A 136424-nucleotide genomic window follows, 5' to 3' on the forward strand; every position below is an offset into this window, starting at 1 on the left:
AGCTGGGTGTATTATAGAGGTTGTATATACTGCAATTCTCCCATCTCTTCTGTTCTAACAAATATGTGTTGGGCTCCTAAAGTGGTGCACCTATTTATTTTTCCAAAAAATTATGTAATTATTAAAGTCCATTTTAAAAATGGCAAATCATCTACTATACCTAACATATTGATTTTTAATAAATCCTAACTTTTAGTTCTCTCGGATTTGTCTTTCATTTTGATTGTATCTCTGGAAATCTAATAACAATGTTCACTATTCCCAACGTATGATGAAGACCCATAAAAGTAGCGATGACAATGGCCCACAGTTTACCCTGACCCAACCTGTAACAAACACTCCAGGGTCAAGACTTGCTAATTAATAACAAGGTCCCAACAGAATATGGGTTAGATCTGTAGATTGATTGATATATGGAATTGAGTACCATTTGTAAAATCTTATATGATGGTCGTGTTCGAGGTCCTTATAAGATCCGTGTATGATTTCTCTTATCCTGGTTCAGATTAAATTCGATTTTAGAGCTGGTAACACCATCTCAAATCAGTTATCTCATAAACATAGCCTCTGTTAGAAAGTGGCCAATTTACTAGATGGATGTTAAAAATATATTTTTAAATGGTGATTTAAAAGAAGTATATATATAGATTCACCCTTTGTATATAATATTCCTAAGAGAAAAAAAATGACTTAGAAAAGCTTTGTATGGTCTTAAACAAGCTCAAAGGGCTTGGTATGATTGTGTTAGTTTTGTTATGATTAAGCTTAGATATACTTAATGTTATACTGACATTGTTTTATTTGTTAAGAATTCTGCTATTGGTATTATTATTCTACTACTTTATATTGATGATATGATCATAACTGGAGCGTATAAACTAGGAGTAGATCAAGTTAAATTTATTCTTAAACAAAGTTTTGAAATGACTGACCTTGATTTTCTTAAATTTTTCGTAGGGATTGAGGTTGCATATTTTCCTAGAGGGTATTTACTGTCTCAATCCAAATTTGTAGCTGAAATTATTTATAGGTTTGGAATTACAAACGACAAAAGAGTAGATATTCGTGAAGTGATAAATGCAAAGATGAAAATTGATGATAGAGCACCTCTAGACGATCATACTTCATATCGGCAGATGATTGGAGCATTGACATACTTGACTATTACTAGACCAGACATAGCGCATGCAGTTTATACAACCAATAAATTAATCTCTTAGAACCTATTAGAATCCAAACATAACCCTATCCCCAAAAAATCCCATAACTTTCAGGAATTTTATCTCCTAAACCACAATTATCAAAATCCTAAAATTTTTACCCAAGATTGTGCCACGTGTCCCAATGTCCCTCCTAAATTTTCAGCATTTTATCTATTGTCAATTGGGAGAACTAAAATTATTACTGAACCTTGTTAGAACCACTCGAACCTATTACTTGAATTTGATTATTGGCTTAACTAAAACCTAACCTAATCCACTTAAACCTTAAACCCTGAACCTAGACCCACCGGAATGCATCAACTGTCTTTTGTGCCCATGATAACTCAAGAACAGGGTGTGTGTCAAACGAAGATGCAATACTACATCTTTCATATCTTTGTTCCATGTGTGCTAATGGCGTTGGCGAGAACAGAAGGTACTCTTTCTCTAAGACAAACACATGATGTCAATCTTTGGTTTTGTTTACACCTTTGCAAGAGTGTTGAGGGACAAGCAAGGCGTATTACAAAGGTTGTATGTGTTATCGGATGTGCTATAGGTATTCCAGCTATAGCAAGATTATCTCTAGATAATCGTTATCATCATACCCAGCTCTGTATTCTCCTTCTTTAGTCCATCCTTTTTGTTAAGTTGTTACGGATGTTATCTTTGCCCTTATCACCTCATTGTGAGAGGTTCTTATATAAGCTTGTAATGGCTACATCAAAATCATCAGAATAAAAAGTCAGTCCTGTTCTCCTCGTGGATGTAGGTTGTCAGTGACCGAACCACGTAACTTTTGTGCCTTCTTGTTTGCAAACATGGTATCAGAGCCCTTTCTATCCGGGTGATCTGTGGGCTGTTCATTGGTGATCGAGACCAACGAGAGGGAGCCTTGGCAGTCTCAAGATCGGTTTTTCCACCATGACAGAATCAGGCGTGAAGATGGTTGTTCAAGAACAGAACCCCATGCTGAAGATCACTACAGTTTCGTTGAATGGCTCCAACTATCTGAGTTGAACCAAGTCTGCAAGCCTTTTCCTTAGCGGAAAATCGAAATTGGGTTATGTCACGGGGAAGATCAAGCAACCAGAAAGTACTGATCCAAAATTCGATGAATGGGAATCTACCAACCATCTAGTGATGTCTTGGTTGTTAAATTCCATGGATCCAACCATTGCAGAAGGATACATGTTCCTTGATACAGCTCAAGAGATATGGGACTCATTGCATGAAGTTTATGGAGAACAGAATAATCTAGCTCGTATTTTTTTCATTCAACAAGAAATTGTCAATGCCAAAAGAGGTGAGAAGCCATTACATGTGCATATCAATGTGTTAAGGAGTCTTTGGGATGAACTCACTATGTATCATCCCCCTACGGCTGACGCTAACATCATGAGACAAAGGCTAGAAGAAGACAAAGTCTTCACACTTTTGTCTAGTCTTAGAGACGACTATGAGAACATTCGAAGTCAGGTACTTCTTACTGTTCCTTTACCCTCATTTAATGTGGTTTGCTCTATTATCCAAAAGGAAGAAAGCAGACGACGGGTTATGCGTTCTGAACCCAAACCTGACAATCATAATCAAGAGAATGTCATTTTTTCTGCTGAAGTCAAAGGAATAGATAAAGGTGTTGATCACTCAGCTATGATTACCGAAAAAAAACCTTCAAAGATTGGCATAAAACTCGTCAGAAGAGTCGTTGTACCTATTGCAAAAAACTGGGGCACATGCGAGACAAATATTGGGATCTCTACGGAAAACTGAATCGTGACAAGGGTACAAAATCTGATGCTGCCAATGTTGTCAGCATGGATGATCTGGCCAAATTCTTCCAGCAGATCAGCAAAGCTCATCTTACTAGCAGCAAATCCACCACCGAAGATACTCCTACAGGTAATCATCTTGCCTTACTGTCCAGTAGAAGTGATCAAAGTTGGATCATCGATACAGGGGCCACGGACCATATGACAGGAAAACTACAGCTTCTCTCTAACGTACATTTTTATTTAAAAAAACCGGTTTTTATAGCCGATGGGACATCCATTCCTGTCCAAGGTGAGGGAACTACATCTTTTTTCCAAAATGGTAAATTGACTGCTCTGTATGTGCCAAAATTTCCCTCAAGCCTAATGTCAGTTAGTCGTATTACAAAGGATTATCAGTGTCTTGCTATTTTTTCACCTAAGGATGTAGTTTTTCAGGACATGAAGACGAAGAAGGTGATTGGTAAAGGGGTTGAACAGGATGGTCTTTATGTGTTAGACACGGCTATGCACGGATTGATAGCTCGACAAAGCAAGGAAGAAGCCAGCAAGTTATGGCATGCTCGTTTAGGACACCCGTCTAATCCAATTTTGATGAACTTATTTTCTGATTTACTTCCTCTTTCTCATGCTTGTGATGCTTGTGAATTTTCAAAATCATCTAAACTTCCGTTTAAAGTTTCCAACACTAGAAGTGATGATGTGTTTGATCTTGTGCACACGGATGTGTGGGGGCCAGCACCAAGCGTGTCCCACGAAGGATACAAGTACTATGTTACTTTCATAGATGATAAGTTGAGAGTCACATGGATGTATTTTTTGAAGCAAAAAAATGAAGTCTCAAAAATCTTTCAAGTTTTTTATAAAATGGTTTACAGACAATATGGGCGAAAAATCAAGGTGCTTAGATCCGACAATGGGGGAGAGTATGTGAACGAATCTATGAGAACCTTCATGGATGAACAAGGCATCGTTCCCCAAAACTCGTGTTCTGACACTCCTCAGCAGAACGGTGTGGCTGAGCGAAAAAACTGACATCTGCTTAATGTGGCTCGTGCTCTCATGTTTCATATGCACGTTCCATCTGTTTTTTGGGTTGAAGCCATAAGTGTTGCTTGTTACATTATAAACAGACTTCCTAGTAGAACTCTTCAAAATATTATTCCCTTGAAGACCCTTCTCAACAAAGATATCTCTATGTCCCACATGTGTGTTTTTGGGTGCAAGGTTTTTGTTCATGTTCAAGAGAGACATAGGAGTAAATTTGAAAAGAGAGCCATCAAATGTATTTTTTTGGGATACTCCAATATAAAAAAGGGTTATAAGTGTTTTAATCCTGAGAATCGCAGGATGTTTATCTCTCGAGATGTGAAGTTTTTTTAAACTGAGCCTTTCTTTAATTCTTCCATGGACATGAGCCAGAGGGAGACTGATCATTCTCTTACTCTTCCCTGTCTGTCATGGTGTGATGACATCTCTTCTTCTCAAAAACCTGTACCTCAAAACTCAAGTGACTCATCTGAACTTGGAACCTCTTCAGATCAAACTGAGATCAATGAAGCTTCCATATTAAAAGGAAGCAACCAGAATGTCAGGCGTTCTGCGAGGATCATCCCCCCCCCCCCCCCCCCCCCCACACACACGACTTCAAGATTATTATACCTACTTGGCTACCAATACAACTGCCCATTCCATTGAAACATGTTTTGACCTCGATCGTCTAAACCCCTCCTACTTGTCATTCTTGGCCAAAACCTATCAACATCATGAACCGACTACCTATGAAGAGGCTCAACTTGATCCAAGGTGGAGAAAAGCTATGAACGAAGAGTTAGAGGCTCTAACCAAAAACAATGCATGAGAACTTGCAAAGCTTCCAGAGGGGGAGAAAGCAGTAGGATGTCGATGGGTCTACAAGATTAAATATCACAGCGATGGAACCATTGAGAGATTCAAAGCTTGGCTCGTTGCCAAAGGGTATACTCAGGTGGAAGGAATAAACTATTCTGAAACCTTTGCTCCAGTTGCTAAAATGAGCTCCATAAGAACATTGTTGTATGTTGTAGCAAATAAAAACTGGAAACTATTCCAACTGGATGTCAAAAATGCTTTTCTACACGGAGACTTGGAGGAAATCGTTTACATGAAACTACCTCCAGGATACGAGCAAAAGGAAGAAATGGCGTGCAGACTTAAAAAGGCCATTTATGGATTGAAACAATCCCCAAGAGCATGGTTTTCTAAACTAAGCGAGGCTCTCCAACAACTGAATTTCAGAAAGTGCACTTCTGACTACTCGATGTTTGTTGCAAAAAGAAAGTCTGGTATAACTATACTGATAGTGTATGTTGATGACATTATTCTTACAGGAGACGATATTCCTTTTATGCAGGAGGTTAAAAACTTTCTCCATCGCAGGTTTGAGATCAAAGACCTTGGAAAACTATGATATTTTCTGGGAATAGAGGTTGCCCACTCCAAAGAAGGCATCTTCTTATGTCAAAGAAAATATGCTTTAGATCTTCTAAAAGAAACCGGATTTCTGGGATCCAAACCAGCCGATACTCCCATGGATCCCTGTCACAAGCTGCGCACAGATGAAAGAGAAGCTCTGGATGAAATTTCAGTCTTTCAACGACTAGTTGGAAGACTTATTTATCTTACTATTACTCGCCCAAACATTTGTTATGTTGTTAATGTCATCAGTCAATTTATGCATTGCCCAAACACCACTCACCTTGATGCTGCCCATAGAATTCTGAAATACATAAAGAGTGCTCCTAGCAAGGGAATCTTATTGACAAGAAATGACCACTCCAGAATTCTGGGATGTGCAGATGCTGATTGGGCAGGAGACCCAAACGATAGAAAGTCTACATCAGGATATTGTGTGTTTGTTGGAGGAAATCTAGTCACTTGGAAAAGCAAAAAACAAACTGTTGTGGCAAGATCAAGTGCAGAAGTTGAATACAGAGCTATGGCTCTATGCACATGTGAATTGGTTTGGATGAAAAATTTCCTTAAGGACATTGGCATTGAAAGTATTGATCCAATGGAACTTCAGTGCGACAATCAAGCTGCTATATATATTGGTGTTAATCCCGTGTTTCACGAAAGAACGAAGCATATAGAAGTCGATTGTCACTTTGTTCGTGAAAAGGTTCAACAAAAAGAAATTGTTACTACTTATGTGAGCAACGAAGATCAAGTTGCCGATATTTTCACCAAGGCATTGGCTCGTGAAAAGCATCAAATGAATATGTGCAAGTTGGGTCTCATAGATATTAGCAGACCAACTTGAGGGGGAGTGTTATCGGATGTGCTATAGGTATTCCAGCTATAGCAAGATTATCTCTAGATAATCGTTATCATCATACCCAGCTGTGTATTCTCCTTCTTTAGGCCATCCTTTTTGTTAAGTTGTTACGGCTGTTATCTTTGCCCTTATCACCTCATTGTGGGAGGTTCTTATATAAGCTTGTAATGGCTACATCAAAATCATCAGAATAAAAAGCCAGTCCTATTCTCCTCGTGGATGTAGGTCATCAGTGACCAAACCACGTAACTTTTGTGCCTTCTTGTTTGCAAACAGACCGTATTGCAATTTTGTCTTCTCTTCCATTCTCATAGATATGTGTTGGGCTCCAAAAGCGGTGCACCTATTTATTTTTCCAAAAAAATATGTAATTATTAAAGCTTATTTTAAAAAGGGAAAACCATCTATTGCACCTACCATATTGTTTTTTAATAAATCCTAACTTTTAGTTCTCTGGGATTTGTCTTTCATTTTAAATGCATGTCTAGAAATCTTTCAACGATGTTCACTATTCTCAATGTATGATAAAGACCCATAAAGGTAGCGGTGACAATGGCCCACATTTTACCCTGACCCAACCCATAACAAACACTCCAGGGTCAGGAGTTGCTGATTAATAAGAAGGTCCCAACATAGTCTGGGTCAGACTTGAAGACTCTGATTGATATATGGAATTGAGTATCATTTGTAAAATCTTATATGATGGACGTGTTCGAGGTCCTTATAGGATCCACATATGATTTCTCTTATCCTGGTTCGGATTAAACTCGATTTTGGAGCCGATAACATCATCTCAAAAATGTAGAGACAACTGCTGACCTATCTCATCATTGTTTGAGTTTTAGATTATCAGTAGGCCATCGGCTCCCCGTTCTAGAGTCGGTCTTCTCGCCGTCCTTCGAAGGAGTTGGCGAACCTGTGGATTCCTCAGGTTGGAGGTTTGACAACTTTCAGAGAACGAAGTTCAACAAGTAATTGATTTGTATGAACTTCACGAGGATGAGATAAGAGCACGGCAAACGCCTGACGTGCAAATAGGACCAGTCTTTATCCAATTCTTCCTGTGGGAGAAACAAATCCTTTCTCGAAACTCATTACCTGTTTGTCTTTGTGCCTCTTGCCAGGAAGAATACTGGCAACTCAGCCTCTTCTCAGCCCTGTGTGTCCTTCCGTGGTTGCTTTGTGATATGATATTTTATGAATATGCTTCCCATTTAATTAGTTTCACAATGTTTAGTCCTTGGTATTCACCGACCTTACACAATCTTGCAAGTTGCAAGCGATATACCCTTTTATTTGTTTACTCAATAAACAACAATATACGATTTTTTTTTTCAATAAACAAAACATTATTTTCGGAATAGCTTACTTACTAGTAACTATATGTTATATTAGGCATTTATAGATTCATCTCATCGGGTTGGATACAACATTATACTCTACCCAAAATATGTTGAGAACTAATTTCGTAACCTAATCAAATCAACCCTCTTTTTATTTTGATTTCTTAAATCCATTTATTTTAAGCTTTACTATGAATTTAAACTTTAAAGACTTCATTCTTATGTCAAATTTGTTGTGTAAAAATCTCTACTTTTACCAATTCAAATTTTGGGTGAAGTATCCGATCTGATGACATGAATCTATCCATAATAACAGGTTAGACAAAAATGCCCTTTATCGAACAAGGTAATACAAGTAAACCGAATATATATATATATATATGGAAACACCCAAGGTTGCCTTGTTGTCCGTCTTTTTTTTTTCTTCTTCACGCAACTAAAAATATTAATGTTTTAAGTTTCTTTCACCTCTATCCATAATGTACATCCAATATTACAGGCCTTACAAATATTTCGCTTGATACAGTATTACTAGCATTCATTGATTTTTATTATTTTCGCTCTTAAGTTCATTTGTTTAATGCTTAATGACAGGGGTTGACGTGACCTGGACCAAACTCTATATGAACAGGGCCTGGTCATAAAACAACCTTCGGCTCGCACGTGCGCAGCACGTGAGTTTCCCTACCACATGACTAAGGCAGAGGTGGGACAGATTAAATGGCATAATTACAATTTTTTCATAGCTCACTACTAAGCCCAACTTATTTTCAAAATCTTGTGAAACTCCTTTTTTTTATCTAGGAGAAAAATGAAGCATCTTAAGCAAAAAGACAATAATTCCAAGAAAAGCCTTTGATTTCACCAGGAGTGGTGGAGCGGTTCGGCCCAATCGCTCGTCCAGAAAGACTTCTACTAAAGCTTCAACGCTAACATAAGAAGATAAGCTGATATGGGTGGCATTTTCTTTGATTCCAATCATCTTAAGGGTTCCTAATGGCTATCTAAGATTGCTTCCCTGAAAATATCATGCAAAGAAAAATAATGGATGATGGAAGGAGGAAAGGCCACTTGGCTTCTTGGTCAGGGATTTTTTGCCAAATTCCTTTTGGGCACGTTTGGAAGCGAAAACAATTCTCATAGGAAAAGAAAAGTTTTGATGTGAGAAGTTTTCCAAAATAAAACTTATCGCTTGTTTGTGTAGCATGAGAAAAACAGGCTGAAAACAAAAGAAAATTTTTTGTTTGTTTGTTTGCATGAAAAAAATTTCTCATGTTACACAAAAAGCTGGTTATTCAACAGTTGGGTATCAGTACTGAATAGTTGGTCAACCCAGACAACTTAAAAACAACATTAAATTTGATATATATTACGAAGAACGGATTCACAAATTGCAGATATATCAAAGAAGTAAAATTCATCAAACCAAAACATAAACTACAGATAAGAGTACAAGAATGGAGAGGGAGACAACTGATGGCGTCCTAGCTGCAGGCATAACAGCCTCACATGCTCGTACATGTTATGAAATAGTAAGTTTCATCCCTGATTAGTGATTAAGGACTGTGCATTTGGTCCACATTCCAGTGTTTTGAAACATGTCCACACTCACAACTTAAGTAAATAAATGCAGCCTCTCCACTTCCAATGCCAAGGATGAAAATTTTAATTGTTTCAAGGTGAAATCCGGTTATGAGAGTTGCTCGAACTCAGAGACTTACAAAAAGTTTTAAAAAATTAAATGGATATGATAAAGAAAAAAAAAACATGAGAGAACTGGAGAACCTCCTCCCGGTTAGTTAATTGAAATCCATGAACAATATCAATGTCGACAGAAGCCCTAGAGAAGTAAAGGATAAGATACAAGAACATGCTAATAATAACACACATGTATACAAAGACAAAATCCGTTAACAAAGTACTGGCAAATCAAAACCCGGAACCGATTTTGTGTTTCCCCAATTTCCCAAACCCTAGAAACGGAGAAGGAAGCAAAAAATGGGAGAGGTGTACCGACATTTGATATAGTGGACGTAGTACTCGTAGTCATTGGGGCCGCCCCCCTGCAACTTCGGGCACTCAATGACCTTGACGGGGTGGAACTTGTTGTCCCTCCACTGGCACATCACCCATGTCCCGACCTCGAGCAGCACCACACTTGCCTTCCGATGCTGCGCCCCACCATTCTCCGCCGCCCCCTCCCTCGCAGGCTTCCCGTTGCAGGAGGCACCACCACCGCCTCCCTTCGAATTGGCATCAATCGAACCCATGGTTCTGCAAAACGGAGGAACAAGGGAGATGAAGAAGCAACGAGAGGAGAGGGCGCTGGCGAGGTCGAGGGAGAGGGAGGAGGAGGAGGTGCGTGAGTGGGTGAGAGACAGGGTGTCTTTCTTGGTAGGAAACTCTTTGATAGGTTTCCTATCAAAAGTTGTACATTTTTCAAAACATTTCTCAGCGAAACATTTTCGCTTGTTTGGAAAGGTCGGAAAAACCGTACCAAGATGATTCTCGCTTCCAAACGTGCCCTTTAAGAATTGCAGTGGGGAATCAGGCCGTGTAAACTTTGGCAGCAAAGGTCCCCATACAAGAGCACATGGAGGAGAATCAAGACTGCAATCTGTGGAAGAAAAATGACATCTTGCCCATATTCACCATATTACTGTCGCTCTATCCTCAAATTGATTTAAGAAAGTGATTACTGACCGCAATCTCTTAACAGATGCGCTTAGGAATTCCACTTTGAGGATTCCAATAACCAGTCTCAGGCCATATGTTGACCAAGCATGCAACAGAGTTGGCGGTAGAACAGAAATCTTTTAAAGTTATGGTCTTCATCAAGTTATCATCATAAACAGGTAATGCAACTATTTGGGTACAAATTGTGAATCGAGATTCCATACTTGGTGCCATGCCACTTTTCTTGCTGACAGATCCTTTCTTATTTGTCACCATTAGAGACGAATAAAACTAATTACACTGCTGAAGCCACCAGAAGAAAAGGAATGCTAGCGAAGAACAAAAAGGTACCATGTGAAAAGCTAAACCCGCTTTACCTAAGCAAGGATGTGTAGTTCCGAAGACTAACTTAGCAAGTGATTATTAATAAGAGGGTAATGAGTGTTATGTTGATAATTTGAAACCAACGTGAACCAAGTGTTGTAGTACTTACATACAAAAGAACGCAGGAAGTTTGACAGCTCAAAAATTTTCAGGGCTGTCATCAAGCTGCTGCTCATCTTCTATGTCGACCTCCAAGATCTCCTGATGAAAAAGGAAAGGAGAAAGAGCAGATAAATGCAGTAATTGCAATTCCTTTGACTAGACTGACTCATCTACATAGACATGAAATTTCCATCATCTAATGGCACTGCATAACGATGACCTATAACCTGATGAAGAAAAGATGATGATGATGACTAATATAATTCAAATGTGACCCATGTATGAACAACTTACAGGAATCCTCTTTTTCAGGTAAGTACCCAGCCTTGCCAGAACAGTAGAGCGTTTGTGCCAAAATCGGCCTTTGAGACTGAGCTTGACAAAAGGGCCATCCAATTCTGCAAGTTTAGCTTCACCTGCACGTTTTATTCGTGATGTGACCAGATAAAAATGCCACTCGTGCATGCTCGACAACAACCCACTAAGACTCAATGGTAAGGAAATTTGTTGAGGCCAGGCGAGACTCACCCGTTAATCCAATTGAAGTATCAAAGATCTGTTCAAACTGCATCAGGCAAAACACATCACGTTTCTGAACTATTTAAGGAGATCAAGTGGCACATAGTTTCCTAAACTACAAACACATAGAGATTTGGAAAACACGAAGAGTAAGCTAAATGTGGCTTAACCTATTCAAGCACAACTATAATAAAGATTTAAATAACAAAAAGATGAGAACTTAATTTAGAAGAAATAGCTGCAAGTAAAAACCCATAAATTCCAGTGGCCCAGAACAGCTACATTTTGAATCGACCAACTTCATAATAACTTTGTGAAGTACAATCCACTTATTCTTTGTTCTTATAAACTATTGCTGCATTTATATGCAAGAAATAATGAACACCTCATTGCCAGCCTAAAGTCATTTCTTAATGACAATTTTTGCATCCAAGATCTCGGTGCTCTCAAGTATTTTCTAGGCATTTTGAACTTGCTTGCTCAAAAAAAAAGGCTAAAGTATGCCCTTGACATTCTAAATGACATGGGTTATTTGGGATCCTGTCCATCTAAAATACCCATGGAGCAGCGTTTGAAGTTGGATGATGAGCAAGGGGACTTGTTACAAGATGCCAGATCGTATCGGAGGTTAATTGGCCGACTCATATATCTCATTATCGGCAGGATATTGTATATCCAGTGCGCGTCCTTAGCCAGTTTGTACATCAGCCACGCAAACCCTATTTGGAAGTTACCATGCATTTGTTGAGGTATATCAAAGGAACACCGGGTCAAGATTGGGTTGTATGCCCTATGACTTGTCGTTCAACAAGTAGTTATTGCACATTTATTGGATAGAGTCTCATTTCCTGAAAAACTAAGAAACAGACTATTGTTTCTCGTTCTTCTGCTGAAGCGGAATATGGCGCAATGGCTTCCCATGGTCTGAGCTAACCTGGCTCAAATATCTGTTGACAGACCTTGGTCTCACACATAAGCAACCCATCATGCTGTTCTGAACGCACTAAACAGATTGAGATAGACTACCATGTAGTTCGTGACAAGATCCAAGATGGGACTATCCAAACTCGATACGTGACCGCTTCTTCTCACTGTATCTAAAAATCAATTTTCTAGGCTCAAAAGCAAGTTGGGCATGTTCAACCCTCACGACCCACCTTGAGGGACAGTTGTATAAAATGTATATTAAAAACTTATTCCAGTTAAATGAGCCACTTGGGTAAACTATACAAGACGAGGATCGGGTGTTGTAGCTGTCATAGATCTTGAGTATTCGGGATAATAGGAAGTAGCTAATTTTATGGGATGTGATTGTTGTTTTGTAACAGTAATGTCCTATTGTATATATTTTCTGAATTGGAATGAAGCTACGTATGAGATTCTTCTCTTCTCCATCGTCTATCTTCCTACAGAGTTGAATGAATAATCTCGTTCGGGTTTTATTTCATGTACATAAAAAGCTAACGGAGGAAAACCAAGGGCAGGCAAGCCTGCCCTAATTTGGGGCATCGGACCCTTATTTAGCCAAAACAGAGCCTAATAGGAGGAAATCCCACCAGCAAAATCCTACCCAAGTTCCTTGCAGAATGACGATAGTCGAAAATTTCGCTATATGCTCAAAAGGAACGGAAAGGAGTCTAACGTGAATTGCAGCAGAGAGAGAGAGAGAGAGAGAGATCTTAATTCAAGCGGTATCAGAGAGGGAGAGAGTAGTACTTGCCTCGGATCTAGCATCCTCCAGCACTCTGATGATGTTTTCCTCTGTCAGGTCTAGAGTTGGGAGCTCAGCGGGCGATGCACAGGGGCGGAACCTGCCCCTGCTCCGAAAAAGAAGAAACTGACTGGAACCTCTACATCCCCTTCCACCGTAGCAATCAACAGAAGCAGCTTCCCGGCGGTGGTGGTGGTGGTGGCGTTTGGGTAGTAGTAGGGATTGCAGCAGAAGCAGCGTGGAGCTTCTGGGCGTGCGTCTCAAGGCAGGAAAGGGAGGAAGAGAAGGGAACAGGGACGGAGATGAGACGAAAGAGGAAAAGGGAGGAGCGCCACAGGACCAACTCCTTAGGGCCATCTCTCTCTCTCTCTCTCTCTCTCTCTCTCTCTCTCTCTCTCCTTATCCGCCTTTTGCTTTCCTTCCCAGAAAAACAAGGTCCACGGGTTTAGATCTCATACGTGTTTTGTGTAGGCAACTTTTTGGATCTGGTTTTTTTGGGAAGTAGAGCTCCCATAGTATAAGTACCGTTGTTACTCAGAGAAGAGAAGTGGGAAAACAAGCAAAGTCTGCAAACGTTAGAAAATTTTATTTGAAAAGCTAAAATAAAGAGAAAATTAATAAAATAATGTAAAAAATGAAAACAAAAAAAAAGATAACTCACATCGGGCCTAAGTGCCCCTTTTCTAAAAGTTCGCAAGCGTGGTGATTGCCTGACAGAGCTTTGGCTTAGAACAGATCCCTAGACACGTTAAGTTCCAAAGTTTGACTGAGTTTTAACTTAAATACTTGAAAATAGATTGAATCTACATCAGGATTTGGGCAGTGTTAATTAGTATAGACTTAGCTAAGGTAGGTTTTTTGTCAAGATTCAGACAAAGTTCTGGCTAAACTAGGTTCAGTTAGGAATCTGAGTTTAATTTGGCAGGGTTTTTGTTATATTGGGAAGCTTAGATTCAATTCGGCAGCGTTTCTGATACTCTAAGCTATACTTGGGCCAGAGGTCTGTGTTCAGTCGTGTTCGGTTGGGCTGAAATGAGCTGACCTGGGTCAGAACATGGGTAGAGTCTGGGCCAGGTTAAGTTAAGTTAGACTAGATTTAATAGAATCTGGACTCATATCTGGGTTTGGATTATACTAGTCTATACTAGGTTGGGTGAAGCAGAGCCCAAGCAGAGTTTCTGATCTTTCAAAAGATTCTCAAAGCCTAAAGCTAAATCTCACTAAGGGAGAGAATTGTGATGTTTAAGAGCTCTATAAAGAAAGGCGGACGGAGATTTAAGAGGACTCTTAATTGATTTTGAGTGAGAAAAAAAAAAAGAAACTTTTGGGAATGTCTATCTTGCAACATTTTTCCCAGGTCTATGCAAAGTGTGCATGACCATGGACTGAATTGTTTAAACAAAATCACTTTTAAATAGCCATGGGCTTGTGATAAACCCCCACCCATTTAAAACTAAAAAAAAATGTGTTTATTTATTTTGTAAAAAAAAAAATTGAACTCGAGTGTCAAGCTTGAGTCACATGTTGGGTTGTATGTCTATTTTTCAACACAGCCTAAACTAGGGTAACCACATGTGACGCCAATGACTTTTGACATTTATTGGTCGATCTTTTAGCTATTGTTAGCAGAAGTCAAAAGCCAAATAGATGTACATCATCACATTACCATTCATTCTCATTCTCATGAATACATCATCATTTATGTATATATTAGCACATTCAAAACATCAAATGTGAACAAGCACAAGCACATCCCTCCTTTATTGTGGCTTAGGGGACAATGAATTCCTATAGTCAAGGCAAAAGTGAAGTTGTGGTCATATGTCTAATAGTGTACTACATTGGCCACAAGGAAAAGGAAGAGGTGTCTCGGACTCTGCCTAGTGAGAGAGATGTCTTGATGAAGGATCACTAACTTTGGTGCATGTATCGCATTGTTTTTCTTAGGGTTTAAAATGTATAATAAAATTGTTGAACGAACACCCCCTAGGCAGACCAAAGATAACTATAGTAGCCCGAAGATTAATGCCCTTGTGGAGGTAATCAGGATGGTCACTTAATTTATGATGGTTGCAAACATGGCATGTAATTCAAAAGCAATCTAGATGAAAAGATAAAAAAATATTGCATGTCATACAAGTAAGTGAAATTGTTATTATTGAATTACATGTGACGAAGTAATGGTGACCCGCTGATTTGTCTTTCATTTTTTCTTTATGTACGGTACGTATTGGAGACCAGCTAAGGGTCTGCGGGATTATACTGAGATAGTAAGTTGTCTCATGCTTTTTTACGTTGTTTTTTTTAGGCGCACAAGAGTAGGCAAACTAATAGCTTCATACACGGGGAATCAGGGATATTTTTAGAATGAACTAGACTGCATCTGAGAGTCTACTGCTGTTTTTTGTTATAAAACTCTGATATTTCATTCAATGAAATGAATGAAACTATTTTTGTTACTCTAAAATGTAAATGATTTGAATAAATGATTTTTGCTTAAAAATTTGTGGCATGCCTAAGGTTTGAATTACAAATAGAATTTAAAAAAAATAAAAACAAAATTATACAAAAACAATTAAGACTTCTGCTTTGTTTGAAAAGAGTTATAAAAAGAAAATATTTCTAAATTCTTGGGGCATCATAGAGTTGGTTTGAAGTTGTTTAAATCCAGTCCAAAGAACTAAAGAGTTCAAGAAATCATGTTTCTGTCGACATCCCACCACCAGTAAGTAAAGTTTTATGCTTACTAAATTGTAGTAAGTATCATACTACTATAAGAATATGTATGAACTCTCTGATTGCATTTGTCACACATTCATGTGAATATTATAAATTATAAGTCTAACCTAAGGGGTAGGTTTAGACAAAAAGTGAGAATTAATTATTATTTTTTGACAAATAAAGATGTCTCGCTCGCCAAAGAACTAGAATCAACAGAGGGACTTTCTTATGGAAGCCTTCAATACACTGACAGAGGCTATGCAGGCACAACCTTAGTGTATGACATTTAAGAAATTCATGGAGTTAGATCCTCTTGCCTTTATTGGAAGACCGATCCATAGAAGGCCGAATCCTAGATCCGCAAGATCGAGCTGATTTTTACCATACTCGAAGTTCATGGGGACAGGAAGACCATTTTTTGGGTTCTACCGATTGAAAGTGGATGTCGAGAAATTGTGGGAGACCACCAAAGAAGTATGATTTGGGACTGTATCAATCATATCCTAGGAAGACTTTAGAAATGTATTTTATGACGTATACTTCTCATTCATGCTCATGAGAAAAAAATATGAGAGTTTCTGGATTTGAAGCAGGACAATATGTAATGCCTGCGATTTTTTTGAGAAATTTTCGTAAATTTTTGCAAATGTCTCTATATGTAATAATTTGAAAATGATAATATGTATTAAATAATATATAATAGATTAGGTCTTGGAATAAGACTTAGAAAAAAATAAGCATAATCGAATATATATCCAAAACACCAATGAGTCCTATCGACCCTAGTGGAAATTAATTTCGAGACACATTTCTGAGGAAATAGAATTTTTAGAAAAAAATATAATTAAGCTAGACGAATTTTTGTTTAGAGGAAATTTGCATACATTTGAAAATAATTTGAGTTGCATTTAGAGCCATTCTATTTAAAACTCAAATTATAGTTTTGAAAGAATTGAAATCCAAAATACTAAATTAAAATAATTAAAAAAATAATTAAATAGAATAAAAATGTAATTCAATTAAAATGAATAAGATTGTATGAGTCCATAGGTGGGTCGTCCCATCCTATGTGGCACCTCCTTGTTAACTTAAAAAAAAAATAACTTTAAATACAAAGTTTTTTTAAAAGTTTTCGAAAACTAAAATTTAAACCAAAAAGTCAAAACTTATCTATTTGCTTAAGTAAGCCTCCCAAGAAGTGTGTGTGTGTGTGTGTGTGTGGGGGGGGGGGGGGGGGGGGGCATCCTAGAGCTTTCTAGGATGGGAAGGCTGAAAATTATAAGGAAAGAAAGCGGAATTGAGAAAAGGAAAAAAAGAAAAAAAAATCAATTAGCTTGGCATAGTCAAACTTGCTTGCCAAACAAGCAAGTTTGACAACAATCAATGTGGAAAGGTTGAAACCCCATGGGGGTGTCGACCAACCCATATACTCTAAGTACGTGGGTGAAGTGAATAGATCATCTCGACGCAGCCACTACATGAAATGGATGGTTGGTTCACTTATGGAGTTCACTTTTTCTGACCAAAAGAAGTGTTTTAACGCAAAAGGTATGGGGTTTTATTCTCTACATGTAAATCGAAACTTGTAGGCATGAGTCTATTCTGATTTCTACTAGAATAAACTCTGTAGCATACCCCCATGCATGAGATTGGTGTTGGGTTTGTCAAAAATTGAATAGAAAGGGTTTTCAAAAGAAAACCCCTCTCAAAAATAAATTTTTTTGAAAACATTTTCTTGGATTCGAGCTACTAAATGAATACAAAAAAAAAGTCTTCATAATGAAAAATCTAATTTGGATTAATGAAGAGGGTTGATTTTGATTTTCCCAAGAAGGAATCGGTTCCACCTCTAAAATAAATGAATTTCTTGAAATAAAAATGAATAAAGTTGTGTAATACATGTTATAGGCTTTTCAAAAACAAAAATCGTATTTGCTTGTAAATACTGTAGAGTTTATTATTTTCTTGCAAAACTTCTAGTTAAAAATTGTAGTTTAATGTTCATGTTCATGCGTCATAATGTTTATCGTGCTTTTGTTATTTTTTTCATGGACAAATATGCATCTTTATGTTTGTTATTGCAAAAATACTCAAATTTATTTCTAAGGAAATAAGGTTCGGTACAATGGATCAATTCTTTAGCCTAACGACTGCAAAAATGGGATTTGTCTATGATGGGTTATTTAAAAATCATATAATGGTATTTTAAAGATTTTATTTAATGTGTTCATAAAGTAAAATAATGAAATTATTAATTCGAGTGGCATATTTCTACTCACCTGAATGCATATAACCCACTATTACGTATTTTTGGCCTGACACTCGATCGGTAAATCATTTGTATTTCCTTCATCCGGAGGAGTTTTTACAAAAGGTTTGTTGCATTGGAAAGCTAACAAAATTTCATGAATTTTTGAAAATCTTAAACTTTGTTCTCTGAATGAATACTGAATCGTGATAGTCAAAATAGAAAAATATAGGCGTGCACTAAACTTGTCATATCTCCCTCATCCGGAAGAATTTTTATGAACGGTTTATGGTATCGAAAAGCTGACAAAATTATCTATATATTCATCAGAATCTCAGCTTTGTTCAATAATTGTGCACTTTTCTATAATAGTTGTAATAGTCAGACAAAATTGAGGATCGATGGGTTTTAAACCTGCCAAAGGCTCGATTAGTGAATAAGTGTGAACCCTATACGGGAATTGAATATGATTTCGCAATTGTATTTTTTTTACATAGCTACTGTCAACTTTATTTTTATGCAGGGATTAGGTTCTCATCATGGGCATGAATGAATGAACTGTTTATGCTCGAATTGGCTATCTCGCCATGTGCTTTTGAATTGAGCAAAATGAATGTGTACTAAAATTGAATGTGGATGCATAATTTGAATGGCCATTGCATGTTTATAAATGAATATAAAATTAAAGGAATGCATTGGTGCATAAGTGGTCTCTTATTTGAGGCATTTGCATCCATGGGCCCTGAAGGGAGTCAAATTGTGTAAATATGACCGAATAGAGTGTTGCATAAAATCAATGGACTAAAAATCTAAACATGAAACACTAAATATTGATGCTTACAAAGAGAGGCTAAGCGGTACTAGTGTAGCTTCATGGATACCATATTTGAGCATGGAAGGTTGCTCCTTCTCAGCTACGAAGATAGAACCCTCTGCATGAGACTGCAGCGTGAAAAAACATAATCTCATGAGTAAAGACTGATGCATCGGGATGGTGGTGTTGAGAGCTTCTCTCACTCTTGTCGTCCCTCACCCGGCATTGGTGAATGGTGTCCATCTAAGCCAAAGCTACCCTTGTTTGAAAATACCGCTTGCGCCATGACCCTGATCTAGGTTACTGTCTATGTTTGTACCAAGAGAGATAAAAATTGAAACATAATATGAATGTGCATTTAGTTAGGTATAGCATGCATCATTTAAAAAGAAAACTTAATTAAAGAATTTAAAGTCACTCTGCATCCAATTTGAATTTGACAATGGTAAGTTCATGCATTTTAATTATTCATATATATTTAAATGGTTATAGTTAAGTGAATGCTTTTAATTGAATGGATCATGTAAATGTATGCTAGCAAGTCCTGTAAAGAATTTCATGTATGTATTCTCAGTGTGATTAATAAGGTTTGGTGTGTGAGTATCAAATTAATTATGGTTTACTTGTTTTAATTTATATGTATTGAATAGCTATGCCCTACTGAGGACTTAATTGTTTGAACCTATTATAATTAAATATTTTTAGGTAGTGAATGAGAGACCACACGATGGCGGGAGGTTGTGATGGGAATCGAACCAAGCCTTTCCTAATTTTTGAACTTGTTTTGGATTGTGAGCATTATGAATGCTCACGGCACTGATATTAATTTAATTTAAAAGACTATGTTATTATTTAAATTCAAAGTGTAATAGATATTTAATTAATTATGGATGTTTAATTTTAAATTTGTAGTGTATTTGAAATGGATATGTGAGAATTGTAATATGCCAAAGTTTTTATTTTGTTTGAATTTCTGCTGCAATTTTATAAACTCATTTTACAAAAAAAATTACATGATTTTTGAGATAAAAAATTTGGAGTGTTACACAACATGAGGTTGATGGATTACACCACCAATTTTAGGCATTTGGAGCACTATTGTCTGAATACCTATAAAATATAGTGTGCTTGAGCCATGAAGTATGCTTGAGGGCTAAAAGACAAATTCAAGAGTCGAATCCTTACCAGGGTCCTCAAACCCTGGTTGAGGGTATTGAGGCAGCTACCATTATTGAGGAGGGTTGTGAATTGACTAGGAAAGCCCAGAAGTATCCTGAGCAATTGGGCAAGAGGTCCTTCTTTAAGGGCAAAGAAAAAGCAACCCTCAATAAAAAACAACGTACTTAGCATGAAGGGTACTGGAAGAGTCAGTTCGCTGCAATGGTCTGTCAAAAATGCCAAGGTAGTCACTTTTGGGATCCTTGCCCTCGTGACAATGGGGCATGTCTACACTGCAGAAAGATAGGGCATTTCATTAGAGAGTGCCTAATAAGAAGGGCATTGTTTTAGCCACAACGCCAACAGCAACATCATCTGCCATGACTCCAATAGAAGTAGTATTTGTCATGACCCTAATAGTAGTAGTACTTGCAACCACCTCAACAACAACACCATTAGCCCCAATTGAACCAGCAATAGAGGAAAAATGTCGACCGAGTTTATACGGCAACTACAAAGGAAGTGGTTTCGAGTAGCAGAGTCATCGAAGGTATTATTTTTATAATTGATCACTCTGCATATGTATTAATTATTTCGGGTGCTTTCCATTCTTTTGTATCGATGAATTTTGCAAAACTCCTGATTCTACCTACAAAAGAGTTAGATGTGTACCTTAAGGTGGCCACTCCTCTCAGAGTGAACATGGTCTGTGTTGAATGCATTCTTGGTATAGAAGTGTCTATTGAAGGACACAAATTGCCAGCTAATCTCATTCTACTGAATATGATAGACTATGGATCATACTTGGGATGGATTGGTTGCATGAGCAATTTTCTAATTTAAAGTGTCATGGAAGAAAGGTTTTATTGGAATGACCTAACCACCCAGTAATTGAGTTTAGCTCAGTAAATCACTCCAAATGTGATAAAATAATCTCTGCGCTAAAAGTGCATAAGTAGATTCAGCAGGGATGCTATGTTTTTCTTGCTAGTGTAACGACCTTAAATGGTAAAGTAGCAACGATAGAAGATCTAAAAGTAGTTTAGGAGTTTAAAGACATATTTTTTGAAGACTTGTCAAGTCTACCACCTTTGAAGGAGATTGAACTCTCCATTGACTTGTTTTCTGAGACTGCTTTAGTCTCGAATGCAACTTACCATATGGCTCCAGCTAAATTGGTCAAGCTAAAGAAGTAACTGTAGGGGTTGATAGATAAGGGTTTCATTAAACCCAGTGTATCGCCATGAGGTACACCAGTCATGTTCGTGAAGAAGGACGAATCAATGTGGTTGTTTATTGACTACCATATGTTGAATCAAGTTACGATAAAGAACAAGTATCATTTGCCCATGATTGATGACTTATTTGATTAGCTAAGGTTAGCCAAGTTGTTCTCAAATATTAACTTAAGATCAGGCTACCATCAATTGTGCATTAAGGTTGATGATGTTTAGAAGATAACCTTTAGGACTAGATATGGCCATAATGAGTTCTTAGTGATGTCATTCGGACTCACTAATGCTCCACTAGCTTTAATGGATTTAATGAACCATATTTTCAGAAGTTTCTTGCACCAGTTTGTCATAGTATTCATTGACAACATATTGGTATATTCTGAAAATGAAGAGCAGCACAAGATCCACCTCTGAATCATGTAGAAACATTGAGAGAACACCAGTTGTATGTCAAGTTTTTGAAGTGTCAGCTTTGACTAAATCATATCATGTTTTTAGGACACTTCATTTCTGGTAAGGCATAAAAGTAGATTCGGCCAAAGTGGAGGTAGTGTTGTTATGAGAGCAACAAAAGAATGTCACAGAGATCTGAAGTTTCTTGGGATTAGCCGAGTATTATTGTTGGTTTATGTGAGGATAGCGGGTCTAATAACTATGTTGCTAAAGAAAGGAGTCAAGTTCGTGTGGACTCCTCAGTGCAAGAAGGGCTTTTAAGCGCTAAAGAGGAAATTGACCATAGTTCCAATATTGACATTATTCTTTGGATTTAGAGGTTTTGTTGTTTATAGTGATGCCTCGGGTATTGGGTTAGGCTATGAGTTGATACATCATGAAAATGTGATTGCTTACGCCTCCAGACAGTTGAGAGTTCACGAGCAAAACTATCTCATCCATAACCTGGAGTTAGCGGCTATAGTATTCAATCTGAAGATCTGGTGTCATTATTTTTATAGTAAAAAGTTTGAGGTCATCTCTTATCATAAAAACCTCAAGTACATATTCTCCTAAAAGGAGTTGAATTTGATGTAGATAAGGTGGTTGCAGTTCTTGAGAGATGATTATTTATCCATCATGTATCACCCATAAAAGGCAATATAGTTGCAGATGCTTTAAGCATTCAATTTAATCGGCCAGAGTTGGGAACTATTGAAAGATTTTATTATCTGCTAGTCATTTTTGGAGGAGTCAAGACTAATCAAGTGTTCAAACTTTGGATCATAATTAAAAAAAAATTGATAAAATCGCCCAGTCACAGAAATCAAACTTGAAATTTAAGAAATTTATGGCTGCTACGTGAAAGCCTGAATCCCAATTAGTTTATGATGAGGACAGAACTATTAAATTTATGAGAAGGTGATGGATCCCAAATTATTAGGCTTTGTGAGAGAAGCTACTTGTAGAGGCACACAGATCCAAGTACTATGTCCACCAAGACAGTATAAAGATGTTCATGGATCTACAATGAACCTTTTGGTAGAACAGAATAAAGTGTGATATCATTGAATTTGTATCGAGATGTCTCACCTGCTAGAAGGTGAAGATAGAACACTAAAGATCATGTGGTTTGTTATGGCCTTTAGAGAATCCATAGTGGAAGTGGGATGATATCATCATGGACTTTATTGTTAGGATACCTCAAACTTGCAAGCAGCACGATTCAATATGGGTGATTATAGACCATCTCACTAAGTCAGCATACTTTCTGCCTATCAGAATAAATTAAACTCTGGAAAGTTTGATAGATTTGTATGTCGAAGAGATAATTTAACTACATAGTGTGTCATTATCCATCTTATATGATTGCAACTCGTGGTTCTTGTGAAAGTCACAAAAGACTCTAGGAACGAAGTTATAATTCAACACAATGTTCCTTCTACAGACAGAAAGGACCAACCAGACCTTGGAAGATATGTTGAGAGTGTATGCTTTGAATTTGTCAGGTGAATGGGATTGACACATGAAGTTGGCAGAATTTTCCTACAACAACAATTATCATGTCAACAGTTACCATGTCTGACATGTTGGAGTAGCATTGAGGATAGGGCACTGGAATAGCCAATTGTCATCCTGCATTATTTGGATCAGGTGCAAAAGATCCGACAACGTCTACTAACAATACAAAGTAAACAAAAGAGTTATGTAGACCAAAGATATTGTGAACTTGAATTCAAAGTTGGAGACCACATAGTTATAAAAATATCATTGACCTGAAGTGTATTCAGGTTTAGTAAGAAGGGCAAGCTTAGCCCTTTGAGGTGCTTGAGAAGGTAGGAGCAGCGACCTATCGAGTAGTTTTACCTCCATAGTATACACAGGTTCACAATGTATTTCACGTATCGATGCTAAGAAAATATATCAGAGATCTCTCTCATATTATCTAACATGAGAATGTGCAGGTACGCGAGGACTTGATGATGGGGGAGCTACCGGTGAAAATAGTAGATCACAGCGAGAAAGTACTAAAGAAAAGGATGATCTTGCTAGTCAAAATACAATGGCAACACCATGGCATCAAGGAATATACCTAAGAACCGAAAACCAACATGCAGAAATGCAATCCTTAGCTATTCGATAAACTTTACAGTTAATTTCAAGGACAAAATTTTCTTAAGGGGGATAAGAATATAATATCATTGATTTTTTGTAGAATAAAAATAATCGAAGATACAATACTAGATTAGATCTATGGGGCAATCCAAACCCAAGAAAAATTGATCCAAATAAAATTTGGGTTGAATCTTTTATTGAATTTGGATATTAATCTAAACAAATCCAAACCAAGGACATGTTAGTAAATAATGAAAAAGGAGAGGGCTATTACAGGAAAAAGGTAATGAATATCTTGGTAAATAAAAAAAAGGTAAAGGATAAAATGAGAAAAGGATAAGGGTTTTTAAGTAATAAATGAAATAAGAGAGGGGTGAGTGAATTTTTTTTTTAAAGAAGGGTTAATGGGAGGCTGCCACCCAGCCCTCCCCCTTGCGCTCTCATCCCTCCCTCAACTCCATGAGAGACACCCAAGGGGGGCGGGGTGAGCCACCCCCTCCCACCTCTTATTTTTGCCTATAAATACCCCAAGCCCCCTTCTCTCTCTAGATCTCTCTCTCACCTCTCTAACTCTCTCTCTCTCTCCCTTTCTCACATTTTTTTTATTTTTCTCAAGCTCTCACTCTCTTGCATAGCCTCTCTTCCTCTCTTGGGCGACAGAAGGGGAGGTTGATTAGCTTCTTGGGCCATACCTGGTCATTATGAGAGGTTCGAACACTTGCAAATAAATTTGTGGTGAATCTGGGATGTAGCATGTATTCTAGGTTGTACTTTAATATTATCCCTAAGTTCTCATGTTTAAGGTATGGTTCTTCAAAACCTACTTGATTTTAGTTATGTATGTACGTAGATAGTATCTATAGACTAAAAATAGGGTAAATGCTGCCTAAAAAAATTCAAATGTTTAGAGAATGGACTAGGGTAGAGATTTAACCCACATTTTTATTATAAGAGTTTCCTAAATTTGTGCTCAAGCCCTGAAAAAAATTTAGAATTTTTAGATGTATATCTCAGTCAAAATAAATTTGGCATTAGGGAACTGCTGAATTTATGAAACAGAATATGTGATTGTGATTTTTTTTTATTAATGGGATTTAAAAAAAAAATTAAGCATGTTATAAGTTTTATTTATACTTGATAATTTTTGTGAATGAGCTTTGACATGTCTAATGTCTTTGGTTGAAAATTTAGAATTTTTAGGATTTTCAATTAATTTTAATAAATCTGGGATCAAGGTGTACCCTGAATAAGAAACAGAACAGATGATTTTGTTATGTTCGAACCTATTTGTGATTGAATGACCAAATTTAGATTGAATCTGGCCAAGTTTATAAGTACCAATTTTTTGGGAGTAGTATCTATGTGTTTCCTATTTGAGGTTCAAATTTTAGAATCTTTAGAACTCGGATTTGGCCTATAAAAATCATTTAATAAAACATGTTCAACTTGTTCCAATTAAGGACATATTCTACCCAATTTTGAAATTAAATCATTTTAAAATGGTTATCAGATTCAAAAATTAGGAAAAATACCCCCAATATGTTTGTGACACATCAAGGAATAATTCAGTATGTTTTTCAAATTTGTTTGTTAAAATTAGAATTTCAAATGATTTTATAACTTACAAGTACAAAACAATTTGAGATTATGAATTTTGCCTTATTTTAAGATCTGAATTATGTCAAACTTATTACAATTTGGTTTTGGTAAAATTAATGTCCCAAGATCAGGGACAAGTCACGACATCCTCAGCAAATTTTTATTTAAATTTTTGAAAACATATTCAAGACAAAACTGATTGTAAATCAAAGATTCAGTAAAATCCATCTAAAATTAGTTGTTTAATGGATATGGCATTTGATGAACATTTATTTTCAAAGGTAATCTTGTGGTTCATGTTTGAAATTATGGTATATACATGTTCATGTTTTAAGCTAATTATGAAAAAGTAAGGATATGGGAATACCTAGGGACCAAATTGGAATTTGAATGATTTGTTGCATTATGAATGCATGTGTGCTTAATAGGTATTGAAAATTTATTGTTATTTCTGTTAAATTGCAATCTTCACACTCTCCTACCTGTGTCGAAGAAGTTAGGCTTGTGTATGCTTGAATATCGTTTGTGCTTGCTCTGCATGCTTGAGGGCCTCCTTGGTCTTCTCAATCTATGAGGGTTGTGGTACTTCCATCCAAGCAACTTCATTCTAATACCAATTTGTTGACCCTTTTAAAGATGTGGTTTTGAAGGTTCAAAACTTAGACCTGAAGGGAGTCTCGGGCTGGCAATAGACAAGTACTCTAGTTGGAGCCTGACAAAAGCAAGAAGATCGTGCCTATGATTCTGACACCTTTGGGCTTATGGTTGACATGATTAGGGGGTTGTACTCAGGTTGACATGGTATGATAAGGGTTTGAGGCTTCTAATAGTGACAATTTAGGATCTACAGAAAGTTGTAGGGTCAGAAAAGCAAAATCAAGTAAATCAAAATTAGGCTCTATAGGCAATTCAGGAAAGGAGTGTAGTCCATATCTACAAGGGACTGAACATGAGGGTCCTAGGGTCACCTAGGGACATGGAATAGGGTCTAGTATTGGTGTTGGGGTTCAGGAAAATCAGTTGGGTCATTGGATGGCTGGTGAGGTCAAACAGGATAAAAGGTGTGATCTGCTAGAGTCGGGGATAAAGTAGAAAGTCTAGGGACTTATAAAATAACTTGGATAAGTATGGAGGGTTGGTAGGGTGAGGTTTTGGGTTTCAGGATTCCGAGGAGTATGGACTTGGTTAAGGTTGCAAGCAGGGTCGAGGATAAAATAAAAGTTCTAGAGACTTGTAAAATAACTGGGATAAGTATGGAGAGGTTGATCAGCAAAACCACAACTGACATGGCTCTCATACGATTTTTCAAGTAGGGGTGGCTTCAATATGATAAGAGGATTTCTTGAAGATCTTGGGCCCTCTGATGATTCTAGACCACCAACCATGGACGTGCACCTGATGGAAAGAGAGAGACGTTAGGGGGTAGGGACATCTAGAGAGAGAGATGTCAAGGGGGATAGGGATGTCTAAGAAAGAGAAGAAGAAGGAAGGAAAAGAGAGGGAGAAAGAGATCCAAGAAGGAATCAATATTATTCAATGACTCAATGTGCTTCCCAACCCTCTTTTATAGAGTGAAGGTCTGGTCTAGCTATTTAAGAAACCAACTAAGAACAAAAAACTGGATAAGAGAGAGACCTACACTAACCAAAACTTCCTAACTACCAAGAAATAGGATTAAAGAAACCTTAAAAAAATAACAATTAACTAATCTAATTAGATAGGGCTCTCATAAATAGGATGACGTCCCCTGGGACTTCTCAATTCATGCCCCTCATGGGACCCATTTGGTGACACAACTTGCTCCTTATGGTAACACATGTCAGGCTTTTGGTCTCCCTGTAAAAGAGCAACCTCAACTGCCACGTCAGTTGTATAGGTCCCACTTGGGCCTGAACGACTGTATGTACCTACTGGGTAGGGTGTGTGGATCTTGGGGTCTGGATCTAGATCCTCTGCCAAAAGTAGGCTCATAAAAATATTTGTGATCTTCATATAAGAGTGTTAAAGTCAACGACATTCGCAAAAATATGTGAATTTTCTTTAAAAATCATGTGCTTAAAGGAGATTCACATGGTAGCGCATGAATGTCATACTATATATGCAAAGGTAGTACCTTATTTGCGAAGATCAACCGAAGTGTGAAGGTCTACAACATTTGTAATCTTTAATATGTGAATGCCACCATACATTTAAAGACTTCCTTGAAGATCAATTACTTAAAAGAGATTTGCACGATAGCTCGTGAATATCATCTATATAAGCAAATTTTGTACGGTATTTGTGAAGGTACACATTTTTAGTTATAGGAGGTTTACAAATTTGGTTATGTGAACTTCATGAGGTCTGCATAACCATTGTGTGAATGCACTTTTTAGTGAGAGGTTGCAAGATTGGAAGTGTACCTAATATAGCAGGTGAAACTCGAGAGGTTCACACTTGCGAAGGTTCAAAAGGTCCTAAAAAGGTTGAACATTTGTGAATTTGGACATGAGGCGGATTTCAGAAATTGTGGGCCATTTCAAAAGACTTCATTTTTTGCCGTCCAATAGTCATTTTCTGTTTATTAAAATGGGAACATTAGATGCTATAATTGTTTTTAGTTTGCTGATGATATTGTTATTAGAGTTAGTGAAGGTATTGTTCATAACACTTTGATATTAAGGATCTTGGTGAACTTAGGTATTTTTACAAGTATTGAAGTAACTTACTATGAAAAAAAGATTTCATTTCTCAAAGAAAATATGCTTTAGATTTATACTTTACTTCTGGACTGAGAAAATCTGAATTGTGTTCAGTAGGGATAGACTTGCGAATAGCTAATTACTTGGACAGTGTAACAATGCTAAAAGTCTTGAAAATTGGTCTGTAGCTAGTTGACGTTGCTATTGGAGTAATCCTCCATAGGATGGAATTTCACAATGGCGAAAAGAGTTATGTAGCTGTGGGAAGGTACCGGTTGTTCATGCAGACATAACAACCATGATAGCTTGTTAGCTTATGGATATTAAGCACAATTTGATGTTCAGGCAAAGATTCTGTCAACAACAGGGAAAACATGACAGGAAGACAACTTTACAGTGAATTTTATAACATAATAAAAGAAATTAGGAGGGAATTTAATGAGTTCAGAAGAGATTGGAAAGCATGAGCTAATAAGGTCAATGAGTTCATTGAACTACCTGTATAGGTTAAATTGTATCTAAAATTTGTATTAAATAATACACCCCGCATATATATTTGATTGCCCAGAAGGGTTTTATGTGCAAAGCTGGACGATTGATTCATCGCTTGTCCCTCATTAAAAAAAATACGTTTTATATTCAAACAATCTTGGAAGTTTTAATTTTCCTCGTCTCCAAAAAATATGTTTTATTCAAATAAGCTAACTGAAGTTCGTGATGTACTCAGGCTTGGGTTGGACTCACGACAAGACGAGTGCTCAAGCTCGACGTCAGATTGAGCCAAAACATGCCTTATCCAAGGGCGAAAGGTTGGCTCATTTGGATTCTTTTATCGAAATGCAATATTTTTTTCGGAGAGGGTGTGAATATTCAAACTGGGCGGGTTTCACATGAACATGACAAGAAGAATGAGTCCTCGGCTCCAAAGAGGAGAAATAAATTCTCAAACTACATATTCAGTAACGTAAGAAAGAAGCACAAGTCCAGAAAAAATAGTCTTGGTATTAGATCCGCCTCATTAAGACATTACAAAGATACCTTAGACACCATTGCAATCCGAAAACTATAAATGATTCCTTAATAAAATTTAAGGTGAACAATCTAACAAAAAAAAACTGGTCCTATCCGAATGCACAAAACAGCTGCTCACTGAGAAAGTAAAAACAGTCTCCCTCTGATTCATGACAGGTCAGCAGAAAGAGCTTATATAACCTAAACCCAAATTTTCCATTAACAAAGAGAAGATCCTGGGCAAATTTTTTAGCAATCTTATCTAAAGAGCACGTTCACAGCTAAAAGAAAGGTGTCCGACCTCCTCGTCTACTCTGCTTATCATATGTTGTGTTGAACTTGTCAACAAACTCGTTCATGATGCTGCAAATATCAACAGATCCTTCACCATCAAGTACAATGGGAAAAGAGAGTTGTCCAATTGCAGGAATGAGAATGGCATCACATACCTTGAACAGTTGGTGACCATGGCAAGGTAAGTCATCAGAAGAGTATCATTATATTCCTACAGTAGAAAGCAAACATTTAGTACACTAAATGAAACAACCAGCAACCAGGATGGTTATATGAACACATGAAAAATTCACCCAAAAGACCATCCTGCAAACTAGAGGCATAGCCCAGATCAACCTCCAAAATCCCAAAAAGTTAATCACGATGATGGAAAACATGCATATCCCAAAAATTTTAAACAATTCCATTACTAAACAAAGAGTCACCCAAATTCAACTGCAGATCTAGGCTCAAATGATGGATAAACATCAACAGTTGGATTCCATAACTGGATTCAACTTGGAATCAAGGGGCTCAGACCCCATCAATCCAAAACTTCATTGACATTCTACATTTATCATGAGAACCCGCAACATCAACCTTGACTCCATGTGACTCTTTGACCAAAAGTTGGCCTAGACAAGTCCACAATCTAATCACAATTTTTTGTCTACTTTGAATTATACAAAAACCAGATGATTCAGAAAAGGGGGGAGAAAATCCTCTATCAACAGATTGAAATAGAGCAGAGGCACACACCATGAGGAAGTCATCTTGAAATTTCTCTGATTCAATAGCAGGCAATCTTCTAAGTAAACTTGAAACTTGCCTCAGCAACGAGTTCTCACATGGAATCTCACCTGCAACAGAGAGAAAAATGATGTCAATACCAATTCCAACCTCTACTGTTTCATTAATACACAAGCCCCTAGTTTAATTGCTAATGTTGAAGTTTGGTCAAAGCCCTAGCTGGTTAAATTCATTTCCCAAATTATGTGCATTGAACATAACAAAAATTGTCAGAAACGGACAACCTTTTTGCATAGCTACAAGGAAATGGTGAAGAATCCTGATTCTGCCATTCAACATTTTGATAGCACTGTGTATGCCAGTAAGATGCGCTGCCACTGCATATCCAAGACAAAACCCAGTTTTCTCCTGTTCAAATATCAAACAGAAACAAAACGAAGCAGAGTATAAAGGATGTCAAATAATAAGTCAAACCACAATTCTCACATTGGGTCGCAGCAGATCCTCCATCAGATGGTTTAAGATGTGCAACATGATCAACTGATATTCTTTCTGCCTCCACAGTCTGATAGAGCCAGATACAAAAACCATTCAGCATCTATAAGCAATCAGTCATAACACAAACATAAAGCAAGACCAACCTCGATAGTGTAATTTGATCTGACAAAGATCAGTTGTGGTATGCCATCTATGACATGCAATTCTGCAGTAGGAAAAAGTTCACATCAGTTATTATTGAAGAATAACAGGAATCTATTAAAAATAGTAGTCATATGAAAATAATAAACTTAATGAACAAAGGCAACAATCCATAAAGTCTCAAGGTAAACAATAGATAATGGTGTTATGTCCCCCCAGTCTTCAATTTAAAAGCTCACTATCAAGTTCTGAACGAAAAGAAAGAAAAATGGGTTTACCAAAACTAATATCTAACACATTACATGCTTCGTTCAACTTCTATTTCTGCATTCCCTCCCTCTCTATTAGATGGATCCTAATTAAGTAGTGAATTAAAAGTTTGAAAGTTCTCATGTATAATTCATCCATAATCGCTTCCCTCTTCTATTGACTCTTTTAATCCTTAAGGAAACACACAAATCTGAACATCTCCATAGGGCCTGATGAATTTGCCACACAAGGACAATAGATCCAACAGAGATGAGACATAACTAATGATTTTGGACTTCTTTGAGCCTGTTCTTCCAAGCACTCAAAACTCCTCACCTCCAGAAGCATATGAATGAGCAGTCATCTTTTTATTTTCATGCCAAACATATGGTAACCAAAACAAACTATTTCACCAACAAATGATATCCTTACAAAACTAGCAAAGGAAAATACCAAATTTTCTCCGTTGACTTTTGCTTTTTCCCTTTGCTCTTCAAATGTTCAAACTGCTTCTCTTGGTAACCAAAGTCCAAAACTCTGCACATTAGACACCATCCCCATGTGGTATTTAATTTTTCCCTACACACTTACCCACCTACCAAGAACAATATCGCCAAGTTCACATGTTTTCTATCACAGACAATCAAGGATGCATTGTCTTAATGGCAGGGTATAACCCAAAACAGAGATCCTGAAACCTTGGTGCCCAGCCAATATCTTCAATGCCCAATGGCAGAGTTAACTGCAGTTTTTCCTCCTACAGTGTGAATGTTGAGTAAACTAGAAAACGTGTTTGACCCCAATTGCTGAATTAGCCGCTGTTTTTCCTCCTAGCGGGTGAATACTGAGTATGATAGAAAACTTGTTTCAATGCTTGATGGGCATATGATTTTGCACAAATCGTGATGTTAAGCCAATTTAATCAGCATGTAATATCTGCTCAACTTACAAACCAACATAGCAATCTTGCAACAGCTAAGTTAATGATCCTAATCTTCTTAGCAAATTCCATCCCTAAGCTTCCTGCCTAATGGAAATGTCCTTGAGAGTATGCTTATTGAGGGTTGTTTAATTGCAACTGGTGTTCCCTAGACTTGCTCAAAATTAAGAGACTTACACAACAGTTGATCCATTCTAATTAATGGCCTGTGGAAGTGCTAAAGATGCCTTCAACAGAACAGACTGAAGATCTATGTAGTCAAAAGCAGTAGTTAGCCCCTAGTCGGTATACCCCAAGAAGACTAGTCAGACTATTAGCACTGTAATTAAAAAAGACAAAAATACAAAATTTACAAATGAATACCTAAAATTAATAGCAAAAATGCATGCAATATAAAATTAATCAACAAGCAGATATACATGATATATAAAATCTGTTTTTGTTCCTTTATATTTTAAGACTTGTTTCTTTATATTTTTCAAGAAAAATAATATAATACTTTATTATTTTTATATTTTTTCAATTTTTCAATCTCTTGAGATTTTACCAAGAAAAAACCACTTATTGAAAATCTCTTTGACAAAAACTCAGCGAAAATTTACTTTGAATGATACAAGTGACTGTGCATAATGGAGAAATAGGACTCATAAAGTTGACCCCACGTAGTTGGGATAAGGCTTGATGATCATCATCAAGCCTTATCCCAACTATGTGATCATCAAGTCTCATCCCACTATGTGTGACGCTCTACGAGTCCTATTTCCCCCTATTTCTCCATTCATGTGAAACTTTGGTCATTTTACAATCTTTCATATCACCTCTAATTGCCTCCTTCCAAGTTCTCAGTGGTCTTCTCCTTTTCCTAGCTCCTACTTGTGCCATGTCAACCTTTCTCACAGGCACCGTAAAGGGTTTTCATGCAACATGTCAAAACCATCTTAAACGACATTCACTTATTTTCATCCTTTATTGGTTTAACTCCTATGCGCTTTATAATATATTTATTTTTAATTTTATCCTTTCTTGTAATCTCAAACATCCATCTTAGCAAACACATTTCAGTAACATGCACTGTCTTGTCACTTTTTAGTCACCCAAAATTCAGATCCATATAATAGTGTTGGTCATATAGCAGTCTTGTAAAAACATATATATATATATATATGCTCAAGTTATAGAATAAATACATAAACAAGATAAATGTGGTAATTAACAAACTAAAATCTAAAAACATAAAATTATTATCAAGTAATCAACAAAAAAGTAACAAAATAAGTACAAATTAACTAGCCAACAATTCAAAAAACTAGTCCAATAGTGGTCAGTCATCATGTAAATTCTGAGTTATAATTTAAAAATATTATAAACAAATATGCATAATAAGTTTGTTACCCTTATCCAACAGTTTAATATTATAGAATAAGCAAAATATATCATCCATGAGTTGAGAATGTGAATATGAAGTATGAACTAAGCTATGATACTTTTAAATGAGTTAAGATGAAGGCTATATCTGGAATGGTCGACTCTTATGGATGCATTTATTATCATCCATACAAGTATGTTAGGACTAGAGTTATCGGAAACTTCTTAGGTAGGTGGGAAGCTCGCTTCCTGGAAACTCGCTTCGGAAGCCTGATACTCCTCGCTTCTGAAACTCCATGGGAATCTCAATTCCCCCACGCTTCTTTAATGCTTCCCACACACATGGTCTATGCTTCCTATATGCTTTTCTCATGTTTTTTCATATTTTTCATGTATTTTCTCTCACGCTTTCACTCACTTTAACTGTACTTTCTTTAAATTAGTAACCATCATTGTTAGATTTTAACAAAAAATTAACTCTTTTACTGAAAACTCATGAAATATAAGAATGATCATTTTTTTTTAGTTTTTATTTGTTTCTTGTTTGATTCCTATTCAATTACCATATTGCTTCATTTTTTTATATTTTGCTTTTAAATTGATACTACACTTCACGCTTCCTATAAATTTTAAAATGCTTCGCTTCTCACTTCTGCTTCCCGTATCGTTTCCTGCTTCCGCTTCCTAGTTTGGCAACCTTGGTTAAGAGAGCTCTCACACATTTGAAAAAAATATAGGCAAAATCATCTTCCATATCTTAATGTCAATACAAACACTAATGAGCCGAATAGTCTCATATCGCTCAAGAGGAGGAAGTTGGGCCCCTCTATTTAAAGAGGCTTCTTGATATGGACCCAGTAGAACCCAGATCAAATTCAGCGTTGGATGGAGTCGAGCAAGAAGGAACTGGATCTCATTTGGAAGGACTCAGACCGGAAAGTTCATCAGAGGACCAGCTTGCCCAAGTGGGGCCCACCTAGGGGTCGACTTCCCCTATTTTGGGAGCATAAGTTGATGTGTGAAGGGAGTTAAAGCAAGAGAGGAGGCTGGATTTAGCTTCTCTAATTCTAGCTAAGTCAAAGAAGGTGTTACCTAATTTTGGTTGAAGTCTTAAGAGGTGTCATCTATTCTTAGGATTGAACTTTTGAGGTGTTACCTAAGAATAGCTAGGACTTAGAAAGGTTTTTCCAATTTTAGTCTAAGTCAAAGAAGTCTTACCTAAGTTTAGTTTTTATTTAATTTCGGCTTTGTAACTTGTAAAGAGGCTTTATGAACCTCTCTAAAGTCTTTATATAGCCCATGTAATACTGCTTGGAGATCATGCTAAATGAATTCAAAGTTGCCTCTCACTCTCAAACTCGTCTCTCCTTCTCTTTCTCTAAACTTGACTCACAATCTCTCTCTATTCCTCAAGCCTCTAGGCTCTCTCTCTCTACTTCTCTTACTGCTGAAGACCAGACCTCTCAAAGGTCGTGGAACCAAGGAAGACTTGGTTGTTGCCAAGTCCAAGTACCAAACTTGTGAAGGTGTTGATGGCTGAACTCACTCAGCTCAACCTGGGTGAACCCAACCTCCAACGGACCATCAGACTTCTGTGTAAACCTTGACTAAGCCTAGCCAACCCTAGTAAGCCAAATCAGTTCTTACCTTAGCTCAAACCCACACTTGACCCAAGCCAATTCCAAAAAACTGGACAGATTCAGTTTGTTGTAAGCTGCAGAATCTGACCCAACTTGCCCGAGTCATATCTCCTCAACCCAACCTGATTTAGGGTTGAAATTTTAACCCTCAGTGCTCCTACGTGCCCCTAACTAACCCTCCAAAAATCAAGATTTTGCATCAACCCAGTAATAAGAACCAAATTTTATACTGCAGCCTATCATAGTCAAAACCCAGTCAGAACCTAGTCCCCTACAGCTTGTTCTCGATCTTATAAATCCTGAATCCAATGAAGTTTGGCCCTGAAAATTGTTCAGGACCTCCTTCCACGTGTCCTAAACCTTACCCTAAAATTTGAGCATTTTATTTCCTGTAGTTTGGGAATTTTGAATTGTTTCTCAAACTTTATTAGAACCCAAATAGAACCTGACCCAGTCTTACCGAGTCAGCCTATCTAACCTATTGGTTTGAACCTAGTCCTATCTTGTGGGCCCAGGAACGTATCATTTCTTGCCTCATGGACTTCTAAAGTATGAGGTGTTTCAGAGTATAGTGTTGTTCCTCACATGAACATCACCTTTTTTAATAATATTTTAGTATTCTTTTGGGTAGTTTGACTCAATGTAAGAGTTGGTCTAATGTTTGCCCTTGCTATTATTTAAAGGTAGTGGTAAAATTATGATATCACAATAATTGTCATGATATCATGATAAAAAATTTATGGTTATGGTCTCAACCATGTCCCATGTGGGTCGACTGCATTGGACACACTCAAATGCAAGTCAGCACCCATGTTGTGAGCTTAGTCGTGTCATTTTTCATGTCCAATCATGCCATTAGAGATATGTGGCTACACCGGCATGTCTTTGCAACATAGATTCAGGATCTTAACCAAGCCCAAGTTCTAAGCACTATTCAAATCTAGTACCTAATGTGCATAAGCGTTAGATCTAACCATCATATAAGTTCAAAGTTCAAGTGAATATAAGTACATGGAATGGTCCTTAGTTGAGCATGGGTGTAATTTACAAGTACTAGAACGCAACCCGTCCTTACAAACAGGTCACCTACACACACACACACACACAAAATCAAACATGATGAATAAACACACCTTAGTTGTCAAAGGCGGCGCCTAGGCGACCTAGGTGCAGACCCACCGCCTGGGCAACCACGTTTTGGGCAGTGGGGTCTTATATTGCAGCCTAGGCACCACCTGGGCCGCTTAGGCGCTGCCTAGGCTATCACCACCTAGGCTTTTTTTAAAGCCTAGGCTTTTTTTTTTGAAGTTTTTTTTAAAGACATATTATTTGTTTTCTTCTTCGAAGAGGAAGAGGAGAAGAAGAAGAAAGAGAAGACATGGCATTTGTCTATTGCTTGTATTATGTCTATTGACGAGAAGAATAAGACATGTTATTTGTCTATTGCTTGTATTATGTCTATTGATGAGAAAAATAAGAAGAATAAGACATATTATTTGTCTACTGCTTGTATTATGTCTTGTTGAAAAGAAGAAGACATTATTTATCTATTGTTTGTATTATGTCTATTATTGTTGTTAATTATTTTGTATACATGATTTTATTTTTTATGTATTGTTCATTCACATTATTAGTTGTATGGTTTATTTATTCAATTGTTAACTTATTCTTAATTTGTTGGAGCAAGTTAATGTTATGTAATATAATTGTTTTACAGTGTTCAACGACATATTATTTGTCTATTGCTTATTATTAACTAATTTTATGTTGTATACATATTTCTTATTATTTATGTTCTTTTTAAATTTTTTTATTTTGTGTACCGCCTAGGCCTTTTTAGGATCTCACCGCCTAGGCTCCGCCAAGCACCTATGACAACTAAGGGACACACACCGATTAATATAGTCTTCTAGTACTAGTAATCTCTCTCTCACACAGATTAATCTAGTATTCTAGTACTAGTAACCCCTCCCTCTCTCTGTAATATCTGAGATTTTTTTGTGACTTTTCCATGATTATTGAATAAACAAAAGTAAAATTTTGCCTAAATATGACTTGCAATTTTTAATTAATATTGAAATTGTTCTTTTTGGCATTTAATTGTTGGTTTTTTGTTAAATTGGCATTTAATTGCTAATTTTAATTGAATTAACATTTAGGTGGACTTATATTTAAAATTGGTAATTAGTTTGAAAGATAGAAGGCATTAAAATAATTATTTACATTTAAACTTCTTTTTAAATTAATTAGGGTTTTAAAACTATTAAAATTTAATTTGGGCCCACATAGTAGTGTTGGGCCTAGAAGGGCTGACCCATGAGTTTGGTTTGGATCTACTTGGGAAGAGATCAAAGTGGGGTGGGGCGCACATGCCTACTGGGCAACCAAGTGGCCCAAGTAGGCAAGCAAGTTGACAACCAAGTGGCCCAAGTGGGAAGTAAGTGGGCTAGCAAGTGGAAGGGATAACCAATGAGGTTATCCCAAGTAGAAAGGAGAGAAGCTTCTTCTCCTCTTTCTCCCCTATTTCAACCTTAGCCATCCCTCTCTCATCTCAAGGCATACTCATTTTCCCTCTTCCAAATTCACGTTTTGGAGGCTCATCTCTCACACTTCTATTGTGAAGAAGGAAGCCATCTCCCACACGGTTTGGGAGAAGGGGATCACTCTCTCTCTTTGGCGTTTTGGAGGAAGGCATCTCTTGCATCACATTTTGGAGGAACACTCTCCTCCCTCAATTTCGGTTTTTGGAGAGGAGCTCTCCTCCATTTTCGATTTTGGAGAAGGAACCCTCTCTCTCACATTCACGATTTTGGAGATTCTTTCTCTCCCACACATCCACGATTTTGGAGGTTCTCTCCATACACAATTTTATTTTTGAGAATTCTCCCTTGGGATTTTTGAAGAATTCACTTATAAAAGGGTAGGGAAATTACTTTAACCATATATGATTTTAGAGTTCTAATGCATGCATGTTAGAGTTATGTTTATGTTAATTTGAATTCTATAAGCATGTCATAATTATGTAGTATGTTTTTATGAATTTTTCATGCACATTAAAATGCTAATCCATGTGATTTGTAGTTAATTTGTGTATAGAAATTGGGGATTTCCCCTAATTTGAATTTTATGTGCATGATAGATTGTTGTATTATGTTCATATGAATTTTAATTTCACATTAGAATGCTAATCCATGTGATTTATAGTCAATTCGTTTGTAGGAATCGAGGGTTTTCCCTAATTTGAATTTTATGTGGATGATATATTGTTGTATTATGTTCATATGAATTTTAATTGCATATTAGAATGTTAATCCATGTGATTTATAGACAATTTATGTGTAGGAATTGGGGATTTTCCTTAATTTGAATTCTATATGCATGATAGATTGTTGTGTTATGTTCATATGAATTTTAATTGCACATTAAAAAGGTAATTCATGTGATTTATAGTCAATTTATGTGTAGAAATTGAGGGTTTTCCCTAATTTGAATTTTATGTCCACGATAGATTGTTGTATTATGTTCATATGAATTTTAATTGCATATTAGAATGTTAATCCATGTGATTTATAGTTAATTCATGTGTAAGAATTGAGAATTTTCTCTAATTTGAATTCTATATGCATGATAGATTGTTGTATTATTTTCATATGAATTTTAATTACATATGAGAATGATAATTCATACAATTTATAATTAATCCATGTGATAGAATTAGGGGTTTTCCATAATTTGAATTCTATCTACATGTTAGAATGGTGTAGTATCGTCATATGAATTTTAAATGGATGTATGTAAGAATGATATTAATACATACGTGTTTCTGATTTGGGAGTTTTCTCAAATCTGAAATATATGTGCATATTGATTTTAGAAATCTTGATATAAAAACTGCATACTAGTTGATTTTAAAAATCTAGATATAAAACTGCATGCATGTTAATTTTTGGAAATCTGGATATAAAACCGTATGCATGCTGATTTTAGATCATGTCCATGAACCTGATTTTCAGGTTATGATTATGAATCCGACTTTCTGATTATGTCTATGAACCTGATTTTAAGATTATACCTATGAAGATGATTTTCAGATTATATCTATGAAGCTGATTTTCAGATTTAAGACACATGGTTGTGCCATGATTATGAATAATAGGATTCAGTTGAAGAATGGACATAGAATGCCATGATTATGGACACCAAAAATCAGTGTGTGTTCATTATGAACATCTAATTTCAATTATGCATGTCTAGAGTGCCATGCTTATGGGCACCAAAAATATGATTTAAAGCACATGTGTGCAATGTTTAAGAACATTAAATTTCAGTCATGAATGTGAATTAAGTGTCATGCTTATAGGCACCAAAATTCAGATTGAAAGCAAACGAGTGTGCTATGTTTATGAAGTATTTAATTTCAGTTATGAATGTGTATGAGGTGGCATGATTATGGGCCCTAACCAAATCAGATTTGAGGCACATGAAAGTGCTATATTTATGAGCCTTTAAATTTCAGTTTTTAACATGTATTGAGATGCTTATGACACTTCTAAAATCAGTTTTGAATGTGAATTGAGTGTCATGCTTGTGGGCACCAAAAATCAATTTGCACGTGCGCCATGTTTATGAAATATTTAATTTCAGTTTTGAATATATATTGAGTGTCATGCTTATGGGCAGCAAAAATCAATTTCAAAGCACGTGTGTGCAATGTTTATGAAGCATTTAAATTGAGTTATGAATGTGAATTAAGTGTCATGCTCATGGGCACCAAAAATCAGATTGAAAGTGCATGTGTGTGATATCTTTATAAAGCATTTAAATTCAGATTTGAATGTGAATTAAGTGTCATGCTTATGGGCACCAAAAAACAGATTGAAAGCATGTGTGTCCTATGTTTATAAAGTATTTAAATTCAGATTTGGATGTGAATTGAGTGCCATGCTGATGGGCACCAAAAATCAATTTCAAAGCACATGTGTGTGCTATGTTTATGAAATATTTAAATTCAGTTATAAATGTGAATTTAGTGTCATACTTATTGGCACCAAAAATCAGTTTAAAAGCACGTGTGTGTTATGTTTATGAAACATTTAAATTCAGTTATGAATGTGAATTGAGTCCCATGCTTATGGGCCCCAAAAGTCAGTTTCAAAGCACATGTGTGTGCTATGTTTATGAAGCATTTAAATTCAGTTACTAATGTGAATTGAGTGTCATGCTTAAGGGCACCAAAAATCAGATTCAATACCTGTGTATACTATGTAAATGTGTATAGAATTTCAAATTTGAAGCATGTCATATATGTTGTCATGGTATTGAATGCTTCCATGATATAATGCATAATGGGATATGTTATCATGAGATTATGTTCATGATGTTAAGCATGATATGTATGTTGTCATGGTATTGAATGCTTTCATGTTGTGATATGCTATCATGAGATTGTAATATGTTCATGATGTTAAGCACGATGTGTATGTTGTTATGATATTGATTGTTAGCATGATAGGAAATGTTAATGTTTGTGGTGCTATAAGGCGTGAAATGCACGCATGCACTCACTAATGTTCATAAAAAAAAGTGTGTGGTTCAAGGAGCCTATGTGGTGTTGTAGTACACATACGTACGTGGCATGTGTTTTATGTTGTACATTAAGGCATGAGAATGCATGAACATACTTGTGATCGCTCTTGAGGAGCAAGGGGTGATGAAAACCCATTGGAAGACTAAGGTGCACCAAGTTATGAACGAAAACATACACATAATTTTGTTGGTTATCACCTTCACAGGCAAGATGCTCGATCAGTTTAGACACTCAAGCATAATGAATGGATTATGAAATGTTGAGCAAATAAAATATGTAATTACCCTGGAGGGGTAGTATGATGCTCATGCCAAGAATGGCAATATTGAACGTACCTTGAAAAAGTATGTGGGCTATTGAGCCCTGGGACGCCGATGTAGAGAAGGCATCGGTGATGAAATAAACAAACCCTTTAATTAAAGGAACCCAATAACCCATTCAGCAAATGGCTTACCTTGGAAAGGGTAAGTGGTACAAAACTTCATTGGACTGTATTTGTTATTTGAGAGCGAAATGTCTCACTTGGTCTCCATTCCTCAGAGTTAAGGGAGCGAACTACCAATGTGCCCTAGGTGGTAGGTCCAAGACTTCTGCAATAGTATTCTGGGATGCATTCCAATTGTTGTTGCCTTAGAGGGGTTTATTTCCCGATCACGAACCGCTCACTTTGGGATCCGATTCAATCAAACACTCAGGTAAAATACAATCCATACAATAATATACCCCTGATGTGGTCTCGGCTATCTGAGATGAATTGTTCCACGAGAAACCGATGGGATTTATAAACAAGAAAAACAATGGCCTTATATTCGCCCAATTTATGTTGTGAAAATATGCCTTAATTGTGAAACACTCCAACAAGGACATGAGCATGTTCTGATGAATGTTGCATGGCATGATCAACAATATGAGTTGTGAAATCTAATTATCGGTTATGTTTTCATCGTGGTAATATGCCTATATTGTGAACTTGTATAATTGAGAGCATGATATTGTGGATTGTGTATCATGATTATGGAACAGAGTTACCCGAAGCTTCTTAGATAGGTGGAAAACTCGTTGCCTAAAAACTCGCTTCAGAAATGTGATACTCCTCGTTTTTTATATGCTTTCCATACGCTTCATCTATTCTTCTTATATGTTTTCTTACTCAGCTTTTCTTGTTTTTTATGTGTATTCTCTTACTCTTCTCACTCACTTCCATGTGCTTTCTCTAAATTGGTAATCATCATTTTTAGATTTTGTTAAAAATTTAATTCTTACACTAAAAAAACATGAAATTTAATATTTGTCAAGTTTATTTTAGTTTTTATTTGTTTCATTTTGATTCTCATTCAATTCTTATATTTCTTTTTTTTATTCCTTCCCCTTTCCTATACATTTTAAAATGCATCGCTTCTCGCTTCCGCTTCCCATATTGTTTCTCGCATCTGCTTCCTAGTCTAGCAATCTTGTTATGGAATGCCTTGCAAATAAATGCACCATGCTTATATGATGTTATGTTTTGAATGCATATAGGTTTTATGTATGCTTTAGCTCTTTAAAATGCATGTTAGGTAATTGAACTCACACCAGACTCGATGAAGTCTGACTCAATATTTATATAAATCATCCAGGTGATGAGTAGCTGCGATGGAGGGATGCGACGGCAGCACCAACGAACCAAGCTTTTCTCATTCCTTGTTTAGCCTTAGAAATTAGCTTTAAACATTTTGGAATATTTGATTCCTTAAACTTGTTTAAATTGAAGTAATGTCAAACCTTTATTTTAAACCACATGTTGGATTATGTTGAATGGTTTGATTATGGTTTGGAATAGTCCTTGAAAAACAGTAATTTGAGATTGGATGTGGACCCGAATATGAGGCATTTGGATCTAATCCCCTATTGTGTTCACTTGCCTATAATCCGCCCAAGCTTTGTAACCTGTGGCCCATTTGAAATCTTTTGTTGTATTTTATATTTTTCTCGGGTAGTTTCTTTCTAGATTTAGGTTCTATGGAACTATTAAACGCTAGCACTTGCGCAAAAGCTAACTCCTTAGAGTTTAGTTCTGCAGAGCAGTACCTCATGAACTTATCATTGGTCGTCTTCTCTCGAAACATGTTCTAAGGGGCTTTGGGGACAAGCTGACTCCTTAGAGAATCATTTGGTTTATGCAATGCCATAAATGAGACCTCACATTAAATTGCGCATTCAAAAAAAATGGTCAAATTTTTTAGTTAAAAATTTGGGCTCTCTCTCTATTTAAGTAGGTTTCCTAATTTCTCTCTATTAAAATACATTTATATCACAACTAATTTCTTAAATGACAAAAAAAAATAGATGACAACACTCACCATGTCATTTAACAAAATGTTGTGTGATGTAGGTACCCCTATAAAAAAAGAAAAACTTAGTAAATTACATTCAACCCAAACCACTCCCTATTGTCATTTTTAAAATGTTACAATACACAAACTTTTGGCCCCTTAATAACCCTCATCACTCCTTTATTAGTATAGAAACACATAAGGCCCGTGCACAACTAGCACCAGGCCCTGCCAAGGCCACAAATTTATCAAGCATATGTATGCTAATCCAAGTCTACTCTATCATGCCAGAGCCATGTTGGCCACAGAAAGGTTTCCTGTTGGCACCCTCACCACCCACCATTGACAGTCTCACTAGATAAGAATTGTTCTTTTTTGTCCTGGATTCAAGTTCAGATGTGGAACTGAAAATACTAGGAAGGTTTTTCAGAAAGTTATCTTTTTTTAACATAAAGAGACCAACATGCAGGGGAAAAGTTAAAAAGTGACTTGACATAGCAACATATTTTTTCTTAATCATCAATGGGTGGTGCGGTAAGCATGGCACAATCTAATCCATAGAAATAACTAAATGAAAAACACACTATATAGACAAATGAAAGAGAAGTACTCAACAATAATAAGACCAGCTATCATGGGAATTAGAAATCAAGGTAACTGAAAAGTATATAGGATCATAAGCAAAAAACATTTAAAGTACATACATACCACTCTCATATATGATTATGGGCAAATCCTTCTGGGCGTGATTAATGGCCGGATTCAGAACCACATATACTGGACTTTCATTGATATCCATCAACTGACCAATGGTAGTCAAATATGATTAGTCAAAAGATTTATACAAAAATTGAGATCCAGTGAAATTTTCTATGAGAATTACTCGAGAAATTACTTGCCCAAATGGAAGACTACATCTTGTGTGAACCACACGTATGCATTGCATATACATTAATAGAGAAAAAGTCAACGTATGAAACAATTACAAACTTCAAATACACATCAAAGAATATGAAAACAAACAAAAAAAACTTAAAGAACATTTGTGGGCTCGCTTGTTCACATGGTTGGTTTCTCAAGAACGTTCTAGCACAACACTCATTAAAGTCAAAAGGCATGTATATGGTGGAGCTGCTGAAAGGAGGACAGTTTACACTTCTTGTAGAAATGTGATGCCTTCAACAGCTTTTCAAAATCGCCAGGTCAGACATTTATACAGGTATGCAACACTACCATGAGATTGCTTATTTTGTGCAGATGGGTGAAGAAAAAAAGAAAGTGCAGCTACATATGAGGGAGTGGCTTCACAAAGCTTGGAAGTTGGTATGGAAAGAAGGGAACATGAAAACTTTTGAAGGGACTCAATGTGCACCTGTGGTTATCCTTCAAAATCTACAATAATATCTTTGAGTGTTGATGTTAATGATGAGGGGATTTGGACTTATCCTTGATAAGACTTCACCATATTGGGAGACTCGATTTGAATAATTGATCCTGTCAAGTTGGGGTAACCCAACCAGGTCTTACACTTCAGCTTTGATGACTTCTCTGTTAAGATATATGCATTGTATTATATACATATGTATACTAAGGTATACTTATAGGTATTTTTCTTTGTATTTTCTTTCTCATTGTAATTCCAAGTATACTAACTACCAAGTATACTTATTGTGATTTAGATTTTAGTAAAAGGATAGTTTAGGATAAGTACACTTATTGTATACATTTAGGGAAGAATAGGGATTTTATTTTTATTATTATTAAGTCATTATTTAAGATGACTAAATTTTGTAATTTTATTTATTTATTTTCTTGCTTAACTCTGCCTGTGTATAACTGTGTTTAGTTATACGTTGTCAGTCCCAAGCCCAGATAAAGGAGGAGGGTTGCGGTAGGCTTGTGACAACCAGCATAAAAACTTAGTCATACCCTATGAATATGAACCAATATGAGAATTTCGTTGGGGCATTCCCTACTGAGCGACGCGTTGTACTCTATAGTCCCGGAGGCAGTGATAAATGGGCAAGGGTTGCTAGGTCGTCGCCCGGAAGCAACGCGTCACACCGGCGCCCGGGTGTGGTGTCAAATAGGCAAGGGTTCCCTCACTTTGTTGGACGGGTGGGGGTAAAGAAGTTAGTCCAAGACCATAAAATTAGGTTAGCCACTTGAAACATAGAGCCTTTAACTGGTAAGTTGGTAGAGTTAGTAGATGTTATGTGTAGGAGAAAGATTGATATTTTATGTCTACAAGAGACCAAATGGGTAGGTGAGAAAGCAAAAGTGATAGAACCTTGGGGATATAAGATTTGGTATACAGGAAAAAATAGGAATAGGAATGGAGTAGAGATTGTTATGAGTCGTGAGTTTATAGATAATGTAGTTGAGGTCCGTAGAAAGGGTGATAGGATTTTACTTATTAAATTAGTATTAGGTACGGATATTATTAATATTATTAGTGTTTATGCACCTCAAGTAGGTTTAGATGATTCCATTAAGCATCAATTCTGGGAAGATTTAGATGGAGTAGTACAAGGGATATCTTATGGAGAAAAGCTTTTCATTGGCGGTGACCTTAATGGGCATGTAGGCATTAGTAGGGATGAATTTGAGAGTATCCATGGAGGCTATGGTATAGGAGAAAGAAACGAAAGTGGAGAAAGGATTTTAGATTTTTGTTTGTCCTATGATATGATCTTAGCAAACACTTGGTTTAGGAAGAGAGAGTCTCACCTAGTAACATTTAAAAGTGGGGTTAATACGAGTCAGATAGATTTTTTCCTACTTAGAAAGAGAGATAGGGGTTGTTACATCGATTGTAAGGTTATACCGGGAGAAAGTGTAGCTACACAACATAGAGTCTTAATTTTAGATCTTAGAATTAGACAATGCCGCAAAAGGGATAGACATAGGATAGATCCTAGAATCAAGTGGTGGGCACTGAAAGGAGCTAAACAAGGAATGTTTGTAGAGCAGGTAGTTAAGGAAGTCGATTGGTGTCTCGAGGAGGATTCAGAATCAATGTGGAATAAGATAGTGGGTGGCATGAGAAAGGTAGCTAAGGAGGTACTGGGTGAGTCTAAAGGCGGTGCACCGCTAGGTAAGGATACATCGTGGTGGAACGAGGATGTCAAATTAGTTATTAAGGTTAAAATAGAGTGTTATAGAAATCTAAGTAAGAGTCGTGATAATGAGAATTTGGAGAAGTATATGATAACAAAGAAGGAAGCTAAAAAAGTAGTATGAAACGTGAGGGATAAGGTATATAAGGAGGTTTATGACAAGTTGGATACCAAAGAGGGCGAGGAGGATATTTATAGGCTTGCAAAGATGAGAGATAGGAAATCGAGGGATCTGGGTATGGTTAGATGTATCAAAGATGAAACGCAAAGGGTTTTAGTCAAAGATGAGGAGATTAAGGAGAGAGGAAAGATTATTTTGATAAGCTATTAAATGAAAGTCATGCTCAGGATCTTGGAGACTTCTCCATTCCTTTTCATGAGATGAATCGTGACTTCATGCGCAAGATTCAAAAGAAAGAAATTGCAGAGGCTTTGAAGAAAATGAAATCAAGAAGGGCAATTGGCCCAGATGGTATACCTATCGAGGCTTGGAAATGCTTGGGAGAGAAAGGTTTAGAATGGTTGACAAATCTTTTTAACAAGATTTGGCGGACAAATAAGATGCCTAATGAGTGGAAGAAGAGTACTTTGGTGCCTTTATATAAGAATAAGAGTGATATACAAGATTGCACAAACTATCGTGGTATAAAACTCATGAGTCATACTATGAAACTTTGGGAGAGGGTGATTGAGTATAGGTTGAGGAAGGTTGTCATGATATCGGAGAATCAATTTGATTTTATGCCTGGAAGATCAACTATGGAGGTTATACATCTTCTTAGACAACTTATTGAGAGATTTAGATAGAGGAACAAAGATTTGCATATGATTTTTAATGATTTGGAGAAGTCATACGATAGAGTACCTAGGGATGTTCTCTGGTGGACAATGATGAAGAAAGGTGTTTCTCTCAAGTACATTAGTATAATTAAAGATATGTACGAAGGAGTAGTAACCAATGTCCGCACTTGTGGAGGGGTGACAACCAATTTTCCTATAACGGTTGGGTTATATCAAGGATCTGCATTAAGCCCTTTCCTATTTGCTATAGTGATGGATGAGCTTACGAGATCAATTCAAGAAAATGTGCCATGGTGTATGTTGTTTGCTGATGATAGTGTTTTGATTGATGAGTCTAGAGTTGGGGTTAATGCTAAGTTAGAATTATGGAGACAGACATTGAAAGCAAGAGGTTTTAAGTTGAGTAAGAGTAAGACAAAATATATAGAATGTCGGTTTAGTAAGCAACGAAGTAGTGATGGGAGTGTAGTGAAGCTTGGTGAGTAAGAAATACCGGTGGATGATTGTTTCAAATATTTGGGATCTATCATTTAAAAGTATGGAGAAATTGATGGAGATGTAAATCATAGGATAAAGGTTGGGTGGATGAAATGGAAAAGTGCAACTGGAGTGTTGTGCGATCGTAAAATGCCATTACGGTTGAAGGAAAAGTTTTATAGGATGACTATTAGGCCCGCTTTACTATATGGTACAGAATGTTGGGCTGCCAAGAGACATCATATTCAAAAAATGAGTGTAGCTGAGATGCGGATGCTTAGATGGATGTGTGGAAATACAATAAAAGATAAGATTCAGAACGAAGAGATACGTAAGAAGGTAGGTGTTGCACCCATTGAAAATAAGATGCGAGAGAATCGTTTACGGTGGTTTGGACATATTCGGCGAAGGCCTAATGATGCTCCAGTTAGAAGGTTGGAGAAATGGGAAAATATATTAGTTAAAAGAGGTCGGGGTAGGCCTAGGAAGACTTGGATGGAGATGATAGGAAAGGATATGAATGCTTTGAACCTCACCGAGGACATGGCGTTGGATAGAAATGATTAGAGGAGAAGGATTCATGTGGAAGACCCAGAATGATTTTCTTTTTTGGTTCATATCGCCGACCCCAATTGTTTTGGGATGAAGGCGTAGTTGTTGTTGTTGTTGTTGTTGTTGTTGTTGTATTTATTTATTTGCTTTTCTTTTTAGTCAAATGAGATTGACCGACTAGTCATTGGGGTTTGTAACAGCTAGTTTGACTGTTAGGATTTGCTTTAATGGCTAGTTCAGCTAGTTTGACTAGTCAAACTAGCCATTAGAACTAGCTCTAACGGCTAGCCGTTATGTCTTCATCTATATATTGCCCATCCTTTTGTTGTATAAGTGAGAGAATGGTGTGATCATCGCAAAATTGAATATTTAAAAGATTTTGAAAAATTTGGGGTGTTCACAAATGGATGTACATATGGGGTGTGTTTGGGTGTTTTTGTAGTGAGGTTCATTTATAATTTTTTGTTTATTTATTATTAAATATTTATTTTATCTCTTGGTATTCTTGAGGGTGCATAAATATGTTGCTCCTTGTATTTGGTTAAATGAATTATTTTTATGCTTTAGATCCTTTTCGTTTGTCATTTGGTTGTCTTGGGATCTATGCCACTTCGTGACATTCTCATCTAGTAACGATGTCTTTATGCTTACACGGGCCAAAGCAATTCAGTATATGGTGGTGCTGACCCACTTATGCTTATGGAGACTTTGGTATAAATGGAAAATGGGAAATTTGTTATTATGTTGACCAACAAAGAACCACTTTATCCCCATCCCCAACAGAGATGCTATCCAGCTATTTTACTCCAATGCTTCTTAAGCAATTGGTTTTTCATATCAATAAAGAATACATTTTTATTTTTATTTTGTTTCCAGTTATACCCTTTTTAAGGGTTATGCTTTAGTGTCATTCTTGACACTTGCTCTTGTTAATCAAAGCTCGTGTTTCGAAGATCCCCATTTCATTTCATGGTATCAGAGCCGCGGAAGTACTAAATCTTGAGGAAAAGCTGCCTCGGTTTCCGTGCCCGTTTGCAAAAGTATTCGCCACTTAAAGAGAAGTGTTTTATCACTTCATTGGAGAAGATTTCACATCTTGTTGTATTGTTTTTTTTTTTTTTCTCATTTTCCTTCTTGTTTCTCTTCTATCCCTATTCTTTCTCTCCTTGTAATCGATGGATGACAATGATAAAGTCACCATCATGCCTATGAAACTAAGCGATACGATCTATGTAACATGGGCTTCAATCATGAAGCACCATATATGGGGAAAAGGCTTATGGGGATTGTGGATGGTTCCGATTCGGAACCTAAGCTATCTCTTACTAAAAAGGAGGGAGATAAAGACGTCCCTCTATCGGAAGAAGAGAAAATCAAGGCTATTGCCTCATACGAGAAGAAATGGAAAGAATGGAGAATATCTCATGCGAAGATAATGTCATGGCTTATCAATAGCGTTGACATTAAAAAATGCTCAAGTCTTGCCAAATTTGATCATGCCGATAAGGCATGGGAATACCTTAAGAATATGTATTCCCTTAAAGATATTGCACACGTGTGCAACCTCCAAGAAAAAGTTTGAATGATGACACAAGGAGACAAAACTATTCGTGAATATTACAATGGGTTGTCCGAACTTTGGGAAGAACTTTCCCTTTTAGAACCAAAGTGGCATTGTGCCGAAGACATCGAGCTTCGTCAGAAACAACTCGATGTTGAACATTTTTACCAATTTATCACTGGATTAAGGCCGGAATTTGAAACCACTAAATCGGCCCTACTTCACCGGGGAAAAATTCCTTCTATTGTGGAAACTATTGAAGAGTTAACAATGGAAGAAAATCGTCTCCGGAAAGGTTCTTTAAAACTTGAAGATGATTCCGTTTTAGCCGTGTCTAGACCAGGGAATCATGTTCGATCATATAGGCCTCCTCACTTTAACCGACAAAATGGTGACTATGATAAGAAGAAAGTTATTTGTCATCACTGTCATGAACCGGGACACTACAGGCCACAATGTCCCAAACTTAAGGAGCTGAGAGAAAAAAGAGCTGCAATTGCTGGATCGGAGCCTAAAGATCAGGATGCACCAGTTTCCCTGGCCCAACTAATGGAGATCCTTCAGCCTCTCATCAAAAGCGCCTCTTCCTCATCTGAAGCTTCAACCGGCGCAGCAGCCTCATCTTTTTCTGATTTAGGTAAAATTTCTTGGCTTCTTGACTCTGGTGCATCTTTTCATATGACCCCAAATAATCAAAGTCTATCCAAATGTGTTAAAAATAAAACAAGTGTGTCAAAGGTCTTTACTGCTGATGGGACTTCTCTTGAAATAGAAGGAATAGGAGATTTTGAAAAAATTTATAAAACAAAAAAAAAAATTTATTCCAGAAATTAGACATGTTCCCAAATTAAATTTAAATCTTTTATCTGTATCTCAAATTTCTGATTATGGGTGTAATATTTCTTTTTCTTCTCATGGTTGTTGGGTACAGGATCGCCAGTCAGGCAAGCTGATTGGGGAAGGCCATAGAGAAGGAGGACTCTATTACATGGATTTTTTGGAAATGCCGAAGAAAGCTTTTTGTTATAATATTCAAAAAATAGAGTTGGAACTGTGGCATAAGAGACTTGGTCACCCACATATAGCCAAAATCCAACATTTTCCAAATCTAGGGAAATTTTGTAACTCTGAATCATTTGATTGTAAAGATTGTATTCTCGGCAAAATGAAAAGATTACCATTTCAGAACAGAACCTTTTTCTCTTCAAGACCACTTGAATTAATACACTCAGATGTTTGGGGTCCTGCACCAGTAATTTCTAAAGGAGGATTTGTTTACTATGTTATTTTTGTCGATGATTTCTCCCGACATACGTGGATATACTTTCTCAAACATAAGTCTGAAGTATTTTCATACTTTCAAACTTTTCATAATATGGTTAAAAACAAATTTCAAAATGATATTACTATTTTTCGCACAGATTCAGGGGGAGAGTTTTTATCCACAGATTTTCAAAATTATCTTAAATTGCATGGCATCACACATCAAAGATCTTGTCCTTATACACCTCAACAAAATGGACTGGCAGAACGAAAACATCGCCATATTATAGAAACCACTAGAACTTTATTAATAGCAAATCAAGTCCCTAAAAACTTTTGGGCAGAAGCTGCCTTAACTGCCACCTATCTCATTAATAGGATGCCATCTTCTTCGTTACAAAATATCACTCCCATTGAAAAACTTATGAACATTTCTCCAGACTACTCTAGATTAAGAATATTTGGGTGCAAATGTTTCATATTTACTGACAAAAATGATAAACTTTCCCCTCGTGCGATTCCCTGTGCCTTTTTAGGATATGCTGAAAACCAGAAAGGTTATAGATGTTTTGACTTCAAAAATAATAAACTATATGTGTCTAGAAATGTTTCCTTTCTTGAAAAGGAGAGCTTCTTTGATTTTAGAAAATTAAAAGACGTCACTGAGTACTCCTTTTTGCTAGATCTAACATCAACATCTGATGAATATGACCTTGATTGTAACTTTGATGATGATCCAAGAATTATTGATCTTAATGTTGAAAATGAAGAAGTTCATAGAGATACTAGTATTCAATATTCCAGGCGACAAGAGTCTAATACTCCATGTGCACTTGAGAAATATTCTAACATTCCAACTAGACAATCATCCCGAATCTCGAGGCCTCCAGAAAAGTTTGTATCATATTCACTCATATGAAGAACCATCCACATATTTTCAAGCAAAAAATGATATCAAATGGATAGAAGCCATGAAAGTTGAATTAGATGCACTTGAAAAGGCTTCTACATGGAATATTCAAGATCTTCCTCCAGGGAAGAAAACTATAGGATGTCGATGGGTTTATAAAATTAAAACCAAGAGTGATGGTACTCTTGAAAGATATAAAGCCCGTTTAGTAGCCAAAGGTTATGCCCAAGAATATGGGATTGATTATGAAGAAACCTTTGCTCCGGTGGCTCGTATGACTACTGTCCGAACCTTAATTGCCTTAGCTTCTATCAAAAAATGGTCTATTTTTCAAATGGATGTCAAAAATGCTTTTTTAAATGGAAAGCTAGTTGAAGAAGTATATATGGAACCCCCTCCTGGTCTAAGTATTCCTAAGGGTAAAGTCCTTCGCTTAGAAAAAGCTCTTTATGAACTTAAACAAGCACCAAAAGCTTGGTATGATAGGTTTAGTCGTGTTATGATTGATATTGGTTTTCAATTCTGTTTAACTGACACTGCTTTGTTTATTAAGAATTCTGATGCAGGAATCATTGTGCTTCTTCTTTATGTGGATGATATGATCATCACCGGAAGCGATAAACAGGGAGTTGAAACAATCAAAACACTTCTTAAATCTCATTTTGAAATGACTGATTTGGGCTTGTTGAGATATTTTTTAGGCATTGAAGTTGCTTATTCTCCTAGAGGATATTTATTATCTCAGACTAAATTTGCTTTTGATATTGTTTTCAGGTCTGGTATTACTGATGATAAGAAAGTTGACACTCCAGAAGTTGTTAATGTTAAAATGAAGATTGATGATGGAGAACTTCTTGCAGACCCTACTCCTTACAGACAGCTTGTCGGGGCACTTTCCTATCTATCCATTACCAGACCAGATATAGCACATGCTGTCCATACAGCAAGTCAATTTCAACATGCTCCTACTTCTGTTCATATGGGAGCAGTCATGCGTATTATCAGATACATCAAGTCCTCTCTTTCACGAGGACTTTTCTTATCTTCCTCCTCTTCTCTTGATTTAATTGCATATACTGATGCTGATTGGGGAGGTGATCCCAATAACAGACACTCAACCACTGGCTTTTGTGTCTTTTTAGGGGAATCATTAATCTCGTGGAGGTGTAAAAAGCAGCAGAAGGTATCTCTCTCATCCACCGAAGCTGAATACAGAGCCATGGCAACCACGACCATAGAAGTAGTTTGGCTCCGACGACTGCTTGCTGACATGGGAGTTGAAGCAACAAAGGCTTCACAAATGTGTTGTGACAACAAAAGTGCGATCTACATTGCCAGTAACAGAACATTCCACGAACGCACCAAACACATCGAAATGGATTGTCACTACGTCAGAGAGGAATATCTACACGGGATAATTGATCTGCCATATGTCACTTCAGAATATCAGTTAGCAGACCTCTTTATAAAGCCTCTCGCTGCTCCCCGATTTCACTTTCTCTTAGACAAACTTTCGCTCATTGTACCGTAAGTTTGAGGGGGAGTGTTAAAATGTAAAACTGTACATATATGTATATATAATAATATTATATTATTATATATATAAATACATTTTTAATTTCTTTCTTTTCTGTATTTTTTTTCCTTTATTTTTATTTTTTGTCTTTATGTCATCTAGTTCAGTTTGAACTAGAATGACTGTTGCTAGTCAAGTCCTGTCCAGACTTGACTAGCAATAGAGCTGTTGGACTGACACCGTTAGAGCTGTTGGACTGACACATTCCAACAGCTCTAAATAGAGTTGTTGGACTGTGCCCAACAGCTCTATTGAGTCCTCTTTCAGCTGTGTATATAAAGGGGTGCAGCCCCTCTTGTATTTTACTCCAATGCTTCTTAAGCAATTGGTTTTTCATATCAATAAAGAATACATTTTTATTTTTATTTTGTTTCCAGTTATACCCTTTTTAAGGGTTATGCTTTAGTGTCATTCTTGACACTTGCTCTTGTTAATCAAAGCTCGTGTTTCGAAGATCCCCATTTCATTTCATCCAGCATCATTAAGTATCATCAGACCATTGAGTTTGCAGGGAAATGTTAGAGGACTTGATGCTAAACAAGAAATATTGGAACCCCAATCTCAAAGATCTGATCCAGATTCTAAAGATAAGGTTATTGATGCCAAATGCAAGGAGATAAGATCCATCCAGCCTGACACAAGCAGTGGGATGATGTTCAACCAACTTACCAAATCAAGAGAATCAAGCCAGATTGACCAAAGATCAGTCTTACCTCTTTGTAATTCTCCTTCATGATGTGGTTCCTTAAATTTAAGAGATCTAATGATATTGGATGAATAAGAGATTTAAATTTAAGAGATCTTTTATGGGAGTCACAGTTTACTCCCTTGCTGCTATCGTATGATCTCTACAGATTTATAGATGGTTCTACGAGGAAGCAGGAGCAAGAAGCGAGGCAATTCCAAAACTTTATAAAGCGGGAAGCGCGAGACGACTTAGAAGCGAACTAGGAATCGTCTCAGAAGCAAGGGAGAAGCGGAAAAAAAAGAAAAAGTAAAAAAAAAACACAAATAATAAAAAATAAGGGGAAGCAAGCTTCCCAAAGCGAAAAAAGTAAGAAAAAAAATTAAAAAAATAAAGGAAAGCACGCTTCCCAATTTTTTTCACTTCCTTGCACGTTTCGGAAGCACCATGTTTCATGCTTTTGAAATGCACGCTTCCCCATATGCTATGGCGCTTCCAGTAACCCTGTTCTAAACAATGTCCGGATAAATTCATTGTTTCTAATGATGGCAAAACTAAAGAGTCAAATCCTGAATATCTGTTATGGATGAGACAGGACCAGCTTCTCCTTAGCTGGATCATGTCGTCCCTATCTGAGACCGGTTCATAGTCAAGTTGTAGGGCCGAAAACTTCCTAAGAAGTTTGGAATATGTTGAAACAAATCTATGCTGCACAGTCATGTTTTTGAGTGATGCAGCTCAAACAACTCCAAACCCTTAAGAAACGCACTAAATTTGGTTCATGAATATTTTCAGAAGACTAGGATGATCACTCATCAACTAGCCAAACTTTTAATGATGATGATTTGATCCTTCATATTCTGGAGGGTTACCAGCTGAGTATGGGCTGCTTAGAACATCCATTGTCACACATTTAGACCTTATAACCCTTGGTGAACTTCATGGTCTCTTGTTGTCCCAAGAGTCACAGCTGGCCAACTAAGAAGACATTCATACTAGTTCTAATATCGCTGCTGCCAAGTGTGCACAGCATTCAAACTCCAACAATCAATCAAGGTCCTACAACAGTTGTGATCATAGTTGAAATTATGGTCAAAATAGAAATCGTGGCAGATTTCATGGGAGACAATCAAACGATCAAGATCCATCAGATCGAGGAAGGAATACCATTGTTTTTTAATATTGCCAGGAATTGCTATCAGATCTCACGCAATAATCATGAGAATGCAGCAAATTCTGTCAATGCAAGGAATTCAATCCAACCTCAAGCCTACCATGCATCTACTTTCACCATTGCCACATTATGAAGCTTCACATCACATCACTCATGGCTTGAATGCATTATCTGTAATACCCGTGAATTTTATTAGACAAATAAACTTGAAATTTATGTCCTTAAGATGGTACAAAGATGTTTTTATTGTTTATTCGTATTTGGATCTCGGATATCCTATTTGGATCTTAAATGATTGGATCCTTAATATCCAGTTTGAATCTTCGATATTCCATTTGAATCTTAGATATCGGATCGCGAACATTAAATTGGATATTTAATAATAGATTTTTGTCAAATAGATCGGATCCTCAATATCATGATTAAATTTGATATTGGATCAAAAATGTATTAGGTGGATCTGCAAAAATATAAGTGGATCTTTAAAGGAAAAAACCCTATATATATAAAGTCCATAACATTGTATTTGGATCTGTATCAATCTATCGAATGTCTGAATCCTAAACCATATGGTCGAAAGGTCTGGATTCAAATTACATTATGTGGATCTTGGACATTGAAACTTCAATATTGATGTGGATTTGCGCATCAAAAGTATAAGGGTCCAATTAAAATTATATATTTGGATCCATGATAATTTATCTGGATCCATCATAATAAAGAAAAAAAATTTGGATCCTTGAATCCGGATTTGCTTATGTGAATCCATAAACAAATCGAACCATGGATCCATATCACATCGAACGCCCATTAGAGAATGGTTCAAAGTTTAAAAGGTTTGGATCCTTGAATGGACCGAATGGCCCAAAAGCGTGGACCCAACTATAAGCGGGTCACGAGTTCGGTCGAACAAAACCCACACCCGATGGTGAGTTAAAATAAAATTACGAAAAAAAAACATACTTGTTAAAAGTTAAAACACGATTAAGTGAAGAAAAATAATTGTAAACCCTAAAAAGAGTTTACATTTGAGTCAGGAAAAGACGGGCTACGTGTTTTCACGCAAACACTGGAGAGAGTTGGGGTAACCGACCCACGGCCACCCACGATCTCCATGTCCCTCCAACTCCTCCTCTCACGCTCATCTTTAAAACCCCTCCCCACTTTCACCCTTTCTCTCCCTCTTGTTATCTCTCTCTCGATTTGGAAAAGAAGGCACACGATTTGAGGAAAGGGCACACGACTTTTCGAAGAGCACGACAACAGCAGGGATTCGCGATTTCAAGTAGGGTATTCTGTGATTGTTGTTGTGTATTGTGTTTCAAGCCCTGCAACAAGTTGCAATACACCCCCAACAAGAAAGAAAAATCGATATTAAAAAAGGGGTTTTCCCCAAATGGTTTGAGGGTCGTGTATTTATGGGGGAGATCTGTGGACCGAACCCTAGCATGTGGATTTAGATATGTGCTTTTAGCATTATATCATCTGTGAAAAAATTTCTATTAGGTATTATCTGCAGTTTTATTTATTTTTATTGTTGTTTATGTATGATTCTTAACAAACACTGATCATCATTTGTGTTCTCGAAAGGAGTTGCACAATCCTCTTAGTATCACGACGTTATGTTAACTTAATGATAGCAAAGAGAAGTCGGCAGTTATTACTTTTAGGGTTTTCGTGGGTTTCAAAAAAAATAAAAAATTAATACGCTGGAATTACTGCATTTGTGTGTGTTTTCTTCTGATAATATGAATGTTTGTCTGAGATGCATGTCCAACATTGGAAAAAATTTGTAATATGTTCAATATTCTGACATGGGTATTTGGCATTGAATAATATGTTGAAATTCCTGATCTTTGTGTATTTTGTTTTTTATAATAACCTACAATACGTGAAATACTATAAAGAATATGTCTAATATGCAGACCCAACATTGAAAAAAAATGACTAATGTAACACGCAGGTCAGAGATGTCAATGTATTTTGTTATTTTGCATATTAGACATATTCTTTATAGTATTTCACGTATTGCAGGTTATTATAAAAAACAAAATACACAAGAGTAGTGATTTCAACATAATATTCAATGCCAAAAACTCATGTCAGAATATTGAACATGTTACAAAAATTTTCCAATGTTGGACAGGCATATCAGAGAGACTTGCATATTATCAGAAGAAAAAACATACAAATGCAGTAATTCCAACGTATTAATTTTTTTTTAAACCCACGAGAACCCCAAAAGGAATAACGGAAGACTTCTCTTTGTTATCATTAAGTTAACACAACATCGTGATACTAAGGGGATTGTGCAACTCCTTTCGAGAACACAAACAGTGATCAGTGTTTGTTAAGAATCATACATAAACAATAAAAATAAATAAAACTGCAGATAATACCTAATAGAAATTTTTCCACAGATGATATAATGCTAAAAGCAGGTATCTAAATCCCCAGGCTAGGGTTCGGTCCACAGATCTCCCCCATAAATACACGGCCCTCAAACAATTTGGGGAAAAACCCCTTTTAATATCGATTTTTCTTTTTTGTTGGGGGTGTATTGCAACTCGTTGCAGGGCTTGAAACATAATACACAGCAACAATCACAGAATACCCTACCTGAAATCGTGAATCCCTGCTGTTGTCGTGTTCTTTAAGAAGTCGTGTGCCCTTTCCTCAAATTGTGTGCCTTCTTTTCCAAATCGAGAGAGAGATAACAAGAGGGAGAGAAAGGGTGAGAGTGAGAAGGGGTTTTAAAGATGAGCGTGAGAGGAGTTGGAGGGACATGGAGATCGTGGGTGGCCGTGGGTCGGTTACCCCAACTCTCTCCAGTGTTTGTGTGAAAACATGTAGCCCCTCTCTTCCTAACTCAAATGTAAACTCTTTTTAGGGTTTACAATTTTTTTTCTTCAATTAATCGTGTTTTAACTTTTAACAAGTATGTTTTTTTTCGTAATTTTATTTTAACGCACCATCGGGTGTGGGTTTGGTTCGACAGAACTCGTGACCCGCTTATAGTTGGGTCCGCGCTTTTGGGCCATTCGGATCCATTCAAGGATCCAAACCTTTTAAACTTTGAACCATTCTCTAATGGGCGTTCGATGTGATAGGGATCCATGGTTCGATTTGTTTATGGATTCACATAAGCAAATCTGGATTCAAGGATCCAAAAATTTTCTCTTTATTATGATGGATCCAGATAAATTATCATGGATCCAAATATATAATTTTAATTGGACATTTATACTTCTGATGCGCAAATCCACATCAATATTGAAGTTTCAATGTCCAAGATCCACATAATGTAATTTGGATCCAGACCTTTCGACCATATGGTTTAGGATTCAGACATTCAATAGATTTATACGGATCCAAATACAATGTTATGGACTCTATATATAGGGTTTTTCCCCTTTAAGATCCGCTTATAATTTTGCAGATCTGCCTAATACATTTTTGATCCAATATCAAATTTAATCATGATATTGAGGATCCAATACCAAAGATCTGATCCATTTGACGGAAACCTATTATTAAATATTCAATTTAATGTTCGCGATCCGATATCTAAGATCCAAATGGAATATCGAAGATTCGAACTGGATATCAGGATCCAATCATTTAAAATCCAAATAAGATATCTAAGATCCAAATACGAATAAACAATAAAAACATCTTTGTACCAGCTTAAGGACATAAATTTCAAGTTTATTTGTTTGATAAAATTCACGGGTATTACATTATCTGTCCACTCTCCATACTAAGGGTAGGATTCAATCAAGATAAGGAATGACGCAGGTTTAATTTTACACAATATTGGTCTTTCAAAATTTAATATCTCTGGTTCTAAGTTTATTCTTAAAGATGTTCTGCATGTGCCTCAAATTACTAGTAGTCTTCTTTCAGTTAACAAATTTGTTTCAGATAATCAAGTTATCTTTGAGTTTCATCTTAACCATGCTTATGTGAAAGATCAGGTCATGAGAAAAGAGCTCCTTCGAGGGAAGTCTAAGCATGAGCTTTATCAAATTAAGTGTTCAGCTGCTATGAATCGAGGTGACTTTGATGGACCTAATAAAGAAGCTTTTATTGGAGAAAGGGTGTTGCTTGCTTAGTTGTCAAAAGTGCTAGTTGGAGCCTAGGCAGAAGACCCCTAAAAAGGACTAATCATCCTAGGCAGGCCGCAGGACCAAAAAAAGAAAACTGAGTACCGTGCAGTTGCTAATATTGTTTCAGAACTTCTGCGGATTCAGTACCTTTATGAACTTGAAGTTCAACATCACTGCCCACCTGTTCTTTGGTGGGACAATGTTAGTGCCACATTTATGGCTGCTTATCCTATTTTCATCAGAGAGGTAAACATGTGGAAATTGATGTTCACTTCATTCATGACTGCTTAGCCAAACAGCAGTTAGTAGTTCGGCACCTGTGCTCTCAAGATCACATAGCAAATATTTTAGCCAAACAGCTGCCTTCGACTCAGTTTTGTGTTCTTGGATCCAAACTTAATGTACATCCCAAGCTATTGATTTTGTAGGGGAGATGTTAGAGAACTTGATGATAAACAACAAGTATTGGAACCACAACTTCAAAGATCTGATCCAGAGTCTAAAGATAAGATCATTGATACCAAATGCAAAGAGATAAGATCTGTGCAGCCTGCCACATGCAATCGGATGATGTCCAATCAACTTGTCAAATCAAGAGAATCAAACCAGATTGACAAAAGATTAGCCTTAATTGTAATTCTCCTCCCCAATGTGTCCTTAAATTTAGGAAATCTGATGATATTGGATGAATATGATCACATCTAAATATTTACTGGCTGCATATCGATATATAGTGGAACTCGCCCAGATGTAATTCATTATGCTTTGAAGCATCGTGGATGTACTGTCACTGAACCATGTTAAAACTCTCTCTCTTTATTATCTTTTCTGTTACTTTGTGACTAGTGCGGGTATGACATGGGTACAAGGAGCTGGTAGAAGTACCCATCTTATATAGCTCAAAGGGCTTAAGAGAGAAACCACAGTAAGATGATGAGGATGAGGATAAATGAGATCATCTAGTTCGTTTTTGTTTGAAGTTTGAAACAACTTGGTTATGTAAAACTTTAATTATTAAAAAGTACTATGATTTTTTTTGTTTATGTAAAGACACTATTGTGAATCTTGTGACTTGGTAGCTAGGTTTTGTTATGGTGCACACTATTTATAATTTACACTTTTCTTGGGAGATATGCATGTCATTCATAACATATTATGTTGAATATTGAATGTTCAATGTCTTATGTAGTTCATAATTATTTGATATGTGATATTATGGTTTTACTTTGTAGCTAATTTCATTGTTTCTTGCATTAGAAATTTTTTAGAATTTTTTCCTAATCTTTTGGATTTTTGGATTTTTATTAAAAAATATGATTTCTTAATAATATGTATACTATCTAGAGCCCAGCTAACACAGACTCCAATCCACTTTCTACAAACTTGCTGCTATTATTCTCAAATGTCTAGTTGTCTTGTAGTTTGTTCCTCGCTTCTCAATGTTTGGTTTAAATTTTGAATTGCAACTTTCGCCAAAAAGCAAATGCACACCTATATAGGCATTTCTTTGGATTCATGTGTTTAGAATACAAAATTGACATGTAAGATCCCAAAATCTTATACAAATTGTATTGTGTCATTTAACATTTCTTTTGTCAAGACGTAAAATCTCAAAACTACTGTCACTGATGTCGGTGATATTTTGAAAATATCGAGAGAAATACCGATATTTTAAGGTAGCCGATATTAAAGGTAATATCTCGCTATATTTTCAAAATATCGCCAAAAGACAAAATATAATTTTTGGGAAAAACTCCTTTTTTTAATTTTAAGTTTGCATTTCCTTTTATTGTTTCTTTTATATTTTAAAACCTTTAAAACATGTTTGTTTATATTTTTTAAAGAAAAATAATGGAAAACTTATTGCTTTCTTAGTTTTTTTGTTGTTATTTATGTTTTTTTCAATTTTTTAAACTCTCGAGAATATTCCCAAGATTTATCAACTTTTGAAAATCTCTCCGAGAAATTACCTTTAACGATACGGGTGACTAGCTCAAAACATTATTGAATTTTTATTCCTACCCTGCAAAAACCTTAGCTCTTAATAAACGTTTGAAGAAGTGGACTTCCACGTTCCAACATCAGGTCAATGCTTCTCCACAAAAAACAAAAATCCTTTTTTATGCACCATCCAATGCTACTGAAAAGAATTGAATAATAAAATAGCCAAGGGCTAAAGGTCAATAGAAATAAGCACCTGGCATAGTTATAAATAACTAAAAAGGAAGCCAGAGATTCAACAAATAGAAGCCTGATGGATAAGCAATCTTACAGCTTTGTGAATTTGCATATCAGTTTCTTGTGCATCGGTTCCAGTTGAATACCAACCAAGTATGTAATAGTTTGGGAAGACTTTTTTATCTGGATCATGGCAAAAAATCAGCTCATGTTTAACCAAAACACACCACCAGAAATGATAACAATATCATTATAACCTATCCAAAAGAAACAGAAATTACAATATTGATCATCAAAGAGAGAGAAAGAAATAGAGATAATGGAACACATGGGTGAAAGACCACAATCTAAGACATGCACTCTGGAGTCTGGATGACCCACTTTCATAAGAATAGGCAGCTTGATGGAGAACAACTTTTAAGATACGGAAAAAAATGAAGTTTTCCAAAAAACAAAATCAGCAGGAACGAGATATGAGATATATAACCAAGTGAACTATTGGGGTATAGCCCGTCAGTGTTGGTGTTTCTTAGGTAACGAGATATGAGATTATAACCAAGTGAACTATTGGGGTATAGCTATAGCCCGTCAGTGTTGGTGTTTCTTAGGTCATACCTTTCCACCACAACTTTTAGCAATTATTCTAAATGCTTCATTGCCAATTATGGAGATAAATGTTGTAATAACAGATTTTGGTGAACAAACTTTAGAAGCAAGTTGATGGACATGGGAAGTTTTAAAATATTTCATGTGTTTCTTTTCTGACCACCCTGAAGACAAGTAGAAGGGCCAGCCTTGACCATGCCATTGCAATAGAAGCCTAGATTAACTTTATACTTCACATGCACCAAACACCATTCCCTTGAAAAAAGGGAAGGAAAAAAACAAAGGTGAATAGTCACAAATGCCCCTCTTTTCCTGCAAAGCAAGTCGACATATGTCCTATAATTTATCAGGAGATCAAATGAACATATAATATGAAAACAAAAAGGTATGAATGTCAGCAAAATTTGATATGTATCAAGACCATAACAGGATTATTTGTTTGTTGCGAATGATGTACTGGATTCATGAAAGTGTTGAACTAATCAATTGTCCTCATTTGGCTAAAAGGTGTTCATTGTATCGTGATCAGTCCCCTGTAAAACTGAGACATATTGTCCTTGAAACATAGACCCTACTGTACCATGCCCTTTGTGCTTAAAGCAGAGATCCAGTTGCATGTCTCCAACAAACCGACTAAATGAAGCTTGCTGCAGCTCTTGATCTCTGCAAGGGCATAGCACAATATGTTTCCAACACTTTTTGCAGCATTATGTCCATGGACTTAAAAGCAGGATTAGTCGGCCTAGGTGCTGACCCAACGCCTAGGCCAGAGCAACTAATCGGTCAATGCACTTTTACCAACCAGGCACCAACTAGGCGACTAGTCAGCGCCTAGGCAACGAGGGTATTCGGAGATTTTGTTACTGTTCATTATTATGAAATACAGGAGAGGTTTTAAAAAGCCCTAATCCCCTTCCTCTTTAACCACCACCCCTCTTTTTTGTTTTTCTTCTTTTCCTACCTCTTGCTCTCCCCTCTCTCCATCTCCCTTGCCTTTTGTCTCTCCTCTCAGCTCCTGCCCCTTTTTCTTCTTTATTCTCCCTTTTTTTCTTCTCCACCTTCTTCTTCTTCTTATTCCTTTTTCCCACCTTTTTTTATGTTTTTCTTGCATATATATATGCTTTTTACATCAATTATGACAATTTTTCATATAAACACACATATGTGTGTGACCTACAAGGTTTGTTTAATAGAAAATGAGTTTTTAAATCATGTGATTGTGACATGTGAACAAGTTTTTTAAGAGCTTCAAAAATAACAGCCCACAATGAATCAAAATTCATGACTCAAAAATCATATTTTTACACGTTCTAAAGTTTGCTCCTTAGCAAACAAACCATGCTGAACATAGCTCTGTGGTCAGACTGAATCAATACTATTTGAACCTATGATTTCCAGCTCGGTAGTTCTCTACATCATTAGTACCTCACAGCCTCATCCACTGGAATGAATGATTTGATCACACAGAAGAAAAGATCATGACTAGAGACCTCTCTTTCAAGCAGGTCAATTGACTATTTTCCGTAATATAAAATACGAAATTCCTACTACAGTTGAGGAATGAAAAAGTTGCCCCCAATTGGGAAAAGCTTTCAGCTTGGGAATCCAACTCACGGAGACAAAAAGGCAGGGCTGTCCATTCCTATCCTACCTTTCCATGCATTTCCTTACCTAGCATAAGAGAGATATTAGGTGTGCCCCTTTCCCAATCATGAAGTTAGATATCAACACAAACCTATAAACTGACTGACCGAAGGGCAAAAAAGTAGTGACTGATCCACCAGAGACCAGAGGGAGAGAAGGTGGAGCAACAGTAGGGACCAGACTAGAAAGAGAGAAAGAAGGTTAAGGTAAGATGAATCTCATCAGGGACAGGTGTAACAATATAGGTAAGATTCCTTCTCTTTCAGGTGGGAAAGGATCGAATTACAACAGGCTTTTCATCACTTGATTGACTGGCACCAACAGCTGCACCTGGAGATAAAATTCAAGTTATCCTTGGCACTGACTCCGCATAGGAAGATTTGGCGAAGCAACATATACATATATTAATAGTTCACTATTTCTTACAGATATATTTATAAAATATACATAATATAACCTGTTTTTGGCAACTCATTGTAAATTTTATAGTTTTTGTATTTTTATTTCTGATACCGACTAGGATGACTAGTCTAAGTGCTGATTAGCACTTTTGACTCTATAACTTTATGACATGGCTGAAGCCGTCAAGTCAACAGTCTATTTTCCTGTAGAAATAGATAACAATTATGAATAAATGGTCAAATTTGGTTCTCAGCAAATAAACCTAACGATCAGACAATGAATTACCACCTATGTCACACGGACTCGGCTAGGGGGTCGACGCACCTACATCAACACACCCCGACACGGGTGCAGCTTCGGACATGGGGCGGACTCGGTCAACAAGTGTTGGACTCGATCAACGCACCGGGGCCGAATCCGTCCACTTTATAGACTCGGTCAACTTTGACCGAGTCTATTTTTATCCATTTTTCAGGGCAAAAAACAAAAAAAAATGATTTATATATATAGATGAGTGTTTTTATATTGTTCTATATTCACATATATGGCTTGAAACTCCATGGCCCCTACTCAACCCTAAGGGGCCTCTTGCTTTTTTTGCAGAAAGGGGGCACTCACATGGGAACTCAAACTCAGGGTAGGGGGGATCCTGTTACGCAAATCGCGAGCAAGAAACTGAAGGAAACAATAAACAAGAGAGAAAAGAAAGAATTTATACAAGGCAAGGGCAACAACCCTAAACCTAAACAAGTCGGATCTGATCCATAAGAAATCGAGTCTCAAACATAAGCCCCAGAAATCGGGACCCACGTCGGGGGAGCCTCCGTACCCCCCTTTCTGCAAGGGCAAAAACTCTGAATCAGGCTCCACAACTCATCAGACCTCCCTATCAATGAGCCCAGACCTTGACCACAAAACTCGAATACTCTTTGAACCAGCAAGAAACCATGAAAAACACAACTAGTTCCAGTAAAAAAGGTAACACCCACCAAGACAATCCTCCTCAATGGTGGTTGTATATTGACAGTGTCATCACTTTACCATTAGAATAACCTCAGCAAATGGAAACCATAATCAGCCTATGTTATGAGTGCCTCTGTTATGAGTGAACATCAACAAGTTCAGCAAAATTAAGTTCTTAACAATTCAAAGGATACCATGGCAGTGCCCAAGCACCAACAATGACTTAGATTTGCAAAAAGTACAATTTGCAAAGTTAGTAAAAACACTCATGTTGGTGCCAAACTTTAGAGGACAATATCCACATATATGCACACTGTGTGTATATATATATAGAGATAGATAGATAGATATCCGTGTCCCCGTGTCCAAAATTTTTGAAATTGCGCCACACCCGTGTCACACCAGCACCCATGTGACATAGATTACCACAAATAATTGTTCCACATATTAACCGGGATAGGAAACCAGCATTGTCAGTTTCTTACCCAATCCTAACCCTGTGTCATTCATTTAATTTACAAGCTAAAGAAGACGGCTCCAAAACCAGTTAGCAAAACAGTTTAAACAGATGATGTTGCCTTTGATCCATCAATCAGTCTTGCGCTATAATACAAATGATCCTTCACTTGCAAACTATATCACATGGGTGCGGGTGCATCTATTTGTCTATGTATTCTTTACTTGTATTTGTTATTTTGTATTCCGGGTCTGGATAATATTGTTAAATTATGTATATATATAATATATATATATATATACATATACTTATATATATACATACGTATATATATCAGCGTTTAAAAACTCGCCGAGTCAACTCGTTGACTCGGCTGACTCGGCTGACTCGGCTCGGCTCGGCCCTCCAGCGAGTCAACCCGACTAGGCATACTCGGATTGCCAAGACTCGGGCTGGACTCGGGCCGGACTCGGGATGACTCGGCCGAGTCACGAGTCATGGCGTACTCGGGCGAGTTCTGCCACCTTTGCCTTGACAAAACTCGCTGGAAGGATCGCTCTGACTCGGGCGACTCGGACCGAGTCACGAGTCACTGAAGACCCGTTGGTTTAGTGAAAATGGCAATTTTGAAATTAAAAAAACTTTACCTTTAACGAAAAAACTTAAAGGACTTTAGGGTTTTCGACTCTTCAGTTTTCAAGCACAGTCTCGACTGAAGAGAGGAGAAGCCGAGGTCTTCGACTCTTCAGTTTTCAGCCATCCGACGATAGCTCTGGCATGAACAACGACGCCGGCAAGGATTTTCTGGCGTGAACAGCAACAGCGACGCCGTGCATTTTTCCGGCACGATTTTCCGACGAGATTTGTGAAGGTATGTATCGTTCTTTTTTTGGGAACGAAGCAAGCACATCGATTAAATACATTAAGGCGTCGTTGCTAATCCGACGCATCTTCTCCAGCAAAAACAGTGTGTCGCCGCACGATATTCCGGCGAGATTTTCCGACGAGATTTGTGAAGGTATGTATTGTTATTTTTTTGGGAACGAAGTAAACACATCGACGGTGAAGTGTGAACAGTAAGTCGTCGTTGCAAATCCGACGCATCTTCTCCAGCAAAAACAGTGTGTCGCGCGATATTCCGGCGAGATTTTTCGGCGAGTGCAGATTTTCCGGCGGCCCAATTTCTGAGAGATTTCTGAAGGTATGTATGTTGTATGCACACTGAGGCGAAGCGAGGCGTTGAGTCTTATGTTGTGAGACAGTACCTGAGGCGTACGCCTCTGTACCTGAGGCGTACGCCTCTGTACCATGCATTACATGGTGAGTTGCACAACATTCCTCTAAGTTTTCATTTTCGCATGTCGTTTCTGTTTCTTTGTATTTTAATTTTTATCCGCATTTTCCCTGCATTAATTGCTTTCTGTTTAATCTCATTGTTGAATCATTTGTTCATCCTGTATTATAGTCGTTTCTCATATCTGCAAATTTTTTTTACCTGCATTTCAAATTTGGTGGGTTTTTTTTTTATTTCAGTTCATTATTTGTCGTATGTTCATTTCTGTGTATCATTAGTCTCAATCTCATTGCATTTGTTGTTTTAGTTTCGGTAATTTCATATTTTTGTTTTTTTTTATTTGCAGTTTGTTTTCCAGAATTTCTGTTAGTTTTCATTTTACTAAGTTTATTTTTTTGTTTTGTTATTTTACTGAGTTTTGCTCTTCATTTTGCTAAGTATCATTTTTTTTTATTTTACTGAACTCCCTGTCTTTCATTACATGCATTGTCTGTTTTTCAATACATTTCAATTTCTGTTTTGTTAATTCTCTGTTTTGTTTTTACTGATTTTTTTGTTTTTTAATTTCTTTTTAATTTCCTATGTGTTAATTTCTTGAATTTCCTGTATTCTTCCTCCATAATTTCCTGTTTTGTTTTTTTCTCTGATCTCGCCGGAATATCATCTAAATGTCCTATGTGTAACCCTTTGTTCTTCTAGCAGTTCTTCTTGTCTATCTTAAAAGTACATGATTTCCGCAACGTGTCAGGGGAAACATGGCATGACAAGGAGTCAAGGACCCTGTGTGAAATGATGGAATCATAACTTTGTACATAATATACTAACCGTATCATTGTTTTTAACTTTTCAAATTTAACAGTTTAGATTTATCAAATCATCAAAGAAATGTCAGAAGAAGGATCTTCAAGGACTCCAACAACATTTCACCAAAGGAAAGGACCCTTTGTGGGATTTTGGTTTACCACTTGATAAAAAAAAGAAGAGGGTGCAAAGTACTTGGTGTACAAAACAAATGAGTGGTGGCATTAATAGACTTAAGTATCATCTTGCTGGTATTAAAGGAGAGGTGGAACCATGCGACAAAGTCGAAGAATCTGTAAGAAAAAAAATTCGTAAGGATTTGGAGTCATTTAAGGAACACAAATTATATAAGAGAAATATTGTAAATGAGATTGGTTCCTTTGTTGAAGTAAATGATAATGATATGGACTTGTCAGATGAAAGTGATGAGTCTACTGAGAAAAGATATATAAAAGGGAAAAAATTGATGAATGATACCCAAAAGCATAATCTTGATGCTTTTGTTCAAGTGAAGGCAGGGTCTCCATCAATGAAACAACTTGGAATAAAAGCAGCTTTGGATAGAAAAGCTAGAGATAGGTTATGTTCAGCTATTGCGAGATTTTTTTATCATTCAGTCATTCCTTTCAACGCAGTCAATTCTCCTTATTTTACGAAGATGATTGAAGTTTGTTCCTCAGTAGGAATGGGATTGAAGCCGCCTTCTTCATCTGAGATTTCTGGAAGATTATTACAAGAAGAAATTAAAAAAATTGATGATTATTTCAAAGAATACAAGGAGTCTTGGGCTGAAATGGGTTGTTCTATTATGATTGATGGTTGGAAAGATGCAACACAAAGGACATTGATAAATTTTTTGGTACATTGTCTAAGGGGTATTTACTTCTTGAAATCAGTTGATGCAACAAGTATCGTGAAGAATCGAGAAAATTTATTAAAATTATTTGATGAAGTGGTGGAAACAGTAGGTGCAGAGAATGTTGTTCAGGTATATCATTTTGTTCTTTTGTAATTTTCTATTGAACATTGCTATTTATAATTTGTCTAGTATGTTAATAATGTTTTGAAATTAAAAAATGGCAGATAATCACAAATAATGCAGCCAACTATCAAGCAGCTGGAAAGATGTTGGAGGATAGGAGGAAAACCATATTTTGGACTCCTTGTGCAGCTCATTGCATAGATCTCATGCTTGAAGATTTGTCTAAGATAAAAAGCATAGCTGGATGTGTTGAAAAAGGAAAAAGGATCACGAAGTTCATCTACAATCATACTTTTGTTTTGAACCTAATGAGGACTCAATTTTCTAATAAGAAAGAAATTCTAAGACCGGTTACTACAAGATTTGCCACTAATTTTATCATGCTTCAATCTTTGCTAGAACATCGAAGTGGTCTTAGAAAAATGATGGCATCAGATGAATGGAACAATTCTAAATATTCATCATTTGCTGAGGGGAAAGAGATGGAGGATATTATATTGAATAGTAATTTTTGGAGAGTCGTAGAATCAACTGTTAAAACTATAGAACCTCTAGTCAAAGTTTTGAGAATGGTTGATGGAGAAGAAAATCCTACAATGGGTTATCTTTATGAAGCTATGGATAGAGCCAAAGAGGCTATAAAAGAAATTCATGACAATGAGGAGAAAAAGTATAAACCTTATTGGAAAATAATTGACAATCGTTGGGAAAATCAACTTCATCACCCTCTTCATGCAGCAGCATACTATCTCAATCCCAAATACCACTATAGTCCACAATTTTCTAAGGTATGTATTTGTTTATATCTTTTTATTAATTATTTTAAATTTTGAATATGAACTTTCTTTTATCAATTATCAATTTAATGTATTTGACTATTTGCACTATTTCATGTAATTCACAAAGCATCCTGAAGTAAGACGTGGTTTAATTAAATGTATTAAGAAGTTGGAGCCAAATATTTCAGCTAGAGTAAGAGCATGCAAGCAACTTGAGTTATTTGAAGACGCAAGTGCAGATTTTGGTACTTCTATAGCTGTTATGACTAGAGATGAGCATAAGCCAGGTGATTTATCTTTAACATTATTGTTGTGTTGTGCAAAAGAATATTTATTTAATCAACTTTTCATTTTTGTGTGTTTTGACTTTATGCAGCAATGTGGTGGAAAATGCATGGAATATGTGCCCCCGATCTTCAAAAAATTGCTATTCGTATACTTAGTCAAACATGTTCTTCATCTGGATGTGAACGAAATTGGAGTACCTTTGATCAAATTCACACTAAGAGAAGAAATAGATTAGCTCAAAAGAAACTTAATGACTTAGTGTTTGTCCATTATAATTTACGTCTGAGAGAAAAGCAATTAAAGAGAACACGTCTTGACCCAATTTCTTTGGACAATATATATTTGCAAACACCAATGGATGAATGGGTCATGCAAGAAGGAGTTTTAGATGGAGATGAGGTAAAAGTTTGTTTGATATTTTAACTTGATTAAATTTTTTTTTAATTTAGTTTTTTGTCTTTCTGTATTGCATGTTAACTAAAATGTGTCATATTTTATTGAATGAAGGATTTCTTAAGAGACTTGGAGATGGAAGTTGAAAACATTGAAGAAGCTAATCTTATTGATGATGAAGGTGGTGATGGAGTTGAAGATGAAGATGCAAGGGAAAATGCAACCACTAGTACTCCAATTCAGCCATTAATTTCTACTTCCAACTCAAGAATTGATTCAAATGAAGTTCCAAATAATAGCACTTCGCCTCTATTTGAGATTTGAGTCATTGACTCTTGACTTGAGAATTGAGATATCATATTTTGTAAAAGTGGATGAATTTTGGATGTTTGAAATTTGATTTTGTCATTGTGTTATGATCATTAACTTTATATTTATGAACTTTGTAACTTAACTTTACTTTAGGGCTTATTTCTATTGAAATATTGAATTATTGTTTTGCTTGGTTGTTCGATTTCTTGCTATTAGATGAGTAATTATAAGTTAGATATAGTTTTACTTGATGTTATTTTACTTATTAATCAATTACACTAGTAATTAAGTCATTCTACAAACTTTTATATGTTTAAATGATAATTTATATATTGTTTTTCTTTTAAAATCAAAAGTTAACAAAACCCGGTCCGAGTCACCGAGTTGACCCGCCGAGTCACGAGTCCATAAAGAACGAGTCGAGTTCCGAGTCACGGGTTTTAAAACCATGATATATATAAGTATATATATACATATATATATTATATACATATTTCTTTTTTCTTCTTTTTTCTCCAAATACCCAATAGGGGTATTTTGGTAAATCCCCATGTAAACTCCTCCATTTTCTTTTTCTTTTTCTTTTTACTTTTCTTTTTTCTTTTTTATTTTTTCTTTACTTTTTGTAAGACCACAAGGGGCCCCACCCTTCTTGTCGTTGGGGCCCCAACGGTCATATTTATGACCGTTGGGGCTCCCAACGACTAGAAGGGAGCCCCCTTGTGGTCCCTTCCTCTAGGCCTCCTCCTCTATAAATAGAGAAGGTTTTCCCTTGTAATAGCATTGGGTTTTTTACCCTCTTCTCTCTTTCTTCAATAATATCCAACTTATGACTTTAAGTCATTTTTCCTTTAGTGTGTTCTTTTGTATACACTTTTAGTGTTTGTGTTCTTGGCTCTTGTGATCACTCTCAAGGAGTGGCTTGTGTTATTGGTGCTTCCGCCCCTCTTCATTTCATGGTATCAGAGCAAGGTTGATGATCGGGCTTCTCTTTTTTATCTTGGGACGTGTGCCTCTCAAGCTTTTGAAGAAAGGAAGAACTATTCGGTACCTATGGAACGTGATTCTAAAGTTGAGCTTTCTTTTAAGCTCAATGGATCCAATTACCTCATGTGGGCATCCGCTATGGAAAATCATCTAAGAGGTAAGAAACTTTGGGGTTTTGTCATGGGAACTACTCCCGAACCCTCTCTTGTTCTCACTAAAATTGAAAATGGGGTTGAAAAAGCTTTAGATGGCGATGAGCGCATCAAAGCTATCAATGATCATCAATCCAAAATTGAGGATTGGGAAAGTAACCATGCTAAAATTTTGGCATGGTTTATGAATAATGTGGACCTCAAAAATTGTGCCAACATTGTTAAATTTAGAAAGCCAATGAGGCATGGTTCTTTCTTAAGGGTATATATACCCAAAAGGATCTTGCTAGACAATTTTTTTGTCAAGAAAAAAATCGTTCCTCTAGACAAGCGAATATGAGTGTTCGTGACTATTTTAGCTCTTTAACCCCTCTTTGGGATGAGCTTGCTCTTCTTGAGCCCAAATGGGTGGCTCCGGAAGATATTAAGTTAAGAAGAGAACAAATTGAAAAGAAGCATTTCTTCCAATTTCTCCATGGTCTTCGATCGAAATTTGAACAAGTTAGGGCATCCCTTCTCCATAGAAGTAAAGCCTTACCCATTGAGGATGCCCTTGCCGAAGTTTGCCAAGAAGAAACTCGACTTGGCCTAAGTATTAAGAGTGATGAAGTTTTGGTCGTTACTAGGCCTGGATCAAATGTAAAAGCATATAGACCTTCCCACTTTAACAAAAATAGAAAGGGAGTGATTTGTCACTATTGTAATGAACCGGGACACATTAGACCGGTTTGCCCAGAGCTTAAGGGAAAAGTGGTCGCGGTTGGAGAAAATTCTCCAAAGAAGGAAGAAGAAAGTGCCAAAGAAGGAGATATCAAAGAAACTCTTAATCATATCTCTGAAGTTCTCCAACATCTTCTCAAGTCTTCTTCTTCTTCAACATCCAGAGCCGCGATCGCCTACTCTTCATCACCTCCAGGTATGTGGATACTAGACTTTGGTGCTTCTTTTCATATGACATCTCATAAAACCTCTTTTTCTAATGTTTTTTCCGAACCCATATCTTCTTATGTTTCAACGGCCGATGGTACATCTTTAAAAATTGAAAGTATTGGAACACTTGATTTTAAAAATTCTCAAAACTTTTTTGTTTCTAAAGTGAGAGTCGTTCCAAAAATCAATCTAAATCTTTTTTCCGTTTCCCAAATCACCGATCATGGATGCCAAGTCTCCTTCTCACCTAAAGATTGCACCGTGCAGGATCTCCAGTCAAGGAAGCTGATTGGGCAAGGCCATAGAAGGGGTGATCGTTATTTCATGGACTTTTTGACTCTTCCATCAAAGTCATTTTGCAATCTTATAAAGGACAAAAGTATTGGAATTTGACATGAGAGACTTGGTCATCCAAATTTTGTAAAGATGTCTATTTTTCCTTTTTTGAACAATACTTGTAAAGATCAACACATGACTTGTAAAGATTGCATTTTTGAGAAATCTAAAGCTATTCCATTTCCTCAAAGAAATTATTTTACCACTCACCCTTTGAACTTGTGCATTCCGATGTATGGGGACCTTCCCCTATTTTATCCAAAGGAGGATTTTCGTACTATGTGGTCTTTATTGATGACTTCACTCGATTTACATGGGTTTACTTCTTAACTCGCAAATCCGAAGTTTTCTCCTTCTTTAAAGAATTTCATGCAATGGTTAAAAATCAATTTTTAGGAAATCTATCACTTCTTAGATCCGATTCGGGAGGCGAATACATGTCCAATGAATTTCAAACCTATTTGAAAGAAAATGGAATTTGCCATCAACGTTCTTGCCCAAACACTCCGCAACAAAATGGTCTTGCGAAAAGAAAGCATAGACACATAATAGAAACCACAAGAACTTTATTAATTTCAAAGAATATTCCAAAATCCTTTTGGGCCGAAGCGGTTCTAACGTCCACATATCCTATCAATAGAATCCCTTCATCTTCTTTGAGAAATCTTTCTCCATTTGAAAAACTTTACGATATGTCTTCCGATTATAAAAGACTAAGAATTTCCGGATGTAAATGCTTTGTTCTAACTCACAAAAATGATAAACTATCTCCTAGGGCAATTGAATGTATTTTCTTAGGATATGGCGAAAAACAAAAAGGTTATCGATGTTTTGACATACTCAAAAACAAACTTTCAAATGAAGATATTGATTATTCCTTTTTATTTGACTTGTTACCTCAAGAAAACATCATAGATAGTCATGTTGAATCTAGTGAATCTCTCATAGAGGATCATTTTGAACCTTCAAATGATGACTAAAGTTTAGAAGAAAATGTACCAAGACAAACACAAGTCGATTCTAGAAGGAATGAAAGTAATCCACCTTGTGCCCTTGAAAGATTTTCTCAAAATGAGTCGATTGAAGAATCCTCCCTAAGAAGATCAAACCATATTTCTAAAATACCAAAATAGATTTGTATTTTATGATTCTTTTTCTCCAAATTTTCGGGCATGTCTTCTAGCTCTTCACTCATTTCATGAACCATCTCATTTTAATGATGCTAAACAATATGCTCATTGGAATGAAGCAATGGAACTGGAACTTAATGCACTTAAAAAGACACAAACTTGGGAGATCATTGATCCACCCAATGACAAGAAACCCATTGGATGTAGATGGGTTTTCAAAGTAAAAACTAAGAGTGATGGCTCATTAGAAAGATATAAGGTTAGGCTTGTGGCCAAAGGATATGCCCAAGAGTATGGGGTAGATTATGATGAAACGTTTGCCCCAGTTGCTCGAATGACTAGTGTTCGAGCTCTTATTGCAATAGCCTATATTAAAAAATGACCAATTTTTCAACTTGGTGTCAAAATGCCTTTTTAAATGAGAATTTAAATGAAGAAGTCTATATGGAACCACCTCCGGGTATGAATTTAAATGGTAAAATTTTAAAATTAAAAAAGGCCTTATATGGACTTAAGCAAGCTCTTAAAGCTTGGTATGATAAATTTAGTAATGTTTCGATCAATTTGGGATTTACTTCTTGCTATACTGACACTGCTCTTTTTGTTAAGAAGACAGGTGACTTCATCGTTATTCTTTTGTTGTATGTTGATGATATGATCATTACTGGGAGTGACAAAAAGGGGGTAAATGATGTGAAGTCTATGTTAAAAGAAACTTTGGATATGTCTGACCTTGGATTTTTGAGATACTTTTTAGGTATTGAAGTGGCTTACTCCTCGCGAGGATACATCCTATCTCAAATGAAATTAGCAGAAGACATTTGTACCAAGTCAGGAATATCCGATGAAAAGAAAGTTGAGACTCCCGAAGTCATCAATGCAAAACTAAGACTTGAGGATGGTGTTCTTCTTGAGGATCCAACTCCCTATCGTCAATTAATTAGATCTCTCACCTATTTATCCATCACCCATCCAGATATAGCTCATGTGGTTCATGCTGCAAGTCAGTTTCAGCATGCACCTACTACAGTTCATATGGCGGCCGTAATGAGAATTGTGTGATACATCAAAAATACCATCTCCAAGAGACTCTTCTTATCTTCTTCCTCATCTCTTGAATTAACTGCTTTTACTGATGCTGACTGTGGAGGAAATCCCAATGATCGTATCTCAACTACTGGTCTTTGCATTTCTTTAGGTGAATCTCTCATTTCGTGGATATGCAAGAAGCAGCAGAAGGTCTCACTATCATCAACTGAAGTTGAATATCGGGTCATGACAATGACAACTATGGAAAACGTATGGCTCAAAAGTCTCCTTGGTGACATGGGCGTCCTTATTTCCTCTCCCACTAAACTCTGTTGTGATAACAAAAGTGCGATATACATTGCAAGCAATCATACTTTTCACGAGAGGACCAAGCATATTGAAATGGATTGTCATTATGTTCGAGACGAATACCTCAGAAGAACTATCACATTACCATATGTCACTTAAGAATACCAATTGGTTGACTTCTTCACCAAAGCGCTCCCGACTCCACGATTTATGTTTCTTCTTAGCAAACTTTTGGTCTTCTCCCCGTAAAGTTTGAGGGGGCATATTAAATTATGTATATATAATATATATATATATACATATACTTATATATATACATACGTATATATAAGTATATATATACATATATATATATATATTATATACATATTTCTTTTTTCTTCTTTTTTCTCCAAATACCCAATAGGGGTATTTTGGTAAATCCCCATGTAAACTCCCCCATCTTCTTTTTCTTTTTCTTTTTACTTTTCTTTTTTATTTTTTCTTTACTTTTTGTAAGACCACAAGGGGCCCCACCCTTCTTGTCGTTGGGGCCCCAATGGTCATATTTATGACCGTTGGGGCTCCCAACGACTAGAAGGGAGCCCCCTTGTGGTCCCTTCCTCTAGGCCTCCTCCTCTATAAATAGAGGAGGCTTTCCCTTGTAATAGCATTGGGTTTTTTACCCTCTTCTCTCTTTCTTCAATAATATCCAACTTATGACTTTAAGTCATTTTTCCTTTAGTGTGTTCTTTTGTATACACTTTTAGTGTTTGTGTTATTGGCTCTTGTGATCACTCTCAAGGAGTGGCTTGTGTTATTGGTGCTTCCGCCCCTCTTCATTTCAAATATATCAGACCCGACCCATACTGTAAACGAAGGATATATATATACATGTTTTAGGTCACGATTTCAGTATTGAAAATCATGGCAGTCGCAGCTCCTCCTTTCTCTTTCATCTCTCTTTTCACGTGTGACAGATCCTAGTGAAATCTGACATGGTATCAGAGCAGAGATCCATCTAGGGCTTCGAAGCTACTTCTAGAAGGTCTGACCTAAGAGATCGACCTGCATCCAATCAAGAGGTTTTCTTCTTCCACACTTTTCTTCCATCTTCTTCTTCTTTCTTTTATTTACTCCTTCTCTACTACTCTTCGTGCCTGAATATTCAGATTTAACGTGAATCTGCGTTAGACCTGAAAGGCTCCAATTCTTCTTTCTAGTCTCGTCTCACGGTTTGTATTGAATATTCAGATCTGATCGTGTACATGCATCAGATCTAAAATATTCAATCCTTGCATCAGATCCCAAATTTTCTTGATCGTGCATATTTTTCGTCTCGCACTTCCTTATTCTGTCAGATCTGAAATACTCAGATCTGATCGTGAATATTCTTGGTCTCACAATTCCTATTTCTACCAAACCTTGTCTGAAACAATCGGATCTAATCATCCATCAGTATCAGATCTGAAATACCATATTTCTTGATTGTTGAATAACACAAATCGTTGTTCCTACAAATCGTTGTGCCTACAAATCGTTACCTTGTCTGAAACAACCGGATTTGATCATCCATCAGTATCAGATCTAGAATAACATATTTCTTGATTATTGAATCACGCAAATCATTGTGCCTACAAATCGTTATACCTACAAACCGTTGCGTCCACAAATCGTTGTGCCTACAAATCGTTGTGCCTATAAATCGTTGTGCCTGTAAATCGTTGTGCATGAAGTACACCTGTTGTCAAATTCGATATTCACGAAACTCTTTGTTCTTGAACCAACATAGATCCCATCTGCGATTTATTAAAGTATGTTCAGTGTGAGCTATTTTGCTCCCTTTCCTGCATTTATCACAGCCGCAAGAAAAAGGACAAAGGCAAGAAGGGACGACCAGCAAGTTTCTCAAGCAGTGGACTGTGCATCTCGTGAATACCTTGTTAGCTTTTAAGTTATGGACTCCTTCCATTCTTCCCAATCTAGTTTCTCGAGTTTTCTCAATCAGCTTACAACAACAACAACAACAACTACGCCTTCATCCCAAAACAATTGGGGTCAGCGATATGAACCAAAAAAGAAATTCATTTTGGGTCTTTCACATGAATCCTTTTCCTCCAATCATTTCTATCCAATGCCATGTCCTCGGTGAGGTTCAAAGCATTCATATCCTTTCCTATCATCTCCATCCAAGTCTTCCTAGGCCTACCCCGACCTCTTTTAACTAATATATTTTCCCATTTCTCCAACCTTCTAACTGGAGCATCATTAGGCCTTCACCGAATATGTCCAAACCACCGTAAACGATTCTCTCGCATCTTATTTTCAATGGGTGCAACACCTACCTTCTTACGTATCTCCTCATTCTGAATCTTATCTTTTATTGTATTTCCACACATCCATCTAAGCATCCGCATCTCAGCTACACTCATTTTTTGAATATGCTGTCTCTTGGCAGCCCAACATTCCGTACCATATAGTAAAGCGGGTCTAATAGTCGTCCTATAAAACTTTCCCTTCAACCGCAATGGCATTCTACGATCGCACAGCACTCCAGTTGCACTTTTCCATTTCATCCACCCAACCTTTATCCTATGATTTACATCTCCATCAATTTCTCCATACTTTTGAATGATGGATCCCAAATATTTGAAATAATCATTCACCGGTATTTCTTGCTCACCAAGCTTCACTACACTCCCATCACTACTTCGTTGCTTACTAAACCGACATTCCATATATTCAGTCTTACTCTTACTCAACTTAAAACCTCTAGCTTCCAATGTCTATCTCCATAATTCTAACTTAGCAATAACCCCAGCTCTAGACTCATCAATCAAAACAATATCATCAGCAAACAACATACACCACGGTACATTTTCTTGAATTGATCTCGGAAGCTCATCCATCACTATCGCAAATAGGAAAGGGCTTAAAGCAGATCCTTGATGTAACCCAACCGTTATCGGAAAATTGGTTGTCACTCCACAAGTGCGGACATTGGTTACTACTCCTTCATACATATCTTTAATTATACTAATGTACTTGAGAGAAACACCTTTCTTCATCATTGTCCACCAGAGAACGTCCCTAGGTACTTTATCGTATGCCTTCTCTAAATCAACTTGTTTCTAAAAAATTGACCACCTCAAACTTCTTGATTTGGAAAAGACAGATCATTCCTTTTATAAGAAGTCAAGGTCTCTTAGGTCATCTGGATGGAACCGCTTCAGCTCCACTGGAATTTGTTGCGCGAGAAGAGAAGGATGATAAAGGGGCAATCTCAATTGTGTATGTCAAAAATACAGAATATCTCAACTGAAAAAAGAAAGATCAGTCAGTGGTAGTGTACATTACCTCTACACTCTCTCAAGAGGTACTTATTGCAATTCCTGACAATTGCACAACCATGCAACTTTGGGAGAGACTAGTTCAGACATATTCACAAGTTTCTCAGGCAAGAATGGTTTTTTGCAAGAGAGAATTTCAGCTACTGAGAAAAGACTTCATGACTATCATGGACTATCTAAACAAGATGAAGACCATCACAGATCAACTTGTGGTTATAAGATGTGCAGTGAGCGACAGTGATATGGTGCAGCAAACCTTGAGTGGATTGGGATCAGAATATAACATGATTGTTACTTCATTACTGTGTTTGCCTGCTCTTCCCACCTTTGATGAGCTTCGAGCTAAATTAATTCAGTATGAAATGACTCTGAAAGGCTTTTCTGAGAATAATCACACTCATACGAATACCCAAGAGGTCTTTACCACAGGAATAACTTATGGTCGAGGGCGAGGAGGATAAGGAAAAAATGGACACGGGGGACGTGGATTACTTCCCACTCCCACCATTACTCAAGGATCAAGACACATTCCCACATGCTTCTTTTGCAACAAAAGGGGGCATATCAAGGCGAATTGTTGGCATAATCCTAAAAATAAAGGAAAGTCTCATCAAGCAACATCCAAAAGGAAGTCCAGCAGCACCAAAGACAGTGAAGAGATTAAAGAGTTGTTAATATCTACCTTGTCCGGATTGAATCTAAAGCAAAATGAACAAGGAACTTGGTTCGTTGACTCTGGGGCAGAAACTTACGTGACCGGTGATGCAGGTAAACTTTTCAAACTTATTCCCTATTTTGGAGAAAGTAAGATTGTCACTGGAGATGGATCTTACCACCCTGTTACTCACGTTGGAAAGTCTATCATCCCCACGTCACATTCTACTCTTGAACTCTCCAATGTCCTTCATGCTCCCAATATCAAGAAAATATTGTCTTTGTTTCTAAACTTGATGATAATCATGCTTCAGTCGAATTTACTCCCTTCTTTATGCAGGTCAAGGACCTTCGCACGAGGAAAACATTCGCTGACGGAAAGAGTCAAGGCAATATGTATGTCTTTCAAGAAGATCCATGTCATTCGGCCTGTCCTGCTCACCCGGATTTGAAGTCTCCATTAGAGTTATGTCTTTCTAAAAATGTTCTTAGTATTTCTGAATCTAATAAGCCTTCTCTATGGCATAGTCGTTTAGGACATTGTGGGAGTCATTTTATTGAGAAACTTGTTTCTAATAATCTCATTCCAAAAGAAAGTCTCAATGTGGAAGATAGAAGTCAAAAGTGTTCCAGTTGTCTTTTATTATGCAAGAGTCATGTATTATCTTTTCATTTCATTAATAAGAGAGCTTCAAAGCCTTTTGAGATAATATGATCTGATGTATGGAGGCCTGTTCCAGTCATCTCTGGATCTTAAAGCAAGTACTATCTAATTTTTGTTGATAGTTACCCTCGATACACCTGGATATACTTCATGAAAAACAAGTTTGAAGCTTTCCTTTTGTTTCAAAACTTCCTGTCGTTAGTAAAAAATCAATTCTCTGAGTCCATTCAATTTTTCCAATGTGATGGAGGAGGGAAGTTCACATCCAGTTACTTCATTTTTTTCTTCAAAATAATGGGATAGGAAGAAGAGTGTCTTGCCCACACATGTCACAACAAAATGAGATTATTGAGCGCAAACATAAGCATATTGTTGAAAGTGCGATGAGTATAATTCATGACAGTCATCTTCCCATTAATCCGTGGACAGAAGCCTTTCATTTTGTTGTACATGTGATAAATAGACTGTCCATGGTTATTTTAGAAAACAAGTATCCTTATCATTGCCTTTTTAGAATTCATCTTGATTATCATGACTTACGTGTTTTTCGATGTGTTTGTTATGTGCATATTGATCAGTCCTTGATAAACAAGTTTCAGGATAAGGCTCAGAAGTATAAATTTATGGGATATGCGAATGACTACAAAGGATACAGATGTTATGATCCCATTAGCAGACGCATCAAAATCTCGAGAAATGTTGTTTTTAACGAGCTGAACTTCGATCATAAAATTGGCACAGGTGACATATCCTCTACCTTAGTTGAAGTTTATTACCCTTTGCTGAATTCACAGTTCTTTGATAGTTCGAATAAAGAATGTCATTCGAACTGTGTGCATCACGAAGAAGAGAGTCCCAAGATTGTTGGTACATCGGAATCGCAGAACTGTGAAGCAGCACCACCATTGGAATCGGGAAGGTATAAGGGCATTTCCTACACCAGACAGAGAACGGCTGCTTTAGGACTCCTAAATCGGGCTCAAGAGGTTGCACCTACCTTCTCACACACCCTTGATGCCAGAAGACCCAGTCGCATGCGGCATCCTATTGATAGGTGGGTCAACTACAACAATTTCTCCATGGATTTTCAACTCTTTTTTACTGTTCTCAACAAGGAAGATGAACCTATTATGTACTATCAGACAGTCACTTCTAAGAAATGGGTAGAAGCCATGAATGATGAGATGCAAGCCTTGCATGAATGTGGAACCTGGGAAATTGTTCCCTAACCGCCTGACAAAAATGTGGTAGGATGCAAATGGGTCTACAAAATAAAATATAAACCAGATGTGACCATTGAACGATACAAGGCAAGACTCGTGGCAAAGGGTTTCACACAAGAAGCAGGACAAGACTATGATGAGACTTTTAGTCCAGTGGTTAGAATGGGAACGATTCGAATCATTATTTCCTTAGCTGTTGAACATGGATGGACACTGAGTCAGCTTGATGTTAAGAATGTATTTTTGCATGGATATTTGAAGGAGGAAGTTTACATGGAACAACCACCTGGATACTATGAGAAAGATTCTAAGACAAATGTATGCAGACTAAAAAGGGCTATCTATGGCCTAAAGCAAACATCTCGCTCTTGGTTTGATAGCTTCTCTCTTAAGATTCAGAAGCATGGCTTTGCTCACTCCCTACGAGATCACTCATTGTTCATCTTTAGAGAGCAAAATGTGATCACCTTATTGCTAATTTATGTTGATAAATATTGTCATCACAGGAAACTCTAAGGATCATATCAAAGAAGTAAAGAAACCACTGAGTCAGAGATTCAAAAAGAAAGACCTTGGCGCCCTGCGTTATTTTCTTGGAGTTGAAGTTGATAGCTGAGCTGATGGGTTGACTCTCACCCAACACAAGTATACGATGGACGTTCTAACCAAAGCAGGTATGAAGGATTGTAAACCTCTAGGGACCCCAAGTATTCTTCACCAAAAAACTGAGTGCTCATGATGGAGACTTGTGTGAGGATCCCACCAGTTACTGCAGCCTAATAGGGATGTTCCAGTATCTCACATTCACTCGACCTGATATTGTTTATTCAGTCAATCAGGTGTCCTAGTTCATGCATGAACTACGTATTGGGCATATGGAGGCTATTAAAAGGATACTCAGATATTTGAAAAGAACATTTGGGGATGGATTGATATATTCTCCAAAACCATCTGGGGAGGACATGCGCGAGATTACTTTATATTGTGATGCAGACTAGGCAGGGGATTCAGATGAACGAAGGTCCACATCAGGATATTGCATCTTCATTGGAAGAAACTTAGTATCCTGAAGCAGTAGAAAACAAAAAGCCATTGCTAGATCAAGTACTGAGGCTGAGTACAGATCCATGGTTGCCGCTACTGCTGAAGTCACATGGGTCAGGCATTTGCTAACTGAAGTAGGAGAAGTGATATCTCGATCTATCTTGTTGTGTGACAATTAAAGTACTCTCAACATGTCATTCAATCCAGTTCATCACAGTCGTGCCAAGCACATTGAGATAGATCAACATTTTGTGAGACAAAAGGTTGAAGAAAATGAGATCGAGCCCAAATTTGTTAACACTGAAAGACAAGTTGCAGACATATTCACAAAAGGCTTGACCAAGGATCGTTTTTGGACACTTAAAAACAAGTTGTTCATGGTTCAAAACCATGATCAACTTGAGGGGGGTGAAAAAGCCTATTTGTCTATGTATTCTTTACTTGTATTTGTTATTTTGTATTCTGGGTCAGGATAATATAACAGACCCGACCCATACTGTAAACGAAAGATATATATACATGTTCTAGGTCACGATTTCAGTATTGAAAATCGTGACAGCAGCAACTCCTTTCTCTTTCATCTCCCTTTTCACGTGTGACAGATCCTAGTGAAATCTGACATGGGGGTGCGGCACTTTCAAAAAACTTGGGTGCGGGGGTGCGGGAGTGCGGCAAAAATATAAAAAATTATACATATACATAAAGTCCAAAAGTTGGACATAAATGACCTTGGGTGCGTTGACTGCACCCAGGGTCAGGTTGACCGCATCCGGTGCAGGTGAGGGTGCGATGCGGGTCTGGCACCTAGTTGGCGAGTCCCTGTGACATAGCTTGCAAAGTAGAAAAGAAGCAACTCACTGTAATCAAATTCAAGAAAGAATGAAACTACATAACTTAACCCCTATAAAATAGCTAGAATCTATTTTTTCTAGGGAGTTCAGTAATATGTACCCAAACCACCTTCCTACATTTCCTCAAAATTGGACCACCTCTTTTGGAAGTCTCCAGTTTCTCTTTCTGAAAGCACCACACTAGATCTTCTACTTAATCTATGAAATCGTTCAAGTGTTTTCTTCAAACAAATATAAAACCAGAAATAATGATTTTGTGCATTTTCACAGTTCCTCCTTCTAAGTTAACATCAATCTTCCAAATTGATGGTAATTCTTGTTTACCAACAACTTCATAGTATAGTCATCAAGAGGGAGCAATGCAAGGACTAGGAATCTTAGGCTCAGAAAGAAAGAATTCTCCTAAGAAGCACTCACAAGCCATGTAAAATATTCAACAGTAAATATGCATGCATAGGCATGTATATTATAACCTTAAGCATACATATGTATATACTATATAAATTTATGTATCTATGTACACATGCATATGTGTGTATGTATGTATGTATGTATGTATGTATGTATGTATGTATGTATGTATGTATGTATGTATGTGTGTAGACATACTAAGTATACATGGCTATGCCATGAGTTTCTTGATAGGCCAAAATATAGATTTCTATTGCATAAATCCATATGCATTTATATGCACATTTTTTCATGTACACGGATATATGCACAAAACTGTCACATGGGTTCACACGGCAATTTCAAAAAATGAGGGTACGGGGACACAACTGTATATATAGAGAGAGAGAACTAAACATATTAAGCCTTTTTTTCTCGTTCTGCCCCACATTTGGCTCTGAACCACTAGATGTGTTTAGCATGCTAGATTTAGTGGGAATAGACTCTTGCATCATGTTTTTTCGATGAAAAAAATATTTTTTTATGAGCAGAGAAAATTTGATGCCTTCATAGCCATTGATTTTGGATCATCGGAAAAACTTGCATACAGGTCAGATTCCGATTATCCAAAAGCCGGTTCCCACTAAACAAAACCTATAGATCACATCTATTGTGTCAGATGTGAGAAAAAATACTGAAAACTACGCTTTTTTGAAGGGGCCTAACGGGGCAGAACAAGAAAATGGGGTAGAACCAGCGCATTACTCACACACACACACACACACACACACACACATATATATATATGCTATGTCACATAGGTGCGGATGCAGATGCGACGATACGGCACTTTAAAAAATTGGGTGCGGGGGGTGCAGGGAGGGTATATATATAAAAAATTTAACAGTTTTAAGCAATGTTGTGAAAAGCGTTGAGTAGTAGCATAGTGCTCCACCAAAAACTGAGGCAAGGCATAAGCCTCGAGGCGTAAAGCGTAAGTCTCAATTTTTTTTTAACTTTAAAAGAACTTTAAAAAAAATATCTAAAAATATAAATGAATAAAATAAATGTTTTATTGAAAAAGCAACAACCAATAAGAAATAGAAAATCTCAAATAAATACCGGAAATGTGAGATTAACATGTAAAAGTAACATTAATGAAACAACTTGATCTATATAAGTATCTAAGAAATAAAATATGAACATTCAATAAAAAATTAAGAGCCAATACCTGTTGAAATTCATATTCATACTCAATAAGAATCAACATATATTACACAAGAATTTCATGTTGAAACAGCAAAGCAAGAGCCAATATCTACTGTGTGAAAAAAGATAATAAAACACACACACACACACACACACACACACACATATATAGCTATGAAAAAAACTACATAGCATAACAGGCTTGACAGCAAAATATAACATCCTAGCGAGTATGTATATTTGTTTTCCACACAAATACACACAGAATTATATAATTAATTAAATATATAACATATATACAACTGAGAAACTGATTATATAACTGAGAAACTGATTATATAACTTAGAAACAGATTATACATAAATTATATAATATATATGTAATATACACCTGTCCAAACACAGAATATATATGCATATAACTCAAAATGCAAAAAAAAAAGATGAAGAAAAAAAAGAAGAAGAAGAAGAAAAACAAAGAGAGTGGCGGGTGAGAGCTCAGAGGAGGAAGAGAAAAAATAACAGGAAAAGAAAAGAAAAGGGAAGCCGAAGGAAAAAGGGGGAAAAAGAAGAAGAAGAGACAGTAGTGAAAAAGAAGAGAGAAAAGGAAAAAGGGGGAAAAAGAGAAGAAGAAGAAGACGGTAGAGAAAATGAAGAGGAAGAGGAAAAAAGGAAAAAAAATTGCATACCTCAGGGTGATGGGGTTCTTCTTCTTCTCACTTCTTCTTCTCACTGGCAACGAACCGAGAGAGAGAGAGAGAGAAAGAGTTGAGATGCAGCGAGAGAGGGAGACAAGAGAAGGAGAGACAGAGAGAGAGAGAGAGGGAAAGTGAGAAGGAGAAACAGAGAGAGGGTGGGACAGAGATAGAGACAGGGAGACATTGAGAGAGGGAGGGAGATAGCGAGGAGGGAGACTTACAGAGAGAGGGAAGGCGGGACCTCCTTTTCTTCTTCTTCTTCCCTTCAGTAGAGAGAGAGGGGGGGGGGGGGGGGGGGGACTGCGAGAGGGAGGAGGGCGAGAGACGAGAGAGAGGGTGAGAGATGAAAGTGAGAGGCGAGAGGGTGGAGGCCCTCATCATTCAGGCCTCCCCCTTCTTGGGTCAAATGGGGTCAAAGGCTTTGACCCCATTTGACCCAAATAAAAATGAGGTGTGCACCTCATATGATTTGTGCGCCTCAAGGCAAAAGGGACCTCACCTTGTGGCAAGGCATGTCTTTTGCGCCTTGAGGCGCGTTTTTAACAACACTAGTGTTAAGTTAACATTAATAAAAAACAATTATCATATTATTAATTCATCATGCATAAATTCATGCAATAAATCAAATTAACAATCTGCAATTGTTATTCCTCATCAATAAAAAAAAATAACACCACAATAGTGTGGAGGTGTGTGTGTGTGTGTGTGTGAATTTATGTATTTATATATATATAATATAGACAAAATTGAACTTGGTTAGGGTTAACTGAATCTACTTTTAGACAGAAATGGACCTCAGTGTGGTTGACTTCACTTGACACAAAGGAAGACGTGTCCAAGTGTCGCACCCACATGGGTGCGGGTGCGGTGCCCATTTAGAAGAGTCCATGTTACATAGCCTAAGGGACTACATGCACTTACTTACTATCTCGTAGGTGTGCTTAATGATAAATAAGATGTATTTCTCCTCACCTTTGTCACATAGGTGCGGGTGCCGATACGGATGCGGCACTTTAAAAAAACTTGGGTGCGGGAGTGCAGGGAGGGAATATATATATATAATTTTTAACATTTTTAACTTAACACTACGTGTATGCGTGTGCATTTATGTGTGTGTGTGTGTGTGTGTATATATATATATATATATATATATATATATATATATATATATATAACTGGACTTGGTTAGGGTTAACTGAATCTACTTTTGAACAGAAATAGACCTCAGTGTGGTTGACTTTACCCGACACAAAAGACGGTGTGTCCAAGTGTCCCGCGGGTGCAATGCCCTATTAGAAGAATCTGTATTGCATAGCTCATCACCAATATAGATGTTGGAGTTTCTTGTATGGAAATTTTCCAGCCAAAGATACCCTACAACAACCAAAAATATGAAAGCATACAAATTTCTAGGCTAGAGATCACTAAAACGATATAGCCTATAGTTGAACAGAAAAACTTATTAAAATATACCAGAAAGCATCTCCTAACACAGTGATATACCGGGAAACAAAAAACAACCTTTTGTCTCAGAAGCCAAAATCTAAAACATTTTTATTAACCAAAAATATGGGATCGAAAGAGGAAAATCCTAAGCATGAGACCGAAAATATATATATATGGCTTATCTAATCGCACTCTCATGTTTGGTTGCTACAGAGATTGTCAAGTAATAGAAGCAAAATGCCCCCGCTACACGTCTAATGGTGGCATCAACATCAGCCATATAACTTTCAGTTCCTCAATGTTTGAAGCTATACCTCCATAAATATTTGCAGACATATGCATTTGAGAAAAATCTATCCATTCTGATCCAATAGCGATTAACATCGACCATAATATTTTCACTGTGTGTCCTTTTAGTGAAATAAAGGCCCGCCAAGGTGGAGAATACCAAGGTTGTCAGACTAGGAAGCGGAAGCGAGAAGCGATACGGGAAGCGGAAGCGAGAAGCGATGTATTTTAAAATGTATAGGAAGTGAGAAGCAAGGAATATTAAAAAAGAAATATAAGAATTGAATGAGAATCAAAATGAAACACAAATAAAAACTAAAATAAAGTGACTAATATTAAATTTCATGATTTTTTTAGTGTAAGAATTAAAATTTTAACAAAATCTAAAAATAATGACTACCAATTTAGAGAAAACACATGAAAGTGAGTGAGAAGAGTGAGAGAAAACACATAAAAAAACATGAAACGTTGAGTAGGAGAACATATAAGAAGAATAGGTGAAGCACGTGGAAAGCATAGGAGAAGGGTGAGGGAATCGAGGTTCTCATCAAGTTTCGGAAGCGTGGAGTATCGTGCTTCCGAAGCAAGTTTCCGGGAAGCAAGCTTCCCACCTATCTAAGAAGCTTTCGGCAACTATGGGGAATACCCAAAATCCATGATCAATATAAAGAAAATGATTCTACGGATGGTATGAGTAAACTTGCAAGCAGAGGGATTATGTTCCTCTTATATTAGCCTCCCAACAAAGCAAACACTTAATGACCCACTAGAAACCCCACTTTATGCTTCTGACATGAATGCATGTTCATTTGTTATGACTCACCTTGAGACTAAATATAACTTCACATACGTTGAAGATATTAACCAAAATTCAGTCCAATCCATACTGGGTTCACTAATTTAGCCTATCACATGACTCACCACCTGACATTCCTAAATAGTAAGGTCCTTTTACGTCAGAATAGTCCCGCAACCCTCAGCAACAACTTTAACGAGAAAGAATGATCAGCCATCCACCAATTTGAGTGTCCTATAATTGGGGCATCTGAATAATTTTGGTCAGCGTAACAAGTTATCAAGACCTCATCAACCAGGAGCCACTTGAATATGACACAAAATAGATCTTACAGTCACTTTCGCCTGAGAAAAAAATTGGTTTTTTGCCATCTTGTTTGTCCACAAAAGTGCTATGCATAAACTTTAATGAGAAAGAATAATCCATCATCCATCCCATTGCTATGCATAAACTTTAATGAGAAAGAATAATCCATCATCCATCCCATCTAAGCCCTCCCTAATTGAGGGCAACCTATCCATACTTATCACCAACTAGCAATAAAGCCATAGAACCCTAGCAAAATGAAATCATCCCAGGAATGGGACACATTACCAGGGAAATTTTACAAGACTCATAATAATAACTATTCAGATGGTCAAGATTTCTCAGACATGGGGTATGAATCAAATCGATGTTTGAATTGAAACTGAGATACTGATGCAAGTACTTTCCTTCTGAATGCTGGAGGAGCTGATATGGCTATAGATAAACAACCAGTCAACCCATCCTTACCGTCGATCAACATTCTGCAATATGATTTTTCGAATGACTGGAAACTAGGTCTAACATTATCACTTCTTACGATGTACTTTCAATGATATTAGCAGGTTTAAACCCTAGATGATTGTTTTCTTCAGAACAAATGAGAAAAACAGGAGTTTAAGAAAAAAATGTCCAGATGAGAAAGATGTGGGCTCGTATATTTTATCAAGTTCATTTTATCTTGCAGAACGGGCTTCATGGGAGCTCTGATTATAACAGAATATGCATCAGTGACTGATATTCTCGAACTTAACAGTATATTTAGCAATTTCACAGATAAAACTTGGCAGAAAACCTCCTTTCAGCCCTTAACATATGTTGAAATCATGAACTTTGATTACATCCTGAACCACCTTTCAGCCTTTAACATATGTCGAAATGATGAACTTTGACAACATCCTAGGGAAGAAAGAATGATTAAAATTATACTTTAGTATCGATCTACATGCATATCATGTTAAACTCCAGGCTATCTACCATGATTTTCCAGATACAACTTTTCGAGGAGGATTTTTATCTTATCTTAATCGATGAAAAGAATCGTGTGTAGGTGAATCGAAGCCAAATAATAATAGAAGAGAATGACGAAGGACAAAGGAGATGATCGGTTTTTTGTTTTCTTACACTGCTCTTGCTTCTTGTCGAGGAAGGCTCGGTCGAGGGTGTCGGTGGAGGCATCGTAGAGGAGCTCGAAGCTGTTGAAGATCTCCACCGTGCGGCCCCTCTGGATGCCGATGACGCACCCGAAAACCCTTGGGGCCCCGTTCCCCTGAGCCACGCTCTGCGATTTGATGCGCGTGTAGTGATCGGAGATGTTGACGATCACCAACGGGTGCAGCTTGAAGGTTAGCCCGCTGCTACTCGAGGACATGGCTTATGGCGGCGGCGGCAGCAGGGAACCACTAACCCCCTCTACTCTCTCTCGGTTTGCCACTCAAGGAACAACCAAGTTTTCTTCTAGGAATAGAGGGTTGATGGGGAGATCAGGATTCCTCCCTAGTTTTCCCCTTATTCTTCTTTTCTTGCCTGCTCTGCTCTCTCTCTCTCTCTCTCTCTGGCCTGCATAGTCCCGCGCTTATATTATTATTACCAACGACACCTTCTATTCCGATTGTAACAGGGGTGACCGGGGGCTGCTTGATGGTTAATTTTGGTACTTTTAGAGGGTAATTTTATAAATTCATCTGGTTAGACCCATGTATGTAAGGCCGTGGCTCGTTTCGGTGTAATGAGTTCGTTGCGGCTTGCCAAAAAAAAAAAGAGGGTTTGCACTTGGCTTTCAGCTGGGCTCGAGTTAGTTCATAGAAATAACATGACATGCGTAAATTTTAGAAGGTGCGCGTCTTTGAAGGCCCCGTTTGGATGACATGGGTAAGAAGGTTTTGATAAACCCAGGTTTTGACTAAAACCAGGTTTTTGGCAACAAAAACTTCAGCTTGTAGTTGTTGAATGACACAAAAATTGGTTATCCGATTTTTCTAATTTTTTGACGATAAATAAATAAAAAAAAACAAAAAGAATAGCGAATAGCAAACTTCTGGGCACTTGTTGGCCATAAATAATTGTGATGCTACCATCTTTTGGCATGTAGGTGGCGAAAAAATGGCCAAGAATCCTGCTAAAATTTAAAATTAAAAACAAAGAAAAAATCTATTGGCATTTTCCAGTCATCCACCGGCTGAAAAATGGTTGGGATGGCACCAGCTAGCATCAGCCTTGCCAGCTGGTGCCAGCCCGGCCATTTTTAGGGAGGCGTTCTTTGAAAACAAAAAGAAAAAAGAAAACCCACAAAAAGAAATAGAAACTCCCTGGTCACCTACCGACCGAAAATTGGTCGAGATGATACCGTCCAGCAACCTGTGTCGGTGCGATCCTTGCCATTTTCTGACAGGTTGATGGCCGAAAATTGCCCTGTGGAAATCTTTCTGGCCATTTTCTGACTAGTAAATGGTCGGAAAATGGTCGGGATGGCACTGGATCATGCAACCGAAGTCATCCGAGCCATTTAAAATGGTTGGGTGTTCTATGAAAATATAAAATGGGAAAATTTTAGTAATCATTTTATGGCATATAGATGGCAATAAAATGGTTGGTGTTCTATGAAATATAAATAAAGGAGAAATTTTTCCTGGCCATTTTTTGACATCCACCGGTTGAAAAATGGTTGGGATGGCACTAACTAGCACTGGCTATGCTAGATGAAGCCATCCCAGCAATTTTCCGCCTGGTAGATGGCTGGAAAATGGGTTGGAGATGTATAAATCTTAAAAAAAAGATATTAGAAAATGACCAGTGCAGTACCACCCACACCTGACAGTATCAGGATAGACATTTACCGGCCTGCCATTCGTTGGAAATGGCCAGGTGTGAAGTTGCTTAAAAAGGTGGGAGGGAGAGGGAGAGGAAGAGGAAGAGGATGAGAGGGGATAGTGAAAGGCATTGGTGAGGTTGAACCTAAGAAACCACGTGTTTCACTTAGAAAAAATAGAAAATGATCATATTGTACAACAAATATGATGTATTTTTCAAAAAATAGTATAATTTTTTATATTCTCTATGTTCAAAATCGCAAATATCTGGACCTAAAAAGACCTTTTTTTACTCCCCCCACATGTGAAAAGAATTTTTGTGCAAATATGTGATTATTTTTTGTAAAACAATCTCTGTTATCAAGTGTATATCTCTCTACTTTGATATTAAAAATGTAATACCTATAATTTTTTAAAGAATTTTCATATTTTCTTTATGAAATAATAAATCAAAATTTTTGTATGGAGCTAGGCATTTAGAGATAGAGTACATAGGATTTTTTAATTTTTTCTAAAGACAAGAAAACACCCTCACACACCTAAGGGTTTAATCGATCCTATGAAATTCCATTTCTTTAAAAACAAATTCTAAAAAATGTAAATTATCCTTAGAAAGAATACGTAAAATAAATGAATTAAATACAAGAAAAATCAAATTTCAATAAATGAAATATATTTATATTTATGACTAATTTACATTTTATTTAGTGTCATTTTATGTAATTTCATATTTAAATTTTTATAGAATTTTATTTGAATTTAATTTGAATTAATTAAGAATTTCATTTAGTGGAATGGAACTCAATAATTAATTAAATTTTATAATTAGGTAGGTGTCCATAGGTGGGTCATCCCATCCTATGTGACATTATAATATAAAGTTTTAAAAACATAAAAACTAATAAAAACTTTAAAATCAAGTTTTAATTAAAACTTACCTAATTCTAAGGCAAGTTTTGAATCAAAACTTGCCTTGTTTTGAATTAAGGCTCTCTTAGAGAGAGGCATCCCCGCCTACATGATTCTAAGAGGGGGAGTGGTTCGACCAAGGTGAGAAAAAAGGAAAGAATGGAAAAAGGAAAGAAAAAAAAGAAGAAACTAGCCAACTTGCTTGCCAAGCAAGCAAGTTAGACTTTTTTTTAATTTGGAAAGGAGGTCAATCCCATAAGGGTCGACCAGCCCTTATGGCTATGTACATAATATAATATATACACTATACACTATAATATATATATAGTATATATTATAAACCCTCAGCTAAACAAAGATTTAAAATAATAATAATAATAATAAATAAAAGTGAAAATGTGAAGAGAAATGGAAAGGGGAACCCAAATAGGATCAAGGGCTGAAATTTTCTCAACCCTTAACCACCCCTAATTACTATAAGGATGGAGGAGAGGCTCACGCCCCCCCTATTTGTGTCCCCTTTAAGGTTTTTTTTAGCTTTTTCTCCTTCTCTCAATTTTTTCTCCTCTTTTCTCTTTTCCCAAATTTCTCTCCCAAATTTCTCTCCCCTTAGTATTTTCACCCTTGACTCAACAAGAGAGACACCGCCGGTTGTAAGCCGAGCTTAGTGGCAAAGAAGACACGCCAAATTTTCTTTAAAAAAAAAAATGCCCCAGTCAGAAGGCCTGAATTGGGTGTGGAAGAATTTGTTTTGCAAAGCTTTATTTTTCAGGTTTTGTACCTTATGCTGAAAGGTTTTGGGAAGAAAATAAAATCCTCAAGAAGAAAATAATCAGATAAAGGAAAAAGAGAGAATTTTATGATGGGACTTTCGGATGAAGATCCCAAAATGGTAAAAATGAGAGATTTTGAAGAAGTATCACGGCTGAGATAAAAATAAGAATTTTTAAAAAGACTCAGGTTTTAGCCCTTAACCTGGATGTGACGAAGATATTTTGAAAAAACACGATGGGACATTTTTGAAAAATACCCCGTGAGACGAGGTTCAGGTATAATCTTTATTTGAATGGATATATAAAGCATGGATTCCTTTATGGGGACGACCATGATGGGACTGGGATAAACACCTTATCAGAATGACGTAATTCTCTTTGAAAAATATGCACAACGCTAGGTTGCATCAAGATGGATATTGAGCATTTATTTCAAACTAGAAAATTTTGCCAATAAGATGAAATTATAATTGATTCAAATGCTTGAAAATGTGCACGTATGTGCGAAAGATATTCCCTATTTTTACCTAGAGTATTTCCTCCAATGAGGTTAACTCCCCGGATTTCAGAGTCAGATTCAAATTTTAAAGTTGTTGAGTTTCTTCAAGGAAGTTATCTATGCAAATTTTAATTAGATATTATAGTGTATGTGCATGTAAATACCTTAAAATTATAGCATAATTTTTTTATTTTATAAATTATGTGTTTTATATGCTAATTAGAAAATTTTACTGAATCTATTTATCAGGAAATAGGCTTCGAGAAGACGGGCCTGTTTTCTACCCTAACAGCCACAAAAACATGACTTGTCCATAGTAGAGTAGTTAGAACTAATGTTGATCTATTTTTATAAATTTTTGAGATATATTAGAGTGGAAAAAATTGAAAGTATGAATTCAGGTGGCTTATTTTGACCCCACCCGAATGCATATACCCGTTAATTCATAATTTTAACTTGACACCCGACTGGTAAATCACTTGTATCTTTCTCATCCGGAGTTGTTTTTATGAGCAGTTTATTGTGTTAGAAAACTAACAAAATTTTACAGCTACTATGAAATTTTGAGATCTGTTCATGAATTGATCACTATTCTGTGACAGTCAAAATAGAAAAGTATAGGTTTGCACCAAAATGTTCATAATGAATTTTTATGAACGGTTTGCGACATTGAAAAGCTAACAAAATTTTCTACAAACTGTGAAAAATTCAACCCTGACCATCGATTGAAAATTTTTATGTAACCTCTATAACAGTCGGACAAAGTTAATTTTTTTGCAAGTTGAAACTGGTTTAGGAACCAACCCTCGAATGCTTGAGTAAATTATATATTGATATGCGTGTTGTTACAAATGGTTTTCAGCCTGTAGATACACTATCATAAGTTAATTTTTTGCAAGAAAGTGTATGCCCACCTATGGGGCATGAATTAAATATTAAGTGAATGCCCAAGTTGGCCTGCATGGCCTTCTGCTAATTAAGAGACCGTAGGGTCCATTTTGCAAAATCAATTGCAATGATAAAGAGGATAGTACCTATTGTAATTTTCTTGTATGTCTGTTATGATGATGATGATGATCATGATGATGGTGATAATGTAAATGAATGGATGCATGGAATGTTTAAGAAACCCATCATTTTCTTTTTGCATGTGTATATATTTAAAAAGTATAAAACATGAGCATGTTATCAAATGTAAAAGTTTAAAATATGCATCCATTGGCCTTGATGTAGCCGAATCTTTTTTATAAATTCACATACAGTGTTACATGTAAAATGACCCAATTAAATAAGCTAAGCATGTAACACTAAAGTAAGGACTTGCAGAGAGAGGGCAAACAATACTTATGGCTTCATGGAAATATGTTTTGAGCACAAAAGGTTGTTCTTCCCTAACCACGAAGACAAGAGAAACTCTCTGCAATAGACTGCAGTATATGAGGAAGAAACTCATGAGTGAAAGTCTAATGCATCGTGATGGTGGTATTGGGAGCTTCTCTCGCTCTTGTCATCCGTCACCCGGTACTGCTGAAAGGTGCTCGGCTAGGTCAAAGCTACCAATGTATGAAAATAATGTTTGTACCATGGCCTTGATCCAGGTATATCCATGTATTTGTACCTACAAGGCTAAGAAGAGAAACCTAAATATATGTGCATTAAAATGGCATGACATGCATTATCTAAAAAAAAAAAAAGATGATTAAAGATAAGAATGAGTTCATACATAAGAATAGCTTCTACAATGGTAAGTACATGTATTTTAATTGTTTATGCATTTTTAATTGTTTAAGTTTGAATGAATGATTGATAAATGCTAAATTTTGTAATTGTATGCTTACATGAGATAATTGCAATACATGTTAAATTGTATTGTATTTATTTTTGTTAAATGCATGAAAAATTATAGCAGTTTCTGCTTATTCTAATTTACATGTTTAGTATAGTTTCACCCTACTCAGACAAGTTTTGTCTAACCCTATGGTTTTAATGTTTTTCAGGAAATTAGTGAGCTCATATGCAATGTCGGGAAGTTGTGACGGGGAGCGAGCCATGCCTTTCCATATCTCCAAGTGTTTTGCATTGAGAGCAAATTTTAGTTGCTCAAAGACTTTGATAAATTAATTTAATTTATTATGTGAACATTTATTATTAATTTCGACATGTATGAACTTTTATTTTATTTATAAATATTTAATTTCTAAGTTCAAATATATGTATAAATATGAATGTAAACAAGAAGTAACATGCCAAGTTTTAGTCTCATTTAATTTTTTGATGTAGTTATATAAAAATATTTAAAAGTATTTCAAAAATAAAATCTATGATTTTCGAGACTTAAAAATTAGGGTGTTACAACTTTGTATTAGAGAAGGGATTAGATTATCTGAAGATACCAATTTGTCTTTAAATAAAGATAACTTGGAATCAGAGCAGAGGGAGAGTGTGACTCAAATCTTGTCCAACCGACAACTATCATTGTAAGTATGTTCTAATTTTATATTTATTTTATGTTTGATATGAAAAATATATTCAAATTGCTTACAATTTGTGAATTTTATAAAATTAGAACTTAGATCCCTAGTAGGGTCATCAAAACAACACATCATTTTTGTAAAACTTAGAAGTTAATTTAATTTAAATTTTATTGTAGTTGTATTCACAACAACCATCTAGTTGGACTGCTCAGAGAAACTTTCTCTTGAAAACCCTTGCTACACTGACGGCTAGATGCCAAAACCTCGATGATAATGGAGGTAATGACAATAGCAGTCATCACTCTGATGGTAATGGAGCGACCAGCGCTGCAAACTATAGAGTGTTATATAAATGCTTCATGGAACTGAGTCCCCCAATCTTCACTAGGAAGGAGGACTCAGATGCAGTAGAGGAGTGGGTCTATGCCAACAACGAGATCCTTGAAGTTTTCACTAAAAGGCAAATCTCTTTTGCTACCTACCGACTTCAGGGTGATGCCAAGAGTTGGTGGAAGACTACTCGTGAGGTGCGCTACACACAAGAAGAGCGACACACACTAACCTGGGAGGAGTTTTCAAAGGTGTTCTTAGACACCTACTTCTCCCAGTATGCTCGAGATCGCAAGATGCAGGAGTTCTTGGATTTGCAGTAAGGTTTCATAAAGGTGGCATAGTACACTACACGATTTCAGCACCTGAAGAAGTATTGCCCACACAACTACACAATTGATGAGGCATGGACGAAGAAGTACATTCATGGACTGCGAGACGAGCTGAGGACCCGTGTGCTTACCAGTAATCCTCAGAATCTCAACCATGCCATCGAGATGGCCACGGTGCTTCAGGTGGGAAAATAAAAATATAATCCTTTTATGATCCAAAGGCAGCCCCAAATAGATCGTAATAACGATTTTTGTGTCACAGAATGACTGAGAGTCTTCTAGAAAGACTCAGCCGAAGAGGTTCGACAGGTCAAGGGGCAATAAAAACAACGCCCCTAGACTTGTTGTCGTGATAAGTAGGGCACCATATGCAAAAAAAATGAGGGTGCAACAGGTTGGTACTCAACCATAGCAGACGGCTGTAGTATGTTCATACTGCAAAAAGACCCACACAGGAGTGTGCCACAGGGCAACAAGAGTTTGCCTGAGATGTGGCGAGATGGGGCACTGCATCAAGGACTACCCTAAAAAGTTGGCTCAAGAGGGAGCAAACCCCACACCTCGAGGGCAACCATAGTAGCAGTAGTCTTAGGCTTCAAGCTGGAGGAGAGCTACAGACCTTGTCTACGCAACTTTTATAGAGGAGTTGCAAGAGGATGCGAATGTTATTGAAGATATAATTTCTATTGCAAAATTCGATGCCAAAGTTTTATTTGACACGAGAGCTACGCATTCTTTTGTATCTACACGGTTTGTTAAGTTACTTGACATCACACCGATCACCTTGGGTTACATTTTGGAGATTATCACACCATCGCTCATACCTTCCTACCTGATGTAGAAGTAATAATCTCAGGGCAAAACCTCTATGCCAATCTGATCTTATTGGACATGGTGGGCTACGATGTCATTCTTGGCATAAACTGAATGTACAAGCACTATGCTTGTATGATATATTATGAGCGGCATATCCGATTTACTCGCCTTGATAAGCTTGTACTTGAGTATAAGGCAAATAAAGAATAGATGATCTCGGCGATGAAGGCAAAACGATGCATAAAAAAGGGTTGTGAGGCCTTCTTGGCCAGTGTTTCTTTGATAAACCCGAGCACAACCTTGTTGAAGGACTTGGAGGTGGTTCGAGATTTCGTAGATGTCTTTTGAGATGACTTGTCAGACATATCGCCTGCAAGAGAGGTTGATTTCACTATAGAGTTGGCACCTGGTACGACCCAAATATCTAGAGCTTGTTATCACATGGTCCCAGCGGAGTTGGAAGAACTAATGAAACAACTATAAGAATTGATGAACAAGGGCATTATTTGGCTAAGCGTTTTACCATGGGGTGCTCCAGTTTTGTTCGTCAAGAAGAAGGATGGGTTGATGCACTTGTGTATTGACTATCGCATGCTGAATTAGACGGCGATTAAGAATAAGTACCCTCTTTCACGGATTGATGACATGTTCGATCAACTTCATGATGCGAAGGTCTTCTCCAAGATAGATCTTCGATCGAGTAATCACTAATTGAGGATCAAGGAGTCAGATGTGCAAAAGACAATTTTCAAGATGCAATATGGCCATTACAAGTTCTTGGTGATGCCCTTCAGGCTAACCAATGCTCCATCAACTTTTATGGATCTGATGAACTGGATCCTTTGGCCCTACTTGGATCTGTTCATGATCGTGTTCCCAGATGACATATTAATCTACTAAAAAAGTGAGGAAGACCATCAAGAGCACTTGAGGATTGTCCTCTAGACCCTTAGATAACATCAGTTGTATGCTAAGTACTCAAAGTGCGAATTTTGGTTAAAGCAAGTCATGTTTTTGGGACACATAATTTTCAAAGATGGGGTGTTAGTGGACCCTCCTAAGGTAATGCACCTTAATGTCTATGTTTTGAGGAAAATCAACTGGATCTTTATTTTGATCTGTTTGAATCTTATGTTTGGATCTAGGTAGAAGCAGTCTTAGACTGAAAACAACCTAAGAGTATGTCAGATATTCATAGTTTTCTTGGACTTGCAGGATACTACTAAAGATTCATTCATGATTTCTAAAAGATTGCTATACCGATGATGAAGTTGCTTCGCAAAGAAATCAAGTTTGTATGGACTCAACAATGCGAAGAATGCTTTCAGAAGTTGAAGAAAAGGCTTAGTACTACCCCACTACTCACCTTGTCCTTAGGATAGGGAGGCTTTGTGGTCTATAGCGATGTATCAGGTACTGAATTGGGATGCGTATTGATGCAACATGACAAGGTTATAGCATACGCTTCTTGCCATCTGAAAGTGCATGAGCGAAATTACCCCACACATGACTTGTAGTATGCAATTGTGGTTTTTGCACTTAAGATTTGACGACATTACTTGTATTGAGAGCAATTTAAGGTTTTCTTTGATCATAAGAGCATTAAATGTATCTTCTCGTAAAAGGATCTAAATATGAGGTAGAGATAGTAGTTAGAGTTCCTAAAAGACTATGACTTCTTGTAAACACTCCATTTTTTTTTTGTTCACTTTCAAACACCCCCTGCCATAGATGCCAAACCTGTAGGTCAGTGTAGGAGTCTAACCCTAGGTCTGTCCCTTTTTAGGTATTATTTTACCCTCATTTTGTCAATAAAATTCTTATTTTACCCCTAGGTCACCTTAGATCCTTGTCAGTTAGAGTCAACCAAGCTCATTTTTAAGTTCATAATAGTTAGAATGTCAGTCATTTCTAGCTCACCTGAGCTCACAATGAGCAAATCATGTTCATTTTTTACCATTCTTGCCAAAATGGGTTCATTTCCTAAGAAATGAGCTCATTTCTAACCTGAATCCCAGTCAATTATTTTCGGGTCAGTCGAATCCAGTCGACCTTATTCCCTTAAGTCTAACCTGAGCTCACCAGCAGTTCAAGTAGTGTAATTCCAGTTCAAATCCATTTTCCATAGTCCAGGAGTCCATTTTTAGCCCATTTTAGCTGAAATTAAGCTAAGTCCAGTCAATTGAGCTAGTGTTTGAGCCTCAGTTTTAGCTCATCTCAGTATTATTGATCTTTATTCAAGCTTAAACCCAGTTCTTGTTCATAACTCACTTCACTCCAATGAACATTTCTCACTATTTCTCTAAGAAATGATATCATTTTTCGATTGTTCAGTCTAGGAGTTTAGTTGAGTCGGTATCTTGTTAATTTATTTGAGTTATGAAACCCTAGAACTCAGTTCATTCCAGTTAAAACCCTAATTTTCAGTGTCACTCCTGGCCCTACAAGGACAAAAACCATTTCTTGAATCATTTCGTTTATTTTTATCACTTTTTAAATTGGTACAACTAACGATCGGGGTCCAATACCTGAAATCTTTTATCCAGGGTTTGCATTTCACATGACATTTTATGTCATATATCATTATTTCTTATCATTTCTAATCATTTCATTGCATTTCATCGCATTGCATGGCATTGCATACCATTCTCGAGATCCAGCACTTTGGTTTTTCAAAATCTTTAAATCCAGATTCGATTTTAAAACCTTTCTTTCGAAATCAATTTCAAAAACTTGGGTTTGAGATCAACATTTACCATTTGTCAACCCCCAGGATCCTATATTTCAAAATATTTTTCTTAGAAAACAATATGGATTTATTTCATACTCAATTTTTAATTGAAAATAGGTGAAAAACAGAAATCTTAGATGTGACCCATCTAGGTGGTGTCACTTCTGAATTTCTTCATTTGTCGAAATTCTCAAAATTTTAGAGTCTTAGTTGAATAAGGACTCTGTCTTTTCATCTTTTTGAACCTTTTCAAAATTTTATTTTGATTTTAAATCAGAGGTAGTCTTATCCCTTGTCCATTTCCTCTATTTTTGGCCAAAATTATAAAGTCTCAGTCGGACTAGGACTCTATCGCAGAGTTTTAGTCGGATTAGGACTCTATCCTAATTTCATCCTTTATTTCTGTTTTTCACCTGTTTTCAAAAACCTTCTTATCTGACTTTCAAAAGAGCCAAAATCTTAGAGTTTCAGTCGAACTAGGACTCTATCAAAGAGTTTCAGTCAGACTAGGACTCTGTCCTCCATCGACATTTTTACTTGTTTTCAATAAAATTTATCAAAATCTTTCATGTTGGGTCAAAATTCTAGAGTTTCAGTTAGACTGGGACTCTACTTCAGAGTTTCAGTCGGATCAGAACTCTATCTTTCATTGCTATTTTTACTTATTTTTCAACAAAATCTTTCAAAAAAAGTCAAAATTTTAGAGTTTTAGTCGGATCAGGACTGTGTCTCAGAGTCCCATTTGGATCAGGACTCTAACCCCGACTTCACTTTTTAGAGAATCTTTCGAAAACTTCTTTATTTATCCTTTAAACAATCAAATTTCAAATTCTAGGATTTCATAGAAGAGTTTCAAAATTTTAGGACTTTGTCCCAGAGTTTCAATTGGTCTAGAACTCTACTCTGATTTCCTCTTTTTACTTTTATCTCGCTTGTTTTTTTAAAACAGATTTAGTTCTAAGAGTTTCAAAATTTCAGGACTCTATCTTGGAGTCCCGGTTGATTAGAACTCTGACCCTGGTCTCATATTTTTTTTATTTTTACCAATTTTTGAAAAGATCCTTCAAAACCTTTTTGTTTCCTTTCAAAAACCCAAATTTCAAGAGTTTTAAAATTTTAGGACTCTAGTCAAGATTTTAAGTTAGTCTAGGACTCTATTTTTGAAACTTCTGATCCTCATCCGGTGATTTCAACTCTGTTTCAAAACCCTTTCCAGTCTTTATTCTAACTTTTTCAAAAACCCTGGTGTGGGGCCCACACAGTTGGCGCCACATCTGAAAGAGTTTTAATCCATTTAAGACTTTGATTGATTTAGAACCTCAGTTTTATTTTTAAACTTTCTTTCAAAAACTTTCCTTCTTAAAACTTTTTATTTCAAAAACTTGATCTTCAAATCAGTTTTCAACTTTCTTCTAGTAGGGCCCACTCTGCAGGGTGCAAAACCCTAATGTTCAATTTTATTTCATTTTACATCTTTCATATTTCAAAAATACAAAAAAAATAGTTAGTTTAGGTGTCCTTTTTTGAAGTTTTGAAAAATTGTTTTTAACCCCTTTTATTTTCAGGCCGTTTAAAATAGTTCTCTGGAAAACTAAGTGGGGCCCACTCTGAGTGACGCCACATTTGAGAGTGTTAGGGTTAGTCCATGTCCTATTTAGGTTAGGAGTTAGAAGAGTCAAAATCGATTTTAAAAATCCATCTTTATTTTAGTGTTTTAGCCTTGCTTTATTTAAAGTTTTAAAAACCAAATGTGGGCCTGCCTAGGTGGCACCACATTTGAGGCTATTTTTAGTTGAATTAGGTTAATTAACTAGTGTTAGATTAGATCAGAAGTCCTCATACAAATCGTCCTCTCTTAGTGGTTTTAGATAGAGTTTGAAAAAGTCAAAGTTAGCATTAATTAGCCCTAATTAAGTGGGTTTTCAAGAGGCTATAAAAGGGAACCCAAATGGGGTTGTTTTGGAGGCTTTTCTCACCTCTTTCTCTCTTTCAAAATTCGTGGCTTCCTCCTCTCAAGCTCCCCTCCATTACAGTAGCCTCCAAGGTAAGAGTTATTCTAGCTTTCTTTGCTATTTTATTAGTTTCTCTTTTTTTTTTAGGGTTTTTAGCCATTGCCGCCCCTGTGCATAAGTTTCTTCCTTATTTTTTTTTTATTTAGGGAGCCCTAAAATGATTCAATATGATGATCTATAGATCATCCAAGGCCGATTGCATGTTTCTAATCCATTAAAATCATTGGTTATGAGTTTATTATATCAAACGTCTAAAAAAGATCGAGATTCGACCGTTCGATGGTTGAATCCCTCTTTTAGCGGGTAAATCAAATTCCAACCATGCTTTTCCTGATTTTTTTAAATTATTTTATCATGTTAATGCTTATTTTATATGTTCAAGCATTAAAATATGATTCATTGAATATTTTATATTTTTTTATGATTCTTGCTTGTTTAAATTAGGTTTGTTCATGTTTTTTTTAGATAATACACGTTGTTGATTTCGAGCATGCGGGAACCATGTTATCTCATGCTCAATTTTCTGTAAAAAAATATGATTTTTTAGGGTTAAATTGTGAATATGTCAGTGATTTTTTGAAAAAAAATTGGATTATTTTGGGTTCTATAACTTTTAAAAAATAGAAAACTGAACTTTACTTTTTAAACCGTAAAATCACTATGTGGATTTAGGAATAGCTTGCAGAGGTGATATCTGCCTCTTCAGAGATCCAAGCGACAATCTGTAATTTGAAGTGTCTTCATTATCATGTCTAGTATTTCTTGTATTTTTTTCTAATTTTTATGCATCTGTTTGTTATTTTTTCTCTGACAGAAAGTAGAATCGGGTTTACAGAGCCTGTTATACCTTGTTTAAATCCTAGATCAACTTGGGCAGATCGTATCTCCCTAATCGAAGATCCGATCGATGATCCCTAAAAAAGAAAGTCTTTCTTTGTGTATCCAATATCATCTGCTAAAATGTTATAATTTTTAAATATGATTTGCTATATTTCTCTGTACTTGAAACCTGATGTATTTATTTTAACTTGTTACATATAAGCAAGAATCAATTGTATATTGTCGAAACGATATCTCCCTAACCGGAGATGATTTTTCTGATATGTAAAAAGGAAAATCTTTATTTTTCTATTTAATATCTCTTTGTAATTTTTTATGAATTTCTATGTTGATTTGATACCTAATTCTGGTCTGACACTATGACAGGTATGTGCTCGTAAGCAAAATCATGTATTTTTAGAGTTTTATTCAATTTATATAATAAAATAATGTTAAAAACATATTTTTTATTATAGTTTAATTTTGGGGTTATCATAAGTATTCATGTCAATTTTTGTTAATTTTTAAATTTATTTGATATATTATTTGATTAAATAATGAAAATAGGGTGCCCGCGAGGTCTCGGTTCGAGTAAAACACTTGCAAAAACCATTATTTTTGTGATATTTCAATTTTGTTATAAAAAGTTTTATATTTTTAATATTTAATCATATTTATAATCATGATAGGGTACTTCATACCTGATTTGACTTTGATTTGAATTCATTTAAGCCCTAAATCCAAAGTTTTACCAAAATCTTTTGTGAAAACCTTAATTTCAAGGCCATAATCTTGTTTTTAGGGGTATTTTTGTTATTTTCTCTAAATTTTGAATTTTAAAGTTGTTTATCTTTATTATTTTTTTATTTTTATATCATATTTTATTATGTTTATCTCAGAAAAACATGGAAAAAGGATTTTATATCCAGATAAATCCAGTAATTTCTAGCTATTTTTGGATAAATCCAGAAAAGTTGACATATTTTCACTAACAAGTTTTCTAGTTTTGCAGGGATATTCAAGACTATATTTCTTTTTATTTTTTTATTTCAATTTAATTATTGATGTAAATTAAATATAATTTTGGAATAAGAATTTACTTTTTCTGCTTAGAATAAGGTTGCATTGCATATAATTTATTTCTTTCAATTATGTTATCGTGTGATGAATGATGATTCATGCATATTCAAACTCACAATGGTCGACACGAATGACACATGCACTAGCTTCTAAGTAATTGATAAACTCGATGGCTTTCATATTTGTTGTCATAGTCAGAATACGAACGAAACCTAGATTTATCATCTTTTTCTAAGCCACAAATGACCTACACTCTTAGGCATTTTCAGAAATCATTGCATATTTCAAAGTTTTTTCAAATATTTTTCTCTTTTAGAACTAAATGAGATATTATTCAATATATATTTGTAGCCATAGTCAGGGATATGTAAAGAATCTATTTCATCTAAGTTCTATAAGGCAAAAAAATTCTTTTTTCCAAAGCTTTTTCTCAAATTCTTCAGAAAATATTTTCTCAAATTGCATTCATTCATTCATCTAAGTTAGATTACATCATAAAAAGATTTCACAGGACTACACGCTCATTCTTTTGATCAATTTATAAAAATCATCTCAAAAAAATCAAATTTCTCTAAGTTATCCTGAATTTTCTCAAAATTGATTTTCTCAAAACATCTGACTTTTCTTCAGAAATTGAATTTCCTTTTCTTTAAAAATCATTTTCTAATGTGATTCACGATTTTCCAAATATTCTAATTATTCAAAGCATACATCATGTTTTTAATCAAAATTTTCTGTAAGTCATAGCACATGTCTGATTCTTTATGCATTTAGGAATATAACCTTGATTTAGACAAGTTGAGCAAAGCAAAACATAAGATTGATCATTGGTTCGATTACCCCTTGGTATGGTGCAAGGAACGGTTGAACCTCGTACTGACAGATGAGTCTCATTCTTCAGAATTATCCTGCATTTTAAAAGAGAGACAAGTTATTTTCAAAATCGTTTTCAAAGGTCAGTTTGACTTGCAAAAGTAAAATTTTACAATGATAATAGGTTTAGCGATCGTGATGGGACCTGTTTTCGCCTGATCAATCTAGTGCCTTGTTCTATTCAACTTGTCAAAATCATGTTCTATAATGTCATCTTTATATCTTGTGAACCTAGGAGCTTAGAATCAAACCCAGCTGACATGAATTTCATGTAGACTTGGGCATGGTTTGGTAGGATCAATTGAGGTGACATTATTCATGCTCACCTAGACTTAGGTCAAATACAATCCTCCTTAATCTAGGATTTGATTGAAAATAATGTTTGCTTCTTATAAATTTTTCAAAAATTCTACTTCTTTACGTCATTAGAGCCTTCTTTTTCTTGCATGTTGATCATATTTCAAAAACACCCCACCTACTTTTACCTGGCTACCACGTTGCTGGGCTTTCTTCTAGAACCATAGTTCGGGACAAAGCCTCACAACTGGGTCACCTATTTGGGTTGATCCCCCTCTGCCACGTACTGAGGGCCATAGTTCAAAGTATATCGGCAGGCGCTCAAGGATGTTGTAAAACATGAGCCTAGAACCAGAGAAATTCTTTTTATGCCACGTACGTCGAGCCTCGGTTCGAGTATATCGGCATAACATGATTGAACATAGATGATCTGAGCCTTAGAGTTAGGGTTAGGGTTCTACAACTATTTCAAACTTGTGCATTTAGAGTCAGTTTTTTAGGGAATGTTGTATGTGCATACTTGTTTGTACAAGATGTGATTGAATATATTCTAGCTATTTCCCCTTTTTCATCTCATTTTTATTTTATTTTCTCATATTTTTCCAACAAATTTATGAAAATACTGGATGATTTTCAATATTCCCTATTTTCCATTTACTTTCTTATATTTCCTCTTTTTACAAATTTTTTTTATCAAACCCTAGATGATTTTTCAGAAAATTCCTTGTTTTCTTCAAAAAGCTCCAGACGATTTTCTTTCCTTTCTACTGGATCTCAAACTTCTGGCCTTATTTTGATCCCACCTTCTACTTTTTCAAAAAATTGTGTCTTTCTCAAGTCATGTTACTTCCTCGTATTTTCCAAGAATCTTTCATTTATTGCAGTGGAAATTGTCTGCTCACCTTTCTTTTTCCCTCATTTTATTCCAAAAATCCTTTGTAGGTCGAGATATCTCTTTCCTTCAAAAGTGGCATTTTCTTCATGGTCGACAACCTCGCTTAGGTAACAATGCATATCTTAGTTGCTTACCTCTCTCAGCGAGAGTGACAACGCAATTATCGCGATTCTAGCGACGACCCAATCCCAGGTAACAGGATATCCCTCAAATTGTCAACTTAACTTCAAGTCTTCATCCATTGTTTTTCTTTCTGTCCTTCTTTATCAAAATCGTTGCTTTCAAGAACTTTTCCATCATTTTGATCGTCCCATTTGTCCCACAGAGAGCTTTGGCATTGTCGTGTGGTTCAGACCGGATCAGGCAAAAGACTGCACCACATCAACGCATCATCGACATCAGCAACGGAGAAAAGATGAATTCTCTGCGATCTGCCAGAGGATAGGGTCAGCAGGGTGGCGATGACATCGATCCTGCCACCTATCAGTTGTTCAAGAGAATGATGATTAAAATGATGACTGAACAAGTCGAAGCCAGTCCCAGAACGGCTCCTATCGAGAAGAAGGCACATGTCACCTCCACAAACACCACTCGCAACAACAACAATAGTATGGGAGGTTCCAAGCCCGATGGCAACAGTGTCAAAAGCAGGAGAAGTTCTTCCAAGCCCTCTAAGTCGAGCTCTCACCAGAAACCCCCATAGAAAGAAAAGATAAAGCATGATGGTTGGAGTTATGGCCGCGAATTTACTCCCCTAGAGCAGCCACGTGAAAAGGTTCTCGAATACATATTGGCCAAGGGATTAGCAAAACTCCCAAGAGTCCCTGATCCTCCCATGGTTATGGGAAGATCCAAAGATCAATTTTGCAAATTCCATCATGCAATAGGACATGACGCAGATAACTGCTTCGTTCTAAAGAACATCATCCAAGATTGCATCGACACAAACCTCCTTGTGGCAGATAAAGAAGAGGACCAACCAACCATCTTGACCGAGCCTTTCATTGATCATTCAAAAAAGTGACAATGCCAATGCTCTCCCATCTTGCTTTTGTCATTTTAAAGGGATGATATAGTCTCATTTCTTTCCTTGATTTGTCATTCTTCCTTCAATGCATCAATAAAACTATCAACTTTTCTCATAGTTGGCACTATTTTCTCTATATATTGTTGCTCTTTCTCCTTCTTTACAATATGTTTTTTTTGCGAGGAGTAACCTCTTTTAGAGTGCCTCCCGAATCGATCAAGAAGTTTGTTGCCTTGTTATACTCAGAGAGCGTTCGTCAAATACCAATTATTTATCCTTCTGTTCAATGTTTTATTCCCTAGTTATACTGGGGCATTTTTTTAAAAATTTGTTTTACCTCAAAATATCCTATATGCAGGCAGGATCAAACAAAATCTTTCACCATTCATTTGTATTTATTTACATTCATTTGCATTCATCTACATTCATTTGCATTTGTCTCCATTCATTTGCTTCAATTCGCATCAAATTTATTTATCCATTCAGGATAAGGGATAATCCTGAGACTCCCGGCAGTTGTCCAAGTAATCGGGAGGCTGAAGATTGAAAATCTCCCATCACAATCAACAAGCACTTTTTAAAACACCAATCTTTTTCAAATTCGACCTTCGGGTCGAGTCTTTTATCAAAACCATTTTCATTGGTCTTGCCAAAATCAACCTTCGGGTTAAGTTTTTTTTCTAAATTTGGTTCTTACTGGTCGAACTCTTTAAATCCGGTTTTTACTAGTCAAATGTTTTCAAACCCAGTCCACACTGGTCTAGTTTTCCTTTGAAGATTCGAGTTCTGACTCCAATTTTCTTTCCTTCAAATTCTAGAATTGGTCTAGAAAATCTGAGTTCTGACTCGAACTTTCTCCCAAATCCAATTCGTTTAGTTTTCCTTCGAAGATTTGAGTTTCGACTTGAACCTTCTTGATAAACCCAGTTTAGCACTGGTCCTTCTAAATCCAATTTTTGAATTGGTCCTTCGAAATCTAGTTTAGCACTAGTCCTTCAAAATCCAATTTTCTAATTGGTCCTTCCAAATCCAGTTTAGCATCGGTCCTTCCATAAAATCCAATTTTAGAGTTGGTCCTTCCAAACCCAGTATAGCACTGGTCCTTCCAAACCCAGTATAGCACTGGTCCTTCCAAACTCAGTTTAGCACTGGTCCCTCCAAATCCGGTTTAACATCGGTCCTTTCAAATCTAATTTTTGAGTTGGTCCTTACAAATCCGATTTAGCATCGGTCATTCCAAATCCAATTTTCGAGTTGGTCCTTACAAATCCAATTTAGCACTGATCCCTCCAAATCCGGTTTAGCATCGGTCCTTCCATAAAATTTAATTTTCGAGTTGGTCCTTACAAATCCCATTTAGCATCGGTCCTTTTACAAAATCCAGGTCTACATTGGTCCTTTTACAAAATCCAGCCTTACATTGGTCCTTTTACAAAATCTAGCCTTGCATTGATCCTTTCTAAAATCCAGCTTCGCGTTGGTGCTTTTACCAAATTCAGGCGAGTTGAATCCTTTGCAAAACCAGTCTTTCTCAAATCCAATATGTGGATCAAGCTCATTTTATTGAGAACTATTTTCATTAATCCTGTTTTAAAACCTAGTCCGAGTACTGAGCCATTTCCAAAATTATCGATCTTAGATCAAACCCATTTTTAAAACCTAGTTCTCATACTGATTTCTTTTCTCAAAATTGTTGTTCTAAGCGAACCTATGTTCTTAATTGAACCTTTGTTGTTCTTAATTGAACCAATGTCGTTTTTAGTTGAACCAATGTTGTTATAAGCGAACCTATGTTATTCTTAACTGAACCTATGTTGTTCTTAATTGAACCCATGTTGTTCTTAGTTGAACCTATGCTGTTCTTAATTGAACCTATGTTGTTCTTGAACCAATGTTGTTCCAAGCGAACCTATGTTGTTCTTAGTCAAACCTATGTCGTTCTCAAGTGAACTTATGTGGTTCTTAATTGAACCGATGGCATTCTTAATTGAACCTATGTTGTTCCTAAGCAAACTGATGTTGTTCTCATTTAAATCGATGCAGTTCTTAGCCGAACTGATATTGTTCCAAGCGAACCTATGTTTTTCCCAAGCGATCCTATGTTATTTTCGAGTGAAGCTATGTTGTTCTTAATTGAACTAATGTCATTCTTAGTTAAACCGTTGTTGTTCCTCGTGAATCTATGTTATTCTTAATTGAACCAATGTTGTTCTTAAGCGAACCGATGTTGCCCCAATCAAATCGATGTTGTTCCAAGCGAATCTATGTTGTTCTTAAACAAACCTATGATTGTTCTTAAGTGAACCTATGTTGTTCTTAAGTAACCCAGTGATGTTCTTAGTTGAACCAATTCGAGTTCTGACTCAGACTTTTCATTTCTTTTTCGGAGATCCAAGTTCTAACTCAGACTTTCTTTTCAAAACTCAACTTTTGAGTTGATCTTTTATCAAATACTGAGTCTTTTCAGGGGTCAATTTAGCCACATATATGTCAATTAGACGTCGAGCAATTTCTTTCACCAAGGATTCCAAGAATATTTTGCCAATTTGTTATCAAAATAGTTGTTGATCTTAAAATCTTTATGACATAAAATTTTATATCATATTACCTTCAGTATTCTTTCCAAAAGGACAAAGCTTTTGTGAAGAAAGAAGAAAATTCAAGCTTTTCTGTTGGTCAACTAAAAGGATGAAAAAAAATCCTCGATATGATCAGCAAAGGAAAAATTCAATGATGTTGAGAAGTCATAAGTGAATCGATATTGATCATAGCTATGACACATTTTTAAAGATGATTCTTCTGGTAATAAGGCAATGAAAATATCCTTGGCGATATAAAAGAATTCACTCAATCTCAATTTTAATATCTCTTCAATCAATCAAGCCACAATCAACTATCTGCAAACAGGATCTCTCAATCATCATCAAGTTGAAGACTGATGGATGAGTTAGACCCCTAGGGCCAAAAGAGACTCAGATCATCTCCAAGTTGAAAGAGTATGTGACATGTCCGTCTAGGAAAAGTTTAAATCATCGTCAAGTTGAAGGCTGATGCAATAAACCTCCTGTCAATCCCTAAAAGATATTTAATCACTATTATCATAAAGAGATTTTCAATGAGACCATATTATCAATTCAATTCTTGGGACCAAAGAAGACTCAGATCATCTCCAAGTTGAAGGAGTATGTGATGTGTCCTAGAGAAAATTAGAATATCACCAAGTTGAAGGTTGATGTGATGAATTTCTCGCCAAATCTCAATAGAACTTATTTTTCATGTCTAAAAAAAGCGCAAAAGATTATCAAGAGATTTACAAAGAGACAATATTATCAATATAATTCCTGGGACTAAAGAAAACTCATATCATCTCTGAGTTGAAGAAGCATGTGATGTGTCCTTCAAGGGAAAATTAGATAATCGTCGAGTTGAAGGCTGATGTGATGAGATTCTCGTCAAATCCCAAGAAAGTTCAATCCCTATGTCTCAAAAGAGTGCAAAAGATCATCATGGATAAACCCCAGATATCAAACTACAAAAATTACCAAGAATCATCTTTATTCATGTGAAGTTCTTTCATCAATATATTTTCATTAATTGCTTTTATGATACTGAGAAAAATTTCTTTTTTTTCATATCAAGGAAATGGATAGCTTCCTTGAAGAAACTCAACAACAATAATTTGAACTTGATTATGGATTCTATGGAGTTAGCCCAGTTGAAAGTAATACTCTAGGTAAAAGAAGGAATATCTTTCAAACAAATGTCCTTACATTTTAATTATCTTGAAGCAACTATAATTTCTATCTTATTGACAATATTTTTAAGTTATCCCGACATGAAGTGAGAGCGTGATGTCTATTTTAATATATTCTGACGTTGTTTTTATCTCTCTTTATGACTTGATGACAGGAGTTTTCAAGATCCTTCCCTTCTTGTTTTAATCTTAGCACCTGAGCTCTCAGATTCGCACACTTCTCTGTGTTCCCCACTGTCCCACCATAGACAGTTCGCGTTCAGGGTAAGAGTTAAACTTGAATTATTTTTGCAAAAGGTTATCAATTTTAAAAGCTATTCAGTTTCAACAATAAGATGCCCAAGATCAATCCCTTTTCAAGCTTTAGAGACCCCCATTTTCTTCTTTTTGCAAACCCTTCTCGGATTTATTATGCAAAATTCGAAGGTTCAATTATGGTTTCTCCTTTCGAGAATTCCATTTTTCCCATTCAGGTTAAGGGCTAAGCCTGAGCTTCATTCTCATGAGGTGAATTTTCTTCTCTATTCAATTTTTCCCGTTCAGAGTAAGGGATAAATCTGAATTGTTTCTGCGAAAGGTCATCTGTTTTAAAAGCCATTCAGTCTCAGCAATAAGACGCCCAAGATCAATCCCTTTTCAAGCTTTAGGGAACCCCATTTTCTTCCTTTATAAACCCCTCTCGGATTTACTGTGCAAAATCTGAAGGCTCCATCATGGTTTCTTCTTTCGGAGATTCCATTTTTCCCGTTTAAAGTAAGGGTCAAATCTGAATTGTTTTTGCAAAAAGGTCATCTATTTTAAAAGCCATTCAGTCTCAGCAATGAGACGTCAAAATGAATCCCTTTTCAAGCTGTAGGGAACCCCATTTTCTTCCTTTTGCAAACCCTTCTCGGATTTACTATGCAAAATCCGAAGGTTCCATCATGGTTTCTCTTTTCGAGAATTCTGTGTCCCCTTCAGGTCAAGGGTCAAAACCTGAACCTCATTCTTCTATGAGGTATTTTTCGTTCCATCCAGGTTAAAGGCTAAGCCCGAGTCTCATTCCCATGAGGTGAATTTTCTTCTAGTTTCCCCATTCTGGTCAAGAGCAAAGCTTGAGCCTCATTTTAATTAGGTAAATTTTCTTCTTTATTCTCCATCCCATACCTACCATAATCACCGAAGCTAATTCATTCATACCCAGTCAGATTCTTCTAACTGAGACATTTTTATAGTCTAAATTTGGTGCATTTTTCTTTGCCACTAAGCTCGGCTTTCGACCGACTTAGTAGCAAAGAGGGACATTTGTAAACACCCTAAATTTTCCTCGTTCACTTTCAAACACCCCCATGCCATAGATGCCAAACCTGTAGGCAAGTGTAGGAGTTTAACCCTAGGTCTGTCCCTTTTTAGTTGTCATTTTACCTCCATTCTGTCAGTAAAATTCTCATTTTACCCCTAGGTCACCTTTGATCCTTGTCAGTTAGAGTCGACCAAACTCATTTTTAAGTTCCGAATAGTTAGAATGTCAATCATTTTTAGCTCACCTAAGCTCACAATGAGCAAATCATGTTCATTTCTGACCATTCCTGTCAAAATGGCTTCATTTCCTGAGAAATGAACTCATTTCTCACCCGAATCCTAGTCAATTGTTCCCGAGTCAGTTAAATCCAGTCGACCCTATTCCTCTGAGTCTAACCTGATTTCACCAAGAGTTGAAATAGTGCGATCCCAGTTCAAATCCATTTTTCACAGTCTAAGAGTCCATTTTAGCCCATTTCAGCTGAAATTGAGCTAAGTCTAGTCAATTGAGCTAGTGTTTGAGCTTCAGTTTTAGTTTATCTCAGTATTACTCATCTTTATTACAACTCAAATCCAGTTGTTGTTCATAACTCACTTCACTCCAATGATCATTTCTCACCATTTCTTTAAGAAATGATATCATTTCTCGATTGTTCAGTCTAGGAGTTTAGTTAAGCCAATGTCTTGTCAGTTTATTTGAGTTTTGAAACCCTAGAACTCAGTTTATTCCAGTTAAAACCCCTGTTTTCAGTGTCACTCTTGGCCCTACAGGGATAAAAACTATTCCTTGAATCATTTTGTTCATTTTTTATCAATTTTTAAATTAGTACAACTGTCGATCGGGGTCCAATATCGGAAATCATTTATCCAGTGTTTGCATTTCACATGACATTCCATGTCATATATCATTATTTTTTATCATTTCTCATCATTTCATATCATTTCATTGCATTTTATCGCATTGCATGACATTGCATACCATTCTCGAGATCCAGCACTCTGGTTTTTCAAAATATTTTTCCATGTCAATTTTTGTTAATTTTTGAATTCATTTGATATATTATTTGATTAAATCATGAAAACAAGGTGCTCGCGGAGTCCCGGTTTGAGTAAAACAATGGCAAATATCACTATTTTTGTGATATTTTAAATTTTGTATAAAACATTTTATGTTTTTAATGTTTAATCATGTTTATAATCATGCTAGGGTACTTCATACCCGATTTGATTTTGATTTGAATTCATTTGGGCCCTAAATTCAAAGTTTTACCAAAATCTTTTTTGAAAACCCTCATTTCAAGGCCATAGTCTTGTTTTTAGGGGTATTTTTGTCATTTTCTCCAAATTTTGAATTTCAAAGTTGTTTATATTTCTTATTTCTTCAATTTTATATCATATTTTATTATGTTTATCGCAGGAAAACATGGAAAAGGCTTATATCTAGATAAATCTAGTAATTTCTAGATATTATTGGATAAATCTAGAAAAGCTGACATATTTTCACTAACAAGTTTTCTAGTTTTGCAGGGATATTCAAGACTATATTTCTTTTTATTTTCTTTTATTTCAATTCAATTAGTGATGTAAATTAAATATAAATTTGGAATAAGAATTTACTTTTTCTGCTTAGAATAAGGTTGCATTGCATATAGTTTATTTCTTTTAATTATGTTATCGTTTGATGAATGATGATTCATGCATATTCAAACTCACAATGGTCTACACAAATCATATATGCACTAGCTTCTAAGGAGTTGATAAACTCAGTGAGTTTCATATTTGTTGCCATAGTGAGAATACGAACGAAACCCAGATTTATCATCTTTTTCTAAGCCACAAATGGCCTACACTCTTAGGCATTTTCAGAAATCATTGCATATTTCAAAGTTTTTCCAAATATTTTTCCTTTTTAAAACTAAATGAGATATTATTCAATATATATTTGTGGTCATAGTCAGGGATATGTAAAGAATCTATTTCATTTAAGTTCTATAAAGCACAAAAATTCTTTTTCTCAAAGATTTTCCTTAAATTCTTCAGAAAATATTTTTTCAAATTAAATTCATTCATTCATCTAGGTTAGATTACATTATAAAAAAAATTCACAGGGCTACACGCCCATTCTTTTGATCAATTCATAAAATCATCTAAAAAAATGATTTTCTCCAAGTTATCCTAAATTTTCTCAAAATCGATTTTCTCAAAACATCTAACTTTTCTTTAGAAATCGAATTTCCTTTTCTTCAAAAATCATTTTCCAATGTGATTCACGATTTTTCAATCATCCGCTTTCCCAAATATTCTAATTATTCAAAGCATACATCATGTTTTCAATCAAAAATTTCTATAAGTCATAGCACATGCCTGATTCTTTTTGCATTTAGGAATAAAACATCGATTTAGACAAGTTGAGCAAAACAAAATATAAGATTGATCCTTGGTTCGATTACCCTTGACTATGGTGCCAGGAACGGTTGAACCTCGTACTGACACGCGAGTCCCATTCTTCAGAATTATCCTGCATTTTAAAACAGAGGCGAGTTTTTTTTAAAATCTTTTTCAAAAGTTAGTTTAACTTGTAGAAGTAAAATTTAGCAATGATAACATTTCTCCATATCTTACCACTCGAGAAAAGCTAATGTAGTGGCTGATGCTTTGAGCAGAAAGGCAGGAAGTCTTGTGAGCTGTATGAGCAACGAATGAAGATTACTAGAGGATCTGATCAACTAGAGACTATTTGACACCAACTCAGGTCGCATCCAGATTGCCAACTTAGCTTTAAGGATGGAGCTTATGGACTGAATCATCGCTCAACAGAAGGATGACCTAGGCTTCACGAAGATTGTCGCAGCGTGCAAGCAAGACGAGACTGCTTTTCATCTGGAAGAAGATGAGAGCATCTATTATAGTCAAAGGCTTTGGGTACCAGAGGATCCTCAGTTGAGAAAAGAGCTTCTAGACGAGGCACATCAGACCAGATTCACTATACATTCGGGTAGCACAAAGATGTATAAAGACCTTAAGAGGAACTACTGGTGGCACGACATGAAGAGGGACATTGCGGAATATGTGTCGAGATGCTTGGTCTGTCAGCAGGTCAAGATAGAGCATCAAAGACCTGACGACATGTTATAGATGATTAAGATTCTATAGTGAAAGTGGGAGGACATTACCATGGAATTCATGGTAAGTCTGCCCAGAACACACCATCAGTTTGACACCATTTGGGTTATCGTAGATCGCCTCATAAAGTCGACATACTTCCTACTGACCAGGGTGAATCAGACCGTAGAGAGTCTGGCAGATTTGTATATTGATGAGATCGTTAGGTTACATGGAGTATCTATCTTGACAATTTTAGACAGAGATCTGAGGTTCACGTCAAAGTTTTGGGGTCAACTTCAAAAAGCTTTGAAGATAAAGCTTAAGTTTAGTATGACGTTTCACCCACAGACGGACGGACAGTTGGAGAGGACTATCCAGACCTTGGAAGACATGCTATGATCTTGTGCTTTAGAGTGAAAGGGTGACTGGAGTAAGCATCTAAAGTTAGTCAAGTTTGCCTACAATAACAACTATCATTCGAGTATCGACATGGTTCCTTATGAGGCATTGTACGGGCAACCTTGTAGGTCCCTAGTTTGTTGGAGAGAGGTTGGTGATCGAGCGATCAAATCACTTATATTTCTGTTGTATTGTATAGATCAGGTGCAATTGATTCATAAGAGACTTCTAACTGCTCAAAGCCCTTAGAAGAATTACGTAGATCCGAAGTACCAAGAAGTCACATTCGAAGTCGAAGACCATGTGTTAATCAGAGTATTGCCAACAAAAAGCGTGTTTCAGTTTGACAAGAAAGAAAAGTTGAGTCTGATGTATGTAGGATCTTTCCTCATCCTCAAGAGGATTAGAGGTGCAACATATAGAGTAGCACTTTCCCTTTAGTTCTTGAACATCCATGATTTTTTTTTATGTGTCAATGTTGAGAAGGTATATGCTGAAACCTATGCATATCATTCAGTATGACGAAGTAGAAGTACAAAAAGATCTCATGGTCAAAAAATGCTCTATCAAGAAAGTAGATTGACGAGAGCAGGTACTACGACAAAAGACAAATTCATTGTTAAAGGTTCGATGGCAGCGCCATGGGCTTAAAGAGTGTACATGGGATTTCGAGGCGGACATGAGAGCGAAACATCCACAACTATTCGGTACATAACCTCAACCAAAATTCAAGGATGATTTTTTTTAAAGGGGAGTGGATGTACTACCCATAAATTTTTGAGGAATTTTCATATTTTCTTTATGGCATAATAAATAAAAAATTTTGTATGAAGCTAGGCAATGGGAGATAGGGTATGTAGGATTTCAAAAAAAAAATCTAAGGATAAGAAAACACCCTAGCACACCTTAGGGTTTCATCGACCCTGTGGAATTCCATTTCTTTAGAAATGATTTCTGAAAAATGTAAATTATCCTTAGGAAGAATAATTAAAATAAATGAATTAAATACAAGGAAATTCAAATTTCAATAAATAAAATCTATTTACATTTAAGCCTAATTCAAATTTCATTTAGTGTCATTTCATATAATTTCACATTTGAATTTTTATAGAATTTCATTTTAATTTAATTTAAATTAAATAAGAATTTCATTTAGTAGAATGAAACTCAAAAAATAATTAAATTTCATAATTAAGTAGGAGTCCATAGGTGGCCCATCCCATCCTATGTGGCACTCCAATATAAAGTTTTAAAAACATGAAAACTTTAAAATCAAGTTTTAATTAAAACTTACCTAATTCCAAGGCAAGTTTTGAAAAGTGAAAACTTACCTTATTTTGAATTAAGGCGCTCTTAGAGAGGGGAGTCCCCTCCTAGATGATTCTAGGAGGGGGAGTGGCCGGACCAAGGTGAGAAAATAAGAAAAAAAAAGAAAAAGAAACTAGCCAACTTGCTTGCCAAGCAAGCAAGTTGGACTTTTTTTTTTTAATTTAGAAAGGGTTCAACCAACCCTTGTGGCTATGTACATAATATAATATATATACCATACACTATAATATATATATATATATATATATATATATATATATATATATATATATATATATATATAAACCCTAAGCTAAACAAAGATTAAAAAAAAATGAAGAAAAAAGAAAAGAGAATAAAGGAAAGTGGAAAGGTGAAGAGCAATAGAAAGGGGAGCTCAACTAAGATCAAGGGCTGAGATTTTCTCAACCCTTAACCACCTCTAATTATTATAAGATTAGAGGAGGGGCTCACGCCCCCTATTTATCCCCCTCATTTTTTTAGCCTTTTCCCCTTCTCCCAAATTCCTCTCATCTTCTCTCTTTTCCCCATATGAAAGCCTTAGTGTTTTCTCCCTTGGCTCAACAAGAGAGACACCTACGTTCATGTAAGGAGAAAAAGGTGGTTGTCGGTGAGGTTGTTGCTTGTGTTGGATGACCGGTTTATGCAAGAAGACTAACTTACGCACATAAGAATCGATTTTCACCAAAAAGGTAGGGGGTTCTATGCTCTACACGTAAATTAGAATTCGTGAGCACAAATTTCTTTGATTTTTTGTAAGGATAGACCCTAAACCATATCTTCCATACGTGGGTTTGGCTTAGGGCTGTTGAAGTATGTGATAGAAAGGGGTTTTCGAAAGAAAACCCTTCTAAAAATCGATTTCTCATAAATAAAATCCATAAAAAATTTAAAATACATATGTTGCTCAATTGTTTTTTTGCTAAGTTTGGTTAGAATTCACAGATCATGTTCATATGGATGCACTGTAAAAATTATAATGATTTTTCCTCTACTTGATGTCATTCAACATGAATATCATCTTGATTCATAATTAGATAATGACATCACAAAATGCTTTGTTGGTTGCTCTACCACTCATCTACACACTACACACTAAATTACAATTACATGTTGATGATGACATTATTGAAAATCAAAAGAAAGGCTACCACAGGGTGAGTCTGGGACCAGTTAAAGGTAATGTAGTTGAAAGGGAAAAAAATGAAACAATATATCTAAGATCTCCAGATTGAGCATGACCATCTGTCCATTGATCTCATGGACGATGGAAAAAACCCAGAGATTCGTCTGGCTAAAAATATAAAACTTAGTGCTTGGTGGGAGGCAACCCACACTAGTATTGTAAATTAGTAGTTTTACTGCTTTATTGCTTTATTTCTTTTGCTTTTGTATCGTGAGCATTAATAATAGATCATGCATACACACTATGATGAGTACAAGTATAGGACAATCTGGAGCTTCATAGCACAATACATCCTATCAAAGAAGCTCCAGTAATTACACCTAGTCGTACCTTTCTCTTCTTTTGCTTCCCTACATCTTTACGTGCATTCATGCATTCATATAGTTTCATTTAAGCATGTGGGAGTGTTATTGAGGACAATGACATTCAAGCATGGGGGAAGGCATGATCTACCTAAAAATTTCTATCCATATATATATATTTTTGAAAAACTTATAAAAATTATGCATTCTTAAAGCAAAAATTTAACAATATATGATGTTTTTTGCATATCTTTGTCATTTTGAGATGAATTTTAAGCCTCATGTGGAAATTTTTCCAAAATCGATTTAGATGAAAAGGTTACTTATGTGATATTTGAAGAAAATATTTATTTATAACTTTTGAAATCTATTATGATTTACATAAATACCGATATGCTATTTTTTTTTCAAAAACAAGCAAATGTTATCAAAAAAAGAAAAAAAAGAGCATACAAATAGTATTTTGACACTTCTAGCTATAGTGCATTTAAAAACAAGGTTCATGCACAAGTTGAAGTGCTTGTACTAATGCGATTGAATTCCTAATAATTGGGCCCAGACATGAGTTGAAGTGTTTGTACTCAAGTGAATAGGGCAGTTAGAATATCAAAGCTCTTTGTGTAATTATCACATGAATTCGTGTAAATAAGCTTGAGTGGTGTTCTACACTTGGTGCCTTAATTAAAGCCATTTGGTTTGGGAGCCACCAGCCCAAAGCTCGCTATAAGGATCCATTAAAAAAACCCGCTTAGTAGAGACAATGCTAAGCAGAGAAAAAAACTATATGTAACTATACAAATTCAAGATGTAGTGACTCGAGTGACTAAGTCAAAGGGAGACTCTTTGTTTAGTGCTCTAAGGATGTTTAACCTGGAAGTCACTGGTCTAAATCTCATCACATGTTGCATAAAATCTGAAAATTGACATAGTGCTCAATGAAAGAAAAATAAAAAGAGCTTAAAGAAAAGAAAAACATTGCTTGAAAATTTTTACAAAATAATACAAAAGTGTTTATGTAATGATAAATAGAGGATGACATGAGTAAGCAAGTTTTTCTAAAAATAAAACATAGCTAATCCAAGAGTCTAAAGAGATAAAAAAAAATTCTAATGTAGAAGCATAGATGATTTAATAAATAAAAAGGAATGTAAATACTTAAAATATATTTGTTAAAAAAATAGCTTTTTACTTGCCCGATATTTGAGAGAATTGTGAAAAATATGCATGACAAAGGTGTTTGTGGGTAGCATCACCCAAAACCTTCACGAGACCTTACTCGTTCATTGAGATATCCCAGGGGTTTAAAGGGATTGTTGCATATGCTAAATACAATAGTGATTCCTACAAAAGTGAGTTAGGTATTTTTACTTTTGTTGTTGCATTTTTTAGAATGGAGATTTTGTAGCCTAGAGTAGTGTTTACTCGAGGACTAACATACAATAAGCATGAGAGAATTTGATAATACATGAGAATGCATTTATTTTTAATACATAAAATTATGCATTTTAGCATCTTTTATTGGATTTCATTTCATGCTTATAATGTTTCAGAGTTAAAGAAGCCAGGGTTCGAATCTCGTGTGATTCATAGTTAAAATATAGAAATTATGGTTATTTTACGATTCTAGAATGAATCCCAAGGCAATTTGAACCTTGATCTAGTCCAGAACACATTAATTGGATTTTGAATCTAATTTTAATGTGTTCAACAAACATTTGTAAACCAAATTCATTTCAAAGTTTTAGAAAAATTCATTTTGGAAATGGAGCCAAGAATTTAATTTTATTTTAATCCTCTTTTTGTAATTTTATAAAAAGTAGGACTAAAGTATAATTTTTTTAAAATACTTATAAATACTTACATTGGGGTTGATGTGAGATCATCTTCAACCCCATTCACGCCTACCCTCCTCTTTCTTCTTCACCCCTTCTTGAATTTCCAAACTCTCCCTCTTGCTTCTTTTTCCTCTTCTTTCTCCAATGCTTCTTCTTTTTCTTTCATTTTCTCATCAAGCAAGAGAGATCAACAAGAAAGCTAACTTGGAGGAGGGCTGTACATACTCTATTAGTTAAAGACCATTCTTCTATGCCCCCAATCGTCAAATTCTCAATAAATTGGTGAATTTTTCTTTACGTCTCTCTTTTTTATCCATGCAAGAAATTGCATGGATTTGTATTTGTAAGTTTCTTTTGATTTTTAATTTCTTTTAGTTGATTTCATAATTCAGCAATCTTAAATTTCTGTCATCATTTTGATTGATTGAATTTTAATCTTGAATCAAAGAAGATCAATCAAATTATTGGATTTGCCTCTTGCGCAAATCCAATAGCCGATTGATGATCTTGATTTAGATCCATTGTGTTTTGTTAATTCAATTTCAATTTTTGTTTTCTAATTGTGTTAGATCAGATTAGATTAGATCCAATCAATGGATCTATATCTAATCTATTTTTTTTTTGTTCTTAAGAAAATCCAAAAACAATATGGGGATCTATGCTTGATTGATCTCAATTCAATTAGAGCATTAGATCAATTCATCTCATAGTTTATATTCAATTCTTGCATTTCAATTCTAGCAAGTTAATTATTGTTTTTTTAATTCAATTCTGTAATTAGATTAGTTGTTAGAGTTTGGATTATTTCACTCTTTGATTCAATCTAATAGATCAAAGAGTAAAAGATCAATAACTCTTAGTTTCTATTTTAATTCAAATTTTTGTCAAATTTTGTTTTCTATAGAAATAGAGATTTCGGAATCCAAATTAGGATCTGTAAACTGAATCTGATTTGTGTTTGAGTCTAGTTGCTCTCTACAAAAAATCAGCACGATTGGATTTTGATTGATGGGTCGTTCTGAACTTTTTCTGGCTGTATATTTTGGTATCTCTATTTTCTGCAACTTTTATTTCTTGTATTATTTTTAATTTTTTTAATATATTTGGAGCTTCCAGACTCCAAATCCAAATACGTAAAATTGATTGTATTCATGAATAAATCTAATTTCTGTTGTAATTTTTTTATTCATTTTTAATCTATTTTGCTAGACAGAATCACCTAAATATTGGAAGCTATCAGAAATTTTGACAGCAATTTTTAGAGTTTTGAAGTTGTTGTTCATTCGTTAATAAATCAAGTTCTATATTGAATTTTGTAATTCCGTAAATTGGATTCTCTTTATTCATGTTTTGAGAACATATCTGAAAATTTTGAGAAGGATCTGAATTAGATTGCTATCTGATTCTGTCAAATTATATAAACATATTCTGACAAAAAATTCTGTAATATCTAGTTACAAAATTGTAATTTCGTGTAGTAATTCAAATTATTATAAATTTTGTATTTTGTTTATTTTTGTTATTGTTTTTACAGGTGATGGCACCATTTGCTGATTCCATATGATTGAAGTGAAGTGGATTTGAAGTTAAAGTGAAGAAGCAAAGGCGAAAAATCTATTTTTTTAGCATTTTCAATTCCTAGTTAATTAGGGCCTTTTTGGCCACATTTAAGCGTTGTAATTAATTTCGATTTTAGCATTATTAGGGGTCTATAATAATCCTTTAATTTTTATTTTGTAATTATTTTTAATTAGTTTAATTTTTTTAAGACAATAAACAAATTCGCTTTGAGTGGAATACAAAGTTTTATCAACCCGTTCCTCGAGTTCGATCCTGATTCTCACTACTTTTGAGAGTGGATTTTTAAAATTTGGTGACCAACTTTCATAAATACTTTTCATCAAAATATCCTTTTAAAAATAAATTAATAAAGTGTACACCAACTGCTTGCCCAGTCAGTTATATCTCCTTCCACTTTCGTTCCTGCTTCTTCTTCTGGCACTACTTTTTCATGTATCTTCGGCTATTCTTTAGGTTGGTTAATAGACTTTGGGGTATCATGTCATATGACATCCCATGAGACTATTCTAACTAACTGTAAGTCCTATAATGATATTTTCGATAATGTTGTTGGTTCTTCTATGTCTATCTCAAAAGTAGGCTCCATTACTTTTAATTTTTGTCCTGGTAGTAAGATAAATCTTTCTCAAGTTTAACATGTTTTATCCCTTGCCATGAATCTCATCTCTGTTGGACAAATTACCAAACTTAATTGTAATTACTTTCTCTCCTCTTGGTTATGTGGTGCATGATCGGTTGTCAAGGTAGAATATTGAGATTAGTCATAGAAGATAAGACTTATACCATTTCGACTAGATTGATATGAATGAGCAAAGTAATCTAAGGGTTAGAGTGGGAGTTGTTGTTATAAATAAATTAGTTTTGCGGCACTAGAGACTAGATCATAATTTCAACTCTAGGTTGCCTATTGGCATGCCTATGCTGGCATCCATAAATGGAATGACCCATTTTTCCATTGTAGAGTCATTCCTCTAAGTGCCAAGGACATATTTGTCTAGTGTGAATCCCATGGCATAGGTGGCATTCTAGCATGTCACTAGATCTTCTCGATCGGTATTTTCATGAATCAATCATTGAACCTGGTGTTTCAGGTTTTAAAGGGTTGTCCTTTATTGTTCTACGACCTCACTCAGGGCATTCAATCATCGACTATTTCATTATATGACATTTACCCAAAAAGAATTCTTAGTATTGTTAAGTTTCATAACATTCTATGTTATCATAGAAACATAGATAATAATATTTTAAGATAAGAATACTCAGTGCGATGTCGGATGTAGGTCAGGAATTGAACAAAAAATTATAAATCAGGGCTCTGATACCAAATATGTAACTCCTCAAAAATTTAACCCAATTTTTTTTTTTTAACTTTAAATAGAAAAAAATGATATTTTTCACGCAAGGATTAAATGGCTTTAGAGTTAGTTACAGGTGTGAATCAACAACGTAAGATCAAAAAATTTATTTACAAACCATTCACGACTCATTTATAGAAAACCAAAATTATTTATATTTTTATAAGTCATTCACAAAACCTAGTGAATCAGATGGAAAGGATAGAGTTGCAACCAAACAAGTACGTAGGATCAAAAGAGATATTATAAACAAAATCCTAAGTCTAGCCTTGGATCTACAAAAGTTTTGGTCCTTGGTGTGGTCACTACATCCCGTCATTCATTGTTCGAAGTATCATTCTTCACTTGTATTTTGTATAATATTAGACTCGTAAAAGTCTATTTGGTATATACTAATTCTAGGTAATTTCATAACCTTAAAACATACATTCTAATATAAGATCTCATAGATCATCACGTTAGATATCCATGAAATAATTCAGTTGGATAAATACGGAATGCTCATAATATTCGAAAGAAGTATATTGTGTTATTATTCAATAAAATCAACAAACATACTTTCAATATGTGTTAACAACAAAGTTTGTTTCTCTTGATTATACTTTCTTCGAGTACCTGAGGAAAACCATCACAACAGTTATGCAATGTATTTTTATTGTCCAAAGTATCGAACTGCCCAGAGTTTAAAGTGAACAACTTATAGCTGAGAAGTAACTCCTGCAAAGGCATAACGTTCAATATAGATGCATCCATGGACTAACTCTAGTAGCTGGGGATCTATCACCTAGGACGTGCATATAGCCCCGGTCTCCTAAACCTCTGAGTGGTTGGAGACTATCTAGGATGCCTTGCTCACATATAACATATGTCACTCAAGGTTGTACCACCTACCCCTTAAAGGTAAATATAAATCAGAATGGGTTACAAAGTTATCTTTATTAAAGAAACTTGTTATTTCATGTACTTCATATTCTAGTAGGCAAATTCAAGCCCAATAGCCCAAGTACTTTTCTAGGGTAACACTCATATTATGATTCATTCACATGTATTCAACTCATTTAGTATTGCTTTGGTGACTTTAACCTATATGAGCACTTCATCTATGAAGGCAAATATAATATATTAAGTATGTCTTTATGCATGTATCATTCATAGTATGGTGCTCCTTTTGCACTTCATAGGTCGTATCAACCTCTAAGCTCATATATGAGCAATCACAAGTACATGCATGTTTTCTATGACTTACAGTATAACATAAATTACATGCCATACATACCAATGTGCTCAAATGGCATCACGAATGTTCCTTGAACCACATGCTCAGTTATGAGCCAAAATTCATACAAATTATGCATCATTTCATGTGACGTAAAAAAAAATATAAGAACATGTTTCACATGTCCATATGGGTTTCATGAACCTCGAGCTCCATAATTGAGCTTAAACATTCATCACATAAATGCATGTATTATTTCAACTGACTGATGTCATTGTTGTTTGCCGAAAATGCAAAGGAGTGAGGGAGAGGGTGGAGGCGACAAGTATGTTGCCTCCCTACTATCGAAAAACACAACAAGCAAGAGTGGAGGTTGCGGTGGAGCTAGGCTAGAGCACCTACTCAGTCTAGTCAGGGTGATAGACGAGGGAAGAAGGAGAGGGGAAGGGAGTCCTGTATAAAGAGAACGACTGAGGGAGTGTGAGGAGTGTCATGGTTTAAATAGAGGAAGGGGGAAGAGAGGATGTGGGAGAAGGGGGAAGAGAGGGCTTGCGGGTGGCGGTGGGTGAGAGGACTTGCGTGTGGTGGGAGAGTGAGAGGATGTGGGAGGAGGAAGAGACATGAGAAGGATGAAGACCAATAGAGGGAGGGGAGACAGGGCACATGATTCGTCCTTCCCCGCCCTTTCCGTTCAGATGAGGGGGTGTCTGGCGCCCGGGCCATCTGGCAGGTTGTGGCCGCCATAGCTCAGGCCACTGTGCTAAGTGGCATGGTGGTGGCATCGACCATCAAGCCACCGTGCAAGTGCCACAATGAACATGTCAACCCCTAGTGCGGCTGGTTGTGGTTCTCACCATCGACGATGTTGGCATTGGCGGCCAGCATAGGTGTCAACTGCTACTCACAACCAAAGGCGATCATACCCGAGAGGGTGTTGTGTGTTCTCCCCAGAACACAAATTCACGTGTTCTAGTGTGTACAAAGGAATATCTTGGGACATGCAATAATTTATATGCCAATGTTGCGCACGATGACTTTATAATAAAATAACATATAAAAAAGGTAGATATACTTTTGACAGAAATGTCCTCCCGTAAGATAGATATGCGTTGGACAAAAATGTCCCCCCGCTCTCCGTATATAGATTTGCACATTCTGCCTTTGTTTTTAGCTTGTGCTACAACACATGGCAGCCTTCTCATTCCTGCCTTGTGTTAGATAGAAAACTTTTCTTGGTTCGTTCCTACCTCGTGAAGATAACTATAAATCGAATGACTGGTTTGATCATTGGTGGGCATCAAAGGGAGATTTGTCAGCCATCTCTGGTGGTCTCCCACCACCTCTCTGTAACATTTGTGAGTTTGCTATAATTTAATATTTAAATTTATGTTAAAACCAATTTTTAATTTAGGCAAAATTCAAGAGTCTAAATTGACTAAGCAGTGTTTTGGACTCAAATCAGGGTCCATGAGAGGCTCAAAGGGGTCACACCCAGCCCAGTGGGGTGCCAGGTATGGTTAGGGTGGCTTACAATGGTTCAGAGGTGACTTAGGGTTACTTAGATCTTGGATGGGTTAGGTTCATATCCAAAACTGAGTTTGCATCTAGTGTTGTTTTGGATCTTATGTTTGGAAGTGGATCTTTAATTTGGTTTTGGATTTGAATCATTTTATTTAATTCATAGATCCAACCCAATTAAAGATTGGATCTGGATTGGGTTTTGGATCTGAATCAAGGTTTTGGATCTAGATCATTTTTGGATTTAGACCCAAGTGGGATCTACTCCAGGTTCTAGAGACCTCATTAGGAGGGCCTTTAAACCCTAGAGGATTCTAGAGAATATGGGATGCCCCCCTAGTGGACCTCATAACTAATTTGGTTAATTAATAATTAATTAAGAAAAAAGTATTGGTTGATTAAATTAATTACTTAATTAATTAAGAGGTTAGTTGGGATATGTTGAATATGACTCTTTGGGTTCAACCAAGTTAGAAATAACAATTTATTTGGACTCCAAGGAGGGGAGGCCCCCTTCTTGGTGGGTTTTTCTAATATAAAAAGAAGAAAAAAGGAGAGGCACCTCTCTTATTTTCTTCTTCTTCTTCTTTTTCTTCTTTCTTTCTTCCTTCTTGGAGCTTTTCTATCAGCCATTGAAGCTTATCTAAGATTTAAAGATGGGAGACAGAGACCTATCTATGTTTGAGAACCCGATTAAGGTAGGTACATCAATTGCGTAGGCATAGATTTTTTTAAACGCATGAAATATGCATAGAATGATTTTTAGATCTGAACCAATGATAGATAAGACCTTGAAACACCTCTCTAAGATTGATTTTTAATATAGCTAACACATTTTTATGGATCTTTGTTACCATGGAATAAAAAAGAAAAATGATTTTCGAAACAAGATGATTTTTGGGCTTCTTTTATGCAAAATAATTTGGAGAAAGCTTCTTTCTTATTATTTGCTAGATCTTATTGGTTATAACATATTTAATATGTTAATCTTAGGTTTATATAGATAAAATATAAGTTTTAAAAATTCGTTATATGCATGAATCCATGTTTTAATGAAGGTTTTGGCAAAAATATTTTTAGGGTTTTGATATTTTTGATAAAGAAAGTTGATCTGAGCATATATGATGAATTATTTTATATTTAGCATGATTAAACAATATGTTATTGCATAAAGAATCCATGTTTTCATGATTGTTTAAGGTTACTTATGATTTTTGCATAGATGTAATCATATTTGAGATATTCTTTGAAGGTTTTGTGATTCTTGGATGATATATGTTATTGTTTTAGCAAGATTAGCATAATCTGAGCAAATATATGTTATATGATGTTGTAAATATGTTTAAAACATAAAAAATTGTGATTGTATAAATTTTTACTGTGAATCTTATTCTTGCTTAATGGATCTTACATAGAGTTTAAATCTTTGCTTTTCTATCCTTTTTTTTATCCTAATCTATTTCAGAAAACATCAATATCTCTATGAAAATGAAGTCAATAAATAAAAATTAAAAATTAAAAATAAAAATAAAAATAATAAAAAAATAAAAATAAAAATAATAAATAAAAATAAAAATAAAAATATTAGAGTGTTCTATATATCCAGTGCTTGAATTTAGAATCCTGTTTCACTTTTTTTGTATCAGTATTGAAGTTGAAACATCCATTGCAACAAAGCACATGTTTTTTGCCCTATCTGCAGGACTGTTATGACCAACAATTTTAATGGTTCTAAAGACCCAATCAAAACTAATCAAAATACATTGAGAAAATTCTAGATAAAAAGTAACATGTATAAGAAGATCCTATAAAAAAGGGTTTTGTCAAAAGATATTTTTGTAGATCTGGAGAAATTCTCCAAACAGGGATAAATTTCTGTAGTTGATAATATCTATCTTATATTTTCTTTGAACAGGGTTTAGTCCTAGAATTTTTTGATTTTATTAAAATGAATTTTTGGTTCTATTTCTTGGTTTTTGTTCCTAAGATATGTGAGCAATCCTAGTAAAATTGAGAGAGTGAAATTCAGTTCCTATGATTTTTGGTGGGTTTTGCAAAACTAGGTTAACATGGATCCGAATTTGCACATTATGACATGTATGGATGCCTAATTGTATTTTACATTATGCAGCATGGTTATGGATGTTTATCTTAAAATTATGCATGCAAACTGAATGTATTCCATATTATTCTTAATTTATAACCATTCATATGACATGCATGTTAATGAATATGGTATATCATAAGGCATGATCAGTGTAAACTGAATTAATATACATTGTTTGCTTGTTTGAGCATAATCATGATTGCTATGTATATATGTGGGCATATGACATGGTGATAATGATGTGCAATATGAGCATGTGTGTGGCTCGGGTGTGAGCTAAGGTTTGGTAGAACCTATGGGTGCCTTTGGTGCATTAGAGACAAAAAAGATATCCATGCACATAATCACATAATTGCCTCATGGAGGCCAGGCTCATAGTGTAAACTGTGGGTATTTGAATGGGTCAAAACAAACATGCTTATGGAATTTCTAGTAGAGAGATTGGGCTTATGAGCTTAGGTGAGTGTGTTGTGAGCACATATAATTTAATTGATGAGCCTAATAATTAAATAACACCCATGACCCATTCAAACCAAGTCATTTGGATTGAGGCCCACTTTAGAGAGAGTGGGGGTACACATGACCGAGTGACTATTGTTTGGTTTTAGAAGGCAATGATGTCTCCCTAGTCCCCTGTCTCTGATCATAGGGGGTCAAAACTACCAGGTGTCCTAGGTGGTATGTCTAGAATCTTTGTAGAGTAGAAATCGATTTCATGCTGGACCATTGAGAGTTTCTCTCAGACAGACCACTCTAGTAGAACCTTGATGTGAGGTTGCAAAATTTTCAAGTCAATGAGGTTAATAAAATACATGGCATGATAAACCTTTCATTGGATTGGTTGAATCGAAGTTAGGAACTCGGGAGTGTAACTTCGGGATAGAGGAAAAGTAAAACATAGGAACTCAAAATGAAATCATTGTAATATTTTAGTTGTGCATAAATGGTTATTTCATTAGCATGATACATTGTAGCATGCTTATCTTGTAATATGAATACAAGCATGATTAATTATGTAGATGTAAATTATGCTTAATTCTGATATATTATGTTGCATGATTTAGATGATATCTGAAATTATGCTAATGCTTATTTCTGTGATTGAAATATTTGTATTCACGTGTTTGGTGATTACCTGCTGAGGCTATGGACTTATGCATCTACTTATAATATTTCAGGTGATGAGTAGGTTGGAAGGTGGTGACAGTTGGCTCGGGTTGGCGCCAAGAGGGTTACAGTTCTTTAAGGCTTTGAGAGGACTTAATATTTTATTTGTTAGATTATTTGATTTGTTAGTCTTGTAAACTCTGATAATGATTGAGACTAATATTTGATTTATTTTAAATAAAAATTATGATTTGATTGAGTTATTTTAATCTTACTTCTGTGTGTTGTATCTGTAACCCGCCCAAAGCTTGAACCATATTTAAAAATATTTTTCATTGCGTTTCTTGAAAATCGTGTAATATAGTTTTAGAAAAAAAATCCCCTAAAATGTTGGTTTCAAAAATTAGGGCATTACAATTTTGTCATCAGAGCTTAGGGATAAGATGGTTTGGGATACCAAACTGTCTTTGGGAAAGATAGCTTTAGTATCAAAGACTAAGTTAAAGAATTATGACCCTTGGCCCATCAAGCATTCAGTCATCACTGTAAGTATGATACAACTTAATTTTTTTTATTTTTTGATTCTTGTTATTGAAACTGTGTAGTGTAATACGAGAACCTAGACATATGCTAGGGACACTACTTAAGAATTTAGTTAGAAATTTTCCTAGTTTTATAGTTAGTTTAGATGGCGTGGGTTAGCCAATGCAACAATATTATGGATACCCTGAACAACCATGCAGGGGTTGTAGTTTAGTAGGCTATGGCCATGGGAGCCAACCTGCAGCAAGTTGCTCAGGACAAGCTAATCGTCGGGGTAGCGACATGTCTTATAAGCGGTTTATGGACATGGCCATACCTTCATTTGTGGGGAAGACAGATCCCGAGACAGCAAAAAACTGGATTTGGGAGATTGGGCGAATCTTTCAAATCCTTGAGGTTCTAGAAGGTTGGAAGATTGACTTCGGGACCTACCGGCTGACAGATGATGCAGGGACATGGTGGGAGACCACCCATGCAGTTCATTTCTAGAACGGGCCTGTGACTTGAGCATAGTTCTGCAAAGTCTTTAATGTGACATATTTTTTGAGGCACGTGAGGGACAAGAAGATGCAAGAGTTCCTTGACTTGAGGCATTCTAGTACTCTGGCAGAGTACATTTTGAGGTTTCACAGTTTGGAGCACTTTTACCATAATCTATACACATAGGATCAAGATTGGGCCATGAAGTTTGCCCTAGGTCTCAAGCCAACTCTGAGTACTAAGGTCTTTACATGAGGATTGAGGTCACTTGATGAAGCCATTGAGGTGGCAATTTTGTTAAACGACGACTAGGCACAGATGCAGAAGCCTCAGAGGAAGCAGTTTGGGCAACACTCTAGCAGTCAGTCAAAGCATTTTGGAAGGAAGAGATCTGCACCACCTGCCAAGAAGGGCAATAAGCAATATTAGTGAGAGGAGCATGGCATAGTATGCATTAGGTGTCACCGTAGTTATCCAGAGATGCCATGTCCTTTTGATACGGGTGTATGCCTACAGTGTGGACAAATGGGTCACTTAGCAGAGTATCCCCAACAAAGGAATGACGATGGGAGACATACAACAGGAGGCTAGCTTCAACCTTAGCAGCAACAACAACGACAACATCAGGGGCAACAAAAGAAGACTACTGGATGAGTGTATGCTACTACAATGGTTGAGTTGGAGCACGATGTCGATGTCATCGAAGGTATTATTCCTATAGCTGGTTTTAGTGCTCAAGTGTTGTTCGACAATGGAGCAACACACTCTTTTATTGCTACATGTTTTGCTTCTTTGTTGAATATATCGTCTGTTAGTGTGGGTTATACCTTAGAAATAGTTACACTCATCGACTAATAGGACTATCGCTCGTAAGTACCTATCAGAGGTAGAGGTATTGATTGCGGGGCAGAATCTATTTGCCAACCTGATCATCTTGGATATGATCAGTTATGATGTGATTTTGGAGATGGATTGGTTACACAAGCACTATGCTTGTATGGAGTGTCGCAAGAGGTGGATATGTTTTGTTTGCCCAGACCAACCTGTCTTTGAGTATAAAGTGGGTAAACCTATGGAGAAGGCAAAGTTGCTTTCGACATTAAAGGCCCAACATTTGGTTGGATGCGGTTGTGAGACTTTTCTTGCTAGTGTATCTTTGGTTGAGTTCACACCAACCTCGTTAGAAGAGCTAGAGGTCATGAGAGAGTTTGCAGATGTTTTTTCTGATGAGTTACCTGGGTTACCTTCTATGCAGGAAATGGACTTTGCTATAGAGTTGGTGTTTGGAACAACCCAAATCTCCAAAGCACCATTCAGGATAGCACCAACAGAGCTCGAGGAGATTAAGAAGCAGTTATAGGATTTTTCAAACAAGGGCTTCATTAGACCGAGTGTGTCACTTTGGAGAGCATCAATGTTGTTTGTTAAAAAAAAAGACAATTCTATGCAGTTATGCATCGACTATAGGATGCTGAACCAAGTGACGATCAAGAACAAATACCCTTTGTCACGGATTGAGGTTGTTTGATCAGCTTTAAAAGGTTAAGGTAAATCCTGACTTGTAATTTGGGGAATTGAAGGATCGTAAAGACATAGCTTTTGACATGATTGATGATGGATTGCAGGCATTTTCTAAGATTGATATGAGATCAAGTTATCACCAGCTTAGGATTAGGGATGAAGATATCTCTAAGACAACGTTCAAGACTCGTCATGGGAATTATGAGATCTTGGTTATGAGCTTTGGACTCACAAATGCCCCAACAACCTTCATGGACCTTATGAATATTATATTCTAAATATATTTTGATACATTCATAATTATCTTTATTAACGATATTCTGATCTATTCTGAGAGTAAGGAAGAGCATGTGAAGCACTTGAGGGTCATTAGAACATCAACTTTATGCAAAATTCACTAAGTGTGAGTTCTATTTCGATCAGGTGATGTTTTTGAGTCATGTCATCTCTAAGGATGGTATTTCGGTGGACCCTGCTAAGGTGAGTGATTTTTTTCTTGAGTATTAGTATGGAATTTTTGAAAATTCTTAAACCTTAATGTATAAACTTTTGGTATTCTACTAGGTGGAGGCAATATTAAAGTGAAAGCAACCCATGAATATTGGAGATATTAGGAGTTTTCTTGGACTGACTGGATATTACAAATATTTTATATAAGATTTCTCATAGGTTGCTTTGCCAAAGTCAAAGCTTCTTCGTAAGGGAGTGAAGTTTGTATGGGACGCCCAGTATGAGAAGAGTTTTCAGACCCTGAAGCAAAAGCTTACTATTGCACCAGTGTTGACATTACCATTAGGGCAAGGTGGCTTTGTCGTGTACACAGATGCCTCAGGCACAAGTTTGGGGTGTGTTATGATGCAACACAGAAAAGATATTGTGTATACATTTCGTCAGTTGAAGGTTCATGAGAGAAAATACCCTACTCATGACCTAGAGTTGGCGGTAGTGGTCTTTGCATTGAAGATTTGGAGACATTACTTGTATGGTGAGAAGTTTGAGGTTTTCACAGACCATAAGAGCCTCAAGTACCTCTTTATGTAGAAAGAGTTGAACATGAGACAAATGAGGTGGCTTGAGTTCATCAAGGATTATGAGTTCACGATCGCTTATCATCCAAGAAAGGCAAACATCATAGCGGATGCTCTTAGCCACAAGGCATGAGGAGTTTTAGCAGGTTTATAGAGTTTGACTCAGGATCTCATTGAGTGAAAACTCTTTAGTGTTGAGGATGGCAAGATCAACATCGCCAATATGGTTGTGATGACAGAGATTATGGAGTAGATCATAGAGAAGCAAAAGGATGATCTCAAGTTTTCTCATATGGTAGCTGCGTGTCAGAAGGACAAGTCAACTCTGCACCTTCAAGAAGATGGAAGCATCTAGTATGGGAAGAGGTTATGGGCACCTAACGACCCGCAGATCAGAGAAGAAGTGCTTGGTGATGTACATAAGAGTAAGTTTACTATACACCCTGGTAGTACAAAAATGTTTAAAGACTTGCAAAGGAATTGCTGGTAGAGCGGAATGAAGCGGAACATAGCATAATATGTTTCAAAGTGCTTGACATGTTAGCAAGTGAAGATAGAGTAAAGTTACCATCCCAGTAAGCGAAGATTCATGATGTGTTCTATGTGCCAATGTTAAGAAAGTATGTACCGGACCTGTCACATGTGATTTAGGTTGAGGATATTGAGGTACGAAAAGACTTGACTATAAAGAAGCACCCAATAGAGATCATGGATTGTAAGGAGAAGGTATTGAGATCAATATTGTTCCCTTAGTAAAGGTGCATTGAAAATACCACGGTATTGATGAGTGTACGTGGGAGCCTAAGGCCAACATGTTTGAGTAAGTACAAATTTCACGGACAAATTTTTTTTAAGGGAGGTAGAATGTAACAAATGCTTTAATTTAACTTTTAATTTTATATTACAATCAAATTTTAATTCAGGCAAAATCCAAGAGTCTAAGTTGAGTAAGTAGTGTTTTGGACTCAAACCAGGGTCCATGAGAGGCTCAGAGGGGTCATGCTCAGCTCAGTGGGGTGCCTGGTACGGTTAGGGTGGCTCATAGGGGTTCAAGGGTGACTCAAGGTTACTTGAATCTTGGATGGGTTAAGTTCAAATCCAAACCTAAGTTTAGATCCAGTGTTATTTTGGATCTGATGTTTGGCTGTAGATCTTTAATTTGGTTTTGGATTTGAATCTTTTTGTTTGGTTTCTATATCCAACCCAATTCAAGATTAGATCTAGATTAGATTTTGGATCTAGATCATTTTTAATTTGGACTCAAGTGGGATCCACTCCATGTTCTAGAGACCTAATTAAGAGGGACTTTAAACCCTAGAGGACTCTAGAGAGAGTGGGACACCTCCTCTAGTGGACCCCCACAACTAATTTGGTTAATTAGTAATTAAGAAAAAAATATTGGTTAATTAAATTAATTACTTAATTAATTAAGATGTTAGTTGGGATATGTTGAATAGGACTCTTAAGGATTATCCAAGTTAGAAATAATAATTTATTTGGACTCCAAAGAGGGGACGTCCCCCCCTCCCCCTGGTGGGTTTTTCTAATATAAAGAGAAGAAAAAAAGGATAGGAGTCTCTCTTATTCTCTTCTTCTTTTCTATTCTTCTTCTTCTTCTTTCTTTCTTCATTCTTGGAGCTTTTTCAGCAGCCATTGAAGCACTTCTAAGGTTTGAAGATGAGAGACGAAGGTCAATCTATCTTTGAGAACCCGATTAAAATAGGTACATCAATCACATAGGCATAGATTTTTCCAAACACATGAAATATCCATGGGATGATTTTCAGATCCGAACCAATGATGGATCAAACCTTGAAACACCTCTCCAAGATTGATTTTTAATTTAGAGAACATGTTTTTATGCATCTTTGTTACCATTTTAGGCAGAGAATGACAACCTACAATAAGACAAAGCTACCCAATACCCTTACCCTTGAGTGGTTTCTTGTGACCCATGCCACTAAGTTATATAGGTACTAAATGTTGTAGAACTATAACCCACCTAAATGGATTGTACCAAGGCATGAACATCATTAGCATCAGGATCAATATCATCCTTTTCCATCTTAGTAGTCCCATGCCTATGGTTTCACATTTTATTACCAAAAAATGATCGTACTGTACGAGTAACTTTATGTGTTTTCCTAAAAACCTCATAATTTTTTATATTCTTTCCATATCCAAAATCACAAATATCTAGATTTAAAAAGACATTTTTACCTTTTGCACATGCAATTTCCTAAATATATATGATTTTTTTTCTAAAATATGTAATTGTTTTTTGCAAAATAGTCTCTATTCTCAAATATGTATCTAGCTTATCCGACATGAAAAACTTACATTTTTATAGTCATTGAAAACTGAGACATAGGCCTGTAACTTGCTTTTTTTGAGTTAGAGCCGAAAACCCCTCTAGGGTTTTTATTTTTTAGCTTCAAAATAAGAATCAAAGCATGGCCTGTAGGCTAGAACATGTGTGATTGTGCCTTTTCTGTCTGTTCTATGCTATTTTTCTGTTACATGCACTGAAAATAGAGAAAAAAAAAGACAGAGATAGATCAGGACGTTATCTTTTTAACACCACCAAAATAACCTTGGTTTCATCAGCGATTAGAGATAAACGTTATCAGGAAGATAGATTGTTCGATCGCTCTAGCCTATAGAGCATGCTTTTATTCTGCTTTTGGAGCTAAAAATGGAAAGATATAGACCTGAGAACAATAATTATTCTGCAAAAACTATATTTTCAAATTTTCGCATATATTTTCTATGATTTTCTCTTAAATATATATGATTTCCTCCTATACATGCGATTTTATCTTAAATATATGTGATTTCCTCCTATATATGCAATTTTTTTCCTAAACATATGATTTTCTCCTAAATAATATGATTTTTCTCATAAATATATGTAATTTTTCTCTTATATGTGAACATTTTCTCCTAAATATATGTAATTTTTCTTTTTTATATGCAAATTTTCTCTTAAATATATATGATTTTTAAGAGAAACACTACATATATTTAGAAAAAAATCTCATATATTTAGGAGAAAGTCTCATATATGAAAAAAAATTACATATATTTAGGAGAAAAACACATGTTTAGGAGAAAAATTGCATATATAGAAGAAAATCACATATATTTAAGAGAAAATCACACATATAAGAGGAAATCACATATATAAGAGAAAATCACATATATTTAAGAGAAAATCACATAAAATATATGAAAAATCTTATATATAAGAGCAAATCACATATATTTAAGAGAAAATCACAGAAAATATATGCGAAAATCACATATATATTTTTTGCAAAACAATCTTTGTTCTCAGGTTTGTATCTCTTTGCTCTGATGTCGAAAACATGCATTTTTATAATCGTTGAAAAGCTAAGACATAGTCGTGTAACTTTTCTGTTTTAAGTCAGAGCAAAAAATCCCTATCGAGTTCTTATTTTTTAGCCCTAAAACCAAAATAGAAGCATGCTCTACAGAATGGAACAATCGAACAATCTATCTTCCAGATGACATTTCTTCCAAACCGCTCATGTGATCTTGGTGGTGTTGGAAAGCTAACGTCCAGATCTATCTTTTTTTTTTCTCAATTTTCAACATATATAGCTGAAAATTTGCATAGAACAAACAAAAAAGGCACAACCACACCTGTTCACTATGTAGAGAGCATGCTTATATTTCAATTTTGGAGCTCAAAAATAAGAACCTTAGAGGGATTTTCGACTTACTCAAAACAAAAAAATTATAAGCATATATCTCAACTTTTCAATGAATGTAAAAATACAGATTTTCTACATCAAGGCGGAAGGATAAAGATTGTTATTCAGAAAATAGTCACGTGAGAATTCACATATATTTAAGAAATCTCATGTGAGAAAGGTAAAAAGTCTTTTTAAATCTAGATATTTATGATTTTGAACATGGACAGAATATAAAAAATTGTTAGGTTTTTAAGAAAAACGAATCAAATTATCTGTACGATCATTTTTTATTTTATCACCTTTTATCTATATAGTTCATTGTTTGAATTAGTCATGTAGTGTTCACTATTATATGCTTGTTTGGGCTAAGCTTATATAAGTAGCGTCTATATAGTTATCTAAGTTGTATTAACTTTATTGTACCGACCTATTAAGGTTTCCCTCATTAATAAAAGAAAGAGTATGCAGCTCTAACATTAGAGAGAAAAGATCT

The 136424-nt window shown here is 36.1% G+C and overlaps 4 protein-coding genes across 7 annotated transcripts; 2 read left to right on the forward strand and 2 right to left on the reverse strand.

The window, feature by feature from the left end:
- Positions 1 to 9401: 9401 nt before the first annotated feature.
- LOC149837416 (uncharacterized) lies at positions 9402 to 13464 on the reverse strand. 4 transcript variants are annotated; one of them, XM_090006025.1, is made up of 5 exons: positions 13035 to 13464; positions 11324 to 11360; positions 11090 to 11211; positions 10803 to 10894; positions 9402 to 9907 (listed from the first exon to the last, which is right to left on the reverse strand). In XM_090006025.1, the coding sequence occupies exons 1-4, from the start codon at positions 13380 to 13382 to the stop codon at positions 10832 to 10834; spliced, it is 570 nt and encodes a 189-aa protein (XP_089862151.1). In that variant the 5' UTR covers positions 13383 to 13464; the 3' UTR covers positions 9402 to 9907; positions 10803 to 10831. The 4 variants fall into 4 exon arrangements, with proteins under 4 accessions (XP_089862151.1, XP_089862153.1, XP_089862152.1 ...); XM_090006027.1 differs by lacking the exon at positions 9402 to 9907 and adding an exon at positions 10094 to 10638; XM_090006026.1 differs by lacking the exon at positions 9402 to 9907 and adding an exon at positions 10095 to 10686.
- Positions 13465 to 29081: 15617 nt separating this feature from the next.
- LOC149837417 (COP9 signalosome complex subunit 6a-like) lies at positions 29082 to 89444 on the reverse strand. Its single transcript, XM_090006028.1, has 9 exons — positions 89014 to 89444; positions 61294 to 61382; positions 43503 to 43596; positions 30704 to 30765; positions 30549 to 30627; positions 30347 to 30439; positions 30072 to 30172; positions 29489 to 29544; positions 29082 to 29402 (listed from the first exon to the last, which is right to left on the reverse strand). Exons 1-9 carry the CDS (start codon positions 89258 to 89260, stop codon positions 29321 to 29323), a joined length of 903 nt encoding a protein of 300 aa, XP_089862154.1. The 5' UTR covers positions 89261 to 89444; the 3' UTR covers positions 29082 to 29320.
- On the forward strand, positions 66641 to 70245 carry LOC149837418 (uncharacterized). The gene is made up of 3 exons (XM_090007369.1): positions 66641 to 69414; positions 69504 to 69814; positions 69923 to 70245. The coding sequence occupies exons 1-3, from the start codon at positions 69390 to 69392 to the stop codon at positions 70130 to 70132; spliced, it is 546 nt and encodes a 181-aa protein (XP_089863495.1). The 5' UTR covers positions 66641 to 69389; the 3' UTR covers positions 70133 to 70245.
- Positions 89445 to 129465: 40021 nt separating the features above from the next.
- On the forward strand, positions 129466 to 132225 carry LOC149837419 (uncharacterized). The gene is made up of 6 exons (XM_090008033.1): positions 129466 to 129641; positions 129732 to 129806; positions 130612 to 130942; positions 131289 to 131396; positions 131608 to 131664; positions 131854 to 132225. The coding sequence occupies exons 1-6, from the start codon at positions 129466 to 129468 to the stop codon at positions 132223 to 132225; spliced, it is 1119 nt and encodes a 372-aa protein (XP_089864159.1).
- Positions 132226 to 136424: the final 4199 nt, after the last annotated feature.

Source organism: Nuphar pumila, chromosome 5 (genome assembly GCF_984573655.1).
Source record: "Nuphar pumila chromosome 5, dmNupPumi1.hap1.1, whole genome shotgun sequence".
Classification (NCBI taxonomy): domain Eukaryota; kingdom Viridiplantae; phylum Streptophyta; class Magnoliopsida; order Nymphaeales; family Nymphaeaceae; genus Nuphar; species Nuphar pumila.

Coding starts and splice junctions, on each gene's coding strand:
- LOC149837417 (XM_090006028.1), bottom strand. CDS start 89,260: ATGTCCTCGAGTAGCAGCGGGCTAACCTTCAAGCTGCACCCGTTGGTG. Junction 43,597..61,293: donor ATATGCAAATTCACAAAGCT/GTAAGATTGCTT, acceptor ACCATTGGTCAG/TTGATGGATATCAATGAAAG. Junction 30,173..30,346: donor CCTTGTAGCTATGCAAAAAG/GTTGTCCGTTTC, acceptor TCTCTGTTGCAG/GTGAGATTCCATGTGAGAAC.
- LOC149837418 (XM_090007369.1), top strand. CDS start 69,390: ATGACTAGAGATGAGCATAAGCCAG. Junction 69,415..69,503: donor TAGAGATGAGCATAAGCCAG/GTGATTTATCTT, acceptor GACTTTATGCAG/CAATGTGGTGGAAAATGCAT. Junction 69,815..69,922: donor GAGTTTTAGATGGAGATGAG/GTAAAAGTTTGT, acceptor TATTGAATGAAG/GATTTCTTAAGAGACTTGGA.
- LOC149837416 (XM_090006025.1), bottom strand. CDS start 13,382: ATGGCCCTAAGGAGTTGGTCCTGTGGCGCTCCTCCCTTTTCCTCTTTC. Junction 11,212..11,323: donor TACTTCAATTGGATTAACGG/GTGAGTCTCGCC, acceptor TAAAACGTGCAG/GTGAAGCTAAACTTGCAGAA. Junction 10,895..11,089: donor ACCTGAAAAAGAGGATTCCT/GTAAGTTGTTCA, acceptor CTTTTTCATCAG/GAGATCTTGGAGGTCGACAT.
- LOC149837419 (XM_090008033.1), top strand. CDS start 129,466: ATGTCTTATAAGCGGTTTATGGACATGGCCATACCTTCATTTGTGGGG. Junction 129,642..129,731: donor ACAGATGATGCAGGGACATG/GTGGGAGACCAC, acceptor ATATTTTTTGAG/GCACGTGAGGGACAAGAAGA. Junction 129,807..130,611: donor CTGGCAGAGTACATTTTGAG/GTTTCACAGTTT, acceptor GGATATGATCAG/TTATGATGTGATTTTGGAGA.